The sequence below is a fragment of the Salmo salar genome, chromosome 04 (assembly GCF_965601325.2).
Source record: "Salmo salar chromosome 04, fSalSal1, whole genome shotgun sequence".
Lineage (NCBI taxonomy): Eukaryota > Metazoa > Chordata > Actinopteri > Salmoniformes > Salmonidae > Salmo > Salmo salar.
The window spans coordinates 81497247-81641425 of record NC_138294.1 but is presented as its reverse complement, the minus strand read 5'-3'; the positions used below and the strand labels follow the sequence as shown (position 1 = coordinate 81641425).

Below are 144179 nucleotides of genomic sequence, written 5' to 3'. Positions count from 1 at the left end.
ACTAACCGGTGCCCCCGCACATTGGCTACCTGGACTATCTGCATTGTGTCCCGCCACCCGCCACCCACCACCCGCCAACCCCTCTTTTACGCTACTGCTACTCTCTGTTTATCATATATGCATAGTCACTTTAACCAAATCTACATGTACATACTACCTCAATTAGCCCGACTAACCGGTGTCTGTATAAAGCCTCGCTCCTGTATATAGCCTCGCTACTGTTATTATTCACTGTCTTTTTACTGTTGTTTTTTATTTCCTTACTTATCTATTGCTCACCTAATACCTATGTTTTACTTAAAGATTGCATTGTTGGTTATTGCCTGTAAGTAAGCATTTCACTGTAGGGTCTACACCTGTTGTATTCGGCGCACATGACAAATAAACTTGGATTTGATTTGATTTGAGTACTAACCTATATCCAGCTATTCACTGCACATCCCAACTCTGTTATTTGCATATCTTGGTCCTGTGACTTCTGACCTGTATATATAATTTATTTAAACAAAAATAATAGTATAGTGATATAACACATGTGCCTCAGCCTCATTCACTTTTTTCCTACCACAAACATGTTGCCACTAAGGATTTCAATGGGCAATAGACGTCCATCCAGACCCATTACCTGTATGAGCCGTATATATCCCTACACCCCATTAATCATATAAACCAGGTAAATCCATGGCCATACTCATAGAAAACAGGTATTCCCCAGGGCCCACGTCTCAACATTCATACAAACCAGGTCTACGCTTGTAGTTCAGCCCCAATATTCTTCCAGAACAAGTGTAAACCTGCACGTCTAACCCAATATAGATTTTTTTCAAAACAGGTCTACTGCTACATGTCAGCCCCAATTGTCATAAAAATAGGTGTAGTTCTGCATTTCAGCCCCAATATTCATACTAACCAGGTCTACACCTGTACTTCAGCTCCAATTTACATACCTACAAAGTCTGGACCTGTGCTTGAACCCAATTAGTCAACTAAGCCATGTCTAAATGTGCCGAAGCCTGAATACCCATAAACTGCAAACCAGGTCTACCCCTGCACTTCAGCTCCAGTACTCCTACAAACCAGGTCTACACCTGCATATCTCAGCACAAATACCCATACGAACCAGGTTTACACCTGTGGCTATGTCCCAATACATGATAAACCAGGTCTACCCTTTTGACTATTCAGCAAATCTCACATAACCCAGATCTACCATTGTGCAAAAGACATGAAACAAATCTACTGACATTAAATATTTGTTAAGTTATTACACAAATTCAGTTTATTGGTCTATACATGGCCAGTTCACCCTAAAATAACAACATTTAAGACGTTTTACAGTCAATATCTCTGATTTAACCTGTTATGGCTAGGGGGCAGTATTTTCACGGCTGGATAAAAAACGTACCCGATTTAATCTGATTATTAGTCCTGCCCAGAAACTAGAATATGCATATAATTATTAGCTTTGGATAGAAAACACTCCAACGTTTCTAAAACTGTTTGAATGGTGTCTGTGAGTATAACAGAACTCATTTGGCAGGCCAAAACGTGAGAAGATTCTGTACAGGAAGTACCCTGTCTGACCATTTCTTGAACTTCTTTGCCATCTCTATCCATTACAAAGGATCTCTGCTCTAACGTGACACTTCCTACGTCTTCCATAGGCTCTCAGAGCCCGGGAAAAACCTGAATGTCGTCATTCCAGCCCCAGGCTGAAACACATTATCGCCTTTCTCAAGTGGCCGATCAAGGGACTGTGGGCTTAGGCGCGTGCACTGGCTGCCCCCGTCTTTGTGTTTTTTCCTCTGTTTACCGAAAAGGAGATTCCCGGTCGGAATATTATCGCTTTTTTACGAGATAAATTGCATAAAAATTGATTTTAAACAGCGGTTGACATGCTTCGAAGTACGGTAATGGAATATTTAGAATTTTTTTGTCGTTTTTTTGTCGTTGCCTCTAATTGAAAGTCCTATTTAGTAGGGGTGTTTTTTCATGAGTTTTTGTGGGTAGTTGTTCCGTGTTTAGCTGTATGCCTAATAGGACTGTTTTGTTTCGTTCTTCTCATTAAAAAAAAGAAGATGAGCATACACATTCCCGCTGCGCCTTGGTCCCATATTTACGATGAGCGTGACACTTCTGTTGCCAAATTGGTCTGTAAAAGTACACCTTGGAAATTTAAACTTGTAGTCTTATGACAATTTTGAGAAATGGTTTTAAACTTCTCTGAATCATACTAGACACATCAATATTGCATAATATTTTACTTTTTTTGTTAAAAAAATTTGCTTTCACTATTGTGACAGATGGGATTAAATTGGTTAAAAATAACATACCGTGAGATGTGACTCTGTAGATGGTTACATACATAAACTGTGTCACATAGTGTTAGAGCTGCGTTGTAAAGTGGCCAGAGCAAAATGGTATGTGTAGCAATCAATCCCTCTGACAGTATAGAGACACAGTACTTTGACTCACTCTGGACGGATTTTGAACTTTCTTTCTATCTTCTTGGAGTAGAACATTTCCCTCTAGGTCTGTTTGTATCTCCCTCCCCAACATCGCAGCGTGGAAATTGGTTACACTAGTGATTCCATACAGTACATAGCCAACTGGGTGCATATCCTGCGGGGTATGAAACTCTCCGTATTAAAAAGCATGACACCAGGAACTGGAGTAGTTAAAGTACATTACATACTGCAGACAACATGCAATATAAGCCTAACATTCAACTGTCCTTTTTCATTATATATAAAATGGACCTCTACTTTTTCACAAATCTGAAACACTGTTACCACAGACAATGGAGATCTCCGACGTAAAAGGGTACCCAGTAAAGTAATTTATCAGATAATATTGCTCAGTGAGGAAGTCGGGTCCCTTGGCTCGTCCCTAGCAGGACCTATTGGGTTTCTGCCAATAACGGAAAGTGGGGAGGCCTTCTAACTGATCTCTGGTCAGAACTATCCATCTTAGTGAGATCCCAATACTCTAATTGGCTTGTGAGCCATAATGAAAGCCCCATGTCTCACAATACAGGATGTATTTATCAGAGGTGATGCAACCACAGTGTTGGGAAATAAAGATGGATAGAACAATCTCTTTATAATCGAGCATAAGAGTGGGTGAGAAATTAATTTAATTTCCCTCTACCTGGAACTCTAACGGTATTGTTCATTACCTTGAAAACCCTGTGCCTTATCTTAATTTCCTAGAAATGTTCTGTAGCTTGGTACAGACGTAGGATCTTAATTCGATCACCCTGTTGCAAGGGTGTACACTGCAATTTTCAAAGCAAATTACAGAATTAGGAAAAAAAACTATGTTCAAATAGACGTGATCATATTTGTCTAGAACTGAGTTAACCCATCTCACCTGTTTGCCTTTGATGATAACCTCAGTGTTTCTGATGAATGCCACGTGACACACTGTCAGTTCAGATGGATCAGAGAGCCAGTGCTCCCAACCTATGACATCCTCTCACCATGAATGTGCACGGTTACAGAACAGACTTTTAAGTACCTCAGTGTTGGATGTCGACTCCGTTTCAGTCACCTCTTAATTGGCCCAGTCTGCCAATGTGATGGTGGGCCCTGAGATCCTTCAGTCAGTGGACATTGGACAGGTCTCTGTAGAGTAGACCCATTATATGTACAGGTTTTTATTTAATACAATTACTTCCATTAACAAGCTCTTAATGACATTGTCAAAATGTTACAGTTCATTTAACAACTGGAGTGAAATTGATCTAACCCATTTCTACCAGCAATACCTGGTGGTATCCATACTATGGGTGGGCAATATGAACTACAGTGGCTTGCAAAAGTATTCACCCCCCTTGGCATTTTTCCTATTTCGTTGCCTTACAACCTGGAATTATAATAGATTTTGGGGGGGGGGGGGGGTTGTATCATTTGATTTACACAACATGCCTACTACCACTTTGAAGATGCAAAATATGTTTTATTGTGGAACAAGAAATAAGACAAAAAAAATGAAAACTTGAGCATGCATAACTATTCACCCCCCCAAAGTAAATACTTTGTAGAGCCACCTTTTGCAGCAATTACAGCTGCAAGTCTCTTGGGGTATGTCTCTATAAGCTTGGCACATCTAGCCACTGGGATTTTTGCCCATTCTTCAAGGCAAACCTGCTCCAGCTTCTTCAACTTGGATGGGTTTGGCTGGTGTACAGCAATCTTTAAGTCATACCACAGATTCTCAATTGGATTGAGGTCTGGGCTTTGACTAGACCATTCCAAGACATTTAAATGCTCCTCCTTAAACCACTCGAGTGTTGCATTAGCAGTATGCTTAGGGTCATTGTCCTGCTGGAAGGTGAACCTCTGTCCCAGTCTCAAATATCTGGAAGACTGAAAGAGGTTTCCCTCAAGAATTTCCCTGTATTTAGTGCCATCCATCATTCCTTCAATTCTGACCAGTTTCCCAGTCCCTGCCGATGAAAAACATCCCCACAGCATGATGCTGCCACCACCATGCTTCACTGTGGTGATGGTGTTCGCGGGGTGATGAGAGTGGTTGGGTTTGCGCCAGACATAGCGTTTTCCTTGATGGGCAAAAAGCAACATTTTAGTCTCATCTGACCAGATTACCTTCTTCCATATGTTTGGCGAGGCTCCCACATGCCTTTTGGCGAAGACCAAACATGTTTGCTTATTTTTTTCTTAAAGCAATGGCTTTTTTTCTGGAGTGTACGGCTTAAAGTGGTCCTATGGACAGATACTCCAATCTCCACTTTGCAGCTCCTTCAGGGTTATATTTGGTCTGTTTGTTGCCTCTCTGGTTAATGGCCTCCTTGCCTGGTCCGTGAGTTTTGGTGGGCGGCCCTCTCTTGGCAGGTTTGTTGTGGTGCCATATTCTTTCCATTTTTTTAAAATGGATTTAATGGTGCTCCCTGGGATTTTCAAAGTTTCATATATTCTTTTATAACCCAACCCTGATCTGTACTTCTCCACAAATTTGTCCCTGACCTGTTTGGAGAGCACCTTAGTCTTCATGGTGCCGCTTGCTTAGTGGTGTTGCAGACTCTGGGGCCTTTCAGAAACAGTATATATATACTGAGATCATGTGACAGATCATGTGACACTTAGACTGCACACAGGTGGACTTTATTTAAATAATTATGTGACTTCTGAAGGTAATTGGTTGCAGCAGATCTTATTTAGGGGCTTCATAGCAAAGGGGGTGAATACACATGAACTTACACACTTTTCCGGGTTTTAAAAAATAATAATTTTTGAAACAAGTAATTTTTTTCATTTCACGTCACCAATTTGGACTATTTTGTCTGTCTATTACATGAAATCCAATTAAAAAAACATTTAAATTACAGGTTGTAATGCAACAAAATAGGAAAAATGCCAAGGGGGATGAATACTTTTGCAAGGCACTGTAAAATACATATCACAATATTTTCCACTGTCCGGACGATAACAATATAATCTATAATATACTGTACATTTATAAAAAAAATTGTACATTTTATGAACCCTTCAAAGTTAATAAATGACAAAATATTGCTTTTAACCTTATAGAAACAGAAAGGGGGCATTGCACATTTTTTTTACTTCTGTGGTAACCTGTGCAAACATGAAACATATACAAAGGTATACGAGTTAAATAAATATGCAGTAAAATTAAAAACATTGTTCTTTCTTTTTCCTGACAAATATGGTGCCAAGACTTGTGTAATGGCCTTTTCCTGCTCCAGGACTCTTTCCATCATCTGCGGTCGAGATCCCCACCTTGTCAGGGATTCCATGATGAGCTTGTGGAGGTGCAGGCTCAGTTTATCCTGTGCACTTGTCAAGACCTTCTGCTTCTTCCATCTATAGGAAAATGTGCTGATCACTTTCTTGCACGCTCCTGTGGCCCGGGAAACCCAAAGTTCTCTCAGAAAAATAAAAAGGTGAAAAATAATTACGTATGAGTTGCAATCATTCAATAGAAATAACATTGCATCTGCTGTAATTACAACAATTTACAGCTTGGACACTTAATATGATTACAAATGTAATCCATCTATAGATTTACATACAACTGTTGTGATTAAGAGATCTATGTTGCTTTACAAAACGGGATCATTTATTGGGCAGTCTATTTATTATTGAAAGACAGAGGATAGATGCATATATTGAAAACATAGGCTAATGTATCAATTCTAAATAAAAGCAATGTAATCCATGTAATGTTTGGATATTGCACAGATTTACAAATATTATAGATTTGAATAGCTGTGTATATTCAGCTTAACGTATAAGAAGGATCAGGCAGTGTAATCAGCTATAACTTTAAACAGAGGAGATAAGGAATACAGTAGTTATTCTGCATTTAAGTTATATTGTTTTTAATTTACGTTATTTTTCTATCTAGCTCTATGTGTTTTGGACGTTTAAACTTGCCAATAACAATGTGTAGCCTGTGTCTGAAACACCCTAGTCTTGTCCATTTATTCAGCTCCAATGCTTTGACCATGTACGATCGATCCGCTGTCGGTAGTCATACATACTTGACATCACTCTTTCAAGCCCCAGGATGAAAGTGCCTCCCACAGCCTAGCTGCAATTATTTCTCTGGTGTGTTCGTCTGGGAAATAAGAGGTCTGAAGGCATTTGCTTTGCAGCTTCCAGTTGTCGTCAATGTAATGAATCGTGAGGCTAATGTATGGCTCTGTGGTCCGGCTTGACCATAAGTCGGCAGTGGTAGAGAAGAATGCAGTGTTACGGATTTCGTTGGCAACTCTGTCCCGACATTCTGTGTAGAGTTCTGGCAGACATGTTTTGCTGAAGTATTTAGGGCTCGGGATCTCATATCTTGGGTCTAGAGTTTGAATCAACTTTCTGAAACCATCTTTCTCCACAGTTTGAATTGATTCCATGTCTTTCATTATGTGATACGAATTTGCACTTGTTATCTCATTCCACTTCTTGCTCTTCTTGTCATAGGGAGTACCACTAAAGAATGATGCTTTGAGTGATAGCTGAGTCCGGGTCTGTCTTGAAGATGTCTTGGGACTTGCTCCGCTGCTCCGGGGGTTTGTTGCACGCATTCTGGTAGATTCTTCATATTCGCGCACATGCAGGGTTTTCCGCTGGTAAAAAGATGACTGGTGTTTCCACCTTTGGCTAGCACAATGTGTTGACACAACTTGCACAGTACTGTTTGTTGGTCGAGGTTGGATATCTAAAAGCCAAATCAGTTCCAAATGACAGAGGAGGCCCCCTTTTTTTCAAACCAATTCTTCGTTGTCCTGCAAATCAACTTCAATAGCGTTATTTTCCTTGTCTTCAGTCATCCTCAATGCTTGATTTTCAGACACTTTGGCTAACGAAAGGAGTTTACTTCATTAAATGTTCACTTTGCAGTTGCGCATACTTGTTTGTTGACTTTGGTTGGCAGGCAGATTGCGTGTAACGTCCATGCTTCTAGCTTTTGCTTTGCTAAAAAAGTCACAATTATTCAATAGAAATAACATTGCATCTGCTGTAATTACAACAATTTACAGCTTGGACACTAAATATGATTACAAATGTAATCCATCTATAGATTTACATACAACTGTTGTGATTAAGAGATCTACGTGGCTTTAGAAAATGGGATAATTTATTGGGTAGTCTATTTATTATTGAAAGACAGAGGATAGATTAATATATTGAAAACATAGGCTAATGTATCAATTCTAAATAAAAGCAATGTAATCCATGTAATGTTTGGATATTGCACACATTTACAAATATTATAGATTTGAATAGCTGTATATATTCAGCTTAACGTATAAGAAGGATCAGGCTATATAATCAGCTATAACGTTAAACAGAGGAGATAAGGAATACAATAGTTATTCTGCAGTTGAGTTATGTTGTTTTTAAGTTACATTATTAAAAAGGCCTTATTTCATACATTTATTAATTTATCATGAAAAATCCACATCATGGCACAACGTCATACCGGTATTCACATTCATACCGGTATACTGACCACCCCATGTCCACCGGCAGTACAATTTAACCAAAAAAGTTGTTTCTAGTGTTGGGATGACTTTAGGTCTCAGTGAAGGTGACATCACTGCATGTAGCTGCAAACAAACTTACATCACCTACAGTATGCACAGTATGTCCCGAGATGTTGAGAAGGACTGTAATCACATTATTAATAAGATTGCAGTGGGAAAACCCCCCACAATAATTTGTATTAATGACAGAGATTTTAGTTTGACCTTCCTTGAAGAAATATTTTCTTTAAGGCCTGTGTCTACTTCCAAAAGTGTGCCACAGCTATCTCTAATTTCTCTGTTCTCTTTTAGAAGTTTGGTTTTCAGATGACCTCTGACTTGCTCCAAAACTAAAGCAACCAAGAGCATTTCTCCTTTGAGAGGTAACATGGCTAACTTCAAAGTGCTTCCACTGACGTTCCATCACAGTCTCATTATCTCCAATGGACTGGGAACTGCGCAAGACCTTGGTTCTGAGATCGCACCCTCTCAGTACCCTTTCTCTATGTAGTGTCCAAGTCTATTAGACCACAGTGACATATGAAAATGAGGTCATGTATTATGGGCATTTCATATCTGTGGGATTCCTTTGGTTAGAGAACGAGGGCAGAGATGGGAGATGTCCAAGTCCCAGTGAGGATCATTAAAAAGGGAAACCAAGACCATGGGCCTTTCAGCTCTTTGCGCCATGAGACATGTTCTGAATAAATAGCTCTGAAACAGCTTTATACTTTCAAAAGTTAATACATCTTAAACATAGTACCCTGTTCATTTCTTCATTGTGTCCTAAAAAGCTTTGGAAAGTAACGTACTTTAAGGCCATTTTGTTAATGTAATGATAACTAGCTCAAGAAAATATAACATCTAGAGAGATGACACCTTTGACTTGGGCAGTTTTCTCTCAGGTGCTACAGACATAGCATCTTAATTGGATCACCCTGTTGCAGGAGAACTTTACTGCAATGCAGGAAATTGAACATTTGTAGTGTATTTGAGGTTTAAAAAGGCTTCTGAAGTTTGGAATTTCTGCTTTGGAATTTCAGACTAGATTTTCCTTTATGAAAAATGTATCAACCCCTACAAAAATATCCATTAGTTATAATCCACATAATATTTCACATTTCCTGTTGTTTTAGGATTAATTTCCTGCTGTAGCAAACTGGTTCAAATTAAGATCCTACATCTGTATACTGGAGGTTTGCTAGATGTGGCAGTTTGGTGTCTACCGTATTTCCATTTTAATGAGAATCAGGCCTTATAGAAAAGAGGTTCCAAAGATGAAAAGGTCACAGTATTTGTACTGTTGTACACAACTGGAATGCTACCATTGCAAGGCTGCATTGTTGAGTTGGAGAGGAAGAAGAGCCTATTTTCCGCTTTGAAACCTCAGTCTGTAGTAGTATAATATAATTCATTTGAATTACCTTTAATTTCCTGAAACTTTGGGCATGCCTGTCAGTTTGTCTGTGGAAAAGGGAACCTTAACCTAATTCAGTCAACCATGGAAAGGGAAGAACAGATTTGAAATGTAAAAAAGATTGTCACAAAAAGATGAATCATAGTTGCTAGACAAGATATCATGACCAGAGTCTTGCCGTTTTAAAAAGAAGGCTACCATGATGCAATTACTATATTTCAAATCTGCCTGCTCCTGAGAACAGATGTAGTTCAAAGGACTGTATGACCATCGCCTTGTAGCACAACCATGAAGAACACAACACTTTGCAACAGATCCCTATCATTTGTCCTTTGAAAATGATACAGCATTGTATGACATTGAATAGTTCTGACCAGTAACTGTCAGCGAATAGAGTCCTTTTTTCTAATTTCCTGGTCTTCCATGGCATAGTGTATTCCAGAAAAGTGGATTTGTCCTAAGGGGCTACAACCAATCCTGGAAGTTTAACAGCCACAACACTGATCTCTCAAACTGAACCTGATTCCCTTCTGGATCCCTGGTGAAATGACTAATTAATCAGTAATGTACTGAATGCACATGTAAACCAAGCAGCCCCTGCATCCATCCAGAACACATGTTAAGTGGTCCAGAGAGACCCACAGCTTGGACTTACTGTAGGTACTGTACAGTATAGGGAGAGAGTGAGTAAGGAACATCCCTCAGATTTACAGGAAACGGCTCTGATAAGTTGTAACAAGCCAACCACTCCCAGTATGACTGATCCCAGAGGACTCAGCGGAGTCACTTCTCAGAGAATGATAGAAACCTTCACTCTAACCCAGCATCAGCACTGCACAGCGCAGGGCTTGGCTGGTGATGGAGTGTTTGAGCAAGATAGTGTTAACGTCCCTGGTTGTTTACGCTGCCTGGCCAACTGTATCCAGCGGAGGCTCCTTCTCTCCACATACCCCTTCTCAGGCATTGCTGTAATTCCTCGTCGGCATTAAGCCATTGGAGAGGAACAGCACCCCCAAAGACATGACAGCTCCCTTGGGCACACTCATTGTGAGCAAGCAGAGAACCCTGTGTGAATACAGATTACCTGGAATTGCATGTCTTTCTCAGTGACAGAGCCTCCCCCCACAACCCCCCTAGTCTACCACCCCAGCACCTCCTCTCACCCTCATCTTATACCACCCCACCCATGGCCTCCCGTGGGACACTATCCAACAATATCTCCTCAGCTCCTTATGACGGTAGGCACAAAGGCAGAGCCAATCCACTCCAAAGACCGCTGTGTCAACCCGGGCGCTTTGTCTGAAATAATTAGGAGGTTTCATCAGCATCCAGGAACCCAGCGCCATCTGTTACCTGCTTAGCCAGGGTTGCCGATAATTGGCGTCTGTATTGTGAGAGTGCTTCACCTCCACTGACACCCTCCTAGGATGTGGATGTCATAGAAGTCGTGTTTCCCAGGCCTTCTCGCTTACGACCTCCTTTCTCCTTTCCTTCTCACTCTCTTGCTCTCAATGCTGTCTCAGTCACAACAAAGAGCTCTGATCCAGGAGCCATGGAGCGCAGCGGTACACGGTTCCCTTTGACTCACAGTACGATTCCACCAACAAAGAAGTCTGTCTGAGAAGTTTCAACATCCTTTGCCTACTTTTTTTACTCCTAATGTGGAACTATCTGTGAGACACAGACTCATTTTCAGGTTTGATATTGGAGAATTTTTATACATTTAAGTGGCTTATTTATATTTTTACATGATGCGTTGTTCGTGGAGGCTGCTTTGGTTTAATGAATTCAGTCCCCCTGACGGAAATAGACGTGGAATACAAATTTGGATCACATTAGTAAGAGTGCATCTTGATTATGTCTGTAACATGGAATTAGGTACGTGTTGAATAATGTATAATTCATATAAAGTTCTCATTTCAAGGAGCTTAGGAGTTTCCACCCACTGATTTTAGAAAAAAATGATGAAATTAGATAGCTGGGGTACGTAGATGCTCTCCACACTGTGAGATTAGAGGTGGTAGAGGGTGTGTGTAGATATAGCTAGCTGATAATGACAATCTGTTATAACATGGAGGGGAAATTGATACCTAGCTAAATCTATGTATGACATCTCCTCTCTCCATGATCATTGTGTTAATTAAAGTGTCAGCACTTCTGTCTCCTATCACATTAACATCTGTCTCTGTGATTTACATCCATCTCTTCTCTAAACTCTGATTTCCATTTGTCACCAGTTAATGTGCAACCTAGCTGAGAAGACTCTTTTTATGCATCGCATACATTATCTTGCATAAAGACAAGCACTTTGTCATTGCTGTTATATGCGCCAAGTGTCATGCCGCTTGTCACCACAGGAGGCTCCCTCACACAGTACAGCCTCTGATATACTCTGCCTCTCCGTTAGGAGTCTGCTTCCACGTAGCTTGGCCTGGGAGAAAAAAATGAAATGCCACTGTCATCACAGGAATATTAGATACTCTAGCTCATAGCAGATGTTCATGTCCTGGTGGCCCAGGAACAATTCCTTGGGATAATAGCTTAAAATAATATGTCTCATGTGCTTCATAATTCCACATAATATAAGCTCTCTGTGACAGTGTTATGACTTCAAATCACTCTGAAAATGGAAATGCTGCTTCAAATATCCCCTTTACATTCCAATGCAACATCTTTACCCAGGTGGTAACGCCTTTCTTTATGGCAGACAAAAATCTTAATATGATTCAGTGCACACTTTTCAAAGTTGCACAGAGAAAGTATAGCTGTCGCTTGGTGCCAGTTAGAGCAGTTGGAGAGAAAGGGACACTTGATTGATGCTTAAAAACCTGGTCCAGGAGAGGGACAGTTCATTGAGGCTTAAAAACCTGGTCCAGGAGAGGGACAGTTCATTGAGACTTAAAAACCTGGTCCAGGAGAGGGACAGTTCATTGAGGCTTAAAGACATCGTCCAGGAGAGGGACACTTTATTGGGGCTTCATGAGTAACAAGAGATCTAGAGCACTAATCAAACAGTCATCCTTCATGGTAGACAATCTCTGAGTATGGTGGTCATGGGAGAAAGAAGTAGCAGCAGCTGCATACCACCATCATGGACTGAAAAAAATTAACATTTACATTCCATGGTTGCCATGGTGCCGTGAGGAAGCAGTGTTGTTTTAAGTATTCTTATAGCAGTTTTTTGTTTTTCATGACTTCTTCAGTGTTTCTGAGGTACAAAATCTGATGGTTTTGACCCATGGAGTTGCTGGACTAATGGCAAGTCAGTTTGCTTGTCTTGGCTAGGTAGTAGGCTAGCTAGCTGGCTATGCAAACTTTTGAATGATCAATACAGCACTGGCTTTTATCCAGCTTTTTTCCACCTGCCGGGTCATTCCTACTCTGTCCCCAGGAAATATCACTTCTGATTTAGTGTAAAATGTGGATTCCAAAAGGCTTTACAGTACCTTCAGAAACTATTTACACCCCTTGACTGCCTGACTGAACAACACCATACCCTTACAAAAAAAGATTGCCGCTTTAAAACTGCAATAAAAGTGCAGTAACTGCAGTTGTATTTTGGACGCAGTAAAAAAACTTTAATTGTTGATGTAGTATTTGCAGCATACTGCAATTATACTGCATTCTGACTGCAATCGTTTTTTGTAAGGGATCTGAATCTGTGGAAGACCACTGCCCAAGACCTGTCAGATCTATATAAAAGACATCTATTATTATTATCATCATCATCATCATGTTTTTCCAGGGGACAGCTGAAGCTATTCCACAGAATTTAGAATCCACGTCAAGTGGCATCTGTCTATGAACTTTGAATATTCATGTTTGAACATTCAATGTTATTGCAGTTCAGAAATATTGGGATTAATTAACACAAAAAATTGCCCTGCTATAATTCGACCAGTGTGTGTGTGTGTGTGTGTGTGTGTGTGTGTGTGTGTGTGTGTGTGTGTGTGTGTGGATGTGAGCATAGGGCATGTTTGTGTGCATATGTTCATTTACATGTAGGTATAGGCATACTAATATCTAGAATAAGTGTGCATCCTTAACTCCCTGTGTTTATCACAGTCACTCCTTAACTCCCTGTGTTTATCACAGACACTCCTTAACTCCCTGTGTTTATCACAGACACTCCTTAACTCCCTGTGTTTATCACAGACACTCCTTAACTCCCTGTGTTTATCACAGACACTCCTTAACTCCCTGTGTTTATCACAGACACTCCTTAACTCCCTGTGTTTAACACAGACACTCCTTAACTCCCTGTGTTTAACACAGACACTCCTTAACTCCCTGTGTTTATCACAGACACTCCTTAACTCCCTATGTTTATCAACAAGCAGCGATCTCTGACTGTGGGACAAGCTGGCGGTCTGGGCTCGGGGCCGTTACCCTGCACTCACTGACGGGCTCTGATAGCTATTAAGCCCCCTCACAGACTAGTGCTTAGTCCTCTGTGAGCACAGAGAGGCTGGTGATGGACAGCTTCCCATTAGCCAGTCTGATGGAGAGGAAGCCTTCCTCCACTGCTGCATGTTAATCGGCTGGGATGTGTCTGGATGGGAGTCAGAGTGCACTCTTTGTGAGGGATGAGATTCCTATGATTATACAGCCATTTACAGTGGATATTGAGCATATTTGCAGTGATGTTAAAGTACTATGCTGTGTCATTCAGCATGGTTTGAGTCAGTGTAGGCTAAGTGGGCTGAACCACAACCCACAGTTGAAAATAGGTGTCAAAAGTGAAAGTGTTCAAAACATAGTCACCACATTCACAAAATCCCTGACTTGATCAGTTTTTGGCCTTAATTATCAAATATAATTTTACTCCTTTGTACGGGTTAAGCAATTAAAATATAAACATTAGTTGGTTTTGATGGTTATCAAAATTATTTCTGAATAGATTTTCATACAGTTCTCATTAAAGTATTAGCTAAAACATTTTTGAGTTGGATTAGCATTATCATTCTTGTGCTTCTTTTCATGACATTCACAGGGGGCGCCATGGGATTTATTTAAGATACTCCTTCAGTTTCCGAAGATGGGCAGGGACTCCTATGTCCTGACATTAGTCAGAAGCTTGTTCCACCATTGAGGTGCCTGGACTGAGAAGCGCTTTGACTGGGCTGACTGGGAGCTGACAACTGTACGGGTGGGAGGGCCAAGAGGTGGCAGAATGGAGCGCTCGGGTTGGGTGTTGGGTTTGAGCATAGCCTGAAGGTAGGGAGGAGCAGTCCCCTTTGCTGCTCCGTAGGCAAGCACCAGGGTCTTGAAACGGATGCAAGCTTAGACTAGAAGCCAGTGGAGTGTGTGGAGGAGTGAGGTGACATAGGGAAACATGAGAAGGTTGAATACCAGGCAGGCTGTGGCGTTCTAGATAAGTTGCACGGTTTTGATGGCACAAGCGGGGAGCCCACAATGCCACTGAACAGACCTGCTTCTGTGAGGAGTCCCACACTGTATCATACTGGTTATAATCCCCAGGTCATAATTTCACACATATAACAACAGATGAAATAAATGAAGTAAAGTATGATGTGGAGAAAGGGGGAGAATGGAGTTGATGAGCGAGGGGAAGCGATGCATAACTGGGAATGAAAAACAGGGCGGGCCATTCTATCGTATTGATCCATTCTAATTATAGGCCTAATCTCAAAATGGTTTGTACCCTATATCAGTTCACTGAATCCAAGCAGTCTTATTAGTCTACTCTGGCCTACTTGGAGTATGCTACAAAGTGAGAGCGTGCGTAATTGAACATGCTAAATAGATTTCAATATCTGGGAAAAGGTCCACATCGTGCAGCAGGTGAGCAAATGTCGGAGAATATGGTGATGAGGCTTGTGGAACCTTACATTGGCAATGGGAGCAATGTCACCATGGACAATTTCTTCACTTCACAGTCATTGGCTGGCGCCATGAACAGTGAGTCGGGAGTATGGGATGAATATAATGCCAAATGTATTCACAAATGTAAATCATCAATCCACAAATATAAATCACTTTCCACACATGTAAATCACCAATCCACAAATGTAAATCACTTTCCACAAATGTAAATCACTTTTCACAAATGTAAATCATCAATCCACAAATGTAAATCACTTTCCACACATGTAAATCACCAATCCACAAATGTAAATCACTTTCCACAAATGTAAATCACCAATCCACAAATGTAAATCACCAATCCACAAATGTAAATCACCAATCCACAAATGTAAATCACTTTTCACAAATGTAAATCACCAATCCACAAATGTAAATCACCAATCCACAAATGTAAATCACCAATCCACAAATGTAAATCACCAATCCACAAATGTAAATCACCAATCCACAAATGTAAATCACCAATCCACAAATGTAAATCACTTTTCACAAATGTAAATCACTTTCCACAAATGTAAATCACCAATCCACAAATGTAAATCACCTTCCACAAACTTAAATCACCAATCCACAAATGTAAATCGCTTTTCACAAATGTAAATCGCTGTCCAATGCAATTCACTTTCCACAAACAAACACCTTTTGATGTGAATTTGTAAACCAAGGGGCTTAAGTAAAATGACTGCCATAAAGATTTGCGCAAACATGACAGATATGGCAAACCTGCAACTCCATATTTGGAAGCTCTTACGTCAGCTGACTTTTGGCAGGGATTTGATGACAAGAAACAGACAAGAAGTTATCAACCGTAGACAAGAAGTTCTCACACAGAAAAAAAGTTATCACGGTAGAAAGCGATTTGTAGTCATAGAAAAAAGGTTTGTACCCACACAAAGCAATTTCTATAAATCACTGGTAGCCTCTCCTTTGGCCATGTTGATGCCGCCTTTTCAAGGCTGCAGTAATTATGGTATGGTAACCATAATATGTTAATTAACCATTTGTGTAACTATAGTATGTCCAATGTAAATAACCAAAACCCTAGCCATTGATGGATCTATATTTGGTGTACACCCGTTCATCAATCAAATAGTTGAATTAGCTGGCCAGTGTGATAGCGCCACTAAATGTGAAGGATATGTCATACATTGTAAGTGATTATAATCCATTCGCTGTCTCATGTTGCACAGACGATGAGCATTAATCTTACATCTAGACGTTCCGCTAGCGGAACACCTGCTCCAATATCCAATGATGGGCGTGGCGCGAATTACAAATTACAAATGCAGCACTAACCTTTGATGATCTTCATCAGATGACAACCCTAGGACATTATGTTATACAATGCATGCATGTTCTGTTCAATCAAGTTCATATTTATATCAAAAACCAGCTTTTTTACATTAGCATGTGACGTTCAGAACTAGCATACCCCCGCAAACATCCGGTGAATTTACTAAATTACTCACGATAAACGTTCACAAAAAACATAACAATTATTTTAAGAATTATAGATACAGAACTCCTCCATGCACTCGATATGTCCGATTTTAAAATAGCTTTTCGGTGAAAGCACATTTTGCAATATTCTCAGTAGATAGCCCAGCCATCACGGCTAGCCATTTAGACACCGACCAAGTTTAGCCCTGATCAAACTCAGATTTACTATTACAAAAGTTTCATTACCTTTGTTGTCTTCGTCAGAATGCACTCCCAGGACTGCTACATCAATAACAAATGTTGGTTTGGTCTAAAATAATCCATCGTTATATCCAAATTGCGGCGTTTTGTTCGTGTGTTCCAAGACACTATCCGAAATGGTAAATCAGGGTCGCGAGCATGGCGCAATTCGTGACAAAAGATTTCTAAATATTCCATTACCGTACTTCGAAGCATGTCAACCGCTGTTTAAAATCCGTTTTTATGCCATTTTTCTCGTAAAAAAGCGATAATATTCCGACCGGGAATCTCCGTTTAGCTAAACAGAGGAAAGAAAACAAAGTTTTCGGTCGACGCGGGCACGAGCCTGAGTCTCACAGTACTGTAACCAGCCACTACCCAAACGCGCTACTTTGTTTCAGCCAGAGCCTGCAAAGCCACGATTCAGCATTTTGCCGCCTTCTGAGAGTCCATGTGAGCCGTAGAAAGTGTCACGTAAGAGCAGAGATCCCCTGTAATAGATAGAGATAATCAACAAGGCCAAGAAATGGTCAGACAGGGTACTTCCTGTACAGAATCTTCTCAGGTTTTGGCCTGCCAAATGAGTTCTGTTATACTCACATACACCATTCAAACAGTTTTAGAAACTTTGGAGTGTTTTCTATCCAAAGCTAATAATTATATGCATATTCTAGTTTCTGGGCAGGAGTACTAATCAGATTAAATCGGGTACGTTTTTTATCCGTCCGTGAAAATACTGCCCCCTAGCCATAACAGGTTAAGGAGACATAAGTATTCCTGATGCCTCTAACCGTTTCCCCAGGAGAGGCATGTAAAAGGTAGAGGGGAGGTGTAGGATATGGGAATCAGACTTTGTAACAGAATTGCTTCCGTCCCTCCTACTGGGCTTGAACCAAGGACCCTCTGCACACATCTACAAGTCAAAGCATAGCCTCGAAGCATAGTTACCCATCGCTCTACAAAAGCCATGGCCCTTGCAGAGCAAGGGAAACACCTACTTCAATATGGAACACCATACTTCAAGGTCTCAGAGCGAGTAACGTCACCGATTGAAACGCTATTAGCGCGCACCGCTAACTAGCTAGCCATTTTACACCTCTTACACTCGCCTCCTTCTTCCACAGCAACCAGTGATCCGGATCAACTTTTTTTATACGACTAGAAATCGCTTTCTACCGTGAGAACTTTTTTCTATATGTGAGAACTTCTTATCGTCAAATCCTGCCAAAAGTCACGTGACCTAAGCGCTTCCAAATATTGAGTTGCAGGTTTGCCATATCTGTGATGTTTGCGCAAATCTTTATGGCAGTCATTTTACTTAAGGCCCTCGATTTACAAATACACATCAAAAGGTGTTTGTTTGTGGATAGGAATTTACATTTGTGGATAGCGATTTACATTTGCGAATACATTTGGCATGATATTGATCCCATACGGGAGCTCCCTCCCTCTGCGCAAAATAAGGCACCAATGCAGCGGATGTATTCCACAACGGTGCTGAAGAATGACAAGACAACGGACACAATAAAGAGAAATCCGGAGACTAGTATGCACTACAACCAAACAAAGGTATGTCAGAGTGTGTCAAGCAAGTGAAAGTTTCAAAGATTTGTGCCAACTGTTAGGACAAGGGATAACAGCTAAATGAAACCCAACTGATGCTATTGTCTGAAGATGCACAAAAGCACGAGCTGACAATAATTGACCATTTTGACTGCTGTCATATTGATACTTATATTCATTATAATGCCATTTATGAATTTGTGCCCAGTTTCACAATTTATCAAGGCCACTTGGGGCTTATTATGATGTTAAGGCAACTGATGTTTTCATAATTTGACCACGTGTCTTGCTGACTGTGTTCTTGGTGCTTGGGGTATATATTTTACTTTGTCATTATAAAAAGAAGCTGTTATTGTGTTCCAACACATGCTTTCTGTTTCCTAGTTGTAACAAAGGATCTCCACAAATACATTTATTGAACACTTCATTTTGTTTTATACATTATAGCCTACAGTAACATAAACAAATTAAAATGTGTTATTTGAAATAAAATAAACATGGTATTCTAATGTTATCCAGGGCTTTTATAAACACAACCAAATTATTATTTTTGCTATAGCATATATGAAATGTATTAATTACACTGTTAGATTGTTGCAGTCAGAATGACTTGACTGGGTCACTCGAGGCCGAACAGTTCTAGTGTTAAGCCTGTTCACCTGTCACTCTTTTAACCTGTCCAGTGCACCTGCATATTTCAACTCATCCAATGGTCCTTTGAGCCGGATAGGATGATAACAAGCATGAGAAAATCCCCTTTAACTGTATGCAATGCTCAGATTTGAGGTGAAACAGCCATCCATTCTGATGTATGTGAAATGTGGGTGTTAGAGCAAGTAATGATTCCCTTCACTAATGGCAGCAACTTTTTAAACGTAAATCAAGGCAATATTGTATAAATAAATGAGTTACATAAAAATCAGTGTGAATGATTGAAGCCACGAGTAAGAGTCAGTCATGTATTTATCTGTTCTACCCCTGCCTGTGTCTGTGCCAAACCAAGTGGCTCCTAATTGAGGCCTAGCAAAGAAAGCCAATTATGTTATCACAAAGGGGTGCTAGTCAAGATAATTCTACATATCCATGCACTCACTTTTACTTAAATTGACTTTAATTGCAATTATCTAGACTATCTAGACTATCCATTAATTGCATTTTACTTTAATAGGATCATGGTGGATTTTTGTGTCTGCACACATCCAAATCCACTTGCACACTTGGACTGCCGGGGACTGCTATGTATGTCTGTGCTACTGAAGTATCCATTGACAGAACGTAAACCTGGTTTACAGAGGGTGAAAGGGTGTAGTTTTAAATGTGTTTACCATGAATTCACCCCTGGTTCTCCCCTTTGGTGTGACCATGTTGCCAGATTTTTCAGCCCCCACTACAAACAGATTGCCCTATAGCAGTGGTTCCCAATTCAGGTCCTCGAGAACCCCTAACAGTACACATTTATGTTGTGGCCCCAGTCAAACACACCTCATTTAACTTAGAATCAGGTGTGTAGAATCAGGTGTGCTTGTCTGGGGCCACAACATAAATGTGTACTGTTGGGGGAACTGAAGGACCAGAGTTGCGAACCACTGCTCTATAGGCCAATGCACTATTTGAAACTACCTCCTTTGGTGCCACCGAATACATCCCCTGATGTGTTCTCTCCTTGTATGTAATTAATTATTCCATGTTTGTACAGTATTTTTTATATTTTTATCAATGGACATTTGTGTTATATGAAAAAGCCTTCAAACCTCACCCCATTTCGATTACACATTTTTGGAGGAAAATACTTTTTTTATAATGAAATATTTGTAGGCTAACAAAATCCAATTCCTAATGTGATGAGTAGCCTAAGCATAGAATAAGATTGGGTAACAGTAGTCACTGCAGCCAAAATAAAATGTAAATACATGTACCAAAATTATATAATTACTCCTGTCTATACATAAATAAATAAAATAATTTGAAATACTTCACCAGAGGCCTCCCGAGTGGCACAGCGGTCTAAGGCACTGATCAGTGCTAGAAACGTCATTACAGATCTGTGTCGCACCCAGTCGCAACTGGGAGACCCATGAGGTGGCACACAATTGGCCCAGCGTCATCCGGGTTAGGGGAGAGTTTGGCCAGCTGGGATGTCCTTGTCCCATCACTCTCTAGCGACTCCTTGTGGCAACCAGGCGCATGCACGCTGGCTCTTGACCTTCGCCTCTCCCGAGTCCACAGGGGAGTTACAGCAATGGGACAAGACTGTAACTACCAATTGGGGAGAAAAGAATGGGCAAAGCGTACACAAAAAAAACTTCACCAGAGAGCATGTACTTTGTACTTTGAAGCACCTTTGGCAGCAAATACAGCCAAGTCTTCTTGGATATGACGCTACACGCTTGGCACACCTGTATTTGGGGAGTTTCTCCCATTCTTCTCTGAAGTTCCTCTCAAGCTCTGTCAGGTTGGACGTGCAACATTGCTGCACTCCTATTTTCAAGTCTCTCCAGATGTTTGATTGGGTTCAAGTCTGGGCTCTGGCTGGGCCACTCAAGGACATCCAGAGACTTGTCCCGAAGCCATTCCTGCGTTGTCTTGGTTGTGTGCTTCAGGTCGTTGTCCTGTTGGAAGGTGAACCTTAGTCCCAGTCTGAGGTCCCAAGCCCTCTGGAGCAGGTTTTCATCAAGGATCTCTCTGTACCTTGCTTCGTTCATCTTTGCCTCGATCCTGACTAGTCTCCTGGTCCTTGCCGCTGAAAAACATCCCCACAGCATGATGCTGCCACCACCATGCTTCACTGCAGGGATGATGCCAGGTTTCTGCCAGATGTGACACTTGGCATTCAGGCCAAAGAGTTCAATCTTGGTGTCCTGTTGGATGTGTACCCCTAAGAGAGTCTTGTTTCTCATGGTCTGAGAGTCTTTAGGGGCCTTTTGGCAAACTCCAAGTGGGCTGTCATATTCCTTTTACTGAGGAGTGGCTTCCGTCTGGCCACTCTACCATTTTAATCCATTTTAGAATAAGTCTGTATCGTAACAAAATTTGGAAAAAGTCAAGGGGTACTTTCTGAATGCACTGTATGCAGTCATTGGGCCAGACCCAGTTGATTGATTTGATACGATGTTGCACTTCACTAAGGATATCTCAAGTCAAGACAGATTGAAAGGGAGGCAGACAGGCAGGCTAGCGGTATGAATGGGATTGAAAGAATCTCCATTTTCATCAGGATATTTTCTGTTTTTATTTGTCGGCTTTATGTATTTTTACTTAGTTGACAATGAAAGTTATAGGCCTACTGCGACATTAGTTTCTCTCTCTCTTAGTTTCATTTTTTTAGCTGCCAATGACTCAGTAAATCAATGTGTCCTTATGGCAGAGGCTGGTGCTCTCACATTAGTGGAATTAAAATGTTGATATTTTTATTATCTTAATTCAGATTTGTATTATTAACCACATGACAATCATTTGGAGAAACTAAAACATTATTATTGAAGTGAAACTGTTCCATGAAAATGTGCATATGAAAATCATCATTGGCATGCAGATTGGTAGAAATGGCAGGATAAATTGTAAGCTTCCCCAAACTTTAAACTCCGCCATCTAGGAATAGACTGTTGTAGACAGAGCGCACATTTCTTCGTACTGTATAATAAAAATGGGGGTGTTTGAGAGAGAGACTGTACTTATCTCACACTAAACTGACTATCGAACAACAGGACCTGTGTCCAACTCCAAATCCCTACATCTGAATAGATGAGCATATGAGGTCACTGCTTACAAAACAAAGCTGAGCGCTCTCCATGCAGAATGGCGCCCATATTTAAAAATCCTATGTTTGTTTCTGTCCCCTACCCCAATCCCATGATCCTTTATATAAAAAATGCTACGGAAAAATTGCACTTCCAGCACCCCTATTTCCCGCGGCTATGAAAAGAATACAAGCCCTTTTCCACTAACACTACATGAAGGAACACTCTATATATTGGCAAAGCTCCATGGGTCTAAGGTAACAAATGGGTGTTTTTCCTTTTCTAAAGATGCCGACACCCTACGGTACTGAACAGCGTGACCTTGAAAGAAAGCTGAAGTAAATGTTTTGGGTAATGCTCCCCTGATTTTAAATATTTCCAGTGAATGGTTACCTATGCTCACCAACCCAAAGTCAGAGCCACGCTATGAACCATGGGATGATCTAACTGAACACGTTCACAGCTGCTGAGGAAGTGTGGAAGCAGCTCCCAGCCTGGCAGGCAGCAGAATTGCTGGTACATGATTTTGTCCCTGTTAGAGGCCTTTTTAAATCCCTGAAAATTGCCATTAGGAGGAGTAGAGGCCTTAACTGTGAGACACGCAGCAGGTAGGGACAGGTGTCTTTATCTTATACAAAAGCCTTCTTACAATGGGAGTCATCCCACTGCAAAAAATCACCGGACAAAATTGGGTGATTTGTAGCAGGAAGGATTTGGGGAAGGATTGCATTGTATTGTGGACTGTGTGTTTGAGGAAGCGGGAACATTCAGGCATTGGTATTAATGTAAGGACCAATTGTTACTGTGAATGAGATACATTTTTCTTACTGCTCTATGCAGGTTTCTCTTCATGCTCCTCCATCTGTTCATGCAGTGATAATCGTAAGAATGGTTGTACTATGTGGGACAAAGCGTGTTGTTTTTTACTAGTGAGGCAGAAGAGAAATAAGATCTCTCTCTCATCCTCCGTATGGCCCGATCTGCTCATCTTCATATCTGTGTCCCTATATCCTGAAATAGTCTGCAGTGGAGGGAGTAGATATAATTAAACGCCTTACTCTTCAGTATACATCATAAAACTGCCATTGAAAACATGTACGAAAGGTATAATCTTGACAGTGATCAAAACAGACCAAGCAGCCTGAATGTAAAGACAGAGGGTGTATTATAACTCCATCATAAAGGACATTTCAATAGAATGTGTCATGTGGTATTATATTAAGTTGAGTTTTATTGTCCTCTACATATGCCTGAATTGTTGTGTCGTTGTATAAGTTATTGGGCTCTGCAAACAGCTGCTCTGAACCTCAACTTGAAAACTCGACCACATTATCAGTGTCTGTTGTACTTTGCCAATGTGAAGAGTCAATTTCTTGTGATATTGAGATGCCATAGCTGACTGCACCCTTCATTGATGTACTGTTTGCTAACACGTCTGCCCCTAGCAAAGGATGTGTAAATAAGGCCCTCTGTCTTCTCCAAGTAAAACTTTTAGCTCGGTCAGCAGCAGCCACAGCGGCCCGCAGCTCACATCGTTAACGGCCCCAACTTTGATCTCCAGGACGGAATTGATCTTTCCCCCGCCTCTCACCCAACGGAGATAACCATCTGCAGGGTGGAGCAGGCAGAGTAGGCCGCCCTTCACTCCTTCTGAAGCTAGCTACAGTCTCGCTCTTATCTGGCAGCAGTCCAAGCCAGGTGCGCCATCAGTCCCAGGGCCATTCTCCTCAGATCTCCCTCAGATGTCTCCCCTCCCCTCTCCCCTCACTAACACCCTCCTAAGGTCCTACAGCAAGATTAAAGAGTTGCTCTGAGAAGTTAAAAGCCCCTAATGGAACATCGACATACAAGTACAGAACGCAAAAGTTAGAAGTTCACCCGTTGACTTTGAAATTGGAAATATTTCTGCAAGCAACAATAATAATGCTGATGTCAACAATAAATCCCATTGTTTTTGAGAAGTGGAGCCTTGTTACAGGTTCTAACACATAGTCCATTGACTAAACTGAACCACATTTTACTCTCAATGTGGTAACCATCCTAATAACAGACATGGTGACTATTCTTGCAGAGCTAATTCAAATTATTCTCCCAACTCCCATGTGATGGATGACTCACTGAAGTTTTTGCAAGTAAGTTATTATTCAACATGAAATCACCACTGAAAGAATCCATAAACAAGCCAATAAGATGTTTTGTTTTGTTCTTTCCCATATCCTGACAGATCATCCAAAAAGCCTTTGACCTTGGATAATTATCATTCTTTTGAAAACCCATCTTGCCCCTGGGCTCGACACAAGCATAATTTAGAATAACAGCGCTACCCCAGCAGCACATAGTGCAGGAACACGAGCAGGTCTGGCTGCCTAGGAAGGGTATTGGTATTTAGATAGGCAACCACAGACAGGATTAGTCTGACAGTGTCACAGGGTCGCCGGGGCTTAAATTGAATACACCTTACCCTTACAACACATTTCCAACAACAGCTGGTGTGAAGCCATGACACCACAACATTTGATGGGTTGTTGGATTTTCAACAAAAAAAAAACCCATCTCTATCAGGAAGGAATCTTTTTTGAAGGGTGTTCCTTGGCATTCCACCGAGAGTTAAATGAAATGCCACTGAGGAAGATACAGTATGTGACAGGAAAATAAATGAGCGATCCTTGGAGTTCACGAGATTTAAGACCAACTTGAGACATTTATCAGTTCCAACAGTTTAGGCAGAAAACCTTTTGTAAACATCTCTGACATAACAACCACCTATTTATTAGTCATGGTCAATAGTAAAAAAAATGTAATAAAAAGTTATACTTTATTAACATGAATAAAAGGTATGTTTGAAATATAGGATGGACGTCATTTATTAATTTGTATTGCAGACGTGGCAGATGCCTTAGACACCACATTGAAAATAGCCTATGTTAAATAGCTATCTGAATGGTTGAACAGCAGAGACGGGGCATTCTCTAATCAATTAGACAGAGTTCTCTTATTATTCACCGTACGGAGAGACCTTCACAGTCACTTACACACAAACCTAACGGGAAAATGCTTGTAGGATTCGTCTCCATCCCTTTGTGTAAGTGAATGTGAAGCAGAGTAAAGTTTGCGTAGAGCGAGGGGATAAAAGGCTCCCATAGTCGCTTAATCACCGTCTGGCTTTCCCTGACATCAATCACACTCACTCTACCTACCATCTGAGAAGGCTGGGATTTGTCTTGCGAAACAAACCATAGCTCTAACACCAAAGCAGTGATTGGAGCAATAGAGGAGAGTAAGTGAGGCTTAACACCCTCAGCGCCATCGGCAAAAATCATAGTTCAGAAGAGATCCTCCATGACAGTTTTTTTCTCATACATCATGACTAGAATGTGAGGCATTTAGTTTAGGCGTTTTTCTTTAACACCTACAATGTTAGGTCACTTAAACAATGACAAGGGGAGATAGAAATGAATGACGTGTAACTTTGCGAGAATTGCTTTTAAAAAGATGTGTTGTGCTAATTGTGTTGGTCTGTCGCTTTTGGGTGCTCTGTAAAAAAAATTCTGCTTAAGGTTGACATTTGTTGTTTTTATTTGTAGTGTTTGTCAAACCAAATGACATTTCCAAATGAAGCAACCAACACCTACTGATAAAGCACAAGCCGTCAACTTCTTTGCAGTCAGCTAAGCTAAATAAGTACATCAATTCTCTTTTTGAACCACTGTACTTTTTTCCGTACAAGTCTGAGAGAGAACCTTGTTGAAACGACCTTGCAGACTGAATAAAACATAATCCCAGAAAATCCATTCCTTTTAGACTCACAGAGAAAGGTTAGGTGGACCAGACGATAGGGGAAGACAATGCAGGTTGGATTAAAATGTGCTCCTGGCTCCCGCTCTGTCAGTCAGTCAGTCCCCAAGTGGCCAGGGCACAGTGTCTGCCTTGCCAAGGCTCATTGGAGAAACCGAGAAGTGTACTGTGAAGCTCCAATAATCTTTACATCATAGTGGTGTCATTGCAGAGCTTCTCTCACAGCTCCCAAATAAGATCACATACACTGACTGGCCTTAATGCTCCTTCACCTCAGACATGCTCACAGACAAGATGAAATCTCAAACATAATAACAAGGTTACAAAGATGAAAATAAACTTGACATTTCTCTGTGTGGCGAAAGATTTCTAAACGAAAGTTGTCTTGTTCAAGAGACAGTAGCGACAGAATTATTACTGAGTTTGTAAAAATAATCCCTTACTTTCATCCTTACTTCCTTTCAGTTGGTGCATTTGCTTTATTTGTTTCTCTAGCATGTCACTGCTTTGATAAATGTCTTCTTGTCTAGGCCTAGGTTCTGTGGTTCATAGCTACGCTCACGGATCCAAAACAACATCATACAAACCATCTCCCTGGCTGGAACACAGCTAACAAATAATGCAAAATTGGTTTTCTCATGGCCACATGTAGCTCACCAAGCAACAGACAGACCTGTTGTTGTGCGTTCTGACAGATCACTACAGTACAGCCTACCTGGGATTCTACATACAGGCATTTCATGATGATGTCACAGAACGTAGAGCAGCTGCGGTGCCTATTGGTCCAAAGGAGACAGACATGTTATGTGAAAGCAACGTCTGTGCTGAAAGGTCAGGGTTGTGAACGGTTATTGCTTCATCTTGCCCCATGACGTCAATGCACTCCATTTCACTCTGAAAACAAACAAAAAGTGCAATAAACTGAATCATGCCTGCGGCTGTTTTTAAGTCATATTGCAGCAACTGAAATGGTTTTTATCTATCTACTCTGCATAGATCAACTGAGCTACAGCCTTCCCTGTAGCTCAGTTGGTAGAGCATGGTGTTTGCAACGCCAAGGTTGTGGGTTCGATTCCCACGGGGGGCCAGCACAGAAAAAAAAAAAAAAAAAAAAAAAAATGTATGAAATTAAATGTATGCATTCACTACTGTAAGTCGCTCTGGATAAGAGCGTCTGCTAAATGACTAAAATGTAAATGTAAATGTAACTCCTCAATGTGACCATGTGACCATGTATCCATACATCTACAGTAATTAACCAGTTATACATCTTGAGTTTATTTCATGGTCCTTATGAGGGACTTATGAGTTGCAATACAGGACATACATTTTTATCTAATGGAATCTCATCACGCAATGATTAATACCTAAATAATGTCCAAAACGTCACCAGCCGACTGGTGTACAGGAACTGTTGACATTGTAGAGTGACGTGAGAATAACAGCATTAGTCCACGCTCTGATATGACACACTGACACTCACTCAAGCTATTCCAAGGAACGTGTGATTTTTCTGATAATTACTTTATTGAGGGAATGTGTCCTTGCTAAGATTGTGATGTGTTGTTGTCTCACCTACTGTAGCTATCTTAAAATGAATGCACTAATTGTAAGTTGTTCTGGATAAGAGCATCTGCTAAATTACTAAAATGTAAATGTAAAAAAAGTCAAATGTTGTGCACAAGTGATTGCTATTGACATTTATGGCCTCATGTAAGTAGTTATGACAGCTTATGACAACCATCAACTGTGTTTATGACAATAGCTTCAAGTCAAATGGGACCTGAGAGCGGATAGGATCTATCTCCTCATTCTCATTCATCACCAAAAATATAGCAACACGCACACACATGCACACACCCACACGTTATGTTCTTCTATCCTCGTGTGTACCAAAAATGTATTCCATTCAAAATCCTATTTTCCCTAACTCCTAACCTTAACATTTACCTTAACCCTAACCCTAATCATTACCATAACTTTAACCTTAACCCATAACCCTAAACCTAAACGTAACCACTAACCCCTTATCCTAATTTTAACTCTATTTTTAACCCTGACCACCCCCTAAGCTTTCCTTGTTTTACAATCCTTGTGGGGACTTTTGGGGATTTTAGGTCCCCATAAGGATAGAAGAACCAACACACATGCACACACACACAGCCCAGACAAAGAGTGATGCACGGCACACCCAGGAGCACACTGAGTTTATTTGCATCTTCGAGGAATTAGCCATCCTGTAATCTTCCCTTGATTGGAGAGAAAGGCTTATATACAGTGCATTCGGAAAGTATTCAGACCCCTTGACTTTTTCCACATTTTGATACATTACAGCCTTATTCTAAAATGTATTAAATTGTTTATTTTCCTCATCAAACTACACACAATACCCCATAATGACAAAGAAAAACAGATTATTAGAACATTTTACTAATTTATAAAAAAAAAAAAAAACTGAAATATCATATTTACATAAGTATTCAGAACCTTTAATCAGTACTTTGTTGAAGCACCTTTGGCAGCGATTACAGCCTCGAGTCTTCTTGGGTATGACACTACAAGCTTGGCACACCTGTATTTGGAGAGTTTCTCCCATTCTTCTCTGCAGATCCTCTCAAGCTATGTCAGGTTGGATGGGAAGCATTGCAGCACAGCTATTTTCAGATTGCTCCAGAGATGTTCAAGTCCAGGCTCTGGCTGGGCCACTCAAGGACACTCAGAGACATGTCCTGAAGCCACTCCTGTGTTGTCTTGGATTTGTGGTTAGGGTTGTTGTCCTGTTAGAAGGTGAACCTTTGCCCCAGTCTGAGGTCCTGAGTGCTCTGGAGCAGGTTTTCATCAAATATTTCTCTGTGCTTGGCTCCGTTCATCTTTACCTCGATCCTGACTAGTCTCCCAGTCCCTGCCGCTGAAAAACATTCCCACAGCATGATGCTGCAGCCACCATGCTTCACTGTAGGGATGGTGCCAGGTTTCCTCCGGATGTGACACTTGGAATTCAGGCCAAAGGGTTCAATCTTGGTGTCATCAGACCAGAGAATCTTGTTTCTCATGGTCTGAGAATCTTTAGGTGGCTTTTGGCGAACTCCATGCGGGCTGTCATGTGCCTATTACTGAGGAGTGGCTTCCGTCTGGCTGATAGGTGGAGTGCTGCAGAGATGGTTGTCCTTCTGTAAAGTTCTCCCATCTCCACAGAGGAACTCTAGAGCTATGTCAGAGTTGCCATTGGGTTATTGGTCTGCTCCCTGAAGACGTTCAATGCTGCAGAAATGTTTTGGTACCCTTCCCCAGATCTGTCCCTCGACACAATCCTGTCTCGGAGCTCTATGACAATTCCTTCAACCTCATGGCTTGGTTTTTGCTGTGACATGCACTGTCAACTGTGGGGCCTTATGTAGACAGGTGTGTGTCTTTCCAAATCATGTCCAATCAATTGAATTTACCACATGTGGACACCAATCAAGTTGTAGAAATATCTCAAGGATGATCAATGGAAACAGGATGCACTTGAGCTCAATTTCGAGTCTCATAACAAAGGGGCTGAATACTTATGTAAATAAGGTATCTGTTTTTTATTTGTAATATATTTGCAAACAATTTAAAAAATCAGTTTTGGCTTTGTCACTATGGGGTATTGTGTGTAGATTGATGAGGATTCTTTTTCATTTAATACATTTTAGAATAAGGCTGTAATGTAACAAAATGTGGAAAAAGCCAAGGGTCTGAATACTTTCCAAAGTCATTGTAACAGTCAGAGTCAGGGAGGGAAGGATGGAGGACAGGCAGGTCATTCAACCCCTTCCTGTTGTACGAGACATTTCCTGATGGCCCAGCCACTTCCATTCCCCTTGACAGACTGATCCTGCATGGTGAACCCAATGAAGTGCATTCATCTTAAAACCTGTTTGGGATAGGGTGCAGTATTTTCACGGCTGGATGAAAAAAACGTACCCGATTTAAACTGGTTACTACTCTTGCCCAGAAACGAGAATATGCATATTATTAGTAGATTTGGATAGAAAACACTCTGAAGTTTCTAAAACTGTTTGAATGGTGTCTGAACTCATATGGCATGCAAAAACCTGAGACAATTCCAAGCAGGAAGTGGCCTGTCTGAGAATTTGTAGTTCTTCTTTTGATTCTCTATCGAAACTACAGTATCTGTGGGGTTACGTAGCACTTTCTAAGGCTTCCATTGGCTCTCTAAAGCCTTCAGAAAGCGGATTGAGGCGTCTCCTGTCTCTGGGTAGAGTATAGTAGCTCAGTTTCTCAGTGGTCTGCCTGGTGACAAAAAGATTGGATATGCGCATTCACGCGACCACGCTGTTTTTTCTTTTCCTCTTTGAATGAATACACTATTGTACGGTTGGAATATTATCGCTATTTAACGAGAAAAATACCATAAAAATTGATTTTAAACAGCGTTTGACATGCTTCTAAGTACGGTAATGGAACATTTTGATTTTTTTTGTCTCGAAATGCATTCGCGTGTTACCCTTTGGATAGTGACCTGAACATACGGACAAAACGGAGGTATTTGGACATAACTATGGATTATTTGGAACAAAAACAACATTTCTTGTGGAAGTAGCAGTCCTGGGAGTGCATTCTGACAAAGATCAGCAAAGGTAATACCATTTTTCTAATACTAATTCTGAGTTTAGTGTGCTCCGAACTTGGCGGGTGTCAAAATAGCTAGCCGTGATGGCTGAGCTATGTACTCAGAATATTGCAAAATGTGCTTTCGCCGAAAAGCTATTTTAAAATCTGACATTGCGATTGCATAAAGGAGTTCTGTATCTATAATTCTTAAAATAATTGTTATGTATTTTGTCAACGTTTATGATGAGTAATTTAGTAAATTCACCGGTAGTTTTCGGAATACATTTTCTGAACATCACACGCCAATGTAAAAAGCTGTTTTTTGATATAAATATGAACTTGATTGAACAAAACATGCATGTATTGTATAACATAATGTCCTAGGAGTGTCATCTGATGAAGATCATCAAAGGTTAGTGCTTCATTTAGCTGTGTTTTGGGTTTTTGTGACATATATGCTTGCTTGGAAAATGGCTGTGTGATTATTTTTGGCTATGTACTCTCCTAACATAATCTAATGTTTTGTTTTCGCTGTAAAGCCTTTTTGAAATCGGACAATGTGGTTAGATCAATGAGAGTCTTGTCTTTAAAATGGTGTAAAATAGTTGTATGTTTGAAAAATTGAAAATATTGCATTTTTGAGGTATTTGTATTTCGCGCCACGCTCTTCCATTGGATATTGGCGAGGCGTTCCGCTAGCGGAACATCTGTCATCAACAGGTTTTATGATAGCTCGGTGAGACAACAACATATCACAATTGTAGCAAGTACATATTCCCTCAATAAAGTAGTTATCAGCAAAGTCACATGTTCATAGGAATAGCTTGAATGAGTGTCAGTGTGTCATATCGGAGCGGGGGATATGCTGTTTAATCTCAGTTCCTGTACACCAGTCGACTGGTGTTGTTTTGGACATTATTTAGGCATTAATCATTGAGTGATGAGATTCCATTAGATAAAGGTGTTGATCCTGTATTGCAACTCATAAGTTCCTCATAATAAAGTCATGATGTTTAACTGCTTAGTTACTGTAGATGTACAGCTATGTGGGCACATGGTCACATGGAATGATATTTCAGTACCTGATAAATATAGAGTTGTCTCTATAACAGCTGCAGTCACTTCCATTCCTCTGGGACAGACTGACCCAACCCATTCACACTGACAATAACATCTGCATCCCTGTGTTTCTTCTCTTAGATCACATTCAAATTTTTATTTAACCCTTATTTTATCAGGTTAGTTGACTGAGAACACATTGTCATTTACATCAACAATCTGGGGGATAGTTACAGGGAAGAGGAGAGGGGATGATTAGGTGGCCATGATGGTATGAGGGTCTGACTGTTAAGCCAGGACACCAGGCTTAATACCCCTACACTTACGATAAGTGCCACAGGATCTTTTGTGACCACAGAGAGCCAAGACACCCGTTTAATGTCCCATCGGAAAGACGGCACCCTACATAGGGCAATGTCCCCAGTCACTGCCCTGGGGCATTGGGATATTTTTTTGGACCTGAGAAAAGAGTGCCTCCTACTGGCCCTCCAACACCACTTCCAGCAGCATCTGGTCTCCCAAACAGGGACCAACCCAGAGGCAATCTTCAGAAGCAATCCAGCAGCAGGATGCAGTGTGGTATGCTACTGGCCTGTCAAAGATCTTAGAAAATCTTGGCTACATTTGGAATATGGCTTGGGTTCATAACAACATGTAGACCTTGGTTATTTAGACAAGGTTAAAAGAAGACATTCACAAGCTTCACACACACTACAAAATATACACGTTTGACCCACACATTTATGCATGGGTCAAACGTGAGGTCTGGGGCTCAGGGCTGGCACACCCCGTCCTGGCTGAATGGTCACTGTAGCCCGGCACGGGCGGAGCGCTGGCACAGGGTGAACTGGGCTGTGCTGGAGAATGAGGGCTGCCATGCGTAGAGCAGGAGCAGGATAAGCTGGGCCGAGGAGACGCACTGGAGACCAGATACGTTGTGCCGGCGCACTTCTCCCTGGCTGCCGGGCAACTCTCGCACGGCAACGCTGAGGAGCCCGTACTGACCGCACCAGACTGTGCGTGCGTATGGGCGATACAGTGCGCATTTGCGCATAGCTCGGTGCTTTTCTCGTCACCCGCTCCCCACGGTAAGCACGGGGAGTTGGCTGCCTCTCGCACTTGCCTCTTGGCTTAAACAGCGCCTCATAGTAACGCCGCTCTGCCTTCGCTGCCTCAAGTTCCTCCTTCGGTCGGCGATACTCCCCAGGATGCCTCCAGGGTCCTTTCCCGTCTAATATCTCCTCCCAAGTCCACGACTCCAAGTACTTCTCCTGTTGCTCCCTTCCACGCTGCTTGGTCCTTCGGTGGTGGGTGGTTCTGTCACATCTGTCGGAAGGATTGGACCAAAACGCAGCGTGTTGAGTGCTCATCTTCTTTTATTTAGATTAAAGTGAACACTTAAACAAAAACTAACAAATGACAAAACGACAGTTACGTAAGGTACATGGACTGTACGAAAAACAACCACCCACAAAACCCAAAGGAAAACAGGCTGCCTAAGTATGACTTCCAATCAGAGATAACGAAAGACACCTGCCTCTGATTGGAAACCATACTCGGCCAAATGAAACATAGAAAATGAAAACTAGAACACATTCCCCTGAAAACAAACAAACCCCAAAACACACAAAACAACCCACCTGCCACGTCCTGACCATTCTACTATGGCAAATGACCCTTTTCACTGGTCAGGACATGACACTTAGAACTATTACAATATTGATATTGTAGGATAACTTAAAGGGGATATGCATTGTGAACACATTGGGGAAAATGAATTCACCACAAATACTTATTTAAACTTGGCCAAGGTTTATAAGGACATATTTTTGTTTCATTTAGCACACTGTTAACTGACTTCATGTATAGTTCACGTTATTGGCTTAGCTAATCAAGGACTATTTCTCTGCTATGTGTTAGGTTGTGAGTCATAGCCTTTAATGCATGTCTATCAGTCCAAAACTAAAGCAAGACCCTTGCTGTCACACTTTCAAATATGTGATCAAAGAACGGGATCACACAGCTTTCATCGCTTTTTCACATTGAATAAAATAAACATCTGCACTCCCATTTCATGCAGGTTTTGACACTTGAAGTGGTAAATTGTTTGAAGTTTTGGGATGATGAAGTTGTTTACAACTTTCATGAATTTCACCTATCAGTTGTGGTTTTAGCGTAACAAGGCTTTTCAAACTACTAGCTCAGTGGTTCTCAATCCTGGTCCTGGGGACCCAAAGGGGGACACATTTCAGTTTTTGCCCTAGCATTACACACATTCAAATCATCAAAGATTGATGATAAGTTGATCATTTGAATCAGCTGTGTAGTGCTAGTGCAAAAACTACAACGTGTCCCCCTTTGGGTCCCCAGGACCAGGTTTGAGAATCACTGTACTAGCTGATTATACTCCTCAATTAGACAGGTATTGGTAAGGTCTGAGCAGATACAGTATATCTTCACCAAGCTTGGAAATTGAAGATACAGCACATTATGTTTGTACATCAGAATAGTGATATGACAGTGTATTTGTCCTAGAGTCTCTAGAATAATCTTTACCCTTTACTCTGGCTGTTGAATGCTAAAGAAACTACATGCTAACAACATGCTGAGGTCACATAGCCTCAGTTGGGCCTATATGAAGTCTTAAACCTTTTGTTGGTATGCTAGTCAATTGCATCAACTACTGTACATCCTTGAAACCTCAAGAGAAACATTACGAAATGTGATGTGTGTAGAAATACATAACCAGTGTGATATGGCTGCTTAGAGGATCCAGACAGCATAGATTTGAACATACAGTAGGTAAACAAGGCCAGCCTGTCTGACATCACTGTGGTGCCAGTAACTAGGTCTACTCTCGACCCCTGGGTGCGCGGGCAATAAGCGCCGGCCTTTGCCGTCTCACCGCGCTGCAGATTTGATTTCCCCCTTGCCGTGGAGCCCGGGCGTGGGCGGGCGCTACAGAGGTGTTAAGCGCTCTGTCACTCCTGGCCTCACGCCCCATCAATCCTGCCAAAGCTCATTGCCATAGTTCATCTGGAACCCAAACTGTGAAACGGTTGGTAATGCTGCCTTATCAGACTTTGATTATCTTTAATAGTCGCCCTACGCTGAGCATGAAATGATGTGGGGCACAGAGCAGGTTTGGAGAGTCTTATTTCATTAGTCATAAACAACAATAAGACAGACAACACTAAAGTGTTTTTGCTCACAGGAAGGAAGATAGAAACAGTGCAGGGATATTCTCACCTGGCTCGTATTCACTAGAACTGTAACCGATACAGGGACTATATGAACTTGTAGATTATGGATTAGAACATTCTTAATACCTGGGGCCGGCCCAGCAGGGGAGCAGAGTAATAAGCAGCATATCATATGCATGAGGTTAACTTCAGGTCTGAAGAAAATTAAACACTGTGGTGTTTTATTTACTTCCAGGGAGTTAGCTTTCACAAAGTTTGAAGGTAAAACCAAAGCTTATAACTTTTTAAGTTACAAAAGAACAGTAAACTTGTGCCAGAATAGAGATGTCACATGTATTTGCCATATGTTGTGACAGTTATTTTCGACGTGTGAACTGACTCTGATGATGCCTGTTCAACACCTTTCCTTCAACAACCCCCTCCATGTCACATAATATTGACAGACATTTTTTTTTAGCACAGGTAGATGCTTCTCGTTTTTAGTATAAGATGTCTATGCACTGTAGTCGTAGATATTGCATAAACCTTGCTATCGGTGCTTTGACGGAATCTGGCCTGTAGTTTGAATCTGTACATCATGAGACGTGGACGTCAGGCATTTGAACGGGTAGTGTACTTGTCAATCAGCTGTCGCCATGGCGCCAAGATATAAATATACACAAGACCAAGCCACTATGAAATCATATTCAAAGTTTATCACGGCTAATTATATAATAATTAAAATGTGCATGTTTGGCATCCAAACAGCAAGCCCAAAAGGTGTAAATTCTGCCTCTCCCCAGTGCCTGTCCATAATAAGCCGCAGCTGATGCTTCCTACGCAGCGTTTTCAGCCCCCTCCGTGGCCCACCTTTCCATCCTGCTCTTTTTGAGGACACATTTTTCATGAAATATTCAACTGGGAAAATTCTGAAATTCCCCGAAAACAAGATGGAATAACATACGTTTGAGATGGTTGCATATAAATAGATGTACTGTAGATGCTGTTGACAGCATTTTTCACTCCGAAGTGCTAACTGTGTATTGGGATCTTATTTTTCTTCTTTAGCTCATCATGACAAACTATGGATCATCCAAGTCATTCAGCAAGTCATTCAGCATGGAAGAGCAGCAGCAACTGGTTTCTGACTATCACCCTAAGCATAAACATTCAAAAACACCAGCTGATGTCATCATTATTAACTGGATCAATATGTGTTTGTGTTGTCGTGTGTGTGTGTGTTTGTGTTGTCGTGTGTGTGTGTGTGTGTGTGTGTGTGTGTGTGTGTGTGTGCGTGCGTGCGTGCGTGCGTGCGTGCGTGTGTGTGTGTATGTGTTGTCGGTATGCGTGTGTATGTTATGTGTGTGTTTGTGTTGTCGGTATGCGTGTGTACGTTATGTGTGTGTGTGCATGCGTATGTAGTGAATGTGTATACAGTGCCTTCAGAAAGTATTTAGACCCCTTGAATTTTTCTAAATGTTTTACGTTACAGCCTTATTCTAAAAAATACATGTTTTATTCCCTCATCAATTTACACAAAACATTAAAAAAATGTAAACATTTTTGCAAATTTATACAACAACAAAAAAATATACACTTCCGTTCAAAAGTTTGGGGTCACTTAGAAACGCCATTGTTTTTTTAAGAAAAGCGCACTTTTTTGTCCATTAAAACAGCATCAAATTGATCAGAAATACAGTGTAGACATTGTTAATGTTGTAAATGACTATTGTAGCTGGAAACGGCAGATTTTTTTATGCAATATCTACATAGGCTTACAGAGGCCCATTATCAGGCCAGCATCCCGGAGTCGCCTCTTCACTGTTGACGTTGAGACTGGTGTTTTGTGTGTACTATTTAATGAAGCTGCCAGTTGAGGACTTGTGAGGCGTCTGTTTCTCAAACTGGACACTCTAATGTACTTGTTCTCTTGCTCAGTTGTGCACTGGGGCCTCCCACTCCTCTTTCTATTCTGGTTAGTGCCAGTTTGCGCTGTTCTGTGAAGGGAGTAGTAGTACACACCATTGTACGAGATCTTCAGTTTCTTATCAATTTCTCACATGGAATAGCCTTCATTTCTCAGAACAAGAATAGACTGACGACTTTCAGAAGAAAGTTCTTTGTTTCTGGCCATTTTGAGCCTGTAATCAAACCCAGAAATGCTGATGCTCCAGATACTCAACCAGTCTAAAGAAGGCCAGTTGTATTGCTTCTTTAATCAGGACAACAGTTTTCAGCTGTGCTAACATAATTGCAAAATATTTTTTTGTGGGTTTGTATCATTTGATTTACACAACATGCTTACCACTTTGAAGATGCAAAATATTTTTTCTTGTGAAAGAAACAAGACAAAAAAACAGAAAACTTGAGCGTCCATAGCTATTCACCCCCCCAAAGTCAATACTTTGTAGAGCCAGCTTTTGCAGCAATTACAGCTGCAAGTCTCTTGGGGTATGTCTCTATAAGCTTGGCACATCTAGCCACTCTGATTTTTTCCCATTCTTCAAGGCAAAACTGTTCCAGCTCCTTCAAGTTGGATGGGTTCCGCTGGTGTACAGCAATCTTTAAGTCATACCACAGATTCTCAATTGGATTTAGCAGTATGCTTAGGGTCATTGTCCTGCTGGATGGTCTCAAATCCCAGTCTCAAATCTCTGGAAGACTGAAACAGGTTTCCCTCATCCATCATTCCTTCAATTCTGACCAGTTTCCCAGTCCCCGCTGATGAAAAACATCCCCACAGCATCATGATGCCACCACCATGCTTCATGGTGGGGATGGTGACTCTTGGGATGATGATCTTGGGATGATGAGAGGTGTTGGGTTTGCGCCAGACATAGCGTTTTCCTTGATGGGCAAAAAGCTCAATTTTAGTTTCATCAGACCAGAGTACCTTCTTCCATATGTTTGGGGAGTCTCTCACATGCCTTTTGGCAAACACCAAACTTTGCTGTTTTTTCTTTACGCAAAGGCTTTTTTTCTGGCCACTCTTATGTAAAGCCCAGCTCTGTGGAGTGTACAGCTTATAGTGGTCCTATGGACAAATACTCCAATCTCCGCTGTGGTGCTTTGCAGCTCCTTCAGGGTTATCTTTTGTCTCTTTGTTGCCTCTCTGATTAATGCACTCCTTGCCTGGTCCGTGAGTTTTGGTGGGCGGCCCTCTCTTGGCAGGTTTGTTGTGGTGCCATATTCTTTCCATGCTTTAATAATGGATTAATAATGGTGCTCTGTGGGATGTTCAAAGTTTGGAATATTTTTTTATAACCCAACCCTGATCTGTACTTCTCCACAACTTTGTCCCTGAGCTGTTTGGAGAGTTCCTTGGTCTTCATGGTGCCGCTTGCGTGGTGGTGCTACTTGCTTAGTGGTGTTGCAGACTCTGGGGCTTTTCAGAACAGGTGTATATATACTGAGATCATGTGACAGATCATGTGACACTTAGATTGCACACAGGTGGACTTTATTTAACCAATTATGTGACTTCTGAAGGTAATTGGTTGCACCAAATCTTATTTAGGTGCTTCAAAGCAAAGGGGGTGAATACATATGCACGCACCACTTTTCTGCTTAGTATTTAAAAAAAAATGTAAACAAGTAATTTTAAAATTTCACTTCACCAATTTGGACTATTTTGTGTATGTCCATTACAAGAAATTCAAATAAAAATCAATTTAAATTACAGGTTGTACTGCAACAAAATAGGAGAAATGCCAAGGGGGATGAATACTTTTGCAAGGCACTGTACATGTATCACATTTACATAAGTATTCAGACCCTTTACTCAGTACTTTGTTGAAGCAACTTTGGCAGTGATTACAGCCTTGAATCTTCTTGGGTATGATGCCACAAGCTTGGCACACCTGAATTTGGGGAGTTTCACCCATTCTTCGGATCCTCTCAAGCTCTGTCAGGTTGGGCTCAGGTTTGGGCTCAGGCTGGGCCACTCAAGGACATTCAGGGACTTGTCCCGAAACCACTCCTGTGTTGTCTTGGTTGTGTGCTTAGGGTTGTTGTCCTGTTGGAAGGTGAACATTCACCCCAGTCTGAGGTCCTGAGCACTCTGGAGCAGGTTTTAATCAAGGATCTCTCTGTACTTTGCTCCATTCATCTTTCCCTCGATCCTGACTAGTCTCCCAGTCCCTGCCTCTGAAAAACATCCTCACAGCATGATGCTGCCACCACCATGCTTCACCGTATGGATGGTGCCAGGTTTCCTTCACACGTGATGCTTGGCATTCAGGCCAAAGAGTTCAATCTTGGTTTCATCAGACCAGAGAATCTTGTTTCTCATCGGTCTGAGAGTCTTTAGGTGCCTTTTGGCAAACTACAAGGGCTGTCATGTGCCTTTTACTGAGGAGTGGCTTCCATCTGTCCACGCTACCATAAAGGCCTGATTGGTGCAGTGCTGCAGAGATGGTTTTCCTTCTGGAAGGTTCTCCCATCCCCACAGAGGAACTCTAGAGCTCTTTCAAAGTGATCATCAGGTTCTTGGCCAGCTCCCCGATTACTCAGTTTGGCCAGTGGCCAGCTCAGGAAGAGCCTTGGTGGTTCCAAACTTCTTCATTTAAGAATGATGGACGCCACTGTGTTCTTGGGGATCTTCAATGCTGCAGAATTTTTTTAGTACCCTTCCCCAGATCTATGCCTCGACACAATCCTGTCTCGGCGCTTTGCAGACAATTCCTTCAACCTCATGGCTTGGTTTTTTCTCTGACATACGCTGTCAGCTGTGGGACCTTATATAGACAGTTGTGTGCTTTTCCAAATCATGTCCAATCAATTGAATTTACCACAGGTGAACTCCAATTCAATCAAATTTCAATCAAATGTATTGAAATCATCAGCTGATGTCACAAAGTGCTGTACAGAAACCCAGCCTAAAACACCAAACGGCAAGCAATGTAGGTGTAGAAGCACGGTGGCTAGGAAAAACTCCCTAGAAACGCCAGAACCTAGGAAGAATCCTAGAGAGGAACCAGGCTATGAGGGGTGGCCAGTCCTCTTCTGGCTGTGCCAGGTGGAGATTATAATAGAACATGGCCAAGATGTTCAAATCAAGTTGTAGAAACATCTCAAGGATGATCAACGGAAACAGGATGCACCTGAGCTCAGTTCCGAGTCTCATAGCAAAGGGTCTGCTTATGTATGTAAATTATGTAAATAAGGTATTTCTGTTTTTTATTTTTGATAAATTTGGAAACATTTCTAAAAACCTGTTTCACTTTGTCATTATGGGGTACTGTGTGTAGATTGCTTAGAATCTTTTTTTATAAATTTTTGAATCAATCTATAACGTAACAAAATGTGGAAAAAGTCAAGGGGTCTGAATACTTTCCCGAATGCACTCTGCGTGTGTGGGTTTTGTGTGAGTGCAGTGTGTGTATATAATGTGTTTAAAGTCTAGTGAGTTGTAAGTGCAGCCAGCAAACACTTTTGGAAAACATTTGGAAATCGCAATGAATGTGGAATAGTCTCATGGATCTCGAAGTTAGTTTAGGTTCAGTTAAGGTTCATTTAACTGTTGTGACCCATTGAGTGCTTTAGGAGAGTGGGAAACTTCTGTTCACAGGTGAAACCATCATGCCTGGCTCTCACGGTCGATGAGCAGAAGATTACCATCTGGATTTTGGTAAGGGGGGTCCATAAATACATCAACATGAAAAGCACTACCAATACTCACTGCTGTAACACTGAATAACATATGATATCTCTGGTGCTCCAGAGTCCTCCCCTACTGTGTACCATGTCTTCTGGGGGAAATGAGCGATCTATTATCCATGTGTTTATCATACTGTACGATCTCTGCCTATGGCATGGTGGTATATTGATTGTGAGAGTGGCTGGTGCATCCCATCTCCTACTATTAAACTGATGTTGTTTTAGAGTGGCTGGTGCATCCCATCTCCTACCATTAACCTGATGTTGTTTTAGAGTGGCTGGTGCATCCCATCTCCTACCTGATGTTGTTTTAGAGTGGCTGGTGCATCCCATCTCCTACCTGATGTTGTTTTAGAGTGGCTGGTGCATCCCATCTCCTACCTGATGTTGTTTTAGAGTGGCTGGTGCATCCCATCTCCTACCTGATGTTGTTTTAGAGTGGCTGGTGCATCCCATCTCCTACCTGATGTTGTTTTAGAGTGGCTGGTGCATCCCATCTTCTACCTGATGTTGTTTTAGAGTGGCTGGTGCATCCCATCTCCTACCTGATGTTGTTTTAGAGTGGCTAGTGCATCCCATCTCCTACCTGATGTTGTTTTAGAGTGGCTAGTGCATCCCATCTCCTACCTGATGTTGTTTTAGAGTGGCTGGTGCATCCCATCTCCTACCTGATGTTGTTTTAGAGTGGCTAGTGCATCCCATCTCCTACCTGATGTTGTTTTAGAGTGGCTAGTGCATCCCATCTCCTACCTGATGTTGTTTTAGAGTGGCTGGTGCATCCCATCTCCTACCTGATGTTGTTTTCTTCAACCCAAGTTGCCACATGTTCAATTTGTGTATATTTACACTGCAGTTCAAAAGTTTGGGGTCACTTAGACATGTCCTTGTTTTTGAAAGAAAAGCAATTGTTTGGCCATTAAAACAACATCAAATTGATCAGAAATGCAATGTAGACATTGTTAATGTTGTAAAGGATTATTGTAGCTGGAAACGGCAGATTTTTAATGGAATATCTACATAGGCGTACAGAGGCCCATTATCAGCAACCATCACTCCTGTGTTCCAATGGCACGTTGTGTTAGCTAATCCAAGTTTATCATTTTAAAAGGCTAATTGATCATTAGAAAACCCTTTTGCAATTATGTTAGCACAGCTGAAAACTGTTGTCCTGATTAAAGAAGCAATAAAACTGGCCTTCTTTAGACCAGTTGAGTATCTGGAGCATCAGCATTTCTGGGTTTGATTACAGGCTCAAAATGGCCAGAAACAAAGAACTTTCTTCTGAAAGTTGTCAGTCTATTCTTGTTCAGAGAAATGAAGGCAAGTCCATGCGAGAAAATGCCAAGAAACTGAAGATCTCATACAACGCTGTGTACTACTCCCTTCACAGAACAACGCAAACTGGCTCTAACCAGAATAGAAAGAGGAGTGGGAGGCCCCGGTGCACAACTGAGCAAGAGAACAAGTACATTAGAGTGTCCAGTTTGAGAAACAGACGCCTCACAAGTCCTCAACTGGCAGCTTCATTAAATAGTACACACAAAACACCAGTCTCAACGTCAACAGTGAAGAGGCGACTCCGAGATGCTGGCCTTCAGTTCTTTAATTTGCCATGCCCAGATACAGCACACCTTCCACCTCCGCTCAGAGTCAGGATAGTCAAATCAATAGTAATTACTACTGAATGATCAAGTTGAACTCATTATGCACAAGGACCCAAGCTGCCAGACTTTAGATAAAGCCTTCTCCATTGGCTTTCAGTCTCCACATACGACAAGAGTCTCAAGCTCAAATCTCTCCTCAATTGTCCTTCTTTTCAGACCCTCTATTTGCTTCAGTCTGCCTTTTTGAAGTTTGTGATATTTAACTTCATGATCAGGGTGGTTGTGTTGGGGGAAAGATAACGCAGAAGTAGGTCTACATTTTGGAAACCTAACAGAAATTATGTAGCCTATGTGTTACCTGCAAAGCATCAATTCAAGTGGCAGATAGCTTAGCGGTTAAGAGCGTTGGGCCAGTAACCGAAAAGTCGCTGGATCAAATTGCCGAGCCGACTAGGTGAAAATCTGCCGATGTGCCCTTGAGCAAGGCACTTAAGCCTTATTGCTCCTGTAAGTTACCATTTAAACAGCCTGTGTCCAACCTATCGACAAGGGGAAATGCCCTGTGGAAGGGCTCTTTCTGTTCATTCTAAGCATGTGCCGTTGTGTCTGCCTCCGATGTAAAATGCATTTTTGACCTCCACACCAAATTACTTCTTTACTTATTTTAGGATTAAGGAAGTGTGTAGTTCGCGTTCTTTAGGCATTTTGTGCTCAGTTTTATACCCTTCGTTCCCGGCTCAAATGCACTGTAAGCTGCTTGCGTTCAGTTACAGTGAGAGTGGCTCTTGGTGCTTAACCTCTTCCTTTAGCCAAGCCAATCTGTGTAAACAGGGATTAATTACCCAAGCTTATTGTTAAGATAGCCCTCCATAACCACAGAGAATAGATAAGCATGCGTTACACACATAAGTCTGGGGAGAAATGAGGACATGGTGGGTTCACTTACATAGGTACTGTGCTTTCAGAAAGTATTCACTTTCCACATTTTGTTGTATTACAGTCTGAATTTAAAATGGATTAAAATGAGATTTTGTGTCACTGGCCTACACACAATACCCCATAATGTCACAGTGAAATTATGTTTTAGACATTTAGACAAAAATGAAAATCTGAAATGTCTTGAGTTAATAAGTATTCAATGTGCTTACCCAGTCACATAATAAGTTGCATGAACTCAATCTGTGTGCAATAATAGTGTTTAACATGATTTTTGAATGACTACCTCATCTCCGTACCCCACACGTACAATTATCTCTGTAAGGTTCCTAAGTTGAGCAGTGAATTTCAAACACAGACTAAGGAAGTTTTCCAATGCTTCGCAAAGAAGGGCACCTATTGGTAGATGGGTAAAAAAATAAATAACAAACATCGAATATCCATTTGAGCATGGTGAAGTTATTAATTACACTTAGGATGGTGTATCAATACACCCAGTCACTACAAAGATTTTTTTATATCTTTTTTTATTTCACCTTTATTTAACCAGGTAGGCTAGTTGAGAACAAGTTCTCATTTACAACTGCGACCTGGCCAATATAAAGCAAAGCAGTGGGACACAAACAACAACACAGAGTTACACATGGAATAAAGAAACATACAGTCAATAATACAATAGAAAAAGTATATATACAGTGTGTGCAAATGAGGTAGGATAAGGGAGGTAAGGCAATAAATAGGCCATAGTGGCGAAATAATTACAATATAGCAATTAAACACTGGAGTGATAGATGTGCAGAAGATGAGTGTGCAAGTAGAGATACTGGGGTGCAAAGGAGCAAAATTCACCATGAGGCCAATGGTGACTTTAAAACAGTTACAGAGTTTAATGGCAGTGATAGGAGAAAACTGAGGATGGATCAACAACATTGTAGTTACTCTACAATACTAACCTAAATGATGGTGAAAAGAAGAAAGCCTGTAAAGAAAATAATATATTCCAAAACATGCATTCTGTTTGCAATAAGGCACTAAAGTAAAACTGCAAAAAATGTGGCACAGAAAGGAACTTTATGTCCTGAATACAAAGCCTTATGTTTGGAGGAAATCTAACACAAGGCATCACAGGGTACCACTCTTCATATTTTTAAGCATGGTAGTGACTGCATCATGGTATGGGTATGCTTGTCATCGGCAAGGACTAGGGAGTTTTTTAGGATAAAAAGAAATGGAATAGAGCTAAGCACAGGCAAAATCCTAGAGGAAAACCTAGTTCATTCAGTCTGCTTTCCAACAGACACTTGGAGACAAATTCTCCTTTCAGCAGGATAGTAACCTAAAGCACAAGGCCAAATGTACACTGACTTTGAATGTTCCTGAGTGGCCTAGTTACGGTTTTGACTTAAATTGTCATGAAAATCTATGGTAAGACTTGAAAATTGCTGTCTAGCAATGATCAAGTAACTGCCTTAATGTTGCTGGACCCCAGGAAGAGTAGCTGCTGCCTTGGCTAATGGGGATCCTTAATAAACCCCAGTAAGAGTAGCTGCTACCTTGGCTAATGGGGATCCTTAATAAACCCCACGAAGAGTAGCTGCTGCCTAATGGGGATCCTTAGTAAAAAACAAATACAAATCAACAACCAATTTAAGAGAGCTTGAAGATTTTTTTAAAATATAATGTGCAAATTTGGTACAATCCAGGTGTGCAAAGTTCTTAGACTCATAGCTGTAATCGCATGTATTGCCTCAGGGGTGTGAATACTTATGTCAATTAGATATTTATGTATTTCATTTTCAATAAATCTGCAAACATTTCTAAAAACACATGTTCACTTTGTCATTATGGGGTATTGTGTGTAGATGGCTAAGAAAAAAATCTATATGATCCATTTTGAATTCAGGCTGTAACACAACAAAACGTAAAATAAATATAAACCCCTACAACTCATCCAGAACGCCGCAGCCCGTCTGGTGTTCAACCTTCCCAAGTTCTCTCACGTCACCCCGCTCCTCCGCTCTCTCCACTGGCTTCCAGTTGAAGCTCGCATCCGCTACAAGACCATGGTGCTTGCCTACGGAGCTGTGAAGGGAACAGCACCTCCATACCTTCAGGCTCTGATCAGGCCCTACACCCAAACAAGGGCACTGCGTTCATCCACCTCTGGCCTGCTGGCCCCCCTACCTCTGAGGAAGCACAGTTCCCGCTCAGCCCAGTCAAAACTGTTCGCTGCTCTGGCACCCCAATGGTGGAACAAGCTCCCTCACGATGCCAGGACAGCGGAGTCAATGACCACCAGGGTACAAATCTCAAAGAGATTTATTTGTGGTTTCGGTTTAAGTTTAGACATGGGTTAAAGCTTGTATTTCATGGCTGACATTTTGAAATGTGAATCACTGTTTGAGTAGTTCAAAAGTAATTTAATGTCACTACTAATTAAGTTTGGTGCCTTTTGATGCAGTAAGGTGATATCTTTAATATCTAAATAGCTTTTCAAACAACATAAACGTCAGTGAGACACTAAAGATATTTTATTAAATCAGCAAAAAGTTTCCCCTTAAAGGGATAGTTCATCCACTTCACATTATTAATGTCAGTAAAGATTTGTATTTGTTTACGTAGCCGCAGCTAAGCTTTGATTTTATAAAATGTATTAGACAATTTAAAAAAACACAACAGTGCTCCAGCCGGAGATGTCGCCACATACAATTAAAAAATCAAGGATACCACAATAAAGCTCAAAAGCTTATTTCCATAGTGGTACTTTAGCATTGCTGATTGCAAAACTCTTGGACTAAAAAACATGCTAAATTGATCGCCCACCCACGCTTAATCCATAAATCAAAATGTTGAGCTTATTGAATCTCCAGGTCCATCATAGAATATGTTTTAGGTAGCCTGTATGACTTTACGATGAGACATTTTGTTATTTGGATGAACTCTCCCTTTAAATTTCACCATGTCTTGGAATTTGGCTTACACAAATCCCTCTTTTTTATGTCCCTGAAATGACTTTGCCCTCCAACCACATAGCCTATGTGGGTTAGTAAAATCTTTGCCTTGCCTTATGGCAAGCTATAATCCCGACGTAAAGCAAGTCCTATAGAATGACCTGTTCATGCCAACATTCCAGGGATATGCACATCCGATAATCCAGTTGTCAGTTAGTTAAGACAATTCAAAATGTTGTAGCGATGGGGCTTACAGACAAGTTCTCAGGCATTAATTTCATGAAGGGGGGGATCTCCTTGTAGTTCCAGTTATTCCTCAGAAGAGCTTGCACCTCTGTGGATGAAAGGCTACTTTTTATCATGGGTTGTGTAATAACCAGGGTGATTCGCTGCCATCTCTGCCCCAGCAGCTGTCACTCAACCCAGGGGATGAGGAGATGCCAAGTCAGAATCTGTCTGCGCCAGCCAGGCCAGCACCCTGCTGCCCTGAAACACATCAAACACTGGGCTACTGCCGATGTTCCCATCACATCACTGCACAGTCGACCACACCTCAACTTGCCGATCAAAAACTGCTTCACATGCCTCCAAATATGCTGTCATCTGTTGTTTTATCTGTTTTTTGTTTAGGCACCAAGTGCTTTATCGTAGCTCAATACAGATTTGAATCTGTTCTCCCCGGTGATTATCATGATGGACTTCAGGTATTATATGGTCTATAACCCTCAAACTCAACTCTGGACTTCTAAACCAGTTCCACTGTATTTTCTTTCATTGTTACCCTCTAATCAGAGACTGATTTATACCTGGGACACCAGGTGTGTGCAATTAATTATCATTTAAAACAGAAAACAGCAGGCTCCCGACCTCATAGGTTGAATACCCCTGGTCTATACAGCGTGAGAAACCAGCATCAAATGTTCCAGTGTGTCATGTTTTGATGCATGGTCGCATTTGTTTGTGTTATACCATGCCATTGCTAGAATAACAGCAATGTATATTAAATAGATGTATTGTAATACTATGTACATAACGTGTTGATTTGACAAACAAGACACATTGATAAATGCAATCATTTTATTATAAAATTCCACAGCTGTGTGCAATTCCCTTATGAAAAGGATATTTTCAGTACATTTAGTGTATTATGCAGACCCCAAGAATAATTCATCAATGTCCTCAAGAAATATACAGAGATGGCAAACAACTAACATATCAACGGAATTTATAATATATTTATTTTGTATTTGGAACCCAGGTACCCAATACAGCAATGATGGTGTGGTATATATAATTGTTTTTCCCAGTCTGACAAAATATATAACAATATAAATTATTTACATGTGATCTTCACATGGGTCTTATTTATAGTTTGCCCAAAATAAAATAACTCTGTCTTCCTTGATCGTTGAATGCTCAGTCTTCATCTAACATAAATGTGATGGTCGAATAGATGGAGGCAAGGCATGGGGCTAAATTAAGCTGAGTAATACCACATTACTTCAATGTCAGAAATATATTAATCTTTGTGATTGACCTATATATTTTATGCAAATACTGTATATTTTATGATATCTTTGCAAGTACCAGCAGACTTCCAAAACCTTCAACAGTTTATACAACTGTATGTACGATACTGTAAACTAGCACAAGAAAATAAAGAAATCACAAAAATACAATTTAATGTTTTTTTGTGGTTATAGTAAAGTAACATTTAAATAGTTGATAGAAATAATCAGATTTTGTATGCCATCCCCGTTCAATAACATGACCTCTCAAGCTCGAAAGACTGGTGGGTCGTTGGGTATTTATAAACCAAATACAGTTCTTCCACTCTGGCTTGATACCTCAGTAACTACTTCCTCAGTTTAAAACATCTCTACTTTCTGACTGCACTCAGTCCTTCATACAAACGAACAAAACATGATGCCTTATGCTAACTCATTCTCTTTTCATAGGTGAAACTTGAATTTATGAAAGTGTGCTGAAAGAAGGAGACATTTAGATAAAGCTAACTCATGGTTTAGTCCTTGTGCCTTGATATTTGTTCATATGCAATAGACCATGAGAAAATGTTAAAGATATGCAAATAAAAGTCAAATTTTTGTCATATTTTCATGCTGTATGTGTTAATAGTAAATTATATAAAAATTGTGTTAAATATATTTTCTCTAAGAACACAAAACGTGTTTCTCTTGTTCACATATTATTTCCAAAAACTCCAGTGCAGCAAAACAGTTCATTTAAATTTAGAGATCCTTGGATACTATGGGTTTCTGAAAGGATATATCACATTTGTGTCAAAGTTTGGCACTTAGTTGTTCTTCCATAACCTTCCATTCCTTTACATTTTAAAAGAAGTAAACACTACACATTAAAGGCCCAGTGCAGTCTAAAACGTTTTTAAAAAAATACATTTTCAGACTATGAGGTTGGAATAATACTGTGAAATTGAGAAAATTATGATAATGCCCTTTTAGTGTAAGAGCTGTTTGAAAATACCACCTGAAATTTCAGTTTTGGCCTGCCTGGTGACATCAGGTAGCCTAGCAGTTAAGAGCGTTGTGCCAGCAACCAAAAGCTTGCTGATTCGAATCCCTGAGCTGACTAAATGAAAAATCTGTCGATGTGCACTTGAGCAAGGCAATTAACCCTAATTGCTCCTGTAAGTTGCTCTGGATAAGAGCGTCTCCTAAATTACTAAAATGTAAATAAGAGAGTTCCAAACCTCTCTGCCATTCACAGATAGTTTTCAGACCACTCCCAGAAGGTCCTAGCAAAATTCTTGCTTGAGAAATTGCTCTTCGCTAAGAAGCTATTTTTGTTAATTTTTGAAAAAACTATCACAGTAAGGTACTTAATTGTTACTCAGAAAAAGGCTGCATTGGACCTTTAAGTAAACTATCAAGTGGCCCAAAAAATCAATTCCTTTCTTTTCAAGAAGTGCAAAAAACAACATACATGCTTAAGACACACCCTGGTACTGAGTGATAGCTTCGCAACAGGTACAATATATAGGACCACTAGTGAATGAAAGCGCTTCAGTTTCCACTTCATTCAACTAACTATGGGTAGTACAGTTAATACAGAAACTCTGAAGATCACTCTAGAGTAGCACATCTGTTCAGTACCTCAGGAAGTAGCTAACATCACAGTAAAATGTCTGAAAATATATTTTCAATTGAGGCTGGTTAATAAGTAACTTTGCCACCTACCTTTTTAGCCATAACATTCAATGAACAGACTATAACTGGTCTTTAAAGCCTATGTAGACCACAACATGGAAAATAATACTACAACACGATAAATGAATTTCTACATAGAACGAAAGTGTGTCTCGTTGTTGACAAATGACATTCTCCATCTCTGTTTCGTTAAGGGCCATCTAAATAGGGAAATACAATTTCCTTGAAAAATACCCCACAATATCCCACAGGTTCAAGCATAATGTAATGATATAAATGAAAGGGGTTAAATGAAGGAAAGACAACAAACCAATAAGTGCCCCATTCAAAAATGTAAGGGTTTGTTAAGTGTTGGTTTCCTTTTGTGATCTACTATGTACATAATATCATGTTACTTACAATATGCATAATGACTTATTGATTTCGATTCAAGCACTGCTCTTTAACATCCTCGGGCTGCCTTTACCTAAGGTACTCGTTTGGAAACGTTTGGCTATGATTTGGATATATAAATATCCCTCAAGTTGCATTGTAAGACCTCTGTACCGTATGATGTGAAGCACATTAGTACTCAAAGCAGTTTGAGTACTTATGTTGACGTTCACAATGTGCTACACTATACAGTACATGAGTAATGTTGTACTGACACATTATAAACACTGGAAAAAACAACAACAAAACAAAATGAATTCCTGAACTTCTCCCAGATCAATACGTTTTCAGTGTCAGATCATTGTAATTTCCACAGTGTGTCTCTTCAAAGAGAGTAAGGCTTATGCATCTGGTCTGGTCACAAGCAGATGCTTTCTTCTCCACGGAGCTGTCAAGTTCAGCAATATTCCTCCAGTTAAATTGTTAGTTTTTGTGCCTTAAGTCCCCCTAAACCACCCATTGAGACAGATGGATCTGTTTTAATGCAGTGACTAAGCAATGCTGTTCAGTCTTATGGCAAATGAGAGTGTGTTTTCTGTCACTGAGAGTTTGGGCATTTTGATGGGTGTAGGCATTCAGAACTACTGCCGCTTCCAGTGTAGACACTCAACGTGCCAGCCGAATGAAGTAAAACACTGCTTGCTGTGTTTGTGTAATACTCACGTCCACCAAGTGGTTGTCGGGGAGAAAAAGGAGCAGAATATTTTTGGGATGTTTTTGATGCCTATTTTTTATCTACACACTTCCCATAGGAGCCAGCACAGCCACACCTGTGTCAATTGAAGAAGATTGCCAGAAATAGCAAAGTGTTTGAAAAGGAAGATTAGGTCCTCAGAACACTACAAGTTCATAAAAGTTTATATAACATTTTTCCTGTAAGGTCTGTATTGATCCTGTCTTAATACATATTGGTGGAGATGAACATGAACTTAGAAGTCAACATCTGAAAGTATTTTTGTCTCATTTTCTACTTTTCCTAAAAAAATGATGAATAATCAGCCGTGTTCTTTTTTTGCATCCATAGCCAACAATAGAATACCTTAAAACGTGTTGAATTTTGGCCTGAAAGGTGCATGCAATAAATGTAAACCACTACATAATAACATATATACACAGTGTCTGTACAGTCGACCATAAACAGTCTTTTCTAGCGCTCTGACCACACATGAAAAAAAGTCATGTTCAATACTGCTAAAGTCATGTTCAACACTGCTAAAGTAATGTTTAACACTGCTAAAGTAATGTTTAACACTGCTAAAGTAATGTTTAACTGTTAGCTAAAAGAAACATATCAAAGTAAAATGTAAAATCATACTTACTGTTCAACCTATATAACTATTAAAGTGCTTTTTGTATTTTGGACGGATGAATATAGCAATAAATAAAAACATGGGAAAATAAGCTGACGTCATATCTGACATTTGTCTTCTGTAGCGCATGCGTAACTTGTTAATACAAAAAAACAGGAATCTGCCCTTTTCACTGTGATCTAATATGCTGACTAAGGGCAGTTACAAATAAAACATTGAAGCGGCCTTGATATTGAATAACTTCTACATAAACCAATACCTGACCAAGGGGAATCTGGGAAACATAGTCATGCAGAATCACTATGGTGAGCTTAGGTTCTTGCTTACACAAAGCACAGTCGATGTTCCACTATCAGACTCCACATCCCTGCATGCCTAATGGGTTTGCTACAACTTTTGCTTTAAAAAATATGAATGATCAAACAACGAAATAAAAGAGAAACAAAAATAAAAGGAAAACATTTCAGTGGGTCCCTTCTTAAAAATGGTCTTGTTGGAGCAGAACATATATTCTAAGTCTGGCTACACGCTGGATCTAGAGATAGAGATAGGAGATCCAGTAAACCAGGTTAAAGAGACCGAAAGCGGTGGGGAAACCGATGCGAGCGTACGAGTCTATCTTGGCGACACGGATGTGCAACCGCCCATGCCGCCAGGCCCCGGAGCGGCAGTCCTCGAAACAGCAGAAGAAGCTGGTGCAGTCCTTGCCGTCCAGGCACTCGTAGCCATACTCCTCATCCCGCTCCTGCATATGGGTGGCGTTGTTCATCTGGATGGCGGTGGCTGAGCGAGGGCGTATGTCCACCGTAGGGGTCTGCTTTTAACAGAGAGAGCACAGTTAGCAACTGGAGTCTAAGAGGTGAAACATGGGGGACCTAATTTAGTCTCTATCTTAGTACACAAAATATAATTTGCAACTTCACTTGGAAATTGAATATTTTTAAGCATTTCAGTAAAACACAAATAAGCCATCAGTGGTACCTGTATTTAATTAGAGTGGCTTAAAGCTGACAATGGACTATTCCCTTGAAACACACGATGCAAATTACACCTATGGGTAAAGCCAAAAGTACAAAGTATCTGGCTTCTGTAGGATACATTGTGTAGTTGGGATTTATTTAGTCGAAAGATGATGCTAGTGCTGGGCAACCTATTTTAAGCTCTGTTTTGCACGTCATGGGAAAATACAAGGAGTATCATGGTTATCATTAGTCCCAAACCTAAACACAGTCCCTTTTTGCATAATGATTCACTCAAATTACATAATTCTTGTTCTGTATGTGGATGCCATTGTGTGGATTTCAGAGGGGGAACATTTAAGCTGTAGGATAAGAAAGACTGTTGAGCAGGGACTCACTGTTCCTCCATTTCCTATCCCTAAATGGGTTAAATCAACCTCCTTTAAAGCCTGCTCACCACTTGAGGGCACAGCCTTTCATTTCTGACAATTCCTAAAATAGTCCTTTGCTCCATCAGTCAAAGGAGGCACAATTAGCATTTTCATGGGCTTTTATCTCAAAATGGCAAGCCACCTTTGCACATATGTCTTCTCTCGTGATTAACTATAAGACTGAGTTTTTGCTGACCCAGCATAATATTTTGTGTATGATTCATTTAGAAATATAATGATGCAGTTACATACAGTATTGTATTGTTCCACTTCAAATAAACTGAATGGAATCGCTACTAACTGAACAGAGCCCAAAGCCTTTAGCCTCTAACACCTAGCGTCTAACCCCTAGCCTCTAGTCCCTAACCTCTAGCCCTAGCCTCTAGGCCCTATCCCGTAGCCTCTAACCCCTAGTACCTAGCCTCTAATCTCTAACCCCTAGTCCCTAGCCTCTAACCCCTAGCCTCTAGTCCCTATCCCCTAACCTCTAGCCCCTAACCCATAGGCACTAATCCCTAACCTCTAGGTCCTATCCCGTAGCCTTTAGCCTCTTGGAAGTTTTTTTCCTTTTCATTATGCTTTATTGTAGCTAATGGATGTCATACCAGTGCTATCTATAGGTAATCATACTGCTTTCCTAATGTCCTCATAAAATTAATTATATGTGTGTCAAGTACCATCAAATGCCTAAGCATTGGGGTTAAATTGTTTTAAGGCATGTGTCATCATAAAAAATCAAAACACTGATTTGACTGTAGCTCCTTCTCTGCAGCTCAAATTTGCCCAGCACTAGAATACAAGTATGCTTGTAGTTCCTTTGAAAACGATGCATAACCACATGTAAAGATTGGTTGGTTCCACATTATACTCTGATTGACAACCAGGGGATTTGCAGCTAGGTGGAAAATATACAGGTTAATACAACCTAATAATTTCATGTGGAGAGTTTGAAAATAAACACATTCATTGGACCAGCTCTGTGGCTGATTCTACAGGGATAGCATTGAAAATGTCACCAATGGTCGAGAAATCAAGTAATAAAGTGGCTGCAGATAATTTTTTATATATTTTTTAAAGAATATAATGACAGTAAAACAGTTATGTTGTGTTTGGTGAGTAGTTAGTTAAAATGGGAAACTTTTTGTACTGCTAACATTTGCTTCCAGTCACTTTCGCTCGTTAATTCTGTAGAATCAGCAATGGCGCTGGTCCAAAGAATTTGTTAATTTTCCAACGCTTCCGCATGGAATTATTACATTGTTTTAACCTTTTATCATCAACCTAGATTTGCACCAGGAAGCAGCATCAGGTCATGTGACTTGGTTCTCAAAGGGGGGGGTTGCACGGGAGAAGGAAGCGTGTAGTGGAAGCTAGCTCAAGCAGAAGAGCAAACCCAGATCCTGCAGTGTGGCCGGGGTTTGCAAACAAAAGTGGCATAACCAGCTTTAACCGGATGAAGTAGACAACCTCTCAAAATGAATAATTGACGGAAACACTTAGGGCTCTACTCAATCCGCACCGTGGAAGTTCAGCTTTACAGGTTGAATATAGGCCTTAGTCTCCTACTCTGGATCCCTACCACTATAATCAAAGCTTAGTGTCAGCTGTAGCTCATTTTCTGTCCATTATTTAAAATAGCTATAAAAATGGCCTCACTTTAAATGGCTGGTTCAAATGTTTACCATACTTACAGTATCCTCTGACTAGTGGTATTTAAATTCAGTCAAATTACCCCATTATGAAATGTTACACTTCCATGTAATAGATTCAGGGTGATTCCATTTTTTAAAGCACACTATCTTCTTTACTTGAGTGTTAAATATACAGGTAACTGCCAAAATAAAGTAAACACCAACATAAAGCGTCTTAAGAGGGCATTGGGCCACAACAAGCCAGAACAGCTTCAATGCACCTTGGCATAGATTCTACAAGTGTCTGGAACTCTATTGGAGGGATTCACACCATTCTTCCACGAGAAATTCCATAATTTGGTGTTTTGTTGATGGTGGTGGAAAACGCCGTCTCAGGCGCCGCTCCTGAATCTCCCATAAGTTCAAAATGGGTTGAGATCTGGTGACTGAGACGGCCATGGCATGTGCTTTACATCGTTTTCATGCTCATCAAACCATTCAGTGACCTCTCGTGCCCTGTGGATGGGGCATTGTCATTCTATGGGGGCACAGCCATGATAGCAGCATTGCCCAGCATTTTATACATGACCCTAAGCATGATGGGATGCTAATTGCTTAATTAACTCAGGAACCACACCTGTGTGGAAGCACCTGCTTTCAATATACTTTGTACGCCTCACTTAAGTGTTTCCATTATTTTGGCAGTTACCTGTAGCTCTTCAGTAGCACCCTGTGCACTGTGAGTGTTTCAGAGATTACTGGGGCTAAATCTACTCTGCTGTGTGTGGAGCCATTAAAATGATCACTACTAATTAGGCTTAACACAGTGTAGGGGTTGTCTATTTCAGTCTGTTAAGGCTCTGCTGATTCTATAGGAAGCGTCAGGTTAAAAGCCCCACAAACACACGGGTAGCTTAGCTTTACAGGGGGAATAGAGCTGCCACTGCTTTACTGTTAAAATTGCACCGTGTAAAAAATAAAATAAAAAGTCAGAACGAAACCATTTTGCACCATCTTTTTACTAGCTGTGGACGTGTGTGGGTTGGTTATATGAGAGAGCAGAATGTTGTCATTACACAAGTACGTCTGGCTGCCTCTGCACAGTGAGCGCTTTGTTTGGTGGTATTGTGGAGGACATTCTGAGGTGAAGGTAAAGAAAGGGTCTCTAAAACAGACATTTAGCAGTGAGGTACGCTAGCTGGGTACAGAGACAGGCAAAATGCAGCAGACACATGCAGTCAATAGATGAAACTCAGACACAGGCAATATACCTTTGAGGAAAAGAGCCGGAGGAGCTTTTGTCCCAACAGGAAACAAAGAATATGTGGAATTAAAAGAGAACAACACAAAAAAGAACAAATGTAAAAAGACAAACAGAGAGAACGTCTAAAGAAAGTAACACCGTAGAAGTAGGAAGGGAACAACATACTGTTGAGACACACATACAGGAGGAAGATGCAGGACTGGATACATCAAATTGTGGACCAGGTTGATCCCCAGTCAATTCTACATTTAGAGATGTGCTATATCCATGAAACAAACTTGACATCAACGATTTAGGGATGATATTGATCCTAGTCGGGCTCAAAGCTGACCCGTTACACCAAGACAAGACAATGGCATTTCTAAGCCCAGTTAAAGGCATTTTTATCTGAAAAACACATTGAACATGGATTTGTAGTACTTTATACTCTCAAACTACTGTATCTTCAAAAATGCTTTTTTACTGATTTTATTTCCTGTTAACAAAATTTGTCCTAATGGAATAACACATCAGTTCCAGTATGCATACATATAACAGATTGATTATAAATACACTGTTGTTGTCTACATGCATAATACAATTATTGGAACAATTACTGTACCATCATAACATTGAAATAGGACATCATTATTTATTTATTTATTTATTTTTTAATAAAAAAAAATGGTTAGATCCTTACACATAAAACCCATGATAGATGAAAATGGTTAGACCCTTACAAAAAACACTTGAGAAATGAAAATGGATAGACCCTAACACCCAAAACCCACGAGAAATGAAAATGGTTAGACCCTTACACCCAAAACCCATGAGAAATGAAAATGCTCATACCCTTACACCCAAAATATGAGACATGAAAACAGTTAGACCCTTACACCCAAAACCTATGAGAAATGAAAATGGTTAGACTCTTATACCCAAAACCTATGAGAAATAAAAACGGATAGACAGTAACATGCAAAATCTATGAGAAATTAAAACGGTTAGACCCTTACACCCAAAACCTATGAGAAATGAAAACATTTAGACCCAAAGACCCAAAACCTATGAGAAATGAAAATGGTTAGACCCTTACAGCATAAAAACCTATGAAAAATGAAAATGGATAAACCATTACTCCCAAAACCTGTGAGAAATAAAAATGGTTAGACTATTACACCCAAAACCTATGAGAAATGAAAATGGTTCGACCCTTACACCCAAAACCCATGAGAAATGAAAAATGTTAGACCCTTACACCCAAAACCCATAACACATTAAAATGGTCAGACCCTTAGAACCAAAACCTATGAGAAATGAAAAAGGTTAGACACTTACACTCAAAACATATGAGAAAGGAAAATGGTTAGTCCCTTACACTCAAAACCTATGAGAAATGGAAATGATTAGACCCTTACACCATAAAAACCTATGAGAAATGAAAATGGATAAACCATTACACCCAAAACCTACGAGAAATGGAAAAGGTTAGGCCCTTACACCACATAAACCTATGAGAAATAAAAACGGATAGTCCTTTAGACCCAAAACCTATGAGAAATGAAAATGGATGGACCATTACACGGAACTCAAACCGGCTGCGCGCGTGCGCCATCATGCGCTTTCGTGCATACATTTATTTTGTCCCCCCACACCAAACGGGACCACGACACGCAGGTTAAAATATCAAAACAAACTCTGAACTAATGACATTAATTTCGGGGACAGGTCGAAAAGCATTAAACATGAATGGCAATTTAGCTAGTTAGCTTGCACTTGCTAGCTAATTTGTCCTATTTAGCTAGCTTGCTGTTGCTAGCTAATTTGTCCTGGGATATAAACATTGAGTTGTTATTTTACCTGAAATGCACAAGGTCCTCTACTCCGACAATTAATCCACACATAAAACAGTCAACCGAATCGTTTCTAGTCATCTCTCCTCCTTCCAGGCTTTTTCATCTTTGAACTTATATGGTGATCGTCATCTAAACTTTCATAGTATTACCACGACGACCGGCAAAACAGTTCGTCTTTCAATCACCCACGTGGGTATAACCAATGAGGAGATGGCACGTGGGTACCTGCTTCTATAAACCAATGAGGAGATGGGAGAGGCAGGACTTGCAGCGCGATCTGCGTCAGAAATAGAAAGGAGTTCTATTTTAGCCCTTGGCAACGCAGACGCTTGTTGGCGAGTGCGAGCAGAGTGGGTGCCATAATTGAATAACATGGATTTCTAAATGTATTTTGCGACGCTCACGCACGCGACGTGTCCGGTCTGGTCAGCATGTTACACCCAAAACCTATGAAAAATGAAACTGCTTAGACCATTACACCATAAAAACCTATGAGAAATGAAAATGGTTAGACACTTACAACCAAAACCTATCAGAAATAAAAACGGATAGACCCTAACACCCAAAAGCTATGAGAAATTAAAATGGTTAGACCCTTATACCCAAAATCTATGAGAAATGAAAACAGTTAGACACAAAGACCCAAAACCTATGAGAAATGAAAATGGTTAGACCCTTACACCGTAAAACCTATGAGAAATGAAAATGGATAGACCCTTACACACAAAACCCATGAGAAATGAAAATGGTTAGACCCTTACACTATAAATCTATGAGAAATGAAAATGGTTAGACCCTAACACCCAAAATATGAGTCATGAAAACAGTTAGACACTTACACCCAAAACCTATGATAAATGAAAAATGTTAGACCCTTACACCCAAAACCTATGAGAAATGAAAATGGTTAGACCCTTAGACCAAAAACCTATGAGAAATAAAAATGGATGGACCATTACACCCAAAACCTACAAGAAATGAAACTGGTTAGACCCTTACACCCAAAATCAACGAGAAATGAAAATGGTTAGACCCTTATACACAAAACCCATGAGAAATAAAAACGAATAGACACTAAAATCCCAAATCTATGAGAAATTAAAACGGTTAGACCCTTACAAAAAAACACTTGAGAAATGAAAATGGATAGACCCTTTCACCCAAAATGTATGAGAAATTAAAGTGGTTAGACCCTTACACCCAAAAATGTAGGAGAAATGAAAATGGTTAGACCCTAACACCCAAAATATGAGTCATGAAAACAGTTAGACACTTACACCCAAAACCTATGAGAAATTAATACGGTTAGACCCAAAGACCCTTAACCTATGAGAAATGAAAATGGTTAGACACTTCCACTCAAAACCTATGAGAAATGAAAATGGTTAGACCCTTACACCCAAAACCTATGAGAAATGAAAAATGTTAGACCCTTACACCCAAAACCCATAATACATTAAAATGGTCAGACCCTTAGACCCAAAACCTACGATAAATGAAACTGGTTAGACCCTTACACCATAAAAACCTATGAGAAATGAAAATGGTTAGTCCCTTACCCCCAAAGCCCATGAGAAATGAATATGGTTAGACCCTTTGACCAAAAACCTATGAGAACTTCAACCAAATAGACCCTTACACCCAAACGCCATAAGAAATGAAAATGGTTAGGCCCTTACACCCAAAAGCCATTAGGGGAAAAAATGGTTAGACCCCTACAGAAAATACCTAAGAGAAATGAAAATGGTTAGACCCTTATACCAAAAACCTATGAGAAATGAAAATGGTTAGACCCTTCCACTCAAAACCCATGAGAAATGAAACTGGTTAGACCCTTACACCACAAAAACCTCTGAGAAATTAAAATGATTAGACTAATACACCCAAAACCTATGAGAAATAAAAACGGATAGACCCTTTCACCAAAATCTATGAGAAATTAAAATGGTTAGTCCCTTACACCCAAAACCTATGAAAAATGGTAGACCCTTACACCCAAAACCCATAATACATTAAAATGGTTAGACCCTTAGACCAAAACCTATGAGAAATGAAAATGGTTAGACCCTTACACCCAAAATGTATGAGAAATTAAAATGGTTAGACCATTACACTCAAAATCTATGAGAAATGAAAATGGATAGACCCTAACACCCAAAATATGAGACATGAAAACAGTTAGACACTTAGACCCAAAACCTATGACAAATTAAAAAGGTTAGACCCTTACACCATAAAAACCTATGAGTAATGAAAATGGTTAGTCCCTTACCCCCAAAGACCCACAACCTCTGAGAAGAGAAAATGCTTAGACACTTACACCCAAAACTTATGAGAAATGAAAATGGTTAGACACTTACACCCAAAACCTATGAGAAATGAAAATTGTTAGACCCTTACACCATAAAAACCTATGAGAAATGAAAATGGTTAGTCCCTTACCCCCAAAGCCCATGATAAATGAAAATGGTTAGTCCCTTACACCCTAAACCTACGAGAAATGAAAATGGTTAGACAATTACCCACAAAACCTATGAGAAATGAAAATTGTTAGACCCTTACACCCAAAACCCATGATACATTAAAATGGTCAGACCCTTAGACCCAAAACCTATGAGAAATGAAACTGGTTAGACCCTAACACCATAAAAACCTATGAGAAATCAAAATGGATAAACCATTACACCCAAAACCTACGAGAAATGAAACTAGTTAGACCCTTACATCACAAGAACCTATGAGAAATGAAAATTATTAGACCCTTATACCCAAAACCTATGAGAAATAAAAATGGATAGACCCTTAAACCCAAAATCTATGAGAAATGAAAACGGTTAGAACCATACACCCAAAACCTATGAGAAATTAATACAATTAGACCCAAAGACCCATAACCTATGAGAAATGAAAATGGTTAAACACTTCCACTCAAAACCTATGAGAAATGAAAATGGTTAGACCCTTACACCCAAAACCTATGAGAAATGAAAAATGTTAGACCCTTACACCCAAAACCCATAATACATTAAAATGGTCAGACCCTTAGACCCAAAACCTATGAGAAATGAAACTGGTTAGACCCTTGCACCATAAAAACCTATGAGAAATGAAAATGGTTAGTCCCTTACACCCAAAGCCAATGAGAAATTAAAATGGTTTGACAATTACCCCCAAAGCCCATGAGAAATTAAAATGGTTAGACCCTTAGACCAAAAACCTATGAGAAATTAAAACAAATAGACCCTTACACCCAAAAGCCATAAGAAATGAAAATGGTTAGGCCCTTACACCCAAAACCTAAGAGAAATGAAAATGGTTAGACCCTTACACTCAAAACCCATGATAAATGAAAATGGTTAGACCCTTTCACCACAAAAACCTCTGAGAAATGAAAATGATTAGACTAATACACCCAAAACCAATGAGAAATGAAAACGGTTAGACCCTAATAGCCAAAACCTATGAGAAATAAAAACTGATAGACCCTTTCACCAAAATCTATGAGAAATTAAAATGGTTAGACCCTTAGACCAAAAACCTATGAGAAATTAAAACAAATAGACCCTTACACCCAAAAGCCATAAGAAATGAAAATGGTTAGGCCCTTACACCCAAAAGCCATGAGAAAAAAAATGGTTAGACCCCTACAGAAAATACCTATGAGAAATTAAAATGGTTAGACCCTTATACCAAAAATCTCTGAGAAATGAAAATGGTTAGACACTTACACCCAAAACCTACAAGAAATTAAACTGGTTAGACCCTTACACCATAAAATCCTATGAGAAATGAAAATGGTTAGACCCTTACACTCAAAACCTAAGAGAAATGAAAATGGTTAGACCCTTACACTCAAAACCCATGATAAATGAAAATGGTTAGACCCTTTCACCACAAAAACCTCTGAGAAATGAAAATGATTAGACTAATACACCCAAAACCAATGAGAAATGAAAACGGTTAGACCCTAATAGCCAAAACCTATGAGAAATAAAAACTGATAGACCCTTTCACCAAAATCTATGAGAAATTAAAATGGTTAGTCCCTTACACCCAAAACCTATGAGAAATTAAAACAGTTAGACCCAAAGACCCAAAACGTATGAGAAATGAAAATGGTTAGACCCTTACACCCAAAACCTATGAAAAATGAAAAATGGTAGACCCTTACACCCAAAACCCATAATACTGTACATTAAAATGGTTAGACCCTTAGACCAAAAACCTATCAGAAATGAAAATGGTTAGACAATTACCCCCAAAACCTATGAGAAATGAAAATGGTTAGGCCCCTACACCCAAAAGCCATGAGAAAAGAAAATGGTTAGACCCCTACAGAAAATACCTATGAGAAATTAAAATGGTTAGACCCTTATACCAAAAATCTCTGAGAAATGAAAATGGTTAGACACTTACACCCAAAACCTACAAGAAATGAAACTGGTTAGACCCTTACACCATAAAAACCTATGAGAAATGAAAATGGTTAGACCCTTACACTCAAAACCTAAGAGAAATGAAAATGGTTAGACCATTACACTCAAAACCCATGATAAATGAAAATGGTTAAACACTTCCACTCAAAACCTATGAGAAATGAAAATGGTTAGACCCTTACACCCAAAACCTATGAGAAATGAAAAATGTTAGACCCTTACACCCAAAACCCATAATACATTAAAATGGTCAGACCCTTAGACCCAAAACCTATGAGAAATGAAACTGGTTAGACCCTTGCACCATAAAAACCTATGAGAAATGAAAATGGTTAGTCCCTTACACCCAAAGCCAATGAGAAATTAAAATGGTTTGACAATTACCCCCAAAGCCCATGAGAAATGAAAATGGTTAGACCCTTAGACCAAAAACCTATGAGAAATGAAACTGGTTAGACCCTTGCACCATAAAAACCTATGAAAATGGTTAGTCCCTTACACCCAAAGCCAATGAGAAATTAAAATGGTTAGACCCTTAGACCAAAAACCTATGAGAAATTAAAACAAATAGACCCTTACACCCAAAAGCCATAAGAAATGAAAATGGTTAGGCCCTTACACCCAAAAGCCATGAGAAAAAAAATGGTTAGACCCCTACAGAAAATACCTATGAGAAATTAAAATGGTTAGACCCTTATACCAAAAAATCTCTGAGAAATGAAAATGGTTAGACACTTACACCCAAAACCTACAAGAAATGAAACTGGTTAGACCCTTACACCATAAAAACCTATGAGAAATGAAAATGGTTAGACCCTTACACTCAAAACCTAAGAGAAATGAAAATGGTTAGACCCTTACACTCAAAACCCATGATAAATGAAAATGGTTAGACCCTTTCACCACAAAAACCTCTGAGAAATTAAAATGATTAGACTAATACACCCAAAACCAATGAGAAATGAAAACGGTTAGACCCTAATAGCCAAAACCTATGAGAAATAAAAACGGATAGACCCTTTCACCAAAATCTATGAGAAATTAAAATGGTTAGTCCCTTACACCCAAAACCTATGAGAAATTAAAACAGTTAGACCCAAAGACCCAAAACGTATGAGAAATGAAAATGGTTAGATCCTTACACCCAAAACCTATGAAAAATGGTAGACCCTTACACCCAAAACCCATAATACTGTACATTAAAATGGTTAGACCCTTAGACCAAAAACCTATCAGAAATGAAAATGGTTAGACAATTACCCCCAAAACCTATGAGAAATGAAAATGGTTAGGCCCCTACACCCAAAAGCCATGAGAAAAGAAAATGGTTAGACCCCTACAGAAAATACCTATGAGAAATGAAAATGGTTAGACCCTTAGACCAAAAACCTCTGAGAAATTAAAACGGATTGACCATTACACCCAGAACCTAGGAGAAATGAAAATGGTTACACCCTTACACCATAAAAACCTATGAGAAATGAAAATGGTTTGTCTCTTACACCCAAACCCTATGAGAAATGAAAATGGTTAGACCCTTACACCCAAAACCTATGAGAAATGAAAATGGTTAGACCCTTACACCCAAAACCTATGAGAATAAAAAATATGTTATTTCCTCGATTTCCTTTTTTATTCATGAAGATCAAAAGCATCTGAGTCAAAGGCTTCTGCATCACAACTTGGCAGACCATGTGAAGAACCTCATTTAGAACATCCCCTTAGAGAAAGCAAACTGGCATTACACCTTCAGATCGTCAAAACTCATTCACCCAGCACACATTTATATCCAAAAGCAAATCTTACTTACAGAGAAGCTGAAACTGGAGCACTCCACAGCCTGTTAAGGACCTAGCTAGCTAACTCTGGTGCTTTTACTTTAGCTGTCATGATGTTGTGGGGATTTGAAGCCCCAACACCTTCTGGTCATGTGATGAGGTTTTAAAATTGTACTGCACAGCTGTGGTATGGATTAAGGACAGGTTCTATGTCTCTCGTAGACTGCATGGCAAGAGATGCCCTCACAATGACTGCTCCCATCAGAGAAACTAGTAGTAGTAGGCTTTGCATTACAGTAACACAGTAATACAGTGATTGGGTGAGCCTTTCAGAGACTGGAAATAACTCTGTGTTTGGAGAGTGTTGTAATCCCCACCCCTTGACCTGGCCTATTCCTAATATAAACACATTCTCACAGGTAAGGTCAACATTCTTTGCAAACACATTAAGCTCAAAATGTGTCTGACATTCATCTCAGCTATTCTGACCATTTTATCTTCACTACTTGAGTAGAGTCATTGTGTGCCCACTTTGTTTTGGATAAACGACTCACCGGGTTTTTTTTCTTCTTGTCCTTTTTTGTGCTTGGCTTCCTGTTGCTTACAAAGTAGTGCAGTGTTCCGTATTCTATCAGCGCGGCAAAGACGAAGATGAAGCATACGGAAACAAAGAGGTCCATGGCCGTCACGTAGGACACCTTAGGCAGCGACTTCCTGGCTATGGTACTCAGTGTAGTCATGGTCAGCACAGTGGTGATGCCTGTCAATGGACCAGATGGCCAAGAGGGTCAGACGAGGGTATAGAAAGGGTATAGCAACAAAAGATAACAGTATGCCATTTTTAGAGAGATTTGATTTTAGGACTTGGGGAGTTGATGCAGTGGAGGCAATATAAAATGTAGGATATATCGGAGACTAACAAAATAGAGTTGTGAGAGTGGTTCAGAGTGTATATATATATATATAATTTTTTTATTGACCTCCCTAGTCTCAGAGATGTGAGAAAAAACTGACCAAAAATTCAAAGAAACTTTCTATACAAAAATATATTCTCAGAGAGTATTAGAATGGAGCAATCTCAGACTGGTTGAACAAAATACAATATGTATGATACACAGTGGGGATGTTTGAACTATTTTAGCATGCTGCACACATCTATTTTGAAGAGAGCTTGCTATTTGATCCTTATGGGTTTTAAATGAATTACATACTTTAGGCAGGCAAAAACGTGTGTGAGCTGGGTTATGCCAAAGTGCTTTCTCTGGTCATGTAACAAGTCTAACAGATACAGTATATTATCCATAATACATCTCCAACAAATCAAAGGAATCTAAGGAAACGGTATCATTAAGTATAGTGATTAGAAATCAAGGCAGAGTATTCGAGTACTGGATTACACAAAACTAAAGGATTATGAAATGCAGAGTGTTTAATTGCAAACACTTGACACATTATGACGTACAGTTTTCCCATAATGGACGGCGTAGCAACCAACTGTTGTGGTCCGTTGATCCACAACATACACTATATATACAAAATTATGTGGACACCCCTTCAAATTAGTGGATTCAACTGTTTCAGCCACACCGTTGTTGACAAGTGCATAAAATTGAACACACAGCCATGCAATTTCCATAGACAAACATTGGCAGTATAATGGCGTTACTAAAGAGGTCAGTGACTTTCAACGTGGCACCGTCATAGGATGCCACCTTTCCAACAAGTCAATTAGTCAAATTTCTGCTCTGCTAGAGCTGCCCCGGTCAACTGTAAGTGCTGTTATTGTGAAGTGGAAATGTCTAAGAGCAACAACGGCTCAGCCGCGAAGTGTTAGGCCACACAAGTTCACAGAACAGGACCGCAGAGTACTGATGTGCGTAAAAATCGTCTGTCCTCAGTTGCAACACTCACTACCGAGTTCCAAACTGCTTCTGGAAGCAATGTCAGCACAAGAACTATTCGTCGGGAGCTTCATGAAATTTGTTTCCATGGCCAAGCAGCCGCACAACAAGCCTAACATCACAATGCGCAATGCCAAGTGTGGAAATGCGTTCTCTGGAGTGATGAATCACGCAGTCCGACGGACAAATCTCGATTTGGCGGATGCCGGGAAAACGCTACCTGCCTCACTGCATAGTGACAACTGTAAAGTTTGGTGGAGGAGGAATAATGGTCTGGGGCTGTTTTTCATGGTTCTACATGGTACCTCAGTAGTGTTCTTGTGGCTGAATGGAAGCAAGTCCCCGCGACAATGTTCCAACATCTAGTGGAAAGCCTTCCTAAAAGAGTGGAGGCTGTTAAAGCAGCAAAGGGGGGGACCAACTCCATATTAATGCCCGAGATTTTACAATGAAATGTTCGACAAGCAGGTGTCCACATACTTTTGGTCATGTAGTGTATCTCTTCTTTCAAGTTCAGCCATACCATCCATGCCTTACCACCAGCCATCTGGTGCAAAGGGATCAGTGTTCATTTTGGCAGCTATTTAGTATTAGTCTTAAAATATATCTGAGCCTTAGTCACACTTAGTCATTTTATCCATCATTAGTTTTAGTTATTATCAATTGACTAAAACTCCGGACAATTTTAGTCAGTGCATTTTTCCCCATTAAATAATTAATATTTACCTCTAACTTCCATCATGTGCACATTCACATCCAACTAGGCCTAATATCCCTTCATACAACTGGCACATTGCTATTGAGGAAGATTGTAACCAAGGCTACAAAGCCTTGGAAACAGGTTAAACAATTTATGTATAGGCCTACAGCTCTTTTCTCCCAATCATAACCAATGAGAGAATCGCATTCAGTATTCTGCAAAGGCATGCATGCGTAAAATTGAACAATGGGGCAGCAGGGTAGCTTAGTGGTTAGAGATTTGGGCTAGTAACCGAAAGGTTGCAAGTTCGAATCCCCGAGCTGATAAGGTACAAATCTGTCGTCCTGCCCCTTTAACCTAGGCCGTCATTGAAAATAAGAATTTGTTCTTAACTGACTTGCCTAGTTAAATAAAGGTAAAAAAAAATACAGATGAAAAGCAGCTACATATCAAATTGAATGTCCATGTTTTCGTCAACTAAAAATGAAAACTCATTTGTTACAGTTATAAATTCAGCAAAAAAAGAAACGTCCCCTTTTCAGGATCCTGTCTTTCAAAGATAATTCGTAAAAATCCAAATAAATTCACAGATCTCCATTGTAAATGTTCAATGAACCATAAACAGTTAATGAACATGCACCTGTGGAACGGTCGTTAAGACACTAACAGCTTATAGACGGTAGGCAATTCAGGTCACAGTTATGAAAACGTAGGACTCTAAAGAGGCCTTTCTACTGACTCTGAAAAACACCAAAAGAAAGATGCCCAGGGTCCCTGCTCATTTGCGTGAACGTGCCTTAGGCATGCTGCAAGGAGGCATGAGGACTGCAGATGTGGCCAGGGAAATAAATTGCAATGCCCGTACTGTGAGACACCTATGTCAGCACTACAGGGAGACAGGATGGACAGCTGAGCAGACCACGTGTAACAACACCTGCATAGGATTGGTACATCCGAACATCACACCTGCGGGACAGGTACAGGATGGCAACAACAACTGCCCGAGTTACACCAGGAACGCACAGTCCGTCCATCAGTGCTCAGACTGTCCGCAATAGGCTGAGAGAGGCTGGACTGAGGGCTTGTAGGCCTGTTGTAAGGCAGGTCCTCATCAGACATCACCGGCAACAACGTCGCCTATGGGCACAAACCCACCGTTGCTGGACCAGACAGGGCAAAAAGAGCTCTTCACTGACGAGTCGCGGTTTTGTCTCACCGGGGGTGATGGTCTGATTCGCGTTTATCGTCAAAGGAATGAGCGATACACCGAGGCCTGTACTCTGGAGCGGGATCGATTTGGAGGTGGAGGGTCCGTCATGGTCTGGGGCAGTGGGTCAAAGCATCATCGCACTGAGCTTGTTGTCATTGCAGGCAATCTCAACGCTGTGCTCATGTGATACCATTCCTGCAGGCTCATCCTGACATGACCCTCCAGCATGACAATGCCACCAGCCATACTGTTCATTCTGTTCGTGATTTCCTGCAAGACATGAATGTCAGTGTTCTGCCATGGCCAGCGAAGAGCCCGGATCGCAATTCCATTGAGCACATCTGGGACCTGTTGGATCGGAGGGTGAGAACTAGGGCAATTCCCCCAAGAAATGACTGGGAACTTGCAGCAAGAACTGGCAAATCTGGTGCAGTCCATGAGGAGGAGATGCACTGCAGTACTTAATGCAGCTGGTGGCCACACCAGATACTGAATGTTACTTTTGATTTTGACCCCCCCTTTGTTCATGGACACATTATTCCATTTGTGTTAGTCACATGTCTGTGGAACTTGTTCAGTTTATGTCGCAGTTGTTGAACCTTGTTATGTTCATACAAATATTTACACATGTTAAGTGTGCTGAAAATAAACGCAGTTGACAGTGAGAGGATGTTTCTTTTTTTGCTGAGTTTAGTTTTTTTCCACGGCAACTCGTTTCTCGTTTCATTAAATAGGTTGTTGAGTAATATTTTTCGTCATAGTTATTGTTGACAATTAACACTGCATGGGATCTTTGTCATCGAGACATGATGATGTGGAGGGAAATACCACACCAGGGGAAACCCTTTAACGTAGCACACAGATACTACAGATGCGTGTTTAGTGAGTACAGCTACCAACATCCCTGCCTCAAACACACACCACAGCTCTTCAACAAACCACTCTAATAGATCACGAGGGCTTTGCAGCTAATATGGTTTTATTTGTGTCTATTTTTCATGCAAAACGAGAGACATCATCATGTCTCAAGATAAATGTTGCAATATCTATGGAGGTGCCTGGAGTGATTGTCATATTTGGTTGGATGGCACTGAAGGATTAAGAATAATGTGACAGCCATTAATCCTTCCAGCTAGCTAACCAACATTAACCTCCCGGTTATCTTTGGGAAGGAAATTAAGCCATTTGACTCCATTTTCATGTTGCTAGGTAATTCATTTTGTCCTAATATTTAATATTTAATGAAGATTATAAGATAACAATAATAAGATATAGACACCTGCAATAAATAAAATAACAAGTTAACCTCTCACAGTGATAGGGTATAACATTGCTTCTAAAGGTGAAACGTCTCTTCTCTGATTGGAAGTGGATGTCCGTGTTCTGGATTGATTTACACTCAGCAATGCTTCTAATGATCCTGGTGAGGGCTTGTGTTCAGGTTTGAGAAGCTTGGAGAAGCAAGGAGCTGACTAAAGAATATGTAACTATAAGAGGACATACTCTGAAGTCGTCCGCCCTTCGGAGACAAGAGCGGGTTCAAAAGTTCACACATTCTGCAAAAAAGTCCCCCTTTTTGCCTTAAGCAAAGTTGGCCACCTGTATTTTCACACTGAGGCTGTATCTCCCCTGCTGTGTAGCATAATGAATGTCTAATTAAGATATGTATAAAAACAGATGTGCCCGTCTGGGCTCATATCATCAAGAAGGACTAGTTACTGAAGCCTCTCTGGGTCGCTGAGGGTTGGTCCTGACCACAACAAGTCCTGTGTTATGAGAAGCACTGCTAATGAACTTCACTGATAATGCTGCAACGTGTTTGTGTCGAGGCTAGTTTGGTGTTAACCTGAAGAGGTTAAATACCCTATCTTTTATTCTTGAATTAATCTGAAATCTATGAATTATGAATTTGATTTTCCTTGCTTGTTGTTACCTAAGGATGTTCTAGCAGGCACAGCATCCTTGTTGATCCAGAAGGAGACCCAGGAGAGGACAACAATGAGAGTGCAGGGGATGTAGGTCTGAATGGTGAAGTAACCCATCCTTCTGCTCAAGTCGAAGAAGACTGTCAGCACAACGTAATCTCCTACGAGAGAGAGAAGATGAGAAAAAGAAAAACACTGAATCACCATATTATGGAAATTACTGTATATAATATGCAGGAAGGCAATGCAGTCAAAACAATTTAATCCCCATAGAGAAATACAATAAGCATACATGCCATACAGACAACGAATAAACAGTTGACAGAGTTAGGTAAAGATATACTGGAAATCTGATTTGGAAATCTGATTTGCATATAACATCACAGGGTTAAATAGAGATTCTACAAACTAGGTGTAGAATCCTCTCTCGACCCCTGACCTATCCAGATGTTAGACTGTTATACAGGGTGGTCATCCCTGCTTCCTACAACTTCTGCTATGAAGTTACTAAGTTGGAAACAGTGCCAGCAGCTCACCCTACCTGTGTAGGTTTATAGAGAGCTCAACGCTGACCCGCAGTTCTTCTGTATGTTGTACACTAATTGATTAACACCACAATGTAAGCTGTGTCAGAAACTCTCCTGCCCCCTACTATAGTTATCGTGCTTGTAAGCCTGGGGGCATCGAGAGTACTCTCCTAGCCCTTTTCTGCTCTGCGAGTGGGGTCGCACTGCTTTTCAGCGGGGACGAGAACAGCTGGCTTTGTTAATAAAGCACCAAGCAATTTGGCAACCCGATAATTTACTTCCCTTACAAAAAAAGAAATGCACGTTGTCTGCCATTTCTGCAAAATACCAACATCTGTGTGTGCACACAGCAGGGTTACGTGATCAATCCCAGGTTACACCTCTCCTCACCTCCACACTGATGACATCATGAGAGAGAGAGAGAGAGAGACACAGAGACACAGAGAGAGAGAGAGAGAGACACAGAGACACAGAGACACAGAGAGAGAGAGAGACAGAGAGACACAGAGACAGAGACACAGAGAGAGAGAGAGAGAGAGAGAGAGAGAGAGAGAGAGAGAGAGAGAGAGAGAGAGAGAGAGAGAAAACCATTACCGCTGACATCTCCATGTGAGTTTTCTGCTGATGAGGCAGTTGATAGGAGGAGAGAGATACGTGAATAATATTCTCACAGGTCTGTGGTCCACTATTTGTTTTTATTAACATTACATTAATATAGCTATTGAGGTTGGTCAGCAGTGGCACAGCCACATTGCATTACCCTCCACAATAATAATGATGGGCTTATTAGGCAAATATTATCTTAATGTAAGACACCCCAGCTGTACAACAGCACAGTGCTTCCTAATCATGACATAGACTTGGGGTGAGGATATCAACAACCTCCTCCATTATGGATCAAGATTAATGTATCAGTATCAATGCAATAATGCCTTCCTGTTATCCTGAAACACTCGCCTTGCTTGTTCAAATGTTTAACCCCATTATCTCTCACCAAGGCAAACTGTATTATTCCTTTGTTCGACAGCACAAGAGATGGAGCAAGCACATGAATATGAGGTCAATTGGATGGAGATATGATAGCTACATACAGTGCTTTCGGAAAGTATTCAGACCGCTTGACTTCGTCCACATTTTGTTAGGTAACAGCCTTACATAAAAATGTATGAAATTGTTTTTTTCCCCCTGATCAATCTACACACAATACCCCATAATGACAAAGCAAAAACAGGTTTTATTGAATTTTTGCTAATTTATAAAAAAATAAAAAAATAAAATATCACATTCAAACCCTTTACTCAGGACTTTGTTGAAGCACCTTTGGAAGCAATTACAGCCTTGAGTCTTCTTGGGTATGACGCTACAAGCATGGCACACCTGTAATTGAGGAGTTTCTCCATTATTTGCAGATTCTCTCAAGCTCTGTCAGGTTGGATGGGGATCGGGTTCAAGTTTGGGCTCTGGCTGGGCCACTCAAGGACATTCAGAGACTTGTCCCCAAGCCACTCCTGCGTCGTCTTGGCTGTGTGCTTAGGGTCATTGTCCTGTTGGAAGGTGAACCTTCACCCCTGTCTGAAGTCTTGAGCGCTCTGGAGCAGGTTTTCATCAAGGATCTCTCCATACTTTGCTCTGTTCATCTTTGCCTCGATCCTGACTAGTCTCCCAGTCCCTGCCGCTGAAAAACATATTCACAGCATGATGCTGCCACCCACACTTCACCGTAGGGATGGTGCCAGGTTTCCTCCAGACGTGACACTTGGCATTCAGGTCAAAGAGTGCAATCTTGCTTTCATCAGACCAGAAAATCTTGTTTCTCATGGTCTGAAAGTCTTTAGGTGCTTTTTGGCAAACTCCAAGCAGGCTGTCATGTGCCTTTTACTGAGGAGTGGCTTCCGTCTGGCCACTCTACCATAAAAAGCCTGAGTGGTGGAGTGCTGCAGAGATGGTTGTCCTTCTGGAAGGTTCTCCCATCTCCACAGAGGAACTCTAGAGCTCTGTCAGAGTGACCATCGGGTTCTTGGTCACCTCCCTGACCAAGGCCCTTAGCGCCCGATTGCTCAGTTTGGCCAGGCGGCCAGCTCTAGGAATAGTCTTGGTGGTTCCAAACTTCTTCCATTTAAGAATGATGGAGGCCACTGTGTTCTTGGAGTTCTTCAATGCTGAAGAAAATGTTTTTCTACCCTTCCCTAGATCTGTGCCTTAACACAACCCTGTCTCGGAGCTCTAAAGACAATTCCTTCAACCTCATGGCTTGGTTTTTGCTCTGACATGCTCTGTCAACTGTGGGACCTTATATAGACAGGTGTGTGCCTTTCCAAATCATGTCCAATCAATTGAATTTACCACAGGTGGACTCCAATCAAGTTGTAGAGACATCTCAAGGATGATAAATTGAAACAGGATGCACCTGAGATCAATTTCGAGCATCATAGCAAAGGGTCTGAATACTTAATTTTTTTAATACATTTGCTTTGTCATTATGGGGTATTGTGTGTAGATTGCTGAGATGTATAATAAAAAAAATAAAAAAAATTGGAATAAGGCTTAAGCATAACAAAATGTGGAAAAAGTCAAAGGGTCTGAATACTTTCCTAAGGGCACTGTATAGCTGGTTAACCCCACATTGTGAATGCAGTATGATAAACAAAGAGCATAGGCTGTAGCTTTGATAGATACAACCCAATCATTTTCCGCTGGGGCTATGCACAGCACGGCATGGCAGCAGTGACACATCACACATTATCATGGCCCACCAGTCACCATTCCTGGCTCTACTATTATCACGGCCCACCAGTCACCATTCCTGGCTCTGCTATTATCATATTATCATGACCCACCAGTCACCATTCCTGGCTCTACTATTATCACATTATCATGGTCCACCTGTCACCATTCCTGGCTCTGCTATTATCACATTGTCATGGTCCACCAGTCACCATTCCTGGCTCTACTATTATCACATTATCATGGCCAATCAGTCACCATTCCTAGCTCTGCTATTATCACATTATCATGGCCAATCAGTCACCATTCCTGGCTCTGCTATTATCACATTATCATGGCCAATCAGTCACCATTCCTGGCTCTGCTATTAGCACATTATCATGGCCAATCAGTCACCATTCGTAGCTCTGCTATTAGCACATTATCATGGCCCACCAGTCACCATTCCTGGCTTTGCTATTAGCATATTATCACGGCCCACCAGTCACAATTCCTGGCTCTGCTATTAGCACATTATCATGGCCCACCAGTCACCATTCCTGGCTATGCTATTAGCACATTATTATGGCCCACCAGTCACCATTCCTGGCTCTGCTATTATCACATTATCATGGTCCACCAGTCACCATTCCTGGCTCTACTATTATCACATTATCATGAACCACCAGTCACCATTCCTGGCTCTACTATTATCACATTATCATGTCCCACCAGTCACCATTCCTGGCTCTGCTATTATCATATTATCATGGCCAACCAGTCACCATTCCTGGCTCTACTATTATCACATTATCATGACCCACTAGTCACCATTCCTGGCTCTGCTATTATCATATTATCATGGCCAACCAGTCACCATTCCTAGCTCTACTATTATCACATTATCATGGCCAATCAGTCACCATTCCTGGCTCTGCTATTATCACATTATCATGGCCAATCAGTCACCATTCCTGGCTCTGCTATTATCACATTATCATGGCCAATCAGTCACCATTCCTGGCTCTGCTATTATCACATTATCATGGCCAATCAGTCACCATTCCTGGCTCTGCTATTAGCACATTATCATGGCCAATCAGTCACCATTCGTAGCTCTGCTATTAGCACATTATCATGGTCCACCAGTCACAATTCCTGGCTCTGCTATTAGCACATTATCATGGCCCACCAGTCACCATTCCTGGCTATGCTATTAGCACATTATCATGGCCCACCAGTCACCATTCCTGGCTCTGCTATTATCACATTATCATGGTCCACCAGTCACCATTCCTGGCTCTACTATTATCACATTATCATGAACCACCAGTCACCATTCCTGGCTCTACTATTATCACATTATCATGTCCCACCAGTCACCATTCCTGGCTCTGCTATTATCATATTATCATGGCCAACCAGTCACCATTCCTGGCTCTGCTATTATCACATTATAATGACCCACCAGTCACCATTCCTGGCTCTGCTATTATCACATTATCATGGTCCACCAGTCACCATTCCTGGCTCTGCTATTATCACATTATAATGACCCACCAGTCACCATTCCTGGCTCTGCTATTATCACATTATCATGACCCACCAGTCACCATTCCTGGCTCTATTATCACATTATCATGGCCAATCAGACACCATTCCTGGCTCTGCTATTATCACATTATAATGGTCCACCAGTCACCATTCCTGGCTCTGCTATTATCACATTATCATGGCCAACCAGTCACCATTCCTAGCTCTACTATTATCACATTATCATGGCCAATCAGGCACCATTCCTGGCTCTGCTATTATCACATTATCATGGCCAATCAGTCACCATTCCTGGCTCTGCTATTATCACATTATCATGGCCAATCAGTCACCATTCCTGGCTTTGCTATTAGCACATTATCATGGCCCACCAGTCACCATTCCTGGCTCTGCTATTAGCACATTATCATGGCCAATCAGTCACCATTCCTGGCTTTGCTATTATCATATTATCATGGCCCACCAGTCACCATTCCTGGCTCTGCTATTAGCACATTATCATGGCCAATCAGTCACCATTCCTGGCTTTGCTATTATCATATTATCATGGCCCACCAGTCACCATTCCTGGCTCTGCTATTAGCACATTATCATGGCCCACCAGTCACCATTTCTGGTTCTGCTCTTTTCTATTTTGTGTATTCAGAAAAATACAAACAAAAAATATCCCTCCCAAATGATTTAGTGAAATGTAATATCGGGTCCTTGGCATGTACTGCATACGTCTCCCTGTCTCTCTCTCCTTCCCCAGAATCTACAGAGCTTCAGTGGGTGAAGTAGCCGGGCTTGTCCCAACGGATTTCTCTGTGCGCTTCAGGACATCAAAGGGCCCTGCTTGCTTCTCCCTAATGAGAGGCCAGCGCATGTGCGTGTGCACACACACACCTCAAAGCTCCTCTCTCTTCCAGGAGATCTCATCTGTCAAGCCACAAGATAATGGAACACATGACGTAGGTGTAGAAAGTCCTGCTTTAATCATCACACTGTGTGAATGCATGAAACAACGCTTCCTTCTCACCAGGCAACTCCTTAGTGGGGCCTATACCTTGATACATTTACTTTACTTCTCTTTGACATGAGAAAATACAAAGCTCTTATCCAGGAACATTAAAGATGGTTGGAAATGGGCTCAATGGGTTTGGTTGGGTCATACCAATGAATATGGACCCTTTTCTCTATTCAGGTTGAGACAGATCTTGGATTCAATTAGTCTATCTGGGTTGAAATATTTCTCCCTCTATCTAAAAAGATGTTGTTTGACTAAAACAGAATAATTTCAACTGGTGGGCTATTGGTTTGAGATGTTCTGCTGTGTTCTGATGTTTTCTGAAAAGCTGAAAAATATAGAATTCAAATCCACCACTTAGACTAAACAACGACTCAAAATCGAACTCATTGTTTATATTGAGGTATTGTTTTGTGTATTTTTATTAGTATAACTGCACATTTTCCTGAAGCAGGAAATTTAGTAAGAAACCTCACAAATGTAATATTCTCCTGTAAAGAGTTATGGAAAGCAATAATAACTTGTCAGGAAAGATCATTCATCAGAGCACACGGTTAAAACCTCTGGGACCGCTGGATAACACAGGCCTCACTCTGCCCATGCTCCTACCATTCCAGATCTCACTGCAACAAGACTACAGTGGTAAATAAGCAGTTCCATTTTCCATTTTTATTTGATTTTTGTTTTCTTTGGATGGACGGAGGAAATGCTGAAACATCACTCCCAGTAATGTTGGTGGCTGCATATTGCCGGAGGCGACTGCTCTCATGAGAAGAGATATGGTAATCCCAGGTTGGGTTGCAGATCAGGAGAAGAGCTGCTGCCACAGGAGAATCTCTCTCTCATCCCCTGGGATTGAGACAGACATCTGTAAACTGGCATGATGGAGACAAGCAGGCTGGGACCTGCGGCACATGCTGGCCGTCCTATGGCCATAGGCATCTGCTGACAGGATGGCAGAGAAGACGTTATGCACAACCACAGAGCAGTCTATAAGAAGGGATAGTAAGCACTATCACTGTGGGGCCAGCTATAAGAGGGGGTGGTGAGCACTATCACTGTGGGGCCAGCTATAAGAGGGGGTGGTGAGCACTATCACTGTGGGGCCAGCTATAAGAGGGGCTGGTGAGCACTATCACTGTGGGGCCAGCTATAAGAGGGGCTGGTGAGCACTATCACTGTGGGGCCAGCTATAAGAGGGGGTGGGTTTCCCAACCTGGTCTCAGGTCTGAACATACTGTAACACAGGGATCATCAACAACATTCAGACGCAGGCCGATTTGTTCTTGAGCGGTTGGTCGGGGGCCGGAACATAATTACAAATCATTTGTAGACAGCAAATTGACCACAAGAAGCCTAAACAGATATAATGTGTGACTAAAACTGAATCATTTCAAACCTTGCTTACATTAATATACTACCACATGTCTCTAATATCTGTGGGAATACTTGGGAACAGATTTCTACAATTAAAATCACTTGTAGCCAAAATTCACCCAACTTATTGTGGGAAGCTTGTGGAAGGCTACCTGAAACTTTTGACCCAAGTAAAACAATTTAAAGGCAATGCTACCAAATACTAATTGAGTGTATGTAAACTTCTGACCCACTGGTAATGTGATGAAAGAAATAAAAGCTGAAATAAATCACTCACTACTATTATTCTGACATTTCACATCCTTAAAATAAAGTGATGTTCCTTACTGACTTAAGACAGGGCATTTTTACTAGGATGAAATGTCAGGAATTGTGAAAATCTGAGTTTAAACGTATTTGGCTAAGGTGAATGTAAACTTCTGACTTCAACTGTATATAAACTCAACAAAATAAGAAACATCCCTTTTTCAGGACCCTGTCTTTCAAAGATAATTCATAAATATCCAAATAACGTCACAGATCTTCATTGTAAAGGGTTTAAACACTATTTCCCATGCTTGTTCAATGAACCATAAACAATTAATGAACATGCACCTGTGGAACGGTTGTTAAGACACTAACAGCTTACAGACGGTAGGCAATTAAGGTCACAGTTATGAAAACTTAGGACACTAAAGAGGCCTTTCTACTGGCATCTTTCTTGTGGTGTTTTTCAGTCAGTAGAAAGGCCTCTTTAGTGTCCTAAGTTTTAATAACTGTCAAAATAAACGCAGTTGACAGTGAGAGGACATTTCTTTTTTTGCTGAGTTTATATATTGTTTTGCTCCGAAAACTTGGGGGGCCAAATAGATCTACTCGCGGGCCAAATTCGGTGCCCGGGCCGCCAGTTGGGGAACTCTGCTGTAACAGAAAATATTACCAGAACAACAGATTTGTTATTTAAAAAAATGAAATTCAGCTATTTGTGGAAGACAGCCAGTGGGTGATATTTCGACAGTGCAAAATATTAAAAAGCAAATTGGCACAGTAGATTATTTTAGAATACGGCAGGTTGGGATTACATCATCTTTACACACAGTTTACTGTAGACCTGAATAAAGGATCTCCCCATTCTCATGTATTTAAAAAAAAAATATTGTTATATTGTAGTTTTGATGTTCACATCAACACAGCAAATGTAATTTGAATTCAGAGACATTCAATCTCCCTCTACAGTTACATTCCAGGTTACTCAAAAAATGTGGCCACACTCTTAGAATGAGAAGGTGCTATCTAGAACCTAAAAGGGTTCTTTGGCTGTCCCATAGGAGAACCCTTTGAAGAAGCCTTTTTGGTTCTGGGTAGAACCCTTTTGGGTTCCATGTTGAACCCAAAAGGGTTCTACCTGGAACAGAAAAACGTTTTAACTGGAACCAAAAAGGGTTATCTTATTTGAACAGCTGAAGAACCCTTTAGGAGGGTATTACAGTATTTCTTATTCATATCCTGAGAGATGAAATTCACACCTCTTACATAATCACCCAGATCAGAATTGTTTTACTCCTAGTCCAGTCAGTCCCCATATCTAATATATTTATTTTCTTATCTTCCTCTGCTCGCTACCCATTTGAACTGGTTTAGGGGGAGACTAATTCTCCTCACAGAACAAAAAGAGTGCTGATGAGCAAACTCTAATCCCGGATGTGCTGGGAAAAATATGATAATCTAAAATTCTAAAATACAAGATCTAATTAGTGAAGGCAAGCCAATGCTGTGGTTGGCGGCAGCAAGGAGATGCACCATTACTGTAGCTCAGAGGTATGCAGCGCACAGTGCATTAGGGTAGGCTTTCAATTAAAACACAAGGCAGGAGGTCAGTTCAATCATACTCATACTGTACTGGACATGCATAGGCAAGCAGACAGAGACAGACAGACAGACAGACAGACAGACAGACAGACAGACAGACAGACAGACAGACAGACAGACAGACAGACAGACAGACAGACAGACAGACAGACAGAAACAGAGAGACAGAGAAACAGAGAAACAGAGAAACAGAGAAAGAGGAGAGTGTTGTGTGCTAGGGAGAATGGTCGGGTTGTCATAGCAATCTTTTCTCTAGGCAGGGATCCATTTTACTTGCAAAGTAATAAGCTCAAGAGTCATTTTGTGAGGGGTTACTACAAACTGAGAATATTTCACATTTAATGTGGACATGAGAAAGGTGCAAAATTGCTTACACGACAGCAAAGATGTAGCAGCGGCCTTATATCACAGAGATTCATGGATAGTACCCAATTTACCATGTGTGAAAGCAAGGGGATCGTCTGATCGCCTGCAGTGATCTGACATCTAATGTAAAGTCACAGAAATATGATGACTAGCTCAGGTTTCCATGAATTGATTACACACTATAGCACTTTCTGTTGTAGAAACAGTAAACGATTGTCAGAAACTACTGTAACCAGCGAGCAACAAGTCTCCTCTCCTCCTCGTTTCCTTGGTTATTAGCTTGGAGACGGTCCAGTACAGTCAGTCCAATGGCGGCTGAGAGCAGTAATGGCTGGAGAAGTGAGCCATGGACTCAGGAACACGATACCCATTTACTATTCACTGTGCTCTCAGGGAAGACTTTACATGGCTGGATAATTTGATCATGATCTCCACGACTCTCCTCTCCTCCCACCTACTGCTCCTCAGGGTGGCATTGAGTCTGCACTGCTTCCTGCAGCTCAAAACTCAATGCCCGATACTGGGCTAGCTCCTGTGTTGTCTCAACAGTGTGGTGTTGGGAGTGGACGGAAGGCTATTAACTGATATTAAAGTGTGTGCTGGCTGAGCTGGTCTAGCCCCCTGACGGCCCCCAGTGCAGCCCTCCCAGCCCTCTCAGCTCAGATAATGATATGTCAGGATGTGTCAGCGTGACGGCCTTCCCTTGCCGGGTGCACCAGCAGACACTGGGGAGCGGGCCAAACGGCAGCTCCCTGACAGCCCAGCCTGTTTATACACTATACCTCACTTCGCTGCCTCCATCCTGTGCCAAGAAATAACAACTGTCACGCAGCCTTACAATGTCCCACACTCACAAATGGGTTGATTTCATTTCTGCTCAATGTATTCCTGTGTCCTAGTTTATTTATCTGACGTGCACCAAGGCAGGATGCTGTGGTTACACTCCATCAAATGAGGGAGAGAATAAGTGGAAAGTCTTAGCAAATTCAAATCCCTGTTTAGAATTTCAACCGTTACTGTGATTGTACAGTAGGGCTTCATGTTCTCTGGCTCTGGCTTAGGAGCTGTTGTGAGACTTTGGGATGCTGGGATGTTGTGGTCTATTTTCATCTCTTTTTCTGTTTGTCGATCTTGCCATCTATTTGCCTGTTTTCTCTCTATCCCACATCTCCCTGTTTCACTCCCTGTTTCTCTCTACCCCCCTCTCCTTCTGTTTCTCTCTATCCCCCTCTCCCCCGGTTTCTCTCTATCCCACATCTCCCTGTTTCACTCCCTGTTTCTCTCTACCCCCTTCTCCCTCTGTTTCTCTCTATCCCCCTCTCCCTCTGTTTCTCTCTATCCCACATCTCCCTGTTTCACTCCGTTTCTCTCTATTCCCCTCTCCCTCTGTTTCTCTCTATCCACATCTCCCTGTTTCACTCCGTTTCTCTCTACCCCCCTCTCCCTCCGTTTCTCTCTACCCCCTCTCCCTCTGTTTCTCTCTACCCCCCTCTCCCTCTGTTTCTCTCTACCCCAAATCTGGTGCCCACAAGAGCTCTTAATATGCAGGTGGTAGTCAATGGGGAGGATATATTCCCAAAGCAATATATTTTCTTTGGCTCATCAGCAGCGTCTGTGTCCAGGTGATAATTATGGACTTACTAGTATTTCTCAGGCTGGATGGAGATGGAGAAAAAACAGGTTGTTGGAATTGTAACTCAGCACATGGGATTGGTATTTTAACTCAGCACAGGGGATTGGTATTTTAACTCAGCACAGGGGATTGGTATTTTAACTCAACACAGGGGATTGGTATTTTAACTCAGCACAGGGGATTGGTATTTTAACTCAGCACAGGGGATTGGTATTTTAACTCAACACAGGGGATTGGTATTTTAACTCAGCACAGGGGATTGGTATTTCAACTCAGCACAGGGGATTGGTATTTTAACTCAGCACAGGGGATTGGTATTTCAACTCAGCACAGGGGATTGGTATTTTAACTCAGCACAGGGGATTGGCATTTTAACTCAACACAGGGGATTGGTATTTTAACTCAACACAGGGGATTGGTATTTCAACTCAGCACAGGGGATTGGTATTTTAACTCGGCACAGGGGATTGGTATTTTAACTCAGCACAGGGGATTGGTATTTTAACTCAGCACAGGGGATTGGTATTTTAACTCGGCACAGGGGATTGGTATTTTAACTCAACACAGGGGATTGGTATTTTAACTCAGCACAGGGGATTGGTATTTTAACTCAGCACAGGGGATTGGCATTTTAACTCAACACAGGGGATTGGTATTTTAACTCAGCACAGGGGATTGGTATTTCAACTCAGCACAGGGGATTGGTATTTTAACTCAGCACAGGGGATTGGCATTTTAACTCAACACAGGGGTTGGTATTTTAACTCAACACAGGGGATTGGTATTTCAACTCAGCACAGGGGATTGGTATTTTAACTCGGCACAGGGGATTGGTATTTTAACTCAGCACAGGGGATTGGTATTTTAACTCAGCACAGGGGATTGGTATTTTAACTCGGCACAGGGGATTGGTATTTTAACTCAACACAGGGGATTGGTATTTTAACTCAGCACAGGGGATTGGTATTTTAACTCAGCACAGGGGATTGGTATTTTAACTCGGCACAGGGGATTGGTATTTTAACTCAGCACAGGGGATTGTATTTTAATTCAGCACAGGGGATTGGTATTTCAACTCAGCACAGGGGATTGTGCCTCTCACAGCCTCCATTCCCACCTCTCTGCTCTGCTCATCACTGGCATGACCCAGGAGGAAGTCAGGGGTTCAGAGACCAGTTCCTACTATGGGAACACAGCCGCAGCACCGTGGTAAATTGATATATTCCATTCACCAAGCTCAATCTGCCCTGTGAATGTGTCCTCTTGGTGGTCTTCTAAAACAGTCCGTCTCTGCTGTGGATTACTTCTATCGAACCTGTTGCAAGACTTTTACCAAGGTGCCCCTGGGATGATTCCTAAACCTCCTGCCACACAGTCACTATATTGCCACCAAGGTGCCCCTGGGATGATTCCTAAACCTCCTGCCACACAGTCACTATATTGCCACCAAGGTGCCCCTGGGATGATTCCTAAACCTCCTGCCACACAGTCACTATATTGCCACCAAGGTGCCCCTGAGATGATTCCCAAACCTCCTGCCACACAGTCACTATATTGCCACCAAGGTGCCCCTGGGATGATTCCCAAACCTCCTGCCACACAGTCACTATATTGCCACCAAGGTGCCCCTGAGATGATTCCCAAACCTCCTGCCACACAGTCACTATATTGCCACCAAGGTGCCCCTGGGATGATTTCCAAACCTTCTGCCACACAGTCACTATATTGCCACCAAGGTGCCCCTGAGATGATTCCCAAACCTCCCGCCACACAGTCACTATTTTGCCACAGGGTTTGTCTCTTCACCCTAAGTGGATTGCCTCAGAAAAGATCCTGTGTTGGTATTAGAGTACAGTACAACTAACGTACGCTGATGGAACCAAAGCCTTCCGTCCATCCATCTATTAGGAGCTTGTATAGAGGATGTCCAGCAATAATATAACATCAAAAAACATCCAAGAACTCTGAGATTACGAAAAATAAACCCCATAATACACCCCTACAATACACCCCATTCATTAGAGTTGAATGAATGTAGACCATCTAAAAGGGAATTTGCTGGAGATAAATTGGTCAGTGCTCAGTGTAATGTCACTACTGTCCCCCTGGGACGGGTCACCTCGGAGAAGCTGTGGTTGGTTTTCTTTGTTTCTTTGCTGGCCCCCATGTGCAGGACTGAAGGATTACAGAGAGCACAATGACACACCGCTGTGTGAGGATGGTGGGCTGGCGGGTCGGTGGGTGGGCGGGCTGGCGGCGCGTGTCCTGAGTGCTGTGCTAGTCCCTCACCCCGGCCACTTCCTGTCATCCACAATGCCTCCAGATTTCCCCTGTCAATGGCTCATCTGTGGGGAGGCCGCTGATGTGTCCCGAGGCTTTCTCCACTGCAGCTAAATCACACAGACAAGAGAGCTGCACGCCACAGCAGCTAGAAGGTCCTTCTAAGAATAGCACTCGCCCCAAAAACACAACAAAACACAAATAAATAACAAATTAACCATCAGTTACTCTGTTTAAAATCAATACTATGACTCATCTCAAAGAGAGAGTGGAAATGTGGAAAATGGAAATTGAAACATGAAGAATGAAACATGGAAATTGAAACATGGAGAATGCAATTGACTCTTTTTACGCATGAGACGATAGCCCTAAACCGTGCTCTGTTTAAACAATGCTTTTACCATTCATTTATTCTGTTAATGCGCTCAGAAGGAAACTAATGAATGTGGGGAGGTCCTTTTGCAATAATGATGATGATTAACTCAAATGCCCACAAACTAAGGTCTGTGTTTGGCGGGAACAAATCACATGGAATAAAAAAACTATGTCTGACTCACAACTAACTATCAGACCCTTGTGAAGGAAAAGTCTTTGGCGTCATAAACAATCCTTGGTTCCTGCTTGTGCCTGGTAAACGTGTCTGTAACCAGTCTATAAGGGAACTAACGGGACTGCCCAGAGAGAACTCCTGACAGACGTTCACTATGGGGTATCAAGTATGTTAGAACCTCCCCAGTTAACTGATAATAAACAATAATTAATTTAAGATTGACTTTGAGTGTCCCTGTGTAGAATATCCACAACACCCTCAAGTAATTTGCTTTCGCCGTCTTAGTATCCGTCTCTCTCTCTCTCTCCCCCTCCTTCTCCCTCCCTCATGTTCTCACTCATGTTCTCACTCTCCCACCCCCCCTCTCTAGTGTGTTTCTCACTCTCAGACTGCTTGCCCTTAAGAAACTGAGAAGCTAGTATCTTGGTTTAAGCTAGTATCTTGTTTTGTCAGCAGCAGCGGGCAGCAGCAGGGAGCTGGATCAGGACACTGAGGAGGACATAGGGCTCGGCAGGTAGACTTGTGGCCCTTGAGGGGCATTGATGTGGTGCGACACAATGAAGGACTAAGCTCGTTGACATTGCCAGAGGAGGAACACCAAATCAAAGCAGACACAGCCTCCTTATAAGGCAAACAACCACAGCGGAGGAGCAGGTGGTGTTGTCTTTAATTCTCTCTTTTTGTGCTTTTGGCCAAACTTGAAATATAACTCAAGCTATGTGCTCTGAGGGCAAGTAGTCAACATTTTCCATATCAGCACGGATGAAACGGTAGTTAAAATACAGAGGGCAATGGCATGATCCCTCCTCCGCCCCCTCGGAATACATTTTTACCAGATGGTGTGTTTCAGAATCTTAAACCGACGCAAGCCCCACAATGGACTGCACCATTACAATAGCAGCTCCACTTTCCCTTGTCATGTAACAGAACAGCTGTTTGTTTATCTAACCTTTGGGTCAAAAGAACAGAAAGAACCCGATTTAGGCCTGCGTCTATTGCAAGTTAAAGGAATCTAACTGTAGTCTACTATCTCCAATCAATGTAATTCCCTCTCAGTTGTATAAACAGTGAGTATTATTCCAAGACCTTGTGCTGTATCTTCCCTGTTTCACTGACTGACTTCAGAGCTGGTGTTATCCCTGGGATCAGAAGCTACTGTGTGACTATGAAAGACAACAGCTGCCGGAACAGCCGCTCACGGCAGACAGATAGAGTGCTGCTTTGTAAACTGCCTCCTAAAATAAACAGACCATTTCATTCTGTCTCTGATTGGGTTCCAGGAGGAGAAGTTTGATGAAATAGCTATGAAGATGAAGTGTGCCAGGTTTCATCAGGTCAGAAAGACACAGATTGTGTGGCTCCATTCAGTTTATCTTCTCCATACACAGCTTTACACTTTTAACAGGTCAGCTTACATTTCACTATCTACAAATGCAATAGTTTACATGATAAATAGGCTACTTAAAATAGTAACTCAAACATAACCCCTTGATCAGGGCTATATGCTGAAAAGAGTTGGTTCCGTTGTCATCTCTGATTCTCTAGAAGAAAGTAGCTACTACACCCAAGCGAGAATGTATGTACATCTTCCACATTACTAGTTCAGATCATTATATGGAGTTTTTTAAAGAATATGCTATCTGTAACCATCATGTCTGCCATGTGTAACCTAGCCATCATATGTGTAATGCTATCTGTAACCATCATGTCTGCCATCTGTAACCTAGCCATCATATGTGTAATGCTAACTGTAACCATCATGTCAGCAATCTGTAACCTAACCATCATACCTATAATGCTATCTGTAACCATCATGTCTGCCATCTGTAACCAAGCCATCATATGTGTAATGCTATCTGTAACCATCATGTCTGCCATCTGTAATCTAGCCATCATATGTGTAATGCAACTGTAACCATCATGTCTGCCATCTGTAACCTAACCATCATATGTGTAATGCTATCTGTAACCATCATGTCTGCCATCTGTAACCTAACCATCATACCTGTAATGCTAACTGTAACCATCATGTCTGCCATCTGTAACCTAACCATCATACGTGTAATGCTATCTGTAACCATCATGTCTGCTATCTGTAACCTAGCCATCATATGTGTAATGCTATCTGTAACCATCATGTATGCCATCTGTAACCTAACCATCATATGTGTAATGCTATCTGTAACCATCATGTCTGTCATCTGTAACCTAACTATCATACGTGTAATGCTATCTGTAACCATCATGTCTGCCATCTGTAACCTAACCATCATACATGTAATGCTAACTGTAACCATCATGTCTGCCATCTGTAACCTAGCCATCATACGTGTCATGCTAACTGTAACCATCATGTCTGCCACCTGTAACCTAGCCATCATACGTGTAATGCTAACTGTAACCATCATGTCTGCCATCTGTAACCTAGTCATCATACGTGTAATGCTAACTGTAACCATCATGTCTGCCATCTGTAACCTAGTCATCATAACTAGTCATCAAAGCAATGATCAAAAGGATTTGTAATAATACATGCATGGTACATTATGTTCGCTTCTCAGTTAAATGGATTACTAAACAGATGTACCTTTCAGGACAACAACATCGCCTTCAAAATATAGTGAGACGTAATCTGAAGAAAATACCAGACATAATTGCTCTACTAAAGCATATCTGATAGAATAATTTCTGTTTCTTTAGGCCAGGGTGATTAAACTGATGGAATGTAGCCAACAAAGATCCATTCTGTGCGATCAATATCCATTTAAGCGAATAACCTAAATAAATGTAGTATCTTTTTAAGATCTTTCTTAATTTGCACAGAAGCCAAAAGAACTCTTGCCACATTTATGACAATGGAAACTGATAATGTTTCCTCTGGTTAGCACTTCTTCTGTAACTGCCAGTTAGGGAAAATAACTGCTTAAATGGCAGTATATCTTCTTGACTGATTAAACATTGTGATTTATAGGTTGGCCTTTAGTTTTACATACATTATTTTCCCCTAGAGGAGACTTCAGCCATTTCCCTTGCAAACCCAGATGTTTTAATGACCATAGATTGTGTGCAGGCCAAAGATAAAGCTCCCTGTCAGGCTGTAGGCCAGAGAATATCACAGTGACTTCCCAACGAATTCATGCATTTCCATACAAGGCTCCTGACACACCACCACACATTATAAACATTCAACTCCAAACAGCCTCTAACCAGCCTCTGGTACTAGCTCCACTGCAGAGCCATTTTCCTCAGGAGACAAATTCACTTCCTGCTTTGGAATCCAACCAAAAATGTGTGCATGCATAATGCATACATTTTCCTCTGTTATGTAATCTATTAGGCACATAGTCTTTTAATTCACCAGGGTGTGTGCATGCTGCAAGTGCCGGGAAGCAGAAGGGGGGGGGGGGTTATGGGAAAGGGGGGTTATGGAAAAGGGGGAGGGGCCTCCTTAAGTAAACCACATTCAGAATAGGGAAGCTCAGAGAGAGAGAGAGAGAGAGAGAGACAGACAGAGAAACAGAGAAAGAGTGAGAGAAAGAAAAAGAAAAAGAGAGAGAAAGAAAGACTTACCTGACACAGTCCTGACGATCTCGCTGGTATTCCTCAGGCCAACGAAGGAGAACTGGTAGAGCCTCCAGGAGCGGATGTCTCCCACCTCCACGGAGCTCCTCTTCCACTTGTACACTATCTCCTCTCTGGGGTAGCCATCTGGACAGAGGGAGGGTGGAGAGACAGTTAGCTCGGGAAATTACTACCTGTGGTGGTCTATGACTGAATCCATCCAATATTAAAACGTGTTAAACAGGTGATGTACATCTGTTCCACTCCAATGGTAATTAGGTTTAGGGTGACTTTAATGTGGACATAACCAACATTCAGGAACATTGTAAGGAGCAATCCTAAATAGTGACTGGACACTAATAAAGTCTGAAAACGACTGACCTTCAGTCAAGTCTCTGTTGATTTATGTCCAGAGAAGAACAGGGTTGGTGAGAGTATAGGCCTACATCATGCTAAATGGGGTGGTTTAATGCACATTAGCTTTCCCAAGTGCAAGCTGTAATGGGCTTTTTAGTTGAATAGCCCACAGATATCCTGCCACAGATATCCTGTAACAGATATCCTATAACAGATATCCTCTAACAGATATCCTGTAACAGATATCCTATAACAGATATCCTCTAACAGATATCCTGTAACAGATATCCTATAACAGATATCCTCTAACAGATATCCTGTAACAGATATCCTATAACAGATATCCTCTAACAGATATCCTGTAACAGATATCCTATAACAGATATCCTGCAACAGATACCCTGTAACAGATATCCTACAACAGACCCTGTCTGTCTGGTTACTGTACTGGTCTCTCTCACCAACCCTGCCTGGTTACTGTACTGGTCTCTCTCACCAACCCTGCCTGTTTACTGTACTGGTCTCTCTCACCAACCCTGCCTGTTTACTGTACTGGTCTCTCTCACCAACCCTGTCTGCCTGTTTACTGTACTGGTCTCTCTCATCAAACCTGTCTGCCTGTTTACTGTACTGGTCTCTCTCACCAACCCTGCCTGTTTACTGTACTGGTCTCTCTCACCAACCCTGTCTGCCTGTTTACTGTACTGGTCTCTCTCATCAAACCTGTCTGCCTGTTTACTGTATTGGTCTCTCTCACCAACCCTGCCAGTTTACTGTACTGGTCTCTCTCACCAACCGTGCCTTTTTACTGTACTGGTCTCTCTCACCAACCCTGCCTGGTTACTGTACTGGTCTCTCACCAACCCTGCCTGGTTACTGTACTGGTCTCTCACCAACCCTGTCTGGTTACTGTACTGGTCTCTCTCACCAAACCTGTCTGGTTACTGTACTGGTCTCTCACCAACCCTGCCTGGTTACTGTACTGGTCTCTCACCAACCCTGTCTGTTTACTGTACTGGTCTCTCTCACCAAACCTGTCTGCCTGTTTACTGTACTGGTCTCTCTCACCAAACCTGTCTGGTTACTGTACTGGTCTCTCACCAACCCTGTCTGGTTACTGTACTGGTCTCTCTCACCAAACCTGTCTGGTTACTGTACTGGTCTCTCACCAATCCTGTCTGGTTACTGTACTGGTCTCTCTCACCAAACCTGTCTGCCTGTTTACTGTACTGGTCTCTCTCACCAAACCTGTCTGGTTACTGTACTGGTCTCTCTCACCAACCCTGTCTGACTGTTTACTGTACTGGTCTCTTTCATCAACCCTGTCTGCCTGTTTACTGTACTGGTCTCTCTCACCAACCCTGTCTGACTGTTTACTGTACTGGTCTCTCTCACCAACACTGTCTGCCTGTTACTGTACTGGTCTTTCTCACCAATCCTGTCTGCCTGGTTACTGTACTGGTCTCTCTCACCAACCCTGTCTGCCTGGTTACTGTACTGGTCTCTCTCACCAACCCTGTCTGGTTACTGTACTGGTCTCTCACCAACCCTGCCTGGTTATTGTACTGGTCTCTCTCACCAACCCTGTCTGCCTGGTTACTGTACTGGTCTCTCTCACCAAACCTGTCTGGTTACTGTACTGGTCTCTCTCACCAACCCTGTCTGACTGTTTACTGTACTGGTCTCTTTCACCAACCCTGTCTGCCTGTTTACTGTACTGGTCTCTCTCACCAACCCTGTCTGACTGTTTACTGTACTGGTCTCTCTCACCAACCCTGCCTGCCTGGTTACTGTACTGGTCTCTCTCACCAACCCTGCCTGTTTACTGTACTGGTCTCTCTCACCAACCCTGTCAGTTTACTGTACTGGTTTCTCTCACCAACCCTGTGTCTGGTTACTGTACTGGTCTCTCTCACCAACCCTGCCTGTTTACTGTACTGGTCTCTCTCACCAACCCTGTCAGTTTACTGTACTGGTTTCTCTCACCAACCCTGCCTGCCTGGTTACTGTACTGGTCTCTCTCACCAACCCTTCCCGTTTACTGTACTGGTCTCTCTCACCAACCCTGTCTGCCTGTTTACTGTACTGGTCTCTCTCACCAACCCTGCCTGTTTACTGTACTGGTCTCTCTCACCAACCCTGTCTGCCTGTTTACTGTACTGGTCTCTCTCACCAACCCTGTCGGTTTACTGTACTGGTTTCTCTCACCAACCGTGTGTCTGGTTACTGTACTGGTCTCTCTCACCAACCCTTCCCGTTTACTGTACTGGTCTCTCTCACCAACCCTGTCTGCCTGTTTACTGTACTGGTCTCTCTCACCAACCCTGCCTGTTTACTGTACTGGTCTCTCTCACCAACCCTGTCTACCTGTTTACTGTACTGGTCTCTCTCACCAACCCTGTCTGGTTACTGTACTGGTTTCTCTCACCAACCCTGTCTGGTTACTGTAGGTTTGGAGGTTAATGTTATACTCCCTCTTTCATTGTACTGCTTCTCCCCTCTTTTACTGCTTTCTCTCCTTTTTCCCTCTCTCACAATAGAAAAGCGCTAAAAACACAGCAGCATGTTGTGCACTGTGCTGATGTATTTGTGGTATAGTGCTTGTTCTTGGCTGCCACTGCTGTTGGAAGTAGGCATGTGGAGGCCATGGAGAGAGAGAGAAAGTGGCATGTGGAGGCCATGGAGAGAGAGAAAGTGGCATGTGGAGGCCATGGAGAGAGAGAGAGAGTGTGTGAGCGAGAGAGACAAGAGTGAGAGTGATGGTGGGGTAGTAGAGAGCACATGGCAAGACTTACAGCTTGAAAACTCCAGTGGACAAGAGTGCTCATCCATTGGGAAGTTGTTCAGTTTAAGCTGGCACTCGGCATCAATAGTCAACCTACAAACAGAAAAACACAGTTTGCATCTGCTGTGCTGGTCGGGGTTGTCAACAAAGCATCTAACATATTCTGTTCTGTAACTATCCTGTCTGATTTCTATTGTTCAGTGGACTTAAAAGTGAAACTCATTAAACCTTCTTATAGACAAAATGTGCAATAATGGCATTATCCATCCATGCGCTTCCTATTGTTATGTGCCATTTTATTCAGCATTTGGACAGCAGGTAGCCTAGTGGTTAGAGCGTTGGGTCAGTAACCGAAAGGTTGCTAGATTGAATCCCTGAGCTGACAAGGTAAAAATCTGTCGTTATGCCCCTGAACAAGGCAATTAACCCACTGTTCCAAGGCCATCATTGTAAATAAGAATTTGTTCTCAACTGACTTGCCTAGTTAAATGAAGGTTAAATAAAAAATAAAAAAACATTTAAAAAAATTACAATTAGTCATTGGTGAGGTTGGAGTTCCCTAATGAATTAATGAACTGTGGTTGCATTCTGGGAGAACATCAATCACTGCTGGGTTGAGGAGTCCAGTGCACCAAAGTTCATATTCTCATTAGACAGTGTGAGGGAGAGTTAGCTAGCTAGCCAGGCTGAAGCTACTCTTCTTTCTTAACCAGAGGCACCAAATTAGGATGATTAATGTGGTCTGAAGCGCAATCAGTCAAGCTCAATCAACTACCGCCTGTCAAATACAGTCAACTGGAAACTGTCTGTTCCCTCATTTGTGTCAGTCTCCCAGTGGTGCTTCTTCATTGGACAACATCTCACCGCAATGTGTAGAGTATACGTCCGTCGTTCCAGATCCGGAGCATACGATTGGGTGTGGTGATCCAGTGGGCGTCGGCCTTCTTGGAGTTGCGGAAGAAGGTGTCAGGGATCCAGATCTTGCCCACCATGTTGCTGTTGAGACGCAAGACCTTCATGGTACTGTTGAACTTTAACCTCCGGTCATACCACGTCTGGGCAAAAAATATGTCGATGGTGTACTCCTGCGGAGGGAAAAACCCACGGTGCGGTATTATACAAGGTCAAATCAAATCACATTTTATTTGTCACATGCACCGAACAAAACAGGTGTAGACCTTACTGTGAAATGCTTACCCCTTAACCAACAATGCAGTTAAGAAAAATAAGTGTTAAGAAATAAAAAAAAGTTAAAAAGAAATTAACAAATAATTAAATAGCAACAATAAAATAACAGTAATGAGGCTATATTCGGGGGGTACCGGTACAGAGTCAATGTGCGGGGATCAGACAATGTTTTTTACTACTGTAGGAACCTAATATTACTAGCTAGACCCCACTCACAGGTATATGCATCCTGTTTTCAGAATAAGAAGTGTGTACACAGGCAGTAGTAAATAAACACTGCCTAATTGCCTATCACTATGGCAGTTGAGTTGATTCCATCCATAGTCATCTTTGGAAGAGTTTCATTCCAAAATGCTACAGTCAGGTCTAGGGTTACACATTTTGGGGAATATTCAGAGGTGGGAACTTTCCGTGGGAATTAACAGGAATATATGGGAATTATCGGTGACATATGGGAATTAATGAAAAAAGATGCAAATTAATATTATTACCATTTAAATGTAGATGTTTTTTGCATTGGATATATTTACCATATCATATGGAGACAGAAACATACACCTTTTACCTTATCATAAGTAGACATAATTGCAAATGATTAAATCCTTCCAATAGAAAAAAAACTTAGTTATGGGATGATTTCACTGAACAAAAGAAAGAGAATATTGAATGATCCCCAATTATCCATCACATCTCGCAAAAACGTTTTATACATACATCTGTAAAATCATAGTCTAGAAACTAAAGCTTTGGTTGTCTTCCTCTCAGGCTTCCATGTCTTCTCCCGGGAACTCCTCAATGTTCACCTCTTGAACATTAGACTGAGGCTTCATCTTCACTGTCACTTTCCAACCTTGTTGAGGATGTGATAAGGGATTTATACACTGCTCAAAAAAATAAAGCGAACACTTAACCTGTTATGGCTAGGGGGCAGTATTTTCACGGCCGGATAAAAAACGTACCCGATTTAATCTGATTATTACTCCTGCCCAGAAACTAGAATATGCATATAATTATTAGCTTTGGATAGAAAACACTCCAAAGTTTCTAAAACTGTTTGAATGGTGTCTGTGAGTAAAACATAACTCATTTGGCAGGCCAAAACCTGAGAAGATTCCATGCAGGAAGTGCCTTGTCTGACAATTTCTTGGCCTTCTTGATATCTCTATCCAATACAGGGGATCTCTGCTGTTACGTGACACTTCCTACAGCTCCCATGGGCTCTCAGAAGGCGGCAAAAAGCTGAATCGTGGCTTTGCAGGCTCTGGCTGAAAAACATTAGCGTGTTTGGATAGTGGCCAGTCACAGTACTATGAAACTGAGGCGCGTGCACGAGTCGACTCGCTTTTTTTACGAGAAAAATTGCATAAAAATTGATTTTAAACAGCGGTTGACATGCTTCGAAGTACGGTAATGGAATATTTAGAATTTTTTTGTCACGAAATGCATCGTGCGCGTGACCCTTATTTACACTTCGGATAGTGTCTTGAACGCATGGACAAAACGCCGCTATTTGGATATAACTATAGATTATTTTGAACCAAACCAACATTTGTTATTGAAGTAGCAGTCCTGGGAGTGCATTCTGACGAAGAACACCAAAGGTAATCAAACTTTTCTAATAGTAAATCGGAGTTTGGTGAAGGCTAAACTTGCTGGGTGTCTAAATAGCTAGCCCTGTGATGCCGGGCTATGTACTCAGAATATTGCAAAATGTGCTTTCACCGAAAAGCTATTTTAAAATCGGACACCTCGATTGCACAAAGGAGTTCTGTATCTATAATTCTTAAAATAATTGTTAGGTTTTTTGTGAACGTTTATCGTGAGTAATTTAGTAAATTCACCGGAAGTGTTCGGTGGGAATGCTAGTTCTGAACGTCACATGCTAATGTAAAAAGCTGGTTTTTGATATAAATATGAACTTGATTGAACAAAACATGCATGTATTATATAACATAATGTCCTAGGGTTGTCATCTGATGAAGATCATCAAAGGTTAGTGCTGCATTTAGCTGTGGTTTTGTTTTTTGGGACATTATATGCTAGCTTGAAAAATGGGTGTCTGATTATTTCTGGCTGGGTACTCTGCTGACATAATCTAATGTTTTGCTTTCGCTGTAAAGCCTTTTTGAAATCGGACAGTGTGGTTAGATAAAGGAGAGTCTTGTCTTTAAAATGCTGTAAAATAGTCATATGTTTGAAAAATTGACGTTTTTGTATTTTTGAGGAATTTGTCATTCGCGCCACGCCTATCATTGGATATTGGAGCAGGTGTTCCTCTAGCGGAACGTCTAGATGTAAGAGGTTAAACAACACAATGTAACTCCAAGTCAATCACACTTCTGTGAAATCAAACTGTCCACTTAGGAAGCAACACTGATTGACAATAAATTTCACATGCTGTTGTGCAAATGGAATAGACAACAGGTGGAAATTATAGGCAATTAGCAAGACACCCCCAATAAAGGAGTGGTTCCGCAGGTGGTGACCACAGACCACTTCTCAATTCCTATGCTTCCTGGCTGATGTTTTGGTCACTTTTGAATGCTGGCGGTGCTTTCACTCTAGTGGTAGCATGAGACGGAGTCTACAACCCACACAAGTGGCTCAGGTAGTGCAGCTCATCCAGGATGGGAACATCAATGCGAGCTGTGGCAAGAAGGTTTGCTGCGTCTGTCAGCGTAGTGTCCAGAGCATGGAGGCGCTACCAGGAGACAGGCCAGTACATCAGGAGACGTGGAGGAGGCCGTAGGAGGGCAACAACCCAGCAGCAGGACCGCTACCTCCGCCTTTGTGCAAGGAGGAGCAGGAGGAGCACTGCCAGAGCCCTGCAAAATGACCTCCAGCAGGCCACAAATGTGCATGTGTCTGCTCAAATGGTCAGAAACAGACTCCATGAGGGTGGTATGAGGGCCCGACGTCCACAGGTGGGGGTTGTGCTTACAGCCCAACACCGTGCAGGACGTTTGGCATTTGCCAGAGAACACCAAGATTGGCAAATTTGCCACTGTCGCCCTGTGCTCTTCACAGATGAAAGCAGGTTCACACTGAGCACCTGACAGACGTGACAGAGTCTGGAGACGCCGTGGAGAACGTTCTGCTGCCTGCAACATCCTCCAGCATGACCGGTTTGGCGGTGGGTCAGTCATGGTGTGGGGTGGCATTTCTTTGGGGGGCCGCACAGCCCTCCATGTGCTCGCCAGAGGTAGCCTGACTGCCATTAGGTACCGAGATGAGATCCTCAACCCCTTGTGAGACCATATGCTGGTGCGGTTGGCCCTGGGTTCCTCCTAATGCAAGACAATGCTAGACCTCATGTGGCTGGAGTGTGTCAGCAGTTCCTGCAAGAGGAAGGCATTGATGCTATGGACTGGCCCGCCCGTTCCCCAGACCTGAATCCAATTGAGCACATCTGGGACATCATGTCTCACTCCATCCACCAACGCCACGTTGCACCACAGACTGTCCAGGAGTTGGCGGATGCTTTAGTCCAGGTCTGGGAGGAGATCCCTCAGGAGACCATCCGCCATCTCATCAGGAGCATGTCCAGGCATTTTAGGGAGGTCATACAGGCACGTGGAGGCCACACACACTACTGAGCCTCATTTTGACTTGTTTTAAGGACATTACATCAAAGTTGGATCAGCCTGTAGTGTGGTTTTCCACTTTAATTTTGAGTGTGACTCCAAATCCAGACCTCCATGGGTTGCTAAATTGGATTTCCATTGATTATTTTTGTGTGATTTTGTTGTCAGCACATTCAACTATGTAAAGAAAAAAGTATTTAATAAGATTATTTCATTCATTCAGATCTAGGATGTTATTTTAGTGTTCCCTTTTTTTTGAGCAGTGTATGTTTAAATGTAATGATTAAATAATTCTACCCTGAAACCTAACTATTAGTGATTATTAGTTTATGTAGCATGTATAATGAATAATTAAAGAACTAAACATAAGTCCCATAAGGTTTAGTACAGACCTGTGAGGAAGAGAAGTGTATGTGTGTGCCTAAGAAAATACCGAGAACAATAGAGACTGTGTTTGGCTCGACCTGGCTAGAAACTCTGAGAAACTTATGATAGCTCAGGGAGTACCTCTCAAGGTTCCTCTAATCACGGGGGAATGGAACGGACAGCGCTGGGTAGTGATAAACAGTGGTGAGAACTCTGGGGAGGGATACATCCCACCTACTGTTTGTTTGTATGTATGTGCGTAAGGAAGAAGCAAGTTATAATATGAATGTCTCTGTATTATGGACTTCAGAACATTCTCGTGAATAAACTGTACGAACCTTTTGCATAAGCTGAGTCTTTGCCTAATTATTATTAACCCAGTGTCTTACAAACCTTGGTGATTAGTCAAAGCTTATTAGTTATTATCATTGGGATTGAAAATTCTCATAACAGCTTGGTCCTTCGAGCCTGATTTCAATACCTGTTTTCTGTCGTCCCATGGGAGCGCCGAAAAACCATCAACGGACGGATCAGAGATCTGTAAGTTAAAGACCTGACCTCTGGAAATTTATGTTCCATTTCAGGCCGGTGGCAAACTGGTACGTGACAGAAAACGGTGACGAAATCCAACCAACATTGAAACCTCAGCTGCAAAAAACAAGGTCAGTGCACTTTATTCACGGATTTGGGGGATAGTACCTGTATGATTGCATTAAATGATGAAATGAGTGAAGTGAGAGTAAAGGGCGGGAGCGATTAGGATTTAGCCAAAAGATAAAGGATTTTAATGTACTCTGGGTGTTAGACGCTAAAACATAGGAGGGAGTTTATATCTGGTGACCTGTCTTTAGAATTTTGTTTGGAGAAAAATGTTTTAACGGGAACCAAGTATTCTGTGCAAATGGAAGATAGGAATCGGGTATACATTGAAATAGGAGGAGGGGATGTCCGGAATGACTCCAAGGTATCTGTGGCCACTACTAATATAAACTAGCTAATTGTTGAGCCCTTAAACGTACAATTGGTTGAAAGACATCGGCACAAAAACGTAAACTGGGAGGCGAAATATAATAATAGAATTATGAGAGAGGACGTCAGAGACATGATTATATTGATATAGGTCGCCTGTCTACATACGCTTAGGAGGGGATGGTCAAATCTTTAGGAGGCGCACATCTAGGTCTGATTATCCATTGAAGGAGGGAAGCCTAATATAGCGGAGTGAGATGCGAGATATTAACAAGTCAAAAATCACAAGGAACAACAGAAAAATAGGTTGCTAACTAGGGCCTTACAACCCCTGGAAAATAGCTTATAGTTGTACACGTGTGAGATCTAATGTCCGATCGAAAGACACCTCTATAGATAAAGATTCAAGAAAGGAAAAGCACACATAGGTTAAGAGATACACATAGATTGTGACCATAGAGTGTGAGCACACACATAGGGAGTAGTGACATACACATCAATTGTGAGACACATAGATTGTGAGAAGAGATCAGAGTTTTAGAAGCACACACACACATAGAAGGTGAAAAGCACATACACATAGATCGTGAGCATAGAGTGTGAACACACACATAGAGAGGAGTGATGTACACATAGATTGTGATACACATAGATTGGCAGAAGATATACACATAGAAGTAATTGACATCAGAATTTTAAAAGCACACACAGAATAAGAAGATAATTATTTGCGTGTGAGATAGATATATTGATCAGTGAAAAGTCACAGGGAACAACAAAAAATAAGTTGAACTTATAGTTGTATACGTGTGAGACCTAAATAATATATCAGGATTCATACAAATAATGATTCTAAAATTCTAGGAAAGATTAACGGGAGGTATTTATCAACATAGGTTAAGGGTAATAACAGTAGTAAGCACACACATAGAGAGTAATAGCACATACACACAGATTGTGAGAAGAAGCATAATAACAACAATAGTAATTATTCCTAAAATCTGAGTAGAGAGAGCGACAAAAGTCAGGAGAGGAAATGAAAAGAGAAGATAAGGGAGAAAGAGAGAGAGAGAGAGAGAGACAACGAGAGTAATGAGAATAATCACTGGAGAAATGCTTGGACCTTTGAATTAGGGCTATTTTCTGGGAATTGCCTCGGTAGTACGTGCCTGATTTTACGACTACAGACAATTATAAATAGGGTTATAAATAGCGTTATTTGTGAGGAGTCTCCATCATATCAATATTGTTGGTGATCCAGTGGCTACCACGCGGGAGACTCGGGTACGTTTCCCAGCCTATGCACTAATTGACTAAAATCTGAGTTCCTGATTGTAATTCAACTATTGGTATGTTTTGCCTGGAAAGATATGGTCGTTAGTGTTTGTTTAAGATATAAACTGAACGTTTTAATAGCTTGTTTAAGTTAAATTGAAAGACTAATTAATTCTAAATAATAGCGAGGCGATTTCGATGTAATACGTTGTCTGTTGCCTAAATGATCTGCTGAAATTACATATTTCCAATAATAAGCAGATAGGTAATGGCGAAAGAGTTGTGCCCACCGAAATGTTTTTATTCTAAAGGGTTGATGTTATTTTTAAAGTCTTGGACATTTCATAAGTCTGAAGCCAAAAGAGAAGAGAAAGTTGTAAAATGTGGTTTTAATCTTACGATACAAGTAAGGCAGAACGCTGTTTGAGTAGGGGTTATATTTTCACCTACTGGAAAGAATAGGTGAGTTAGTCATGCTCGCTGGGCTATATTTGGCTATAAGGGATTCAGGTCTGAATAGTTAAAACTTTTACGATTCGTGGTAGTTTCTGATTATTGTTTTTTTTGTTTGATTGTTTAGCTAACACCAGTGAATTTGAGCAGGAAGTTAATGTATTCTAACATTATAATCTGTTTCCATTACGTAGAACAAAAGCAGATTGACTGAAGGTGCTTTTCCTTAAGGGAACTATACAGTCATCTCTCATGGTGGACCTTGTGAATCTGCTGCCATAAGGTTTGGGTTTTCTGTTCAACAAAACTAATGATTGGAGGGGGTACAATGGAATTATCATTATTATTAGGTTTTGTTTGTAGTCAACGTTTGGGTTTCTGAATTGGTGTAGTATAATGAAATGCTGACCAAGTGGTTGTGGGTTTTTCCTGGGAAAAGGAGTGCTTCATTGTCTCTCTTTGGAATGTTTTCTGGGGCTGTAATCTTGAAGGGAGCGAGTGAGATAGAGGCACATTTCTACCAAATTGAAAAGGCCTGGAAATGTTTTGTTTGTTTTTAACCTAGGGGTTGCCTTTGGGTTTGAGGAGATTTCCATTTTTCCTAGAGCCACGATATCTTAAAGGGGTACACACACACACATGGAATTTTAGAGTTTTAATTAAACACGTGAATTCTTTTGATAAGGGAATGTTCTGGGAACCTGGGATACAACATGTAGATAATGTTTGATGGTTTTTCTTTAATTTGTCTAATAAAGTAAGAAACACATCTTTGAAGGGGTGGTATGACTTTTGACCTTTGTGGTCTGATCAGCCTCATTGAAAAGCCATTTGGATGGAGAATTTAAGGTAATTTGTAATACTGATTTTAACCTCTTATGGCTAGGGGGCAGTATTTTCACGGCTGGATAAAAAACGTACCTGATTTAATCTGGTTACTAATCCTACCCAGTAACTAGAATATGCATATACTTATTATATATGGATAGAAAACACCATAAAGTTTCTAAAACTGTTTGAATGGTGTCTGTTAGTATAACAGAACTCATATGGCTGTCAAAACCCTGAGACAAATCCTAACAGGAAATGGAAATCTGATGTGTGGAATCACATCAAACCTTTGCCATTGAAACACACAGGGACTTATTAATCATTTAGCACTTCCTAAGGCTTCCACTAGATGTCAACAGTCTTTACAAAGTGGTTTGAGTCTTCTATGGTAGAAACTGACCCAAAGAGAGGCTTGGAAAGTTGGTCACAGGGGGAGGGCTATTACTACTATGACGCGGGCGCCCATGGGAAACCTTTTGTTCCGAAACGTTTAGTAAGACAATGCAATCGTCGGCCTTGAATATTATTGAAGCTCTGGTTGAAAAAGGCCCTAAAGATTTATGTTATACAACGTTTGACATGTTTGAACGAACGTAAATATATATTTTTTGCACATTCGTGATGACAAGTCCCGCACGCTTCAGTACATTATGAGTAGCCTTCGGAACGCGCTAACAAGAAGGAACTATTGGGACATAAATTATTAACTTTTTCGAACAAAACTACATTTGTTGTGGACCTGGGATTTCTGGAAGTTCCTTCTGATGAAGATAATCAAAGGTAAGGGAATATTTACAATAGTATTTTTGATTTTAGATGGTTCCAAGATGGCGCTAACATGTATCGCCTAGCCTATTTTTCTGAGCATACCACGTCGTTTACTGCAAAGTGTGATTTCCCAGTAAAGTTATTTTTAAATCTGGCAATGCGGTTGCATTCACGAGATGTTAATCTATAATTCTTTGAATGACAATATTACATTTTAACAATGTTTTCGAATAGTAATTTTGTAAATTGTAGCGCTGATCCACCAGAAGCATTTGAGGGAAAATATTTTCTGAACGTCACGCGCCGATGTAAAATGCTGTTTTTATATATAAATATGAACTTCATTGAACAAAAAATGCATGTATTGTGTAACATGATGTCCTAGGAGTGTCATCTGATGAAGATTGTCAAAGGTTAGTGCTGCATTTAGCTGTATTTTGGGTATTTATGATGCATCTAGTTGCTTTGAAAATGGCAGTGTGATTTTTTTTGGCAGGGTACTCTCCTAACATAATCTAATGTTTTGCTTTTGCTGTAAAGCCTTTTTGAAATTGGACAACGTGGTTCGATTCAGGAGAGGTGTATCTATAAAATGGTGTAAAATAGTCATATGTTTGAGAAATTGAAGTTATAGCATTTATGAGGTTTTGTATTTCACGCGACGCGATTCCACTGGCTGTTTTGGTCTAGGGTGGGACGTTGCCCAGACAGGTTAACCCTCAATATGAAGTCCAAAGAGCTGTCACTGCCAGTGAAGCAAGACATCATTAGGCTGAAAAATCTAAACAAACACATCAGAGAGATAGCAAAAACATTAGGTGTGGCCAAATAAACTATTTCATACATTCTTAAAAAGAAAGAGCGCACTGGTGAGCTCAGGAACACCAAAAGGCCCTGAAGACCACGGGAAAAAACTGTGGTGGACGACAGAAGATTCTTTCCCTGGTGAAGAAAAACCCCTTCACAACAGTTGGCCAGATCAAGAACACCCTCCAGGAGGTAGGCGTATCTGTGTCAAAGTCAACAATCAAGAGAAGACTTCACCAGAGTAAATACAGAGGGTTTACCACAAGATGTAACTATTGGTAAGCTTAAAAAACAGATGAGACAAAGATCAACTTGTACCAGAATGATGGCAAGAGAAGAGTATGGAGAAGGGAAGGAACTGCTCATGATTCGAAGCATACCACCTCATCTGTGAAGCATGGTGGAGGTAGTGTTATGGCGTGGGCATGTACAGTATGGCTGCCAATGGAACTGTTTCCCTGGTATTTATTGTGATGTGACTGCTGACAAAAGCAGCAGAATGAATTCTGAAGTGTTTAGAGCTATATTACTTGCTCAGATTCAGTCAAATGCTTCAAAACTCATTGGACAGCGCTTCACAGTGCAGATGGACAATGACCCGAAGCATACTGCGAAAGCAACCCAAGACTTTAAGGCAAAGTGTCTGAATCCTGGCTTAGGAAGCCCACCAAAAACCTTGAAATTTCCATCCCTAACTATAACATTTTCCGACAAGATAGAACTGCCAAAGGGGGCGGTGTTGCAATCTACTGCAAAGATAACCTGCAGAGTTCTGTCTTACTATCCAGGTCTGTACCCAAACAATTCGAGCTCCTACTTCTAAAAATGTACCTTTCCAGAAACAAGTCTCTCACCGTTGCCTCTTGCTATAGAGCACCCTCTGTCCCCAGCTGTGCCCTCGACACCATATGTGATTTGATTGCCCCCCATCTATCTTCTGAGCTGCTAGGTGACCTAAACTGGGACATGCTTAACACCCCGGCCATCATACAATCTAAGCTTGATGCCCTCAACCTCACACAACTTATCAATGAACCTACCAGATATAACCCCAAATCTGTAAACACGGGCACCCTCATAGATATCATCCTAACTAACTCGCCCTCCAAATACACCTCTGCTGTTTTCAACCAAGATCTCAGCGATCACTGCCTCATTGCCTGCATCCGTAATGGGTCCGCGATCAAACGACCACCCCTCATCACTGTCAAACGCTCCCTAAAACACTTCTGCGAGCAGGCCTTTCTAATCGACCTGGCCGGGGTATCCTGGAATGACATCGACCTCATCCCGACAGTAGAGGATGCCTGGTTGTTCTTTAAAAGTGCCTTCTTCACCATCTTAAATAAGCATGCCCCATTCAAAAAATGTAGAACCAGGAATAGATATAGGCCTTGGTTCACTCCAGACCTGTCTGCCCTTGACCAGCACAAAAACATCCTGTGGCGTTCTGCATTAGCATCGAATAGCCCCCGTGATATGCAACTTTTCAGGGAAGTTAGGAACCAATATACAGTTAGGAAAGCTAAGGCTAGCTTTATTAAACAGAAATTTGCATCCTGCAGTACAAACTCAAAAAAGTTCTGGGACACTGTAAGGTCCATGGAGAACAAGAGCACCTCCTCCCAGCTACCCACTGCTCTGAGGCTAGGAAACACTGTTACAACCGAAAAATACACTTTAATTAAGAATTTCAATAAGCATTTCTCTACGGCTGGCCATGCTTTCCACCTGGCTACCCCTACCCCGGTCAACTGCCCGGCACCCTCCATAGCAACCCGCCAAAGCCCCCACCATTTCTCCTTCACCCATATCCAGACAGCTGATGTTCTGAAAGAGCTGCAAAATCTGGACCCCTACAAATCAGCCGGGCTAGACAATCTTGACCCTCTCTTTCTAAAATTATCTGCCAAAATTGTTGCAACCCCTATTGCTAGCCTATTCAACCTCTCTTTCGTATCGTCTGAGATTCCCAAAGATTGGAAAGCTGCAGCGGTCATCCCCCTCTTCAAAGGGGGAGACTCTTGACCCAAACTGCTACAGACCTATATCTATCCTACCCTGCATCTCTAAGGTCTTCGAAAGCCAAGTTAACAAACAGATTACCGACCATTTTGAATCACACCGTACCTTCTCCGCTATGCAATCTGGTTTCAGAGCCGGTCATGGGTGCACCTCAGCCACGCTCAAGGTCCTTAACGATATCATAACCGCCATCAATAAGAGGCATTACTGTGCAGCTGTATTCATCAACCTGGCCAAGGCTTTCGACTCTGTCAATCACCACATTCTTATTGGCAGACTCAACAGCCTTGGTTTCTCAAATGATTGCCTCGCCTGGTTCACCAACCACTTCTCTGATAGAGTTCAGTGTGTCAAATCGAAGGGCCTGTTGTCCGGACCTCTGGCAGTCTCTATGGAGGTGCCACAGGGTTCAATTCTTGGGCCGACTCTCTTCTCTGTATACATCAATGATGTCGCTCTTGCTGCTGGTGATTCTCTGATCCAACTCTACACAGACGACACCATTCTGTATACTTCTGGCCCTTCTTTGGACACTGTGTTAACTAACCTCCAGACGAGCTTCAATGCCATACAACTCTCCTTCCGTGGCCTCCAACTGCTCTTAAATGCAAATAAAACGAAATGCATGCAATTCAACCGATCATTGCCCGCACCTGCCCGCCCATCCAGCATCACTACTCTGGACGGCTCTGACTTAGAATATGTGGATAACGACAAATACCTGGGTGTCGTTCCAGACTCATATTAAGCATCTCCAATCCAAAATTATATCTAGAATCGGCTTCCTATTTCGCAACAAAGCATCCTTCACTCATGCTGCCAAACATACCCTCGTAAAACTGACCATCCTACCGATCCTCGACTTCGGCGATGTCATCTATAAAATAGCCTCCAACACTCTACTCAACAAACTGGATGCAGTCTATCACAGTGCCATCCGTTTTGTCACCAAAGCCCCATACACTACCCACCATTGCGACCTATACGCTCTCCTTGGCTGGCCCTCACTTCATACTCGTCGCCAAACCCACTGGCTACAGGTTATCTACAAGTCTATGCTAGGTAAAGCCCCGCCTTATCTCAGCTCGCTGGTCACCATAGCAGCACCCACTCGTAGCACGCGCTCCAGCAGGTATATCTCACTGGTCACTCCCAAAGCCAATTCCTCCTTTGGTCAACTTTCCTTCCAGTTCTCTGCTGCCAATGACTGGAACGAACTGCAAAAATCACTGAAGCTGGAGATTCCCATCTCCCTCACTAGCTTTAAGCACCAGCTGTCAGAGCAGCTCACAGATCACTGCACCTGTTTATAGCCCATCTGTATACAGCCCATCTATCTACCTCATCCCCAAACTGTATTTATTTATTTATTCTGCTCCTTTTGCACCCCAGTATCTCTACTTGCACATCTACCATTCCAGTGTTTAATTGCCATATTGTAATTACTTTGCCACCATGGCCTATTTATTGCCTTAATTCCCTTATTTTACCTAATTTGCACTCACTGTATATAGACTTTTTGTTTTCTTTTTTTCTACTGAATTATAGAGTGTATGTTTTGTTCATTCCATGTGTAACTCTGTGTTGTATGTGTCTAACTGCTATGCTTTATCTTGGCAAGGTCGCAGTTGCAAATGAGAACTTGTTCTCAACTAGAATACCTGGTTAAATAAAGGTGAAATATTTTTTCTTTTTTTAAAGAAGTGGAATGTTCTGCAATGACTAAGTCAATCACCTGATCTGAATCCAATTGAGCATGCATTTCACTTGCTGAAGGCAAAACTGAAGATAAAATACCCCAAGTACAAGCAGGAAGTGAAGACAGCTGCAGTAAAGGCCTGGCAGAGCATCACCAGGGAAGAAACCCAGCATCTGGTGATGTCTATGGGTTCCAGACTTCAGGCAGTCATTGACTGTAAATGATTTGAAACCAAGTATTACAACTCACAATTTAATTTATGATTATGTTAGTTTGTCCAATTACTTTTGAGCCCCTAAAATTGGGGGGGGGGGCTATGTATAAAAATGGTTGTAATTCCTACACAGTTTATACAATAATTTTGACAAAACTCTTAAATTAAAGATGAAAGTATACACTTAAAGCACATGTTGATTGTTTCCTTTCAAATCCATTGTGGTGGCGTACAGAGACAAAATTATGCAAATTGTGTCACTGTCCAAATGTTGGTAAATTAGCTTTTATTAAATAAATTATGAAAGAGATTGGTGTGCTATATCTAATCATGGCATGAGGTTGTTCAATGACAGCAATGTATTTGTTTAAAATCACTTGATGGTTTAATTTCAGAGAAATTATTAATACTGGGTTAATAATACTCACTCTCAGAGAAATAAGTAGTACTGCTAGGTTTTACACAATCAAATGTAACACATTTTAATAAAGAACTGTACAAATGCTACATATGAGATCTGTATGTAAAACATTTACATTTGACATTTTAGTAATTTAGCAGATGCTCTTATCCAGAGCGCCTTGCAGTAAGTGCATTCATCTTAAGATAGCTAGGTGAGACAACCACATATCACAGTCAAATATACAGGATACGAACAATGCATTCCAGCTAAAGAATGGATATATAGCATTTTGCAACAATATATAAATATTATACACATCTAAAATCGCTGAATTAAAAATCAGAGATCAGTAATATTTTACACACACATGAAGGTACCCATAGGCAATCATTTCAGATGAAAAAACACAAATGTGAACAATTTGTGGATATAGAGTTTTGGAACGAAACTCTTCATTTAAACTACCGTTCAAAAGTTTGGGGTCACTTAGACATTTCCTTGTTTTTGAAAGAAAAGCACATTTTTGTCCATTAAAATAACATAAAATTGATCAGAAATACAGTGTAGACATCCCGGAGTCGCCTCTTCACTGTTGACATTGGGACTGGTGTTTTGCGGGTACTATTTAATGAAGCTGCCAGTTGAGGACTTGTGAGGCGTTGGTTTCTCAAACTGGACACTCTAATGTACTTGTCCTCTTGCTCAGTTGTGCACCCACTCCTCTTTCTATTCTGGTTAGAGCCAGTTTGCATTGTTCTGTGAAGGGAGTAGTACACAGCGTTGTACGAGATCTTCAGTGGCAATTTCTGTCATGGAATAGCCTTCATTTCTCAGAACAAGAATAGACTGACGAGTTTCAGAAGAAAGGTCTTTGTTTCTGGCCATTTTGAGCCTGTAATCGAACCCACAAATGCTGATGCTCCAGATACTCAACTAGTCTAAAGAAGGCCAGTTTTATTGCTTCTTTAATAAGCACAAACGTTTTCAGGTATGCTAACATAATTGCAAAAGGGATTTCTAATGATCAATTAGCCTTATAAAATGATAGCAAACACAATGTGCCATTGGAACACATGAGTTATGGTTGCTGATAATGGGCCTGTGTACGCCTATATAGATAATCCATTCAAAATCAGCCGTTTCCAGCTACAATAGTCATTTACAAAATTAACAATGTCTACACTGTACTTCTGATCAATTTTATGTTATTTTAATGGACAAAAATGTGCTTTTCTTTCAAAAACAAGGAAATGTCTAAGTGACCCCAAACTTTTGAACGGTAGTGTATATACACGTTAAATTCTGTGTTGAAATTTAACAATGAATAAAAACTACTGTAGAACACCCTGAGACTCTAAACAGGACCGAGTGTCCTCCAAAACGTTGAATACAAATCACTCTCCATGTTCCACCGAACCCATTTAAACTGAGGGCAGTTTTATAACTACATGGTAAAACTGCTGTCTGGGATACAGTGGCAGAGCACTTTCTCAAAGCAAAATGGCTTCCTTTCAGGCCATGAATCCTTTGTTCCTATTAAAGAATGCAGCTGCACTGGGCCACCTTGAGCCCCTCAACCTGAAAATGAAATGTTTAACGGGGCAATTAATGGCTTCCCTTGTTTAGCAGAAGCATTATCTAACCTCATAACCTCCCTGAGAAGCACTTTGCTCTCACTCTGACAAAACCCTTCCTGCAGTGCTCTCTGTCTCCCATTCAACAGGCCTAGGAAATATATATGAAGGCTATTCAATAGAACACTGGAGAAAGGAGAGAGGAGTGTATGTGTGTGTGGTCGTGTGTGTTTGAGTGTGAGAGAGAGAGAGAGAAAGGAAGAAAAAGAGGGAAAGTGAAAGAGAGAATAGGAGAGAGAGAGAGAGAGAGAGAGAGAGAGAGAGAGAGAAAGAAATTTGTGGATTTGTGTGTGAGAGGACATAGTCATTACCTTTTCTACAATGCTTAGCCTAACAGTAAAGCCCAAATCCATAACAAAGAGTCATGAATGAAATAAAAAGCAACCCTGTTACCCGGCAGACATTTATGCCAATTCAATTGGCTGTTATTGTGATTTTTAAACGGACAGCCCAAATTCAATGACATGGCACTCTTGGCCTTTTAATTTGGGCCTTCCAAGCGGGAGCTGAAATATACTGCCTATCCCACCTTTGTTTCTCAACACAGTAGAGGGGTCCATCCCATTCCACCCCAGTCTGATCTAAGTCTCTGAGATAATGGGCTTTCACAGTAAAAAACAACAACAAGTATAATCATTTACATTTAACATTTAAGTCATTTAGCAGACACGCTTATCCAGAGCGACATACAGGAGTAACTAAGATTGAGTGCCTTGCTCAAGGGCACAATGACAGAATTGTAACCTAGTCGGCTCGGGATTCGAACCAGCGACCTTTAATAAAGACATATTATGCATAGACTATATACAGGTCATTGGGAAAGTATTCAGACGCCTTGACTTTTTACAAAAATGTTTACGTTACAGTCGTATTCTAAAATGGATTAAATAATAGTTTTTCCTCATCAATCTACACACAATAACCCGTAATGACAAGGTGAAAACAGATTTTTTTTAAATTGTTGCAAATTTATTTAAAAAAACAAAAAAATAAACGGAATAGCTTATTTACATAAGTATTCAGATGCTTTGCTACAAGACTCAACATTTAGCTCAGGTGCATCCTGTTTCCATTGATCATCCTTGAGATGTTTCTACAACTTGATTGGAGTCCACCTGTGGTAAATTCAATTGATTGGACATGATTTGGAAAGGCACACACCTGTCTATATAAGGTCCCACAGTTGACAGTGCAGGTCAAAGCAAAAACCAAGCCATGAGGTCAAAGGAACTGCCCTTAGAGTCCTGAGACAGGATTGTGTAGAGGCAGAGATCTGGGGAAGGGTACCAAAACATTTTCGCAGCATTGAAGTTCCAAGAACAGAGTGGCCTCCATCATTCTTAAATGGAAGAAGTTTGGAACCCCCAAGACTATTCCTAGAGCTGGCCGCCTGGCATCAGTTTGCGCTGAGTGGGACTATCATTTCTTTTTCAACAAGACAATGACCCAACACAACTCCAGGCTGTGTAAGAGCTATTTGACCAAGAAGGAGAGTGATGGAGTGCTGCATCAGATGACCTGGCCTCCACAATCCCCCAACCTGAACCCTACTGAGAATGTTTGGGATGAGTTGGACCGCAGAGTGAAGGAAAAGCAGCCAACAAGTGCTCAGCATATGTGGGAACTCCTTCAAGACTGTTGAAAAAACATTCCATGTGAAGCTGGTTGAGAGAATGCCAAGTGTGCAAAGCTGTCATCAAGGCAAAGGGTCGCTACTTTAAAGAATCTAAAATATATTTTGATTTGTTTAACACTTTTTTGTTTACTACATGATTCCATATGTGTTATTTCATACTGTTGATGTCTTCACTATAATTCTACAATGTAGAAAATAGTACAAATAAAATAAAAACACTTGAATGAGTAGGTGTCCAAACTTTTGACTGGTACTGTATATATTTTTTTTATACATTTGCAAAAATAATTAATAACCTGTTTTGGGGGTATTGTGTGTAGATTGATGAGGGAAAAAAATATTTAATCAATTTTAGAATAAGGCTGTAACGTATTTTGGGGGGGGGGAACAAGTCAAGGGGTCTGAAAACTTTTCGAATGCACTGTAGCGACATTACCTGTTCGGGTGACATGTTTTGTTCTTGAGAAGATGTGTGTTTACTACTAACTAGCTAGCGGGTCAACTACTGTAGGCTGTCTGTCTCGTAGGAATGAGAGAATGCACATTGCACTGTTTCAAGTGCTTATGGCTGGCTGTTATTCAAATGGCCAGGGGCTTGCCTAGGTCATGGGAACACAAGCCGACAGTACGTCACCAGATTCCATATAACCCGTATGTTGAGAAAAAAGTCTGCCTAAAACCTCATAACTCTGGTGGTCTAAAACCTATGTCAAACTAGGGATTCCATGGTTAAATAAGGTAAAACAATCATTCAATGAATATTTTATTGGTGTACATGAACTATACTGTACATTGACACATCAAGCCCAAAACTGGAGTTTTAAAACATGCAGTTTTGGCCATATTTGCAAACATCCCGTAGACTTATACTTACCTAGTATCTCTTTTACCTCCATAGCCATAGTCTACTTGTCACGTCCTGACTAGTAAAGGGGTTATTTGTTCTTGTAGTTTGGTCAGGACGTGGCAGGGATTATTTGTTTTATGTGGTTTAGGGTGTGTTTGTGTATGTGTGTATGTAGAGGGGTATTTGATTTATTAGTCCAGGGTTTTGGTTATTGTGTTATGTTAGTTTATTTCTATGTTCTGTCTAGGTGTTTGTATTTCTATGTTTTGGTAATGGGGATTGGGGCCTTCAATTGGAGGCAGCTGTCTATCGTTGCCTCTGATTGAAGGTCCTATATTTAGGAGTGTGTTTGTCATGGGATTTTGTGGGAGATTGTTTCCGTGTATAGCTTCATGCCTTACAGGACTGTTAATCGTCGTTGTGTTTTTGTATACGTTTTCCTTCTTTGTCCTAAATAAAAGAAGATGAGTATATATTTTCCCGCTGCGTTTTGGTCTACGCCACCTGTGACACTACTGAAACCAGTTTGGAGGATACTATACTGTAAGCCTCCTGCTACCAGTCAGATTCCCATTATAAATGTAGCTAGATTGCTTCCTGTTCAGAATAGGAATTGTGCATGCACAGGTAAGCATTTGTAAACGTTGTTATAGCAACGGCTTCCGGTTAAACTCCAACGCCATGACTACTGACCAGAAAGCAGGATCTTGCTATTCTCAACAGGACATTTCAACTTACGACCCAAGCAGGCCTTGCACCAAATGGATGCTGCTAAAAGCTGTGGCAAAGTGAGTAGTCCTGCATTCTATACCGTTCATGCTTTGATACACACTCCAGCATCATCAGTTGACCCATAATCCTCTTCTCTTTAGAAAAGCTAGCATCCTCACCACAATCCTCAACAACAGCCATGACGTGATTTCATGTGAACGTACCCAGCACTGATTACATCTGAATGTACGGCAATCAATATGGTCTTGACATGCACGTACACACAAAGGTACACTCACACACAAACAGACACACAATGCACACATGCAAACACACACACATAAACACTAAGAAATGTGAGCTGGTTGCTATGGAGGATGAAGGTGATTAAGAACAAGAAGATCAAACGAGTGACTGTCTTTAAACTCCACGATGACAGTAACAGAGCCATGCTTGTGTTAAGATTTTCTCTGTGGCTTGGCGCTTGCCCATGGTGGAGATGAGATTGTTGTGCTGAATTACAATGGAATTGGAACCTCAGCATGGATTTTAACTGGAGTACAATGGGACACAGTGGTTGCAGGCTCTCTAAGCAATGCAGTCCACTTATCTCACCCTACACACCCTGCCCTATTTTTACAGCCCAGCTTACAGTAACTCCTGTACTGTCTACAAATAGCAACAACCATCTTGGAGTAGCTTATTCCATCAAGTTTGTATAGGCCTACTCCATAGAATTCTGGATGTCTTTCCAACAACCATAGCCAAGGCAATGAAACAAAAGCTATGATATTACCTTGTGCAAGGTATCTTAAGTTAGATTTATGCAACAATCCATGACATGACATGAAAGCAACACAATTATGGCATTCATTACTTAATGCAATTCATCAACATTACGGCTTTCAATGTATCTATCTATTTTTAAAACAAACTTGGCATGTACATGAACAGACCATGACGTAAATAAAATATGTCTGAAAAAGTGCAATGATTGGCGGCTACTGATAGACATCACATCAATTAAATCCAACTGTATTTGCCACATGCTTGGTAAACAACAGGTGTAGACTAACAGTGGAATGCTTACTTACGGGCACTTCCCAACAATACAAAACATTTAAAATCAAAAAATGATTTGATAAATAATAGAACAATAATAACAGAAGGAATAAACACACAATGAGTAACGATAACTTGTCTATATAAAGTACTGCACAAACAGCCTTAACTCATCCACCCTATAGGTCTTCACAACAAAAGCCCTGTAGTTTCCCCGTGTATATAGCCATAGCTTGGCTATATACACGGGGTACATGTACCGAGTCGATGTTCAGGGTTACGAGGTAATTGGGGTAGATATGTAAATATAGGTAGGGATAAAGTGACTAGGCAACAGGATAGATACTAAACAGTAGCAGCAGATTGTAATTTGAGAGGGGACTCTCTCTATATACTCACCATATTGATAGCATTCACTGGGCCAATACTGTTGACAAACATGTCAGTTTGAATCACGGTTGGCTTTACTGAAAGAAGAAAAAACAAGTGTTATGATGCACATTCGATATTCTGTGTTTAGGTATTATTCATGTCTATCTTATGTCAGGGCTAAATAGCTTGTACTACTATAGCAGTTAGTGTGTCCGAGTGTAAAATGACGGCACCATGGAGCTGTCCATGGTGCTGAAAACAGATTTTACTACCCTGCACTAAATTCTCTCTCTCTCTCTCTCTCTCTCTCGCTCTCTCTCTCTCTCTCTCCAAAGTTCACCATGGTACTGGAGCTTACTGCATGATACAGTACAGATGTAGGCTCTTAATAGTGAGCCAGTTTGCTACAGCAGGAAAATGACAGGAAATGTTCATTATTATGTGGACATTTTTGTAGGGTTTAATATATGTTTTTGTAAGAGAAAATAATTTTAGGATCCTACATCTGTCCTGAGCCTGAGACGATCTCTGCTTTTCCACGATATTGATGTGGTAAAGGCTTTGACACAACACAGACACGGCTTCTAGTTTATCTCCAATCACAAACTCTCTCACCATAAAAGGCATGTTACTAGAGATTATATAGTGAGTGGACATAAACTGGCCCCATTTAGTGAGTTTCCGACTGCATAATCGGTGTCAAAAACATAGCATGATAAAAACTAAAACTTAAAGCCAGATTTAGTTCCAATTGCCAGCTGGTAAATAGATTTATTTGAAAAACACAATAAATATGACCGTATACAAATTAAATAAAAACATAGCTTGGCTTTCTGAATTCCCACACCACTTTTGAGGATGATAACATTAACGCAGTCATATAAACAAACTGCTACATTCATCATGGGAATACTCATCAAAGGTGCAATGGTGTGTAAAACCTATAGCCAAACAACAAATGCAGCAAACTGCCGTTTGGACGTCCTCATTTCCTTTGGCTCCAGGTTGGCTTTATATTATACCTTGTCTATACCTGCATGCCATGACGCACACATTTCCTTTTTAGCAGATAACAACATTGCAGCCTGTGTCCTTGTGATATCATAACGCGAGGAAATTCAAATGTCATTCCCCACATATCTCTCTTGTTAGCTATTTTGCTATACATAGACTGCAGCAGCATTACAATTGAATGAGCTGCACAATGGACTTGAAAAGAACTGTCCACAATCTGCAATGAATCCAAATCCCAGTGTTCAGTGCATGTTGGAGAAAAAACGGGGCACTCTTGGTAGTTGTTAGCTAATTATACCCACTGTGTAACTCTGGCAGTCTGGGAGATGACAGGGTGCAACATCAGATCATGTTTGATGGTAAGATGGTGGCGGCTGCCTCGGTAAATCTATTGTAGCTGTATGCATTTTCTGTCTGAACATGGGAGCTGACCCCAGCTGCCAGCCCAAGTGAAGGGAGAGAAAGCTACTTCACTGGCTCTATACTTGGCCAACAGCAGTGCAGGGACAGACGAGGCTAATAGGCCCATGATGGATAACCAGCCGTCCAGGTTTCATAGCTCACACTGCGTCTGCATAATAATGCTAGAATGTTGTTTCTGTTGCGCCAACCTTTACACAAGTCATACTGGGGCGGGCCTATGGCAGCAGTGACGAAGGTGTTGATGCAAATGGAGATTGATCTTTGGGGAGGGCGGCCATAGCAGCAGCAGCCAATCAATGTGCAGTGGTATGACACCTACCTCCTATATCTGGTCGCAGTTTGTTATCGTAGCCATCTAGTAGGCTGTTTAGGATGTTGGTGACATCGCTCTCGTACACTTTGGGAGTCAACACCCACGTTTTGTTTGTCACATCATCGTCATTTTCCGTCTGGAGGGAGCTGGGAAGAGAAAAGGGGAACAGAGGAAATATGAAGCAATGATTTTTCCATCAGCACTATAAACAGCAAGGTAAAATGAAAAGAGAGAGAATCTTGTTATGCTGTCAATATGTAAAGCAACGATCCACAACAACAGCACAGAAAAGACCACTACATCATACTAGGCTAAGCTTGCTACGCGTTTAGGTTCCATTCTTTGAAATGGCACTGCCCGCTGGTTGAAATCAAAGGACAAGCCAGAAACGGGATAAAAGGGCAGAACTCCTGCTGGTTGCCACTGATCTCTATGTGATACCCTACATGAAAGTCCTCACAAACTGACACCAGCCCCACAGTGCAGCTGGAACTGAGGATAACGGCAATGAATAGTAGCATAGTCTTCAAAAACTAAATCCCAGTTAGGAGAGAAAGACTGTTACCCAGGCCCTTTCAGAACGCTGAAGAAATGCAAGGTACGAACAGTGGACCTGACATTGTTCCTTTGTGTGAGATTTTGTAATAGAATGATTGTTCTCTGCTCTCATTTCAGTGCTCGAACAGAAGCATCCGTCTTGTGAGTTGGCTCACTTCTGTAAAATGTCTGTAAAGTCACCAAAAACACAGTCAGGAGAGAAACATGGGGAGAGAATGTTCTGGTTACTCAGGCCCTTTCATAACACACTGAAGAAATGCAAGGTACAAACAGTGGTTCTGTTGTTCCATTTGTGAGATTTTTTTTCTTTGAGATTCCTTGGTTCTCTGCTCTCTTTTCAGTGCTCTAGCAGAAGACTTAGTCTTGGGAGTTGGCTCACCTCTGTAAAATGTCTCAATGCATTACAATGTCTCAAAAATCCTAATGAAAATGTTCTTCACTCAGCCAAGTGCCAGTTAACTGAATTACACATTGAATAAAAGTGTTTTGCAATGGGGCTGGGATACTGAGGCTGGAGGTGTGAATATACCTATGATGGTGCTTTGGAGTGCACCACAGATGAGTCTTATCTAGAAGTGCTAACGGCAACACACTGTCACGAAGTGTGTGATTAGACTAACAAACACAGATTCAGGGCTCTGGGAAGTTGTTACCGCCAATGGCACGATAGATGGAATATGAAGGATTTCCATTGTGTCAGAACTTACTGTACCAAGAGCTTTACCCAACTCAGTAACCATGGAATCCGAGGGATACTGTATATATAGAAAAACCTTGAGAACAGCCAGCTACTGGAAGTCCATTGAGCAGAGAGAGGCTTCAGAGGAAGAATTGTTTTCATGCACTTAGGCATGGTGCAGGACATTGTGTTTTCACTGCCAGGCTTCCTCAGGCAGCATTACATGCTTTATATTTAAATATGGTGACACCACCAACACATTAAGACTTTATAGAGGGATTCAGGACAGCTTGGATCTTTTGGCCTATCTTGGACATTGTAAATGGACCTGATGTCGAATCAAATCGAATTTTATTTGTCACATGCGCCAAATACAACAGGTGTAGACCTTACCGTGAAATGCTTACTTACAAGCCCTTAACCAACAATGCAGTTAAGAAAATAGAGTTAAGAAAATATTTACTAAATAAACTAAAGTAAAAAAGAAAAAAAAGTGACTATGCATAGATAATAAACAGCGAGTAGCAGCAGTGTAAAGTCCGGGTGGCCATTTGATTAATTGTTCAGCAGTCCCCTCTGTTCTAATAATAGAACTACAATGAAGATTGAAATAGTTAAACATACTAGGTCTTTGGTTCTAATCTACTGCAGAGTCGATTGAGCCAATAGCATTCAGGTGCTGTTCCTACTTTTTAGCAGAACCCAGTTGTCAACGGAAATCCTCCAGAGACGGCTGGATGAAAGAGAAATCTGTGTATGTCCCCCAGACAGATCTAAAGTATCAGTGGCTAATTTGGTAACGGGAGGCCCATAAAAATGTCCAACTTAGAATGTGACACTGGAGTCCACTGGAGTACAGTAATGTTATTGTAGCTACCCCCATTGAGAACATGCTGCAGGGCCTAGCTAACCACAAGAGGACTGTTTCCTATACTGAAAGGTTTAAATTGGCCTTTATCGCAGTTGCATCATGTGAAAACTGCTATCAGATGGATTTTCTTTTAATTGACACTTTCCTCACGTACCAGATGAAAGACAATTCAATTGTCTTCAGAAAAACAACTAGAATGTATTTGAAAACACTCCTTAAAGTAGTTCTGTTAAATATGCTCTCTAATTGAATTCTTATCATCAACACCAATGATTCATAAAACATGTATTTTTTATTTAACTAGGCAAGTCAGTTAAGAACAAATTCTTATTTACAATGCCGGCCTACTCTGACCAAACCCGGACGACGCTGGGCCAATTGTGCGCCGCCCTATTGGACTCCCGATCACGGCCAGATGTGACACAGCCTGGATTTAAACCAGGTACTATAGTGACACCTCTTGCACTGTGATGCAGTGCCTTCAACTGCTGCAGCACTCGGAAGCATCGATATCCAAATACCAGTATTGTCAAGGGCATCGTAAGGAGTGGACCAAAATGCAGCGGGTATATTGATCATCGTCTTATTTATTGAAGGAAAAAAAACCTTAAACAAAACAAACGACGAAAACAGTCCAGTAAGGTGCACAGACTATACTAGGAACAACCACAAGTGAAAACAAACACAACTAAATATGGCCTCCAATTAGAGACAACAACAACCAGCTGCCTCTAATTGGAGGTCATTGACAAAACTAACATAGAAATAGAAAAACTAGAACACACAGAAATAGATAACCTAGAACATAAACCAAAAACCCCGAAACACACAAAACAAACACCCCCTGCCACGCCCTTACGAAACTATAATAACAAATAACCCCTTTTACTGGTCAGGATGTGACAGTACCCCCCCCCCCCCCCCCCCCCCCAAAGGTGCAGACCCCGAATGCACCTGAAAACAAAAACCCCACAAAAAATAACCCCAAACTTAAAGGGAGGGAAGGGAGGCTGGCCACCATCAACGACGGCTCCCATGCTACACCCCCCCACCCCCCCATCCTCCAACTACGAAGGTGGCTCTTGCTCCGGCCTTAGTCCCCATTCTAACCTGCCCACCCCCGCTGAAGGCTCAGGGCTGTAGACCACTGCTGAAGGCTCTGGGCTGAGGAGCGTCGCTGGAGACCTCGGGCTGAGGAGCGTCGCTGGAGACCTCGGGCTGAGGTGCGTTGCTGGAGACCTCGGGCTGAGGTGCGTCGCTGGAGACCTCGGGCTGAGGTGCGTCGCTGGAGACCACGGGCTGAGGTGCGTCTCTGTAGGGCTCCGGGCTGAGGTGCGTCTCTGCAGGGCTCCGGGCTGAGGTGCGTCTCTGCAGGGCTCCGGGCTGAGGTGCGTCTCTGCAGGGCTCCGGGCTGAGGTGCGTCTCTGCAGGGCTCCGGGCTGAGGTGCGTCTCTGCAGGGCTCCGGACTGTGGGCCGTCTCTGCAGGGCTCCGGACTGTGGGCCGTCTCTGCAGGGCTCCGGACTGTGGGCCGTCTCTGCCGGCTCCGGACTGTGGGCCGTCTCTGCCGGCTCCGGACTGTAGGACATCGCCGGAAGCTCTGGACGGGGAACTGTCGCCGGAAGCTCTGGACGGGGAACTGTCGCCGGAAGCTCTGGACGGGGAACTGTCGCCGGAAGCTCTGAACTGGGAACTGTCGCCGGAAGCTCTGGACTGGGACTGCGCACTGAAGGCCTGATGCGTGGGGCTGGCTTAGGAGGCACCAGACTAGTAACCCGCAGGGCTAGTGCGAGGAGCAGGAACAGGATGTACTGGACTGGGCAGGCGCACTCGAGGCCTGATGCGTGGGGCTGGCTTTGGAGGCGCCAGAACAGTAACACGCACCACAGGGCTAGTGCGAGGAGCAGGAACAGGATACATTGGATACACTATATAATGCCTCATACCTCCGTCGTTCTGCCTTTGCTCTTCCAATTCCTCCTTCGGTCGCCGGTACTCCCCAGCCTGCCTTCAAGGTCCCTTTCCATCTAATATTTCCTCCCATGTCCACGACTCCAAATATTTATCCTGCTGCTCCTTCTTCCGCTGCTTGGTCCTCTTTTGGTGGGTGGTTCTGTCACGGGCATCATAAGGAGTGGACCAAAATGCAGCGGGTAAAGTTCCCATCTTCTTATTTATTAAAGGAAAAACACTTAAACAAAACAAACGACGAAAACAGTCCAATAAGGTGCACAGACTATACTGGAAACAACCATCCACAAACACAAGTGAAAAATGAACACACTTAAATATGGCCTCCAATTAGAGACAACGACAACCAGCTGCCTCTAATTGGAGGTCATTGACAAAACTAACATAGAAATAGAAAAATTTGAAAGACACAGAAATAGATAACCTAGAACATAAACCAAAAACCCCGAAACACACAAAACAAACACCCCCTGCCACGCCCTGACCAAACTACAATAACAAATAACCCCTTTTACTGGTCAGGACGTGACAAGTATACTGTACAGACCGCCAAATCAGTTACTTCAATATCGTTTAAAATACTACAAACAATTCTGGGATGATTTGATGTTAACTTTAAAAATATATATTTGAGCATAATGTTATCAGGTGGGAAAATCACTGCTTGTCTATTGATAGTAATCATGTCACGTTTCCGTAAGCTATAATTTCCTGGGTTTGTGTCTGTGGCTAATGAGGCAAAGCCCATCCCAACTCTCCTCCTATCCAGCCACACACAAGACACATCACTGAGCACCATTCTTACAATCACTACACCAAATGAAGACTCATTACGGTAGCTAACACTGACTGCCTTAACGTAGTCCTCGCACCATTTTGCTTGTTATCGCCATAGAGAAGGTACTAGGATCTATCCATGGTGGAACAAGATGAAAATGCCTCTGTTTGTTCATTTCTTGGAGGGTAAGATTGCAGTTTAGCTGACATTTTATAAAATGGCCTCTGTCCTGAGGACACAGAGTTATTAGTGACAGATCACCTGACCTGTGGTGACCTGGTACTCCCTAATTAGCTCACCTCTGGCAGCAGCTCTATTTGTGTACCCAGTTAAGCCGAACTAAATGGGATCAGACAGATTAGAAACATTATGATTGTTTAACGGGATACTTTGGGATTTGGGCCATTTATCTACTTTCCTGGAGTCAGATGAAGTCGTAGATATCATTTTCATGTCTCTGCGTCCAGTACGAAGGAAGTTTTGCAAGCCAATGTTAACTAGCGTTAGTGCAATGACTGGAAGTCTATGGGTATCTGCTAGCATGCTAGTTAGCAATTGTGCTAGCACTAGTTAGCAACCTCCTTTCAAACTGCAAGCAGACATAAAAATGGTATCCACAAGTTCATCTGAATCTGGGGAAGTAGATAAAGCGCCTCATTGTCAAAATCCCAAAGTATTTTAAGAGGCGCAATACATTGTTTTCCATCAATTATTAAATAGATCTTAAGACAGATAAGGCTAATTTGAGAGGCACAAGACTGTTGATTTCATTTGTATTAACCACAGGAGATTGGTGGCACCTTAATTGGGGAGGACGGGCTCATGGTAATGACTGGAGCGGAATCCGTGGAATTGTATCATATAATCAAACACATGGTTTCTATGTGTTTGATGCCATTCCAATCACGCCGTTCCAGACATTATTATGACCCGTCCTCCCTCAGCAGCCAACAGTTCAGATAAGAAAAAAGGACCCATAGGCCTACAGTACACAGAGGTTTGTGATGGAAAGAGGGTGTACTGTTTCTTTACAACTAGCGAGGGATGGCAAATGATACCAGTTAAAACCCGAAATCCATTATTAAAACAGAGCAGTTCAATTGTAAAATGGGAGTACAGAGACCTACTGAAATTCTAGACATACTGAGCGGCATGCAGGTGGGAATTTAAGGAAGCAGGTGATATAAATACTTGTGAAAAAGTTGTATTATCACCAGGTCACCCACTACAGTAGGCTTATTCCCTGTGCTCTTTGGAAATAAACTTGCTGTTTAGGATTAAGAATAGGCCCAGCGGCCCGTATCCAAAGTTCTTTCCATAAAAGTCACTTGATTGAAGGCCGGTAGACACACGAGACACCTGTAGGTCACAGTAATAGACATCCTGAGGGGTTATACAGTAGATGCAGTTTGTCTGACATACATTACATGCCAAAAAGTATGTGGACACCTGCTTGTCGAACATCTCATTCCAATCATTTGAAGGGGTTTCCACATACTTTTGGCCATGTAGTGTATTGCTTGTGTAATCACAACATAGTCTATAGTCATGGACAGTTTAACCCAATGGGCAACATGGGCCTTGTTTCTGGCATGCTAAACAGTGAGTTACTTGATTTAATCCCTTGGCTCCTATAATGAGCATAGGCCATTGATGATTGTCCTCCATATGCTATACTGTAGTTGTGTATGTTTGCTTCTTTGACAACATTTGTTGAGTATATCAAGTGAGAAGAAAGAGAGGACACACTGAGAGAGACAAATTAACAATACAGGTATGTTGAGTATGGTGAGTCTGCTATAGGTAAACTGTTTGACAGTAGTGTCATCCACCTATACCGAGTTGCATGCAATGTTGTCAGAAATTATAATTGAGATCTGACTTGCAAAGCGCTGACTTGACCATCCACCACAAGTTGTAAGTATGATTGCCTGAAATGGTTGCAATATGGATCAAGCACTACACATGCCCTTTGATAAGGCACACCAATGTGATAAAGCTTAATACACCTATTCCCATTGTTTTGTATGGCCCCGACCTAGGGCCCACCTTAATCCAGCACTGTCTGCACATGGATTATTAGCTATTCATATTGTGATAATCCACTCAACGCAGATCACCTAACCTGTGATGCTCTATTGGTCTTTTGGAAGCAGAGACATCACAACACAAGCTGCCCAGGTGGGTTGGGGTCGAAGGGAGGCCCACCAGACTACAGGTAATCTCTCATTGTTGCACTACTTCCTGCTGGCAAGGCTTTGGCACTTCCTGGGTTTACAGATACTCCTTGGGGATTAGCTACATCAGAAGGCATGTGTTTCCCCTGGGTGCCCTATGGGTGGCCGTGGAGCATGGCCCAGTGTACTGTAAACCAAGTAGTTGGAGTGAAAGTTGGATGAGTATGTTATTACTATACAATTAATACCATATTCAAATAGATAGTAATACAATTGTAATAACAAATATATCCCTCAATGTGTCAACATAAAATCCCTTGGCCAGTTGTTAGGACAGTTCAAGCCTTATGTTGTACCTAGCCATGACAGCCTATACAGTGTTGCTCTTTCACAGGGGCTTACGTGTTATCACTACCTAGGATGCACCCTTATGTTGCCTTTCTCTGATAACCATGAGCTGCAGTCAAGGTGAGCTCATTACATTTCATCGCTCTTATTTACGTGGTCCCAGATGCATATGAAAAGCCTTGACTACTGAATTCTTGAGAACAGAATCCTTTTAAATTAGGTTTGAATCATGTTAAAGGCTGGCATATGTGTGAACACAATAGCACACACAGTGCAGACATTTTGATCTAGGCCAGAGACTCCATGGCTGCATTTTCTACGATGGTGATTGAATGAAGACTGATCTATCACCCTCCATTTTTCACCCTCAGGCAGCACACAAGACAGAAGCGATGTGAGCCCTTAAACCATCCGCTTCCTTCTCAAGTGTTCATATTTTCTTGGTGCAATGGGTGCCTTTTCATGACAAGTCAATTGAGCATTTTCTTTCTACAGATTGTGGAGTTAGCAGTGAACCAGAGATAGTCTCTCTATTGTTGCCTTTATTGCACTGCTTCTATGTAAATATAAAAGTCTACCATTTTGAAAAGTCGGGATTTAGATACAGGAATCAACAATTACTTTTGAATCATGATTATAATGGCTAAGGGGGCGGTACATATGAGACCGGTGGGTTTCATTGAAGTTCTACATGCATCACCTTAAAAACATTCTGGGAATGGGGACGTTTTGGATCTTGTAATATATAAGGTTCATGCATCAATAGGCTACATCTTCACACATGCCATTTATACAGTACATAAACATAATGATTTATGTTGACAACACTTCAACAGAATGATATGGTATGGTATACATCTATTTTCAAGACATTAGCTTTAAATATTGTTCACATCTGAATAGTTTTGCCCAGTAGCCTACAGCACCATTATAATATTCCTTATACAGCGAATAAACCCGTGCAAATAATGGAAATCCTTACCTGACCACTGCTTTTTATTCTAACCTCCCCAAAACACGACTATATCTATGGGAATCACATTAAGCATTACAGTTATTCCCCTGATGGAGCCAATACCACCCATGCAAAGTGCCAACAATGTGCGAAATACATTCCTTGACATGTAACTAAACGAGCCCTGGTTCTGTAACAAGCCACCCTAATAAACGGCAGGGTTTTATCCTGTCTGATAGAAAGCATAAGGGGAAGATCTGAGGAAAACATAAGATTGAAATAACTGGGCCGGACTCTCATTCTAGTATCCAAAAACAAAATATTTGCCCGGCCACACATGTATGTGTCGACGGCATTTTAATAAAAGCCTGGTATATTTTCTCCTTACCTTGTAGGAAGATTAGCCAGTAAAAACACCCAAAGAAATAGCTTTAGAGAGAAGGAAGGCTTCGCCATCGCTTTCGAGCATTTAGATGCTAAATTTGGAGGAGCAATGATCACCATCTTCTTTCCGTCTTTATTGCATATGGACTACTGTCTATCCTCACTGTGGTACATCACGCACATAAGCATAGGATAAACGGTTTGTGTTAGCGTTCGGTTCGGAAAATGTACACCCTCTGCGGTGTTGAACAAAACGGCCACAAAACCGATTGAATCTAATCAAGCTTCCCCGACTAAGAAATAACAGTAACAACTACATAAATACAGCAGCAACGGAATAGCCTAAAATCCAGCAACTGAGAAATATATTGGAGCGTCAATCTAAATCTGAATGCAGATTAACTCTGGGGTCAAAGAGGAATTGATGCACGTTGCTGCAGCACAGATGAACACATGCGTGGTTTCATTGCGCGGAAGCAGAGCTGTGGGGAGAGAAAAATAAAACTTAGCTTGCTACTATACTTAAAAATGTACCCTAAATCTTTTTTGTGTGTGTGTGTGTGTTATTTCCCTAAAATATAAATGCCGCATTATATGTTTAGAGGGAGTTGTTGGTTTGATACGGGTTTGAATTGTGTGCGATTAAATAAAGCCAGCAAACAGCTGATATGGCGGTGATAATTAGGCTATAGGTAAATCTTGCCCATTTTAAACAAGTATGGGAACAATATGTAATTCATTGAGCTGAAAGATATGTGATCTAGCGTATTCTACTCGTCACCAGTACGGACAGATCGTTCTGCTTTCAGCACCCCCGTTAAAATGCAAACCAGACTGTCTGGCTTTCCCCGTAAGCAAATTATTGATTTGATTGATTCATTGATTTATTGGTTGATTATAAACAGAATAATCAATAATTTACTATCTTTAACAAATAGATATATTTCCGTAGTAAATAACATGTTTAATACTTATTAGTCGCCAAAGTGCTTGATACTGGCTATTTTGTCTTGGTCTTGGAGGTTTGTAGTTCAGGGCTATTTTAACAACCCACCCTGACTTGTTGTTAATTGTAATTTACGAACAGTGTGGCGTTCAATAGTCTCTTTTGGAGAGTCTCCAAATTTGTTCAGCACATGGATCAATGTCCATATTTATGTTCCCATTTGCTGTAATTCATTCTGAGGTCTCAGTTGGGTAATTTACAACTATAACATAACATCAGATAATAGGCTATCCTTTGTTTGACAAATTATCTGATTCAGTCTGGGTCATTTCAAACATGGGAGACAGTAAACCCAAATGGTCAGTCCCAGTTTACTTTTGCCTGAGGGATGAACCCCCCCCCCCCCCCCCCCCAAAAAAAAACAATTGAAATATAATTTATGCACATAATTACGTTCGTGACGTCATCAAATGCGTCACGTGTGCTTAGCGTTGCTTCTCTACTGAGTAAACTGTAGTTGGGGTATATTAGCAGCAGTCACATAAAGTTTGCCACTTTGTCTCTGATATAAAGCAGCATGATGCTCCCTGGAAGCCTATGTACAGTATACTGTCTACATGCATTAATTTGTTGAACACTGGCACATCTAAGCATCAAAGTGACAGTACCTTATATTTCTGTAATGCATTCCACAGGAAATTGTTTCAATTCAAGTACAGCAAGGTATATGTACTATATGTATTAAAATCCACCAAATGCATAGCCTGGCCTACACCATGGGACACATGACATTTGAACCTGCTGTCTGAGCTGTCCTGTTGGGTTTGTCTTATTTTCCCCTTCACAAACCAGCCATTCAAATTTAAGAGGCTTGGTGTTGTATGAAAACTAAAAGTGTTCTTGCTTTTTCAAACAAAAAAAATATGCTGAAAACAAACGGTGTCAGAAAACCTCACTCACCAGAAGTAAATGGCAGCAGATGTATCCAGTATTCTACATATTTTAATGGGATGCCTGCCAAAATCCCTCTGAACACTTAGCCCACATGCATACACAACAACAGACACACACCACTCTTTAAATGAGGGTCCTATGAGGATAGTGCTCATGAACTCTTTGCCTGTATCAATTCAATGTTGCAATGTAAAAACTGTTTCATTCAGATACACATGAGGATTCAGTGTCCTTCCATCGACCCCTCTGCAAATCAGCAATGACAGTTCAGTTAAGTTTTACTATTTGTTTTGACTGAATCCAATTGAATGGCTAGCCTTACCAGCTGCCTCTGCCATGTATGGATGGGGAGGTTCCTTGGTTTAATAAACAAAACCATGTACTCATTTATAGCAATTTAAGCTTGGAGTGGTATAATTATCTCAAGAAAATCGTAAGTTGGTTCACCAGATTTACAATAGAACTCCTTGAAAAATGTTGTATTCAACAACCACCTTCAATAAAAAGGAAGAGAGTTGGTTGAAATATTTTGCATTATCCTAGCAACGGTTTTAAACACAATTCCTCCACCTCGCCTGAAGCTTTTCTTCAAATGTCAGATTCACAATGTGCTGCACGCAACATGTGGAAACGCTAACAGTTTTAGGTCATTTTTCATCACCAGCCATATATCTACACTAATGATGAACTACATTTAGAGCGATCACAACAAATAACCACATTGCCATGTTTACAAAACCCAGCAATCAAATACAGAAACTAGATGTAACCGATGTGAAATGGCTAGTTAGTTAGCGGTGGTGCGTGCTAATAGCGTTTCAATCAGGTGATGTCGCTCGCTCTGAGACCTGAAGTAGTTGCTCCCCTTGCTCTGTGGCTTTTGTGGAGCGATGGGTAACGATGCTTCGAGGGTGGCTGTTGTCGATGGGTGCAGAGGGTCCCTGGTTCAAGCCCAGGTTGGGGCAAGGAGAGGGACGGAAGCTAAACTGTTACATAGACACAGGCAAGCCTGGTGTTCTCCAGCCATGCCACCTACAGTACACTCACTAAAGTCTCTGCTTTGTTCCTTAACATTCTATTGTTAATGTAAATGTTTTTATTTATGTACATTTTGTCTGTAATGTCTTTTTCGTTATGTATTGGACCCCAGTAAGACTAGATGTGTCCATTGGCGTTAGCTAATGGGGATCCTAATAAATCTAATCAAAATTGTATTTCGCATCAGTGACTCGCAAAAAGGGATTCTGAATCCTTTCCTCATCATAACCCCAAATAAATACAGTTGTCAGGTACCAGCGTAAAACCATGGTTCATTGTTCCATTGTTTGAGGACAAAATAGATCAACAACAAAAAAAGGTCATTTTTAGATCATGTGTGCTACAGTGAAACAGCTTGGAGATGTGTTGAGCAAAGGGTGTGTTGGGGTTTGATACACAAGGGCAAAGAAGACAGAGGACGGCATTATTATTCATCTCCGACTGTCGTTGTTACTTTATATTCTCACAGTGACCCCTTTAACCCTCAGCCACAGCATGGTACCATGACATCCACTGGTTAGTGAAGAAGTCTACACTGAGCTTTGAGCCTGTGTAGTTGGAGGCTGATTTCAGATAATCATACTTTTACATCCAGTGGGTATAACGTCTATACTTAAGTATTAAATGTCAGGATGAACCACATACTACAGAGCTGAGCCTGTGTATTATTATAACAAATTGAGAGGAGGAAGATTACACTGCCTTAGTTCACGACCCAGGTTGCGGGTTTTATCAATGGTTGTCTGCAGATTAATGAGATTCTTCTTGTTTAATTCAGTGTCATATAAGTGACCCAGCTCTCCAGGTCGCCTCAGACAGATTAACACGATAAACAAAAGGCTTTACAACAGCATGTCATGATTGCTGGAAGTGTTTGACTGGAGATTTTATATATACATTCTAGGCCTTTTCTTTCAGCTAATCTCTGTATCATACAGATTCATTCCAATAATTTCTCACATACATTGCTGAATTATCAGTTATCGTAGGGTTTAATTACTTATCTACATGGGCCCTATATGCTGATATGAAGACAACAAACGTAAAAAAAGACAAAATGTGTAATTTGCATGGTGGAGGGAAACATCCTTTGTTTATAGATCACCGATAGTCTTAATTCTTGATCAGCTTCATTAGAATCAGCCACAGCATAACTCACTTATACTGTGCCAGTTTGCTACAGCAGGAAAATAATCCTGCAGCAACAGGAAATGTGAATTATTATGTGGATTATAATTCATGGACGTTTTTGTAGGGGTTGATACATTTTTCATAAGGGAAAATCAAGTCTGACATTTCAAAGTGGAAATTAAAAACTTCATAAGCCTTTTAAACCTCAAATACACTACAAGTTTTACATTTCCTACATTGCAGGAAAGTTCTCCTGCAACAGGGTCATCAAATTAAGATCCAACATCTGTATTTTGCCAGTTACCCACTCCTTCCCATACCCAGCCTCCATGTTCTGCAGTCGTCAGATTCCTCTCTGTGTGCCGTCATTACCCACAGGATAAACAGGCACCAGTGTGCTGATGTGATTCTGTCTGACTACTCACATGGACCGAGACTCTATAGCCAACATCCATAATAACACTTACCCCAGGTACTGATGCATCAGCATCACACTCCCAGGCAGGCCTCCATGTCATTGGTACTGTCATGGACACCTCTCAGGTCACTGCTAATCCCCTAAAGATGGTACAGAGATTTCGTATTGATTTGGTTTGATGCTGATTTTCCAGCGGTCATTGCTGCTCAGTTTAATTAATTCAATGTTTCAGGCAAAATAACCTCTGACGTAATTCCGATGCAACCTTTGATGCAGCACTGCACTTGTGTATTTTTGTATGATAGTCAATGAAGAAAACTATAACTATATCCTTTTAACGAATGCTTGTAATTACTTTATACAATCAAACTGCTGTTGCTACACAATAACCATTGGAGATGGACCAATATAGGAATTTACTCATGGCGCTGCCTGGGCATTCAGTCAAGGCAAGCACAGGTTATAGGGGATTTTGAGAGAGGCAGGTTGGTTTAGCGGTCACAGCACAAGGCTGGGTTGGGGAACGCTCCCTTAGCATGCAGGCACCTGTGTTGTACTGCCTCCCTGGACTCGCTCCCTGGACTCGCTCCCTGGACTCGCTCCCTGGACTCGCTCCCTGGACTCGCTCCCTGGACTCGCTCCCTGGACTCGCTCCCCGGACTCTCTCCCCGGACTCTCTTCCCGGACTCTCTCCCTGGACTTTGTCCAGAGAGTGCCTCTACACACTCTCCCTAATACTCACCTGCAATATGCACCTCAGCGACAACCACTTTACATGTAAGCCTCCTCTTAGCTGCACCAGCCTTTCATACTCACTTGACTAGATTAACTGAAGTAATTTGTAAGTTGTTGTGTTTTATAGTGTTGTTCCTGTTCAATGTGAATACTTGAACTCCATCATAGCATTGATTGCATCATCAATATTTTTTAAATGATTTTGCATCATGTATTTTTAAGGGCATCCTTTTAAAGAGAATCTTATGCATCATTGATAGGCTGAAATTTTGGAGACGGGGCACTTTGAATACATGATGAAGATGCCATACTTAGGTTACACCACTAGCCTTTCAGGTAGATATTCTTAATACGTTGAAATGAGCTCAATCGGTTCTGAATCATTTACTCTGTTGACATAATAAGGGAACACAACATAGAGGCTGGGTTGCTGGTAGATAATGGGGTTGGATAGTAAGTGGTGTCCTCTTCAGCAACAGGAGGGAGGACTGGGTAGGTTTGCCCTTCCACAATGGCATCATCATTTTACTCCAGATGCCTAGCCAACGGGAGTCATTGTGGATTTACAACTGCCACATATGCTGTCACACCATCACTCCACTACAGACATGTCATTAGTATGCTGATTGGCTATATGAGATGTTTAATAGCATCCCTGTAGCTCAGTTGGCTCAGTTGGTAGAGCATGGTGTTTGCAACGCCAGGGTTGTGGGTTTGATTCCCACGGGTGGCCAGCACAGAAACAAATGTATGAAATGTATGCATTCACTACTGTAAGTCGCTCTGGATAAGAGCGTCTGCTAAAATATAAATGTAGATCAATAGCAAGTTGATAGTATGCATTATGAATGGCTATTGTTTTAATGGATTACTGTTCAGCATTTGTTCAGCAAACGAACCAAATAAAGCATTGTAGACACAAAGAAAATGTGGACCCCATGAGTATAAATCCAGTCAGAGCATTATTTTAAGAACTAGGTTAAGCCCCGCATTACCGTTGGTCAAACATAGGCTACGTGAAGAGAGGAGCAGACATATTTGTCTCCAGTGAGTGCTTCCTTACAATATGGAGATGGGCTTATGTGGCCTTTACAGATACTAGACTATGTATTGTCTGCCAGGCAGAGTTCATCTTAAAACCTCTGAGCGGTCCGGGTAACAAAAACTCGAATCACTGTGCATACCAACTAGATATATAAATTAGAATTCGGTTTCTGAAAAACTATTTCTGTACACACAGATCAAAATCAAGATAAAATCTGGAATAATATTTACACGTCTCCTAATCCCTCAGGGGACATATTCCTCTGCCTGTATAGATCTAGGACACAGACAGCTCCTAGTTGATGGCTTTCATTAAAGGTTTGGCAATGACAACACCAACAAACCTGCCTCCAAGACTGTTAAGCCATATCACAGTACCCAGGAAGTCTATCTATACAGTGTGTCTATGGCTCATGTATTGTCTGGTCTATTTACAATGCCTTTAGAAAGTATTCACACCTCTTGACTTATTCCACATTTTGTTGTCTAACAACCTGAATTCAAAATTGATTAAACAAAAATGTCACCCATCTACAAACAATACATCACAATGACAAATTGAAAACATGTTTTTCAAAATTTGATGCGTCTGAGCTGAATTTGGAGAGTCGGAGTAAAGGGGGGTGAATGTTTATGTAAATTACATATTTGGGTATTTCATTTTCAATATATTTCCTAAAATCTCTAAAAACATGTTTCACTTTGTCTTTATGGGGTATTGTGTTTAGATGGGTGATACAAAAATATATTTTCATCCATTTTAAATTCAGGCTGAATAAGTCAAGGGGTATGAATACTTTCTAAAGGCACCGTAATCTAAACCTATCCAAATGAAATAAATTCACTGCACCTCAAACCCCTCCTCCACCTCTGGTGTGTCCTGATATTACACACATGGGATGGAGGCCAGTGCAGAAACATTTAACACTTTAGTAGCCTATCCCAACAAGGATGGTACTGTAGTCATCAGAACATAATCATGCCATGAGAGGTTGACAACCCAAAAAGTTTGAAACTGGAGTTGAATGGAAAAATACACTCCTGCACTTTGTAAGCACACTAAAGCTACTTTATGTATGTTTCTGCAAGGCTGGCAACTCCTTCCTCCAGGTCTGTGAGCAGTGGGGTGCCTGACTCTCTCTCTCTCTCTCTCTCCTCTCTCTCTCTCTCTCCTCTCTCTCTCTCTCTCTCTCTCTCTCTCTCTCTCTCTCTCTCTCTCTCTCTCTCTCTCTCTCTCTCTCTCCTCTCTCTCTCTCTCTCTCTCTGCTGTGATTATGGAAGACGTCAACAGGCTGATTTAAACCATGCTCTGATACAGTATTTGGTCTGCTTCCGTTAAGCAGGTATAATCTCCCCTCCCTAAAGTAGATCATACTGGGTTATTCCTTTTGGCTTAGATATTGTTTGCAGGGCCTTGATGCTCTCTGTAGGGAGGTTGCCATTCAAATTGACATCAGAACAATCAACTGGTATGCAGTGATACTTTTTAGCTATATCCAAAAGGAGAATATAGATGGCGAAGAGGTGATTAGCCACATTACTGTATTACAAGAAAATAATAAAGTCTTGTAGGCTACATTTTTGGAAAAAAAAGGTGCTATCTAGAACATAAAAACATTTTTCAGCTGTCCCCATAGGAGAACCCTTTGAAGAAAGCTTTTTCGGTTCCAGTTAGAACCCTTTTTGGTTCCATGTAAAACACTTTCCAAAGAGGGATTCACATGGAACCAAAAAGGGTTCTAGGAGAACCAAAAACGGTTCTATGAGGACAGTGGAATAGTTCTTTTGGAACACTTTTTCTAAGAGTGTAGAGTACCGTAAACAAAGAAATGACGGTTCTGATTCCATCTGTGCATAAAGCCTGTCTCTTCATTCCTACACTAACCCTTAATCAAATACATCATTTGATAAGAGCGTCTGCTAAATGACTCAAATGTAAATGTCATGCATAGACACATACAGTATGTCATTCTGTTGACAAAATATTCAGCTGGTTTAAGATGTTGTCAAAGCGCAATCATTAATCAAATGAACACGTCCTCAGGCACTCTTCGACACCCTGTGGATTTATCTGATTACAAGTTTAAATCCTCAACTCCTCATGTACTTTTTTTTACCACAATCTCTCAAGTTATGAAAGTAACATTTTCATAATTTGATTCCAACAGGTTTGCTTGATTAAAATCAAATGCAATTTTCTTGTAAGATGCCAGTATGTATTTTTTATTTAAACTGTCTTCCAAATATATATCCTCCTCCATAAATATAACTAGGTGATCCTCTGGACTAAATGCCCTATCATGTCATGCAACTAGACATGTTTGTTGTGGGTAAATGCATAAATGAGATGAGTTACAAATCAAATAGTAAAAAATAGTTACTACTCACCCATATGTTGATATATTTGACAAATGACTTCCCCTGCCAATAATAAGTAATTATTGCTAAGATCAACATTCCATTAGCAATTAAGCAAATACAAGGTATAACTTAATTTCCATTATTCAAGTACTGAGACTGGGCCAATTAGACCTAATAGAGAAAAGAAAAAGAGGCAAATAGAGACCCTACCCTCAACAGATCCCAATTCATTAGAGTTCTCCCCTGGCAGACTAAAACAAAACAGTGACTTTTTAGATTGGCAGTACAATGCATTTTTTTATTTTAGATGTTAGAAACCAAAATAATTCATTTAGCCCAATTCTACATGCAGCTTCTGTTGACTATTGAAGAACATTTGCCATGCTCTAGGGATGTCTAGGATTCTTTCTCACTCCAAGTCTCCAATCAACTAACTCAATCAAACTAAATCCAAATCATTCTGTTTCATGAGTGACTAGAGGTGAACATGAGTTGCCCATATATGTATGGTTAAGTAGTTATTCTGGACCAACAGCAGAGGGGTGCTCGGGAGCAACATGACTTATTCCAGGTTTCTTGGAGCAGCAAACTCAGAGGTGGTATTGCTCCGCCAAGTTGTGGTGAATTATTTCGTTTTTGCCACTCTTCTCCCATGCCTCCACTAACCTCTTGGCTCCCTCTGACAGTGGGATATGATTGTTATTGAACACTCTTAGCAATTACCCTTTTTTAGGGGGGGTGGGAATATTACAGTTTTTCTTTCTCAAGCAAGTCTGAGGTTTGTGTCGCATTGCATTCTGCCATCAAAAATCCTCAAAATGAAGGACATTTCTATTTGAAATAATGAAACCCTGGTCTTTTGAAATGTTTGTCATAGTGAGGATGAATAGTTCCCAGGCCAGTAACTGGGTTCTTATAGCCAGGGGACATTTAGCCACATCTACCATCAACTGCTTTGGATTTTAATGACAAATGAAACACAATGCCTGGAGAAGCATGCATGAGGGACTATCATAAAGGCCTTTAGCCCTGAAATGTTACCACATTCAGTACAAAGACAAAATGCGCAATCAAAGCCATTAAGATAACAGTGGGGAATTCAAACGGCAGAGCCTGAAATGGTTTGTGTCTCTTTTAATAACAATAAAACTTGTCCTTCGTATCAGTCAGAACTGTGTAGAACGGTCAACAGATAACTACTGTCCCTGGGTTAACCTAATGCAACAGGGCATGAGCACAGCATAGCCGGTATCTAAGGAAGAGTTGTCTATCAAGCTGACCCTTTCAACAGAGTTCATGCTGTATACAAGATAGGTAGGATTTATAACATAGGGAAGACAGTGGTCACTGTACTCACAACTATCTGAACGATAGGGTGTTGTTCATTATTAACATTTATCAACATTGACATGTACGAACAACATAGCTGATCTGTAGACGCACAATTCACAGCACCTTCCATATTTTTAAGTAAGTGTGACGTGTTTCCAGATTTCTATGAAATATTACTTATAATGTGAGTGAAATTGTTTTCCTTCCAATTTGTTTTTATTAAGTATGTTAAAAATCTGCTTTTCTGTGATGGAACGATGTGGACATGATGTCATTAAAAATATTAATGTGAATAGACCACTGATTAGCCAGCTCAGCCAATATAGGTTACAACATGATTCCATATGTGTTATTTCATAGTTTTGATGTCTTCACTATTATTCTACAAAGTAGAAAATAGTAAAAATAATAGTAAAATAAAGAAAAACCCGGGAATGAGAAGGTGTGTCCAAACATTTGACTGGGACTGTAAATTTAACCAGAGTGGCAACTAGCCCCAGTCTCCCCTACAGTATGTTACATTTAGGACGCATTCATGTTATTGTGGTAATAACACAGTGCCTTGCAAAAGTATTCATCCCCCTTGGCGTTTTTCCTATTTTGTTGCGTTACAACCTGTAATTTAAAATTGATTTTTATTTGGATTTCATTTAAAGGACATACACAAAATAGACCAAATTGGGGAAGTGATATTGAAAATATTACTTGTTTAAAAAAAATCTAAAAAATAAAAAACGGAAAGGTGGTGTGTGCATATGTATTCACCCCCGTTGCTATGAAGCCCCTAAATAAGTTCTGGTGCAACCAATTACCTTCAGAAGTCACATAATTAGTTAGATTGCACACAGGTGGACTTTATTTAAGTGTCACATGATCTGTCACATGATCTCAGTATATATACACCTGTTCTGAAAGGCCCTAGAGTCTGCAACACCACTAAGCAAGGGGCACCACCAAGCAAGTGGCACCATGAAGACCAAGGAGCTCTCCAAACAGGTCAGGGACAAAGTTGTGGAGAAGTACAGATCAGGGTTGGGTTATAAAAAAAGATCCGAAACTTTGAACATCCCACGGAGCACCATTAAATCCATTATAAAAAATGGAAAGAATATGGCACCACAACAAACCTGCCAAGAGAGGGCCGCCCACCAAAACTAACGGACCAGTTCAAGAAGGGCATTAATCAGAGAGGAAACAAAGAGACCAAAGATAACCCTGAAGGAGCTGCAAAGCTCCACATCGGAGATTGGAGTATCTGTCCATTGGACCACTTTAAGCCATACACTTCACAGAGCCGGGCTTTACGGAAGAGTGGCCAGAAAAAAAGCCATTGCTATAAAGAAAAAAATAAGCAAACACGTTTGGTGTTCGCCAAACGTGGGAGACTCCCCAAACATATGGAAGAAGGTACTCTAGTCAGAGGAGACAAAAATTTAGCTTTTTGGCCATCAAGGAAAATGCTATGTCTTGCGCAAATCCAACACCTCTCATCACCCCGCGAACCCCATCCCCACAGTGAAGCATGATGGTGGCAGCATCATGCTGTGGGGATAATTTTCATTGGCAGGGACTGGGAAACGGGTCAGAATTGAAGGAACGATGGATGGCGGTAAATACAGGGAAATTCTTGAGGGAAACATGTTTCAGTCTTCCAGAGATTTGAGACTGGGACAGAGGTTCACCTTCCTGCAGGACAATGACCCTAAGCATACTGCTAAAGCAACACTTGAGTGGTTTAAGGGGATACATTTAAATGTCTTGGAATGGCCTAGTCAAAGCCAAGACCTCAATCCAATTGAGAATCTGTGGTATGACTTAAAGATTGCTGTACACCAGCGGAACCCATCCAACTTGAAGGAGCTGGAGAAGTTTTGCTAGATGTGCCAAATTTGTAGAGACATACCCCAAGAGACTTGCAGCTGTAATTGCTGCAAAAGGTGGCTATAAAAAGTATTGACTTTGGAAGGGGGTGAATAGTTATGCACGCTCAAGTTTTCTGTTTTTTGGTTTGTTTCACAAGAAGAAATATTTTGCATCTTCAAAGTGATAGGCATGTTGTGTAAATCGAATGATACAAACCCCCAAAAAACTATTTTAATTCCAGGTTGTAAGGCAACAAAATAATAAAAATGCCAAAGGGGTGAATACTTTCGCAAGCCACTTTAGAATGCCAATCTTGCTTTGTTCAGTAGTTCTCAATGCTGCAGAATTTTGATGAAAATCAAATGTATTGCCCAAGAGCTGTATCGAAAAGCACAGCCTTTTCTGCATTTTCATCAGGCAGTTATATAACTGTTGTTCAACCCAAGGCCATAGATTTCTCTCACTGTGAATACAGACGGCAATAGTTACCCAGCCAACAATTGTTCATTCATCCAGGTTTTTTGAGCGTGTTCAACATTTTCTCCTTGACTAAGGATATGAAGGTAAGTGTACTTGGCATCACCAGGGGAAACAGACAATAAATAACCTTTATGACTGTTTATACTTTTGCATACAGAGCTGCAAACTTATGGTTTGCTGTTATGGCAAAAAAACGCTTGACAAAGCAGTTACTGAAAAGTGTGTCAACTCAAAATATGAAATGGATGTATATGGATCAGAATCTGATGGTCAGAACCTGCACAATTTAATATTACAGAATGTTGCTCAGACTCGTTTTCTAATAAGACTCGTGAATTTTTCATCAGTGCAATATAGACATCCTTGAGGACAATGAATGTATTGCAAGGATGGATTTATATTAGCATATTTCACAACATATTGGAGTGATTTGGGTTTTGAGCTGAGGTTATCAGTTGTTGAGATTTTTTTTATACTTTCTCATCACCATGACAACGAACACTAACATCAGAATATCACAGATAACAATTTTTACAAAACAGACAGGGTGAACAATTATGGAAAGGGTTAGTGCTAAATCCAGTGGAAAGTATGGCCCTGTGTCATCTTAGGTCAATATACAGTAAGTGTTTCTCTCTCTGCCTGCTGTGTTTAATCAGGGCTCCTTATCCCTGGGGGTGCAGCAGCAGGAGGTAGGAAAAGGTTAAGCCTTGTACTCTTGTGTTCTGCTCTTGAGAACAAGGCCATGCATCACAAACTGGTTTGTCCTTTAATTCTGTAATACATCTCAAACCTGACTTTGGAGAAGATATGTACTTGACTTTGTTGAAGGTACAGTGCCTTCGGAAAGTATACAGACCCCTTGACTTTTTCCACATTTTTTTACGTTACAGCCTTATTCTAAAATTGATTAAATCGTTTTTTTTCCCCTCATCAATCTACACAATACCCCATAATGACGAAGCGAAAACAGGTTTTTAGCTCGGCACACCTGTATTTGGGAATATTCTTCTCTGCAGATCCTCTAAAGCTCTGTCAAGTTAGATGGGGAGCATTGCTGCACAGCTATTTTCAGGTCTCTCCAGAGATGTTAAATCGGGTTCATGTCCGCACTCTGGCTGGGCCATTCAAGGACATTCAGAGACTTGTCCCGAAGCCACTCCTGTGTTGTCTTTGCTGTGTGTTTAGTGTTGTTGTCCTGTTCGAAGGTGAACCTTTGCCCAAGTCTGAGGTCCTGAGCGCTCTGGATCAGGTTTTCATTAAGGATCTCTCTGTACCTTGCTCCATTCATCTTTGCCCCGATCCTGACTAGTCTCCCAGTCCCTGCCACTAAAAAACATTCCCACAGCATGATGCTGACACCACCATGCTTCACTGCAGGGATGGTGCCAGGTTTCCTCCAGACGTGACGCTTGGCATTCAGGCCAAAGAGTTCAATCTTGGTTACATCAGACCAGACAATCTTGTTTCTCATGGTCTGAGAGTCTTTAGGTGCCTTTTGGCTTCTGTCTGGCCACTCTACCATAAAGGCCTGATTGGTGGAGTGCTGCAGAGATGATTGACCTTCTGGAAGGTTCTCCCATCTCCGCAGAAGAACTCTAGAGCTCTGTCATTGTGACCATTGGGTTCTTGGTCACCTCCCTGACCAAGGCCGTTCTCCCCCGATTGCTCAGTTGGTGGATCAAAACTTGTTCCATTTAAGAATGATGGAGGCCACTGTGTTCTTGGGGACCTTCAATGCTGCAGACATTTGTTGGTACCCTTCTCCAGATCTGTGCCTCGACACAATCCTGTCTCAGAGCTCAAGGGACAATTCCTTTGAACTCATGGCCTGAATTTTGCTCTGACATGCACTGTCAACTGTGGGACCTTATAAAGACAGGTATGTGCCTTCCCAAATAATGTCCAGTCAATTGAATTTACCACAGGTGGACTCCAATCAAGTTGTAGAAACATCTCAAGGATGATCAATGGAACCAGGATGCACCTGAGCTCAATTTCAAGTCTCATAGCAAAGGGTCTGAATTTGCAAACATTTCTACAAAACATTTTTATTATTTTTTTCATTATGGGGTATTGTGTCTAGTTTGTTGAGAAAACATACAGTTGAAGTCGGAAGTTTACATACACTCAATTAGTATTTGGTAGCATTGCCTTTAAATTGTTTCATTTGGGTCAAACATTTCGGGTAGCCTTCCACCAGCTTCCCCCAATAAGTTGGGTAAATTTCAGCCCATTCCTCCTGACAGAGCTGGTGTAACTGAGTCAGGTTTGTTGGCCTTCTTGCTTGCACACACTTTTTCAGTTCTGCCCACAATTTTTCTATAGGATTGAGGTCAGGGCTTTGTGATGGCCACTCCAATGCCTTGACTTTGTTGTCCTTAAGCCATTTTGCCACAACTTTAGAAGTATGCTTGGAGTCATTGTCCATTTGGAAGACCCATTTGCGATCAAGCTTTAACTTCCTGACTGATGTCTTGAGATGTTGCTTCAATATATCCACATCATTTTCCTGCCTCATGATGCCATCTATTTTGTGAAGTGCACCAGTCCCTCCTGCAGCAAAGCAACCCTACAATATGATGCTGCCACCCCCGTGCCTCATGGTTGGGATGGTGTTCTTCGGCTTGCAAGCCTCCCGCTTTTTCCTCCAAACATAAAGATGGTCATTATGGCCAAACAGTTCTATTTTTGTTTCATCAGACCAGAGGATATTTCTCCAAAAAGTACAATGTTTGTCCCCATGTGCAGTTGCAAACCGTAGTCTGGCTTTTTTATGGCGATTTTGCTGAGCTGCCTTTCAGGTTATGTCGATATAGGACTCGTTTTACTGTGGATTTAGATACTTATCTACCTGTTTCCACCAGCATCTTCACAAGGTCCTTTGCTGTTGTTCTGGGATTGATTTGCACTTTTCGCACCAAAGTACGTTCAACTCTAGGAGACAGAACACGTGTCCTTCCTGAGCGGTATGAAGGCTGCGTGGTCCCATGGTGTTTATACTTGCGTACTATTGTTTGTACAGATGAGTGTGGTCCCTTCAGGCATTCGGAAATTGCTCCCAACGATGAAGGTCTACAATTATTTTTCTGAGGTCTTGGCTGATTTCTTTAGGTTTTCCCATGATGTCAAGCAAAGAGGCACTGAGTTTGAAGGTACGCCATGAAATAACAACCACAGGTACACCTCCAATGGACTCAAATGATGTCAATTAGCCTATCAGAAGCTTCTAAAGCCATGACATCATTTTCTGTAATTTTCCAAGCTGTTTAAAGGCACAGTCAACTTGGTGTATGTGAACTTCTGACCCACTGGAATTGTGATACATTGAATTATAAGTGAAGCAATCTGTCTGTAAACAATTGTTGGAAGAATTACTTGTGTCATGCACAAAGTAGATGTCCTAACCAACTTGCCAAAACTATAGTTTGTTAACAAGAAATGTGTGAAGTGGTTGAAAAACGAGTTTTAATGACTCCAACCTAAGTGTATGTAAACTTCCGACTTCAACTGTGCATATTTAATCAATTTTAGAATAAGGCTGTAATGTAAAAAAAAATGGAAAAAGTCAAGGGGTTTGAATACTTCCCGAAGGCACTGTATATATATTTTTGTCACTAGGAGTGTCTTTAGGCCTGCCGCCTTACCGCAGGCCATCATATATCACCTGGCAAGCCGAGCAAATTTTGGATCTAATTTGGGAGAAGTGCCTTGGGCGGCATATGATGCATCTGTTCAGATTTAGACTACGTCCACCTAACAGGTGAGGAAGCCAGAGTAAAAGCATAGCCCATGTGAAGGATTTAGACTCCATCTACCTAAGAGATGAGGATGCCGGAGTAACAGCATAGCCCATGTTAAGGATTTAGACTCCGTCCACCTAACAGATGAGGATGCCGGAGTAACAGCATAGCCCATGTTAAGGATTTAGACTCCGTCCACCTAACAGATGAGGATGCCGGAGTAACAGCATAGCCCATGTTAAGGATTTTGAGGCATAGGACATTGGTGTTACATGTGTTTAATGTTTTACAATGTGACCGAACACTGTTCTATTAATAATCTTCAATTCATGATACAGAATAATTACCCTTTTATCAGAAATAAATGGCACACTCCATTTGTCAGAGTCTTATCTGAAATTTGCACGATGCTTACAGATAACACTTTGAGAAGGCCTACATTTATATTTGAAATATTTTCATTTACGCACAACCCCTTTTACACCCACATGTAAAGGTAAATTTCAGCTTCACATGGTGAAGGTTTGAGTAACACATCTGGAGATACACACTCATTTTTCATACTTGGCCAGAACAAATGAAAAATAATGCACCCTGGCTGCAATGTGTATTAACTTCTGATTTGTGCCTTATTGGGTTATTTATGAGTTGATCAAATATGCATTAAGTCTAATTTACAATATCTCTGTCGGGCTGAGAAGTGCTCTGGCTGAGAAATGCAGCTTTTCCCTCTGCATTAGATCCACTTCTGTGAATTGATCCACACCTTATCCTACCTCTCAGCCGTCTACTGTCTAGGTCAGGGGCCTGTTTTTCTAACATGATAACAATTACTCGGCCCTATGATTCAATTAAGTGGAAGGCTAAGTTGGCTAACCCTCTTACTCGAGCATAATAGATTTAGGTTAGAACTTTTAATGTATTTTCTGTGGAGCGTTCAAATCTGGATTGGATTTTTTTATGCTTCCCCTCTACCTCCACCTCTTCCTCCCACAATGAGTGCAGTGTGGAACATCTACAGTGCCACAGGCAGGACGCGCACAGGCGACGTGTCAGCTGAGGGGGGCCGTGAGATAGCGGTGCCCCTGTCAGAGGCGTATCTGATATCTGATCCCCCGTCAATCAGCAGTTAACCTGCCACAACCCGGCCCCAGCAGACCCACAGCCCGGCCCCAGCGGACCCACAGCCCGAGCCCCAGCGGACCCGCAGCCTGGCCCCAGCGGACCCACAGCCCGGCCCCAGCGGACCCACAGCCCGGCCCCAGCGGACCCACAGCCCGGCCCCAGCGGACCCACAGCCCGGTCCCAGCGGACCCACAGCCCGAGCATACACTCTGCTGCCTAGCCTGTGTTGGGAAGGCTTTGCCTGGTGCTCCACTTCAGCTCTGACACATGCATTTTATAAATCGTTATCTCACCGTCACACCACGCTGCTATACAGTATGTGTCTCCTGCTCGCAAGTTTAATAGTGATAATGAATTATTTATAGCTAAAATGTTACCAATATAAACCCTATGACCTGGCTCTAATTAGTCTAATTAGTCTGGATGTGCTGTGCAAGAAGGATGGTTCTCAATTAAGAAAATAAAGTTATATAAAAGATACAAATGAATAAGAATTTGAATTTAGCTGGAGTCCAGCTGAAAGCAGTAACGTCAGTGCTCACCATGGCTTTGGGACGTGGCATGATTTATTTAGTGCTGAAAAATCAACTTCTCCCACTGCAGTCTCAGTGAGTAATGGTCATCACAAACTTCTATACCCTAACATTAACCCTAACCACACTGCTAATATTATGCTTAATCCTAACCTTAAACGAAGATCAAGAAACTCATTTTTGTAGTCAATTTGGACTTGCTGTGGAATCGGACTTTGTGGATATAGAATCTAGTGAAAACATTGAGTAATACTGTAGCAGTGGAGTCCCTGGAAGCGTTGCGACTGGGCATAATGCTATAGAAAATAAGACTTCATATCACCTCACAGTCACCACCACAGGGCATAATCTATTTTTATGACTCAACAACACAAACATCTGTTATTCATTACGTTATGCAGTATTAATATGTCATCAATTTCCTCTAAAATATGGGTGACTTCCTTTTTGTGTTTTCCAAATTCAGGTATAGTACACAGAAAGAAATTACACATCCTAAGCGCTCAGAAGCAAACTCGTCCCTGCAACCCAAACAAACAAATATCCATACTGCCCATGCTATCGCATACCACAGCTCTGAATAAAAGACAGTTCAGCTCAGACTGTCTCAGCCGGTCCGCGTGAGACCAGAGAACTATAGCAGGCAAAATGTCAGTGCCTCCTAAGTGCAGGGACTGTGTGGCTCTCTATCTGTGCCAGTTGGGCTGCACACCTACAGTGATCTTCGACGGTCGGTGACAGAGGCCTGTTTCAGTTATTGTCACGGGACTCTTCTGAGTTGGCTGTCCCTCACTGCACTTGGTGAGATTAACTGGAGTGATAGAGTTAGGCTGTCTCTGGCTATAGATGTCTGCCTGCCTGACGCCGCGCTGCTCACACCACCAAATACTGCAACAACTCCCCCTGCTGGAAATACTGCAGTGAGATGAGCTGATGAATTATGGAGAGTATGCTGATATTCTCTCCTTCTCTCTCTCTCTCACTCTCTCTCTCTTTCTCTTGCTATCGCTCTTTCTCTCTCTCTCTCTCTCTCTCTCTCTCTCTCTCTCTCTCTCTCTCTCTCTCTCTCTCTCTCTCTTTCCTCTCTTTTTCTCACTCACTCGCATTCACACTCTTTAACTCGCTCACTTTCATTCTCTCTTTCTCCTTCTCTCTCTCTTCATTTTGCTACATTCACTTGCCTTTTTTTCTTCCTATTTATTTGCTACTTTTCTCCTGTCCCACTCTCCGCTCTCCCACGATGTTTCTTGTATTTGGCCGTGCAAAATAAAGCACTAACGGTAATAAACGGAGGTGGGGGACGTTTTTTTCAGAGGAATTTAGGTATGACTGAAATGTGAATGTTTATGAGAGTTGATGTCACTCAATTGCAATGGTTTGAATCAATGGGAACTAACATCCCTCTCAAAGTCAACCATCAGTATTCACACAATGTGAGCAGTGTCACACACAAAGTCCACCATCAGTATTCACACAACGTGTCACACAAAGAGTCAAAGAACAACCAAACGAAATGTGTATTTTGGTCTTGCGATAAAGACTTAAATGGCTGTCAATATGCCAGAGGCGCGGGAGCTGTGAGCCAGATGAAACAACATGAATCCATAAGAAAAAAAAAAATTCTGCCAGTAAAATATCCCCCCCAGTAACATCAACATAAACAGGCAGTGTGTAAAGGTTACCCGGGAGACAGAGAACACAGGGCAATGTCATGTGATGGAGGACATTTCATTCCTCTATGTCAAGGTGACCTTGAGTGTAGAAGGGGGAAAAAACCCAGCCAAGTTCCTTCCTTGAAAACCATTAGTGTCTTCAAAAGATGAGGGACAAAAGGTGAGTGTTCCGAATCAACTGGAGCTTAAGTGCTTGAGAAAATAAGCAAGGCTTTCTTGCTCTGAGTCCCCAGGCGGAATGCCATATTAAGATGGTCCAAGCCCCCTGTTAAAGCAGCTGACTACCACAGCCTTCTAGGTTAGATAACATAATAATAATCCAGCTCCTATTCAAAACCCTCTTTTCTTGAGTGGTCCTGTACATTGTCCACTGCATGACCATCCACTGCATGACCTCTATAGTCCTTTGGTGGAATCGAATGTTGGAACATTCTTGGTCTCTCCCCATTGAGGGCCACATCAACCACGTCAGAGATTGGAAGACACCCTTTTTGTGCTAAAAGGTTTCTATCTTCATTTTGGACCTTAGCAATTCTCAGTTTCATTAATGAGACAGGATGGCATTGTCAGCGGCAGGCAGTGCAGGTCGGTGGACAGGAGGGAGCTCGCCAAACAGGAGAAGAGAAGTGGTTTAGTAAAAATGCAGATAAGCTAATCAGTTGACATCATGCAGGGAGAAGGCTTTCGCTTCACTCCAGGTGGTTGTTCCATGTTTGTCTGCTGCAATCACAAGCGCTCCTATTCATTTGGCCTTCAATGTATTTCATTCTCCTCCTTTTATCTGCCGGTTTCTGAGTTCTTCTGGATCACTGAACAACAAGAAGATAAAACAAGGTTAGTATAAAAAAAAGTTGGTTGGATGATGCACTAGGTTGTTTTCACGTCCATGTACATACATGTAAGCTATTTAGGGCCGGTTGCATGGTGTTGAGGTGCATTAAGGATCCATTGTCGGTGTGTTTGGATGGTGAAGAGGCCACTGGCTCCCCAGGGAGCTGATGTGAGGTGCATGTTTGCACAGTAGGGTATAAATTGGGGTAAATTGAGCCATTTTTTGTTACATTCAGCATCACTACATCAAGGAAAATATAGGATTCTTTCTAACAAAGATATCTACATACTGTATATTTCAGGATGTTGTGTATTCCTGGAAATAATCAGAATTAATGTAAACATAACAGTTTAGAAAATATAGCTGGTCTCTTGGTTGAGCCACCTTGGGGTAAGTGGGTGATGGTGTCCTGTGACAGTGGATGATGGTGCTGGTAGGTCAAACTTTAATTCATGGTATGGGGGTGTGGTATATTATAAATCTTAAATGTATGCCTACATTCAGATATAGATATCTCTGTTCAATATACCCTTCCATTTCTTGACCAGTTTATCTGGGACAAAAATGTTGTTTTGATGTGCCAGCTCGTAGGCATTTCTCTGCATTTGAGGCTATTAAGCCCACGAGACTGGTCTGTGAGATTCTTGATATGTTTATCAAGCTCAAACTCCATGTCATCAGATAAGACCTTGTGTGCCTCTGCTACTCTATCATAGACTATCTTTCACACAGGTACAGTTGAAGTCGGAAGTTTACATACACTTAGGTTGGAGTCATTAAAACTCGTTTTTCAACCACTTCACACATTTCTTGTTAACAAACTATAGTTTTGGCAAGTTGGTTAGGACATCTACTTTGTGCATGACACAAGTAATTCTTCCAACAATTGTTTACAGACAGATTATTTCAGTCATAAATTCACTGTATCACAATTCCAGTGGGTCAGAAGTTCACATACACCAAGTTGACTGTGCCTTTAAACAGCTTGGAAAATTCCAGAAAATGATGTCATGGATTTAGAAGCTTCTGATAGGCTAATTGACATCATTTGAGTCAATTGGAGGTGTACCTGTGGATGTATTTCATAGCCTACCTTCAAACTCAGTGCCTCTTTGCTTGACATCTAAAGAAATCAGCCAAGACCTCAACAAAGAATTTTAGACCTTCACAAGTCTGGTTCATCCTTGGGAGCAATTTCCAAACGCCTGAAGGTACCACGTTCATCTGTACAAACAATAGTACGCAAGTATAAACACCATGGGACCACGCAGCTGTCATACTGCTCAGGAAGGAGACGCGTTCTGTCTCCTAGAGATGAACGTACTTTGGTGCGAAAAGTGCAAATCAATCCCAGAATAACAGCAAAGGACCTTGTGAAGATGCTGGTGGAAACTGGTAGAAAGGTATCTATATCTACAATAAAAACGAGTCCTATATCGACATAACCTGAAAGGCCGCTCAGCAAGGAAGAAGCCACTGCTCCAAAGCCGCCATAAAAAAGCCAGACTACGGTTTGCAACACACGGCGACAAAGATCGTATTTTTTGGAGAAATGTCCTCTGGTCAGATGAAACAAAAACAGAACTGTTTGGCCATAATGACCATCTTTACGTTTGGAGGAAAAAGGGGGAGGCTTGCAAGCCGAAGAACACCATCCCAACCTTGAAGCACGGGGGGTGGCAGCATCATGTTGTGGGGGTGCTTTGCTGCAGGAGGGACTGGTGCACTTCACAAAATAGATGGCATCATGAGGGAGGAAAATGATGTGCATATATTGAAGCAACATCTCAAGACATCAGTCAGGAAGTTAAAGCTTGATCGCAAATGGGTCTTCCAAATGGACCATGACTCCAAGCATACTTCTAAAGTTGTGGCAAAATGGCTTAAGGACAACCAAGTCAAGGTATTGGAGTGGCCATCACAAAGCCCTGACCTCATTCCTATAGAACATTTGTGGGCAGAACTGAAAAAGCGTGTGCGAGCAAGGAGGCCAACAAACCTGACTCAGTTACACCAGCTCTGTCAGGAGGAATGGGCCAAAATTCACCCAACTTATTGTGGGAAGCTTGTGGAACGCTACCCGAAACATTTGACCCAAGTAAACAATTTAAAGGCAGTGCTACCAAATACTAATTGAGTGTATGTAAACTTCTGACCCACTGGGAATGTGATGAAAGAAGTAAAAGCTGAATTAAATCATTCTCTCTACTATTATTCTGACATTTCACATTCTTAAAATAGAGTGTTGATCCTAACTGACCTATGACAGGGAATTTCTTCTAGGATTAAATGTCAGGAATTGTGAAATTGAGTTTAAATATATTTGGCTAAGGTGTATGTAAACTTCCCACTTCAACTGTACATGGCCATTATCTTTGTTGTTAAGGTACCTCTTCAGTGTCATTCAGTCAATTATTTTGATCCCTTGCTGCTGCTCAAATGGACTTCTTTCTTTCTCTCACTTCCATGGCTGCTCTATCAAGAACCTCAAGGGGGGCTAGACCCCTGCTTGTTTTATGTTTGTATACACAAGGCATGATGATGTCTGCTCTGTAACAATAAAAATGCACTATCTAGAGTTCATATACATGATAGACAACAACAGTACTATGCATAAAACTGACAAAATGTAATCATAATTTGTATGGGGTATTGTGGCCAAAACCTCAACCTACCACATGACCGTTGGCTCAACTTACCCAAAGGCAAACATTTTGACTATTAGCCCACAAAGCTACAAGGATGCACTTTCATGCTAGGTTTAGGACCTAATATTGAAGCTTATAGAGACCCCAACTGATGTATAAAACTATCCACTTTGGTTTAGATACAAGCATCATGAAACCGATAACACAATCAATTAATTTGGCTTTGTGAAAATCCTTTTTTTTTTTTTTTTTTACTGAACTTGCTTAAAACTTTTCCATGGGGTTTCTTCCATCATAGACTCCATAAAATGATGACCTCTTCCTAAATATTTGGTCACATGATACATTTTGTGTATGGTTTCCTAGAAAAAGGGTTGGCTCAAC

The 144179-nt window shown here is 41.3% G+C and overlaps 1 protein-coding gene and 1 non-coding gene across 4 annotated transcripts; one reads left to right on the top strand and one right to left on the bottom strand.

The window, feature by feature from the left end:
* The first annotated feature begins 27100 nt into the window (after positions 1 to 27100).
* Positions 27101 to 27176, top strand: trnaa-ugc (transfer RNA alanine (anticodon UGC)). The gene has a single exon. It is a non-coding gene; the product is annotated as a tRNA-Ala (tRNA).
* Positions 27177 to 47144: 19968 nt separating this feature from the next.
* On the bottom strand, positions 47145 to 121391 carry LOC106603848 (gamma-aminobutyric acid receptor subunit gamma-2). Of its 3 annotated transcripts, XM_014198040.3 has the most exons (10): positions 120944 to 121391; positions 112226 to 112365; positions 110497 to 110564; positions 90490 to 90710; positions 89636 to 89718; positions 86493 to 86630; positions 69087 to 69239; positions 63897 to 64102; positions 55301 to 55324; positions 47145 to 51822 (listed from the first exon to the last, which is right to left on the bottom strand). In XM_014198040.3, the coding sequence occupies exons 1-10, from the start codon at positions 121057 to 121059 to the stop codon at positions 51544 to 51546; spliced, it is 1428 nt and encodes a 475-aa protein (XP_014053515.1). In that variant the 5' UTR covers positions 121060 to 121391; the 3' UTR covers positions 47145 to 51543. The 3 variants fall into 3 exon arrangements, with proteins under 3 accessions (XP_014053515.1, XP_014053516.1, XP_014053517.1); XM_014198041.3 differs by lacking the exon at positions 55301 to 55324 and having other exon boundaries at positions 47145 to 51825; XM_014198042.3 differs by lacking the exon at positions 55301 to 55324.
* Between the last annotated feature and the right edge of the window lie 22788 nt (positions 121392 to 144179).

Coding starts and splice junctions, on each gene's coding strand:
- LOC106603848 (XM_014198040.3), bottom strand. CDS start 121,059: ATGGTGATCATTGCTCCTCCAAATTTAGCATCTAAATGCTCGAAAGCG. Junction 90,711..110,496: donor CAGTGAATGCTATCAATATG/GTGAGTATATAG, acceptor TTCCCTCCGCAG/GAGTACACCATCGACATATT. Junction 64,103..69,086: donor GCCTGCTAGAACATCCTTAG/GTAACAACAAGC, acceptor GTCCATTGACAG/GCATCACCACTGTGCTGACC.